The sequence below is a fragment of the Cinclus cinclus genome, chromosome 2 (genome assembly GCF_963662255.1).
Source record: "Cinclus cinclus chromosome 2, bCinCin1.1, whole genome shotgun sequence".
Lineage (NCBI taxonomy): Eukaryota > Metazoa > Chordata > Aves > Passeriformes > Cinclidae > Cinclus > Cinclus cinclus.
Genome location: NC_085047.1, coordinates 99,824,269 through 99,968,081, shown reverse-complemented (window position 1 = coordinate 99,968,081; position 143,813 = coordinate 99,824,269). Strand labels below are relative to the sequence as shown.

The 143,813-nt window shown below is 40.1% G+C and overlaps 5 protein-coding genes across 13 annotated transcripts; 2 read left to right on the top strand and 3 right to left on the bottom strand.

Annotated features, from left to right (window-relative positions):
- The first annotated feature begins 50,515 nt into the window (after positions 1 to 50,515).
- Positions 50,516 to 80,418, top strand: GPM6B (glycoprotein M6B). Of its 4 annotated transcripts, none has more exons than XM_062488033.1 (8): positions 50,516 to 50,576; positions 57,918 to 58,037; positions 68,672 to 68,858; positions 72,160 to 72,316; positions 75,465 to 75,636; positions 77,499 to 77,572; positions 77,893 to 77,958; positions 80,269 to 80,418. In XM_062488033.1, the coding sequence occupies exons 1-8, from the start codon at positions 50,516 to 50,518 to the stop codon at positions 80,416 to 80,418; spliced, it is 987 nt and encodes a 328-aa protein (XP_062344017.1). The 4 variants fall into 4 exon arrangements, with proteins under 4 accessions (XP_062344017.1, XP_062344018.1, XP_062344019.1 ...); XM_062488034.1 differs by lacking the exon at positions 80,269 to 80,418 and adding an exon at positions 78,649 to 78,729; XM_062488035.1 differs by lacking the exon at positions 57,918 to 58,037.
- Positions 80,419 to 83,212: 2,794 nt separating this feature from the next.
- Positions 83,213 to 113,317, bottom strand: OFD1 (OFD1 centriole and centriolar satellite protein). 5 transcript variants are annotated; one of them, XM_062488029.1, is made up of 23 exons: positions 112,678 to 113,317; positions 112,441 to 112,542; positions 110,444 to 110,644; positions 109,620 to 109,688; positions 109,507 to 109,534; positions 108,592 to 108,699; positions 107,736 to 107,872; positions 105,538 to 105,711; positions 103,543 to 103,649; positions 102,554 to 102,673; positions 100,159 to 100,232; positions 99,424 to 99,515; positions 99,088 to 99,277; positions 98,301 to 98,431; positions 97,820 to 97,931; positions 95,699 to 96,328; positions 93,307 to 93,439; positions 90,428 to 90,528; positions 86,961 to 87,080; positions 85,776 to 85,924; positions 84,996 to 85,166; positions 84,324 to 84,391; positions 83,213 to 83,359 (listed from the first exon to the last, which is right to left on the bottom strand). In XM_062488029.1, the coding sequence occupies exons 1-23, from the start codon at positions 113,002 to 113,004 to the stop codon at positions 83,314 to 83,316; spliced, it is 3,390 nt and encodes a 1,129-aa protein (XP_062344013.1). In that variant the 5' UTR covers positions 113,005 to 113,317; the 3' UTR covers positions 83,213 to 83,313. The 5 variants fall into 5 exon arrangements, 4 of the variants coding, with proteins under 4 accessions (XP_062344013.1, XP_062344014.1, XP_062344015.1 ...); XM_062488030.1 differs by having other exon boundaries at positions 85,776 to 85,921; XM_062488031.1 differs by having other exon boundaries at positions 95,699 to 96,298.
- Positions 112,875 to 118,698, top strand: TRAPPC2 (trafficking protein particle complex subunit 2). The gene is made up of 7 exons (XM_062488037.1): positions 112,875 to 112,935; positions 113,356 to 113,661; positions 113,761 to 113,870; positions 115,496 to 115,640; positions 116,390 to 116,475; positions 117,315 to 117,413; positions 117,541 to 118,698. Exons 3-6 carry the CDS (start codon positions 113,778 to 113,780, stop codon positions 117,411 to 117,413), a joined length of 423 nt encoding a protein of 140 aa, XP_062344021.1. The 5' UTR covers positions 112,875 to 112,935; positions 113,356 to 113,661; positions 113,761 to 113,777; the 3' UTR covers positions 117,541 to 118,698.
- A 3,317-nt stretch (positions 118,699 to 122,015) lies between these two features.
- On the bottom strand, positions 122,016 to 131,468 carry RAB9A (RAB9A, member RAS oncogene family). 2 transcript variants are annotated; one of them, XM_062488028.1, is made up of 3 exons: positions 131,336 to 131,468; positions 128,049 to 128,136; positions 122,016 to 123,373 (listed from the first exon to the last, which is right to left on the bottom strand). In XM_062488028.1, exon 3 carries the CDS (start codon positions 123,337 to 123,339, stop codon positions 122,734 to 122,736), a length of 606 nt encoding a protein of 201 aa, XP_062344012.1. In that variant the 5' UTR covers positions 123,340 to 123,373; positions 128,049 to 128,136; positions 131,336 to 131,468; the 3' UTR covers positions 122,016 to 122,733. The 2 variants fall into 2 exon arrangements, with proteins under 2 accessions (XP_062344012.1, XP_062344010.1); XM_062488026.1 differs by lacking the exon at positions 131,336 to 131,468 and adding an exon at positions 128,760 to 131,315.
- Positions 131,469 to 137,437: 5,969 nt separating this feature from the next.
- Positions 137,438 to 138,528, bottom strand: TCEANC (transcription elongation factor A N-terminal and central domain containing). The gene has a single exon (XM_062515119.1). The coding sequence runs from the start codon at positions 138,518 to 138,520 to the stop codon at positions 137,438 to 137,440; it is 1,083 nt and encodes a 360-aa protein (XP_062371103.1). The 5' UTR covers positions 138,521 to 138,528.
- Positions 138,529 to 143,813: the final 5,285 nt, after the last annotated feature.

Sequence of the window (143,813 nt, the reverse complement as noted above, 5' to 3'; positions counted from 1 at the left end):
TACTGCACTCCAGAGAGGAAGGAATTGTGAAGAAGTGTGCAAATAAGCCAACCCTTTAATGAGAGAGGGGGATAATGAGGAGGTGGCCCTCTGTGCTCCCCAGCTGGGCTAAACTCATGGGAGCTGAAGTCACCAGACAAAGCTGAAAACTGAGAGCTGAGAAGCTGAACAGAATTCTTGTAATTCTTTTGAGCTGCAGGCAAAATTATCACAGTGAAAATTTTACCAGAGGAATGTATAAGCTCAAATATTTTCAGTGTAGAGAGCAAAGGGAAATCCATAGTCAAGTAAATGGCCGTAACAGATGGTGGGTGTTTTCTGCATTTGCATTTTATTTTTGACCCAGGAATGAGGCTCTGGAGCAAATCTGGTTTATCCTTGTGCACTGTGCTTTGGTTCAAATCTCAGAGCAGTCCTGGAGTCCATGACCTTGTTTCATTTTGGATGAAAATGGCCTGAAATTTGCCTTCCAGGAGGGCACTTGGGAAGTTCCCACCACCGAGGGTTGCTCAGTTCATGGGATCAGGTTAGAGTTGGTTTTCAGTGTCTTCTGAAAGTGCAAGGGTAGCAGTGACTGTTCCCCCTGCAAGTCTGCTGCTATTGCTTTGCAAGTTTATTTTTCAGTTGAATCTCCCAAGTGACCACTTAAAACATGTTGACTAAGCTATAGATATAGTTTATGGTAAATTTGCACGTGGTTTTGTCATGCTTACAAAATGCAGGTCTGTTTTCAGAAAATGCATAATCTAAGTTTTTTAATTTATTAAAAGATGGGGGATAAATAATAAATCAGTTTAAAGTCGTACCTGGTTTGAATGAAGAGCCCATCATTTTAATGCACTTCAGTATTTATCAGTATTTATTTATAAAACAACTAAAACAACTGTATACCAAAACTCCCAGCACGTGTGTAGGTAGTTAGCAGAAATAGTTGCATGTGATCATTCTTGACCATGTGTATTCTGTATTTTAAACCTGCACATGATCTCCCACATGCTGCCAGTGATTCACACTTGTTTTGGCACAGGTCTTTGTGAGAAGGTACACATCTGAGGGAAGCTGGAGAGGTGGGGAGCCCTTCTGAGGAGCTGGGAGGTCTGGGGAACTCATGCTGTCCCTCTCTCTGCAGTAAGGGTGGGCTGTAGGGGTCAGGGCAGGCACCTGGCTGGGCTCACCTGGCTGCCTTCAGCAGCATCCTGAGGAGTCCTGCAGGGTTGGTGAGGTTAGAGCACTTGGTGCAGCCAGGAATGTACTGCTTCTGGCAGGGAGGGTGCAGGGCCAGCTCTGGGAAACACTTCCTGGCCCCATGGGTGGCTATGGTTGGGGGTGGTTTTTTCCCAAATCTGAATTACTCCCTCTAAGCAACTGGGCTAGCAAATAAATAAAATGAGCAGGAAAATGAGAGTTTTAAAATGATAAGTCATTTCAGTAGTGTCTAATTCTGCGTGCTTAGCTAGTGACTGCTGCTAATCTGATTTTTCTTTGAAACCTAACCAAAAGCATGAGCTCCTTGGGTACATGCTGCACACAATAATCATGTAGGTGATAAATCTGTGTAAACCTCAGCATAGGTTTTCAAAGTTTCAGAGGTAGTTTTGCTTATGAGGAAATCTAAAATATTTTATTTTAATTTGCTTTTATGGCCCATCTCTCTCCACCCACCATAGCTCCCCAGCTGTGCTTGAATTGCTGATCAGGGTTCAGAGTAGTAACTGTGCCAAGGAAATGATGCATGTGAAAAAATCAGAAGGTAAAAGTTATGTCACAAGGGAGTCAAGTTATCGTGACTCATTTCACTCCGGCCTTTAGAGCTAATGTTGTTTTTGTTTATTTTTTTTTTTTAAATTTGAATTAGTTTCTGTAGCTCTCCTTTTAAACTGTGTTTTGGTTTGGCAGAGCAGTCTTGATGAACAAGTAAAACAATCAGGTGATGCTGAAATGGTTGTGTTGAATAGGCTGTAGCACAGCTTCTGAGATTCTAGGGAGTTTATTCAGGTAGAAGGGCCCACCAAGTTGATTAGAGGGATGGAGTACCTCTGCTGTGAAGAAAGGCTGACAGAATTGGCTTTGTTCAGCCTAGTAACAAGTAGGCTTTGGGGTGACCCAGTTGTGACTTTCCAGTACCTGAAGTGAGCCTAAAAGAAAGATGGAGAGAGACTTTTTGCAAGAGCATGTAGTGACAGGACAAGGGGGAATGGCTTCAAACTAGGTTTAGATTAGATACTAGAAAAAATTCTTTACCATGAGGATGGTGAGGCACTGGAACAGGTTGCCCAGAGAAGTTGTGGATGCCCTGTATCTGGAAGTGTTTATGGCCGGATTGGTTCTCTGAGCAACCTTGTCTAGTGGAAGGTGTTCCTGTCCACAGTAGTGGGGTTGGAACTAATTTATCTTTAACCCTTCCAACCCAAACCATTCTATGATTCTCTGATATTTTTAGTCAATATGGAGACATACCATGGCTTGTTGCAGCCCAGCAGCAGAAGCCCTCATCTCTTGCTGGGTCTGGTGGGAGCTGTGGCTCTTCTGCAGGAGCAGAGGTCCAGGTCTGCATGGGGCAGGACTGTGCACACCAGTAGATGCAGCCAGAGGTGGCTGTGTCCTGAGTACTGTGGTTCATTGGGGTTGCTTCTGTAGAGTAAAACCTCTGTTTATGAGGTCCCAGTGTCCTTGCTGAATGTTTTACTGCAGGGTGGAGGGTCATGTCAGATTAGCTCTGGTCAGGGTGCCCTGTGTGCTCCTGGAGCACGTCTGGGTTTAGTTGCACTAAAAACAAAGTCAGTTTGTGTGCTCTGAGGCTACACCTGTGTGGGACAAGAGGAGGATGACTGGGAGATGTGTCAGAAGTGCACTTATCTCTTCATTTAAATAGTAACTTTTAGTGTTTTTGGCTCCCCAGCTGTTCAGTGTCTATGTGTTGTTGTAAGAGGTCATTGCTGATTTTGCCTGTTGAATTTAGCATTAGTGTTCCCTGGCTATTGAAAGGATCCCGGCAGTGTCCCTAGATTTTTGTTTGTTTTTGGCTGAAGCATGTCACTTAGTTGTAGTTCACATTATATTGTCTGTCACTACTAAACTGCAGTGTTGCCCTTGTCAAAACTTGGCTCCAGCTGTTCACCAGAGTGGTGTGAATGCTGTTTGAGTGTGCACATCTGGTCATTTTGGAAAAGGTTTAGTACATTCTTTTCTGTGCTAGAGTTTAATTTGCAGCTGTAAAGCAGACAGACACAGCACTGAGTTACTCAGTTTCAGATAAATGCTTTCTTTGTGACTGCTTTGTGAAAATGATTTATGGCAATATTCTGTATCCTGATATGTTTCTTCCCCTTCTTCTGCCACCTGCCCAAAGTTTGACATCCTACAACTTGTGTGTTAATCTTTGCATCTGTTTACCAAGTATATAATTATTATATAAGCTGAAGATACAGACTATGCAATTAAAGCAATAAACTGAAGTAGAAATTTAAATTGCCTACCTCTTGGGAGTTGCAGAAACTGAGAAAAATTAAAACACTGAACTTTTGCCCATGAGTATCAGCAACTTCTCTGTCCTGCACTTGAGGAATGTTTTTGTAATCTGTTTCAATACTCTTAAAATAAAGCTAGGAAAAGGAACTTTCGCTCTCTGGGAGAGCCAGAAATTGATTCAAGACAAGCAAAATTAGGTATTTTTTTTTTTCTCACAGAATTTCATTTGGATGTGTTTTGATTAGTAAGGCCATTTTTCTTGGGGAAAGAGGGGAGTTTGCGCAAAGAAAATTACTGATCTGACACAGATCTCAGTGATGCTCAGATTCAGCAGAGTTCCATTTTCAAGACTTGCAATAATAATAAACTGAAAGTCTTTATTTTCCCTTGCAGGCTTAGATTTTGGTATTTCTTTCTAAGTAATAAGTGAAGGGAGGAGAAATAGAGGGTGCCTTTTGGCCACAGTTGCATCTTAATCTCTGCTCAGCTTTTGACCTTGTCACTGGTAGTGTCTTCGCCCCTTGCATCTTCGCTGAGTGAAGATGTTAAGGCTGTACCTGTTTTATCTTTTGCAGTTTCTAAGAGGATCAGGGTACTTTGTTTTTCATTAATAATGATCAATCCATATTAATTTGGTTATGAATCATTATAACGAGCAGGTGCTAAGTGCTAGACAGAGAGACCGTGGGAAGTGTGGGTGATGGTAACTTGCTGTTTATCACCCGACCTGAATTATTGTACATTATTGCTCCTTTTTGCTTGGGATGCAGAGAAGAACTTGCTGCAATTATCTGTAGTCTTATCTTAAAATCTTCTCTATTTTATTCTGCTTTGTAAAATGACTTTGAAAAGTACCTCATCCAGTTCCAGCAAAGAGGAAGCCACCTAACTATTTATTGGTCGTGCCATTGGGAAGATGGATAGTTGAAGTGGAAGCAGAGGCATTTGCTTTGCACCTTCATGAGCCAAGCTGATCAGGCAGTAGATGGTGGAATCTGCATCTTTGAATTCCTCTCTGGACAACATATTACAGTGCTCTGTAATCTCTTGACAACCTTTCTACTCGTGTAAAAGTTATTTCTGTTATACAGTCATTTTTCCCCTGCCTCAAAACAGCATAAGTGCATTGACTATGATATCTTTAGCATTATACACTCGTCTGTTCTCTTTGCCAACTTAATTTAGCTAAGTTAGCACACTGCTAACTTAAAATCATTAAAATACACTTACTAAGTGAATCACTCGAAATCATTTTACTCCTAAACTATAAATGACAACTACGTGATTTTCATTTGGTGTAGGTCAGTTTGAAGCCTCATGCTTTTTGCAGACTCCTGATAGGGGGGTGGTTCATGAGAAGCACTTCCTGAGAAATTTTGTTGTTGTTGTTGTTTTGTTTGTTTGTTTTTGTTGTTGTTGATTTGGGTTTTTTTTTGAGCTGAAAGAATTCTACACCAATGTAGAAGGTCATGTTTTGTTTATTGGGACGGAGGCAGAATGCTCCCTCAGTTTCTCAGATGGTTTTGTGGAGCTGAGTTGGGGCTTGGACAGTTAAACTGTATTTATTTGCAAGAGATTACTAGTCCTGTAAAATCAGTCAGAACACAGTTTTTGAGTGTTCCCTCTTCTAAGCCTTTGAAAATGCTTAGTGCACATATGTGCACTGGCACATATATACATGCATATAAATAGAAAAAAAATCTCTTCTACATGCTCAGAGTATTTATCTTGTAGTGTAATCCTTCTGTCTTACCATGAATGCATATGTTAGATTTGCTGGAACATTTTATGTGAATTCGTGTTGGACTTGCTAGGTAGCTGTTACAGCTCATAATAAAAAGAAATCAACTCTTCATGTCCAGCAAGTTTGGTTTTTATCCAAATGCTGTCTTGAAGGCTCTTGGTTGTTTTTACAGTGCAATTAGATTTGTTTTTTTCTCTGTTATGGTAGATGACTTTTGACAAGTGTGGTGGCTCTTAGTGAGAGGTCAATGAGTCTGAATTCATTGCCAAACCTTACTGTTTTAGGAAAAGAGGAGCACACCTTTTGGGGTACTTTATTATGATCACTGCTTGTTCAGAGAAGGATTCATGTGTGCTTCTCTATTCTGTCAGTGTGAAAACCACTAAAATGTTCAAAGCAGATTAATAATGACTTCTGCTCCTTGATCTGTCACTTTTTTGTAACTGCTTTATTGAGAGATCAGAGAGGGAAATCCAGCAGAAATCCAGTGAAATATTTAGGGGACCAGAGTGTATGAGAAAGAAGGAAGACTGAGGGGCTGGTCTAATCCCCAAATCATAATGGATGTGTGTGAGAAAGTGCCAGTAAATACTTCTTATATCTGCACACCACAAGGATGGGACAGTTGTTACTTGTTGCAACAAAAGAATTTTTTTAATTAGACATAAGGGGGAAAAACTAGTGAGAGTGGTTAAGTGCTGGAAGTCACTCACATTATGGAAACTTGGATATTGGATGTTTTCAAAACTCAACTGGTCAAAGTCTGGAAACCTAGTCTAACTTGAAAACTGTCCCTTGTGTAAGCAAGAGATTGGATTTATTCACCTCCCAAGACCCCTTCTGATTATTATCAGTTACTTGAGAAGGTCCTGTCAGACAACTGGTCTTTCAAAATGCTGCCAGACTTCACAGGGAAACTTAATTCTGTGGTTTCTCACCACCCTCTAGGTGAAAAAGATGCAAGTGGTGCAAGTCAGATTTTAAATCAATACTAAATAGATGCTAAATATCACTGGGAGTATGTTCCTGTAACACTTTATAGGTTTATATGACCTTGTAGTCATTTATAACTTATCATACGTAACTTTTAGCAATGTCCTGCTGTGAGGTGAAGACTTAGCTCTCATTTAATACATATTTGGGGTCTCCTCCTCCTTATCATACAGACTTAGAGCCTGTTAGTATTTTTTGTTGATGGCAAACACCTTCAATTACTTCATTAATGCAAGATTTAGTCTGAGTGCTTGTTGTTTAAGCATTATGTAACAAGTCAGGCCATTTTATGACACATGATCGCTGCACAATGCTGAAACTAGGCAACCATAGATGGACAATGGAAATGGCATCAGTCAACACAAGATGATTTTTCCATTTCCACCTTGAAACAGCAAACATTTATTTTAAAGGGTTGATGAAATTGTAATCATTTTGCTATACATTAGCTAGTCAAAGTAATTACTTTACCTGTGACTGCGTCTGCTCAAGGATCAGGCCGTTATTTTGAGAAGCCAGAATGAGTAGTACAGCCAGTGGTAGGCATTTTCCCCAATCTGAAAAACTATTGTGTTTAAGCTAGGTTTTTTTAGAATTTTCTCCTGCTTGGAATAATCAGTGACTCTTGTGTTTCAATTAAACAGAAGAAGAAAACAAAAATAAACAGGGTACCTAGTACAGTGCTGATTGGTAGCTGGGAGCTTGTTCTCCCTGCTAAATCACTTAAAGGATCTACATCAAAGTTGTCAGTGCCACCAGTCTCTCATTAGGCACATTAGCTACCTAAAGGGGATGAACCAGGGAGCTGAGGTGCACCTCAATCCTGTGTCACCACAGAACTGCCCAACTCTTTATCTACTTCCATGTATGAATTGTGTGATGTAACTGATTTCATAGACATGCAAAATATTTGAAATTATTATTCCCTGTTACTGGATTAAAAGATGTGCATATTTTTGAAGTGTCCACAGACATTCACTGAAGTTTTCTTACATACAGAAGAGTGCTACTGAGTGTTTTGAATCATCAAGACTGGGTTTTGACTTATTTTGAAGATGTGTCTAAAATACATCTATTGGTTTTAGGCAGCTGTCATTGAAATTTGCCACTGTTACGTGGTTAAGGTTATTGTATTACAGGTTTGTAACTGGACTTTTCCTGAATGGAAAAATTGCTTTTATGAAACTGATGACCAAATAGAGCAAATATGTATGTTAAATAGTTACATTTGTGGAGTGCAGCCAATACCAATGTGTGGAAAGAATTGCATAAGTCTTAGGAGATACTGGAAAGATCTGGTCAGTAATGAACTATAAAATATTTTCAGAAATTCCTGGTCTTTTTTAAATTTTTTTATTGCTTTCTGTGACAACTGTAAGGACAGAGATGCCAAAAATCTGTGGACAAAAGCTGTTATGTATTATCCAGAGCATTATGGTACCATTTCTTTAACTTCATAGTTAAACAAAAATTAAAAAAAAAATTAAAAAATAATTTTAAAGGATTAGCATATATGAGGATAAATCAGGAAAAAAAGGGCTTAGTTGTACTATTCTTGAGTCAATAAAAACCCTTGCATGATCGACCTTATTTTGCTGACCTGACGAGAAATAATTGTTATGCTTTCAAAAGACAGTTCTTTATAGCTGAGCAACAAAATGCCAAAGGAATTACCCTTTTTCTGTCATGTACCATCCAGTAAAAGGTATCTGGGTAGCTGAAATTGCTGGAGAAAGCCTTTATTCCCTCTGACTCTTTGGATCAAAAAGGAAATTGCAATGTTGCTCTTCATAAAACCCTGTCAGATGCCTTTTAATGGTTCTTTGCTTCGCTCTGAAAGATGGGATGTGTTGTCAAGGTGGTAGTTCAAGTCGTGAGATGGGGCAGGGGTGAATTGTTGAGGATAAGAGCTTCTCCTCCTCTCTTCAGACCTTTGAAAATGTCTTAAATTGCCATTCAGCTATGGTGAATGAAGCTCCTTTAAGTGCTAATTGCCTGTCAGCTCTCTAATAGATACATGGCTGTTGGTGAAAGCACTTGTAAAACAAAGAAAGGTGAATTAAATCTGGTAATCATGCCACCATGAGAAAACACACTGATATCTATCATTCCCTTGGTTCTTCCCCAGCTGCTTGCAGTCTCTGTGCAATTCCTGCACACATTTGTATTGCTTCTGGAAAACCTCCAGGGACTGACAGTGTGGGTACCTCCAGGTGACCTGTTCTGCTCCTTACACCTGAGCTGGGCATTTGTCTTTGCTTTTTCTTTTATTCCTCTTCCCTCAATCACTACCAACTCACAGTTTTATAATAAACCATCTAAATGTCTTTTTATCATCATTTTAATCCAACTGTACTGTCTGTTCCAGGTGAATAGGGAGGATGTTACCCTCTGATCCTCTTTGCAGAAACCTTTCAAACCTTTCATCAAAATCTTTTGTCATGCTTCTTTATTTTCTTTACAGACTATCAGTCTAGTGACAGAGGGAGGTCTATCAGAGTCCAAAAAGTGAAGATATCTGTGAGCTCACAGGTGTGTTCACTCACCAGTATGTACCATAAGCAGTTGGGGAAAAGCAAATGTACGCTTCCTTCCTGTTGATCACTCTTACCTTGATTTACATGGCCTTAATCTGTGATAGTCAATTTAGTGACCCATAACACTCAATAACACATGACAGAGAAGAATGACTTAGAAACAGCTGTGAGCAGTAGTTTCTTAATAACAATAAACAGTTGCTTGTGTATTCCTGCCTATCTCAGTCCAAGCACTGCCTCTAAGTGAATTGGGAAGGTGGACTTAACTTTGCAATAGCTGGGGTTTGTGACTGTGCACCCAGCCCAGACTTGAGCAGCTCTTCAAGCCTAGCTTGGTCTCCACAACACCTGCAATGAAATGCTTCTGCTTGAACCAGAGTGGGGGATTTTAATCTAGTCTTGCTTGAAGCTGCTGTTGTCATTTTTATGGAGTGCAAAGGGCAAAGAGAGGTAATTCTGCTGCTTGGGCTCAAAAGGGCCTGCTGGTTCTGGTAAGCATCCCAGAAGATGCTCATCTGGTAAGCTCCAGAAACAGTGCCAGAGAGCCTGGCTTGAGGATTTGTGGTTTTATGGTTTCTTTAAAGAGTGTATTAATGAGGTGGACAGTGCGGACTGCCTACAGAAGTTCTAGATGTTGTTGCCTAAAAATCTTCTGCTCAGGAAACAAAAATTGCTTTTTAATGAAAGCTTCTTTTGGATTAAGCAAAAGCTTAATCCAATTCAGAGTGGAGTTTACACTGGTGTGTATAAGCTCTGAAATAAATCTTGGCTTGAGCTGCATTTGTTAGTCCAGAGACAAAGTATGACTCTTAAATTGCAAGAATCTTGTTTGGGGGTACAGATACGGCCTCTTGCATGTTTTCTGCATACTTTCATCAGCCAGTATTGTTCTAAGGAGGCAGTGGGTATAAGGATGTGGCCTTTGTGTATGTAGGAGTTTGAGGTGATGATTTAACTGGAAAGAAAGCAGAGGAAAAACAGCTGGCCTCTATTAGTTTCTCCTATCAGAAATGGGATTTGACATCAGTAGATGAGGCTTTATTGTGAACTGCAGGAGGATGTAAGGATGACATCTTAACCCCAGCCTCATAGTGAAGATTGAGTGGGATTTCTGTTTGCCAAATACCACAGCACTTTACATGATGCCCAGGAAATACTGTCATATTATTTACTGTTGCTGCAGTTGTGCTCTTTTGAGTATAATGAACTTCATACTGAAGAGAGGAGTTAAAACAAAACTGAATAATACATGAAGAGAGTCTGAAGGCTGCCAGTGATGAAGCTTGCTTTGATGCCTTGTTCAAACGCTGGTGAAGACATAATTGAAACCCTGATCCTGTCTCCAGTCCCTTTTCCCCTTGGTGCGGGTGAACCCACACACCTGCCTATGTGACTGAAAGCCTGCTCAGTTGGGTTTGTGGTGGCCTCTACTGGTGTTCCTCTGCAAGGGAAAAAAGTCACAAGCCCAGTTCTAGTTTGCTCCTTTGAAAACATAATAGCCCAGAAAATCTCTCCTTGTTAAGTGAAGTTATGGAGAGGGAAGAAAAGATCTTCTAGTGCATCTCCTGTTGAGCCCCTTTGAAACAAGACCTACCACCAGGAGTGCAGCTCTCAAAGCTGAGTGTTCTGCTGACCATTACCAGTGTTTATTGCCTCAAAGTGCAGATGTGGCCTGGGAGAAACTCGTCTTGAGCCTTGAAGCAGCTCCTGCCAGCTTTGGTGCTGGATTGCAGCTGCAAGCCAGCTGGGGTCAGGCAGCTGGGGGGAGTCGGGGTGCTCTGCCCTGTGTGCTCTTCAGTGAGCTTTGCATCAGGAGTATCTGCACTCAGGCTTAACTTGTTCCTGCCATTCCAGAATAATTCAATCCCACAAGTCATTAAAGCTACTTAGAAGCCTTCCAGCTGTCAGACATGAAATAAAATTAATAAAATCGAGAGAGGCCTTGAGTATCAGTGAGAGGATGCTTTGAATTGATGTGAATACTGGGCTCTTCCCTGCTTCCCTACTAGGCCAGAGGAAGCAGGGTGGGAGAACTTGGAGCTGTGGCAAAAAACTTCACTGAGGGAGCTGGTGTCTAGGTTGTGTCTCTGTCCTTCTCAGCTGAAGAGCAAGGCATTGCTATGAGCAGAAAAAGGTCTTCTTGCTTCAGGTTTAAATGACTCTTCACATGTTTGTGAACATCACACTAAGACCTGTTTGTAACCTGTTGCCAGTAAATTGTCAGTGGGGGAGAGGGGATCTGTGGGTGGTTAGTCTGTCAGGTGTGTTCGTTTTTTTTCTAGGAACTGGAAAAGTTTCTAAGCTGTGGGACGTTCTGGTCCCTGGTAGTTGTGGTCCAAGGGAGGTGAAGGCTCCTATCTTTGGTTGGTTTTTGTCCCATTGGATACCCAAAAGTTGACTCTCAAGCTGTTAGAGCAGGGGTCACATCTTCTCAAATCTGTCTGTGAACTGAGCTGCTATGCTTATCTAGCTCATGAGGATGGCAGTCTGGTGCAGAAAGTCATGCTGTTGGAAAGTCACGACCCAAAAGCACACGGTTTGGTTTTCAATGTTGTGCTTTGAGTTTAGCAGTTTTACCTCTTTGTCAGTAGTTAAAGGTTATGTATTTAGGCTTTTTATCAGAAATAAAATCCAGGCTGGAAAACTTGTATTTTGTTTTAGTATTTTGTTTTAAGCAACTTATAGCTCATGTTTAACAGCTGAAAAGCTGAAGCCCTGTTAAAAGCACTGAATATCATGAGACTTGAAATAAAATCATGAGATGGCAGTGTTGCTTCTAGCAGCTGATCTCTTTGGCAGTGCTTTATTTTCTAGGTCTCTGTGCAAATGCTTTTTGCTTTTTAAAAGCCTTGTATTGACAAATTACAACCAAGGCTAAATGCATGATTATTTCCACTATCTAACCTGTTTATCAGTTTTGTGTTGCTTCTGGATTTGTCAGTTGAATTTCTCACAGGCACAAATTAGTGCACTTGTTTTCCTGGCAACGCATAGATTTTGAATGTGGTTAAATGTATTTAAATTAATCTGACATCTGGGGATGTGGGTAGTGAGAACAGGTTTCCATGTTACCAGCTAACTTTAGCCTGTAACTGAGGAGATTCTCTCTCTAACGTGTGGGGTGGCAGGAGGGAGCTCTGCCATGCTGCCGTGCTCCGGCAGTGCTGCCTGTCAAGAGCCCCTGAAGGGACTGGCCTCTTGACTGATGTGCTTCAATTTAATCCAACCCATTTCAACCACAAGGGCATGGGTGACCTAAGAACAACCAGGGAGCTTTCCCATACAAGTTCAAGTGATCCTTAAACTCTTCTGGCTGCTTCTGTCCTTAACTTTTAGCCTGAGTCTATTTACACATGCTTTGAAGGTAGGCATTGCCAGTGGGTGAGAGGGTACCCTTGATCTGGTGCTGCTCTCTCAGGCTAGCGCAGGCAGTGCTTTATCAGTTTATGTTTAAGTGTTTGAGATTTACATGTGTAAGACCCTGCCTCCTCGGGCTTGCCAGGTACATCAAGACTCAGCTAACACTTGCCACCAGAAGGGGTTTCTGTGAAGTCACATGCTGCTTGCTTACCACAGTCTGCTGGCACTGTACTAACACTGAGTGCTTCCATATTGAGCTTGAAGTCTCAGCTTACTTATGCAGCCCTTTAAACAGGATCCAGTCCATAGCAAGATCTCTCTCTGTGGATCAAAGAGTAACTATACCCTTTAGGCACTTGGGAGTTTTTTTCCTGGGTCTTTTCTTCTTGCCCCAAAGCTTTCTTGCAGTTTGTATCCTCAAAGGGTGACGGTTTTTTTTTCCTTTCAGCTGCAATAATGGCTTCTCTTGCTGCACTTGAATAACATTGATGTCCTTTGAGCAGGGGGAGGCAGAAGCATTTCCTGGCTAGACAGCAAACCAAACTGGCACAGGAATAAGCTTTTAAACAGCTTGCATGCTATGTGGGCAGCCTTCTCCAGGGAGCGCAAGGATGGGAACTTCAATATATGGAATCTTTGCATGGAAATCAACAGCCTTACTTTACACGCATGTGTCCTGGAGAGGAAGAATTGGCTGTGGCTGAGCACAGTGGTGGCAGCTGCTTCAGAGCTACAGCAAACGCAGGTGGCTGTGCTTGGCTGTGTGAAACCCTGGTGGCAGCCTCCTGGTCCCTTGCAGTGCAGTGAGACTGTGGAGGCAATGAAACATGGCCTCACAGTGTGAACTCAGGAGGAACAAGTACAAAAATTAGGGGTTGAAATAGAGCAATGAAATGTAAAAATATTCCTTCCTGAAAAGGGCCTTCATGCCATTTAGAAAGGAAAAGAGATGCGCCTGCGTTCTTCTGCCAAGATTCCCAGTGCACATTGGCTCAGCTTCAGTAATTTATAATAGAATTCAACCTCAAGCTCTTCCAAATGAACAAAGAGAAGTTGAATTAACTTGAAGGATTCTTCTCCCTTTAAAAGACAGAGAAACAACAGAAAAAATTCGTTATAGATATGAATTGCAGATACCTGTCTGTGTCTTGTTTTGGGGCTTTTTTGTGTCACTGAAATTTGTGCGTGGCTGTTAAAGCTCTGCAAGAGCTGTTATGGTGAGGGTTAATTTTGAAAGGCTGTAATTTAGGTAAAGTAGGAAAGGATTCAGGATTTCAGGCAAAATTTCAGTGATATATGTTCCAAGTACCCACTAACAGCTTTAATATACCAATTCCAAACCCTCAGGGAGTATAAGGGGAAAGAGATGCAAAAAACGGCCAGATTCACTTTCTAACATCTGCTTTTGTCACCGAGTCAGAATACCAGGTTATTGCTCAGACACAGCTGGGCATCATTACTTATGTCTTTAAGCAACATGAAATTCCTCTTCCCGTGTTCCCACAAACATCATGCTATAGATATTTTTTCTGTGTATACATATGGACATGTTTATTTCCTAGGGGATAGATGGACTCTCATAGTGCTTATTTTCCCATGCTATTATTTCAAGACTAGTTGATGGTTTCAAAAGATAATTCCCCAAAGAGGAAGATATATACCAGGTCTAGCTTCTTTCAAAGCTTGTCTCAGGCCCAATGCTCATTAGTTAAAGAGAAGGTTTCTTGCTGTGTACTGTGGTGTTCAGAAACCTGAAAGGGATAGCAGAACATTTTGTTGCTCCACATAAAAGAAAATAATTTTGTCCTCCCAGTTGCTGCACCTAATTTTTTTAGTTAGGTGTTTGCATCAGGCTGTGTGGCTGGATATAATCTCCGTGGAAACTTTACCTTCAGTGATGGGTTTGTTAAAACTTTGTCACCTTGTTCTCAGAAATGTCAAGTGAGGAATTTCATCTTGATTTTCTTAAGTGGATTAGCCCTGGCATAGCCACAGTGCTACTCAGTCTTCAAGGTGCCTTCCAGGTTGCAGTGTCATAATTGCTTTAGCAATATTGCTCTCAAAATGTGCCTGTTAGCAATTTTCAGCATTAATGATAAACAAAATTAAGTGAATTCATGTAGAAAAACTTTACAGGGAGTTTAATTTTATCACAGTGTAGAAGTATTTAGCTGATATGTAACTTTTTGTGCTTTAAGTGTTGTGGAATTCTGGTTTTTTTAGCAAATGTTGTGTTTCAGAAACTGTTGCAGCTGGTTGAGAGTCAATGTGTTTGGTTCAGTTAGTTTTTTAGCCAAAATTCTAGTTCAAGGTTTTAAAGAGATACAACAATATTAAAATGGGATCCTCTAATAACTTCAGGTATTTATGAGCAAACTGGGGGATGGAGGGTGTGAAATTCTGGGCTAAGGACAAATGACTGGGAGCCTGACTTGGGTTCACTTCATGGGTGTGTTGAGCTTAAGCGTCAGTCCCGTCAAAGCTGAGGATGGCTAACACTTGTTTCTCTGGTGAAAAGGAGCTTTGGATGGATGCTGTTTTTGATGTGCATCTTCCACAAACAGATCAGTACAATCAATGTCTGTCAGACTGTTTCAGGTAATAGTTGACAGTGTTGCAGAGCATATATTAAACAAGGATTACACTTGACTTTGAAATTTGTTAAAATTGCTGTTCTCCTGCAGATGTTGGCGGTTGCAAGAGTGCTCTGGGATTGCAGCCTTACGATTCAGAGGTGCCATCCTACCTCCTGCATTGCTGTTTATCCATCTGTGCTGACAGTTTTCTCCTGACTCTGTGCAAGGATGAAAGGGAAAAAGACAAGTCTAGATCTGATGATTGGCTGTATAATTCTCATACTTCAAAGGCTATTCCTTGTTCTTGTCACCTTCTGCACTATTTATGTTGTATGTAAATCATCTGATCCACGTTCTGTTCCTAATAATTCTCAAGCTGTTTGCCTGAGTTGCTCATCACTGTCTTTGCTGCTATGGAAACAAATTGTTCCAAATTTCATAGGAAGAATATTGGGTTTTTTTCTGTGATTTGGTTACGATGCATCAGAAATTGAGAGTCCGGGCATTGTTCTCTATAACCAGGTGCCTTTGGAAGAATTTTTGGAGGATGGATGATGCTGCCTAACATTTGTTATTTGTTCTGTTTGGAAAATGAAGTGAAAGAGGCGGGGGATGGATTTTCAATCATATTTGCTGCATTCTGTTGAGGGAAGCACTGCCCAAAAATCTTGCAGCAACACGTCATTTTAGAAAATGAATGACTGCCATTGTCTTTTGCTTGTCCTTTGTACCTTCGTGACAGTATGACTAGTGTGTTCCCTTTGACTTTCTCTATGACAGCATTGGGCAGTTACTACTTATTTCACAGAATCACAGAATATTCTGAGTTGGAAGGGACTCACAAGGATCATTGAGTTCAGCTCATCAGTGAATAGCCCAACAGGGATCAAATCCACAACCTTGGCATTATTAACACCATTTTCTCACCAAAAAGTTCTTTGCATCACTGTGAACAAGAAGTGATGAATAGAAAAAACCAATCACTTTCCTAATTGTGGTATCTTGTGCATGCACTAGTGGGATTTATGGTGGTACAATGCCAACTTTTGCCTTCTCTTAGCTAACTTGCTGCTGGATTGTTACTAAGTATGTTCCCAAAAACACTGAAGTCCATTAAATTGTTTCTCCTTTTGAGAACAATGTGAACAATGCATGCTTTTTATGCATGTGAACCTTTTTTATGCATAGTGAAGGGTCTGGAGGAAGAGCTGTATGAGGGATGGCTAAGGCCACTTGGTCTGATCAGCCTGGAGAAGAGGAGATTCAGGGAAGTTTACGTCTTCCTCACAAGGGGAAGCAGAGGGGCAGGCACCAATCTCTGGTGTCCAGTGACAGGACCCAAGGAAATAAAATGAAGCTGTGTTGGAGAGGCTTAGGTTGGATACTAAAAAAATGTTTTTCATTCAGAAAGTGGCTGAGCACTGGAATGGGCTCCCATAGGAAGTGGCCACAACACCAAGCCTGACAGAGCACATGAATTGCTTGGACAATGGTCTCAGGCACCATGGTCTCATGGTGTGATTCTTGGAGCTGTCTTGTGCAGGCCTAAGAGCTGGAATGCAATGATCCATGTGGGTCCCTTCTAACTTAACATATTCTGTGAAACAAGGTATTCTGACATGAGCTGGATTGCTACTCAGACAATTGTGTTGACTTTTGTTGTGCATTTTTTTTGCACAGACTTTCTGGTTCTTCATAAAGGAGCCATGTGTATGTTGAAAGAGCTCCCTGTCTGGAAAGGTGATTATTTAGCTAAATATCACTTTCCCTATCAGTCCATGATGTCAAACATCTGAAGTCTCAGATTTTGATAAAATGTGCCTTGGTTTCACTATTGCTCTGTCCTTTTAGTCAAGGGATATTCCCTCCCATCTATTTGGTTTGGGTTTTTTTTGTTTTTGTTTTTTTGTTCAGCTCCACTTATCTGTATCACAGAGGATTCAGTCAGGATGACAGCAGTGTCTGCTTTCTTGCCTGGCGCAGCAGGAGCCTTCTCCCTAATTGAGCACTGTAGGTGCTAATGCAGTAATACCTTTGCTGATTGTGACAGCTGACAGCATGTGGCTGCTTCTCCACAGCACAAGAATGCCCTCACAGCAGAGCTGCAGGGTGGGCAGATCAGTTGCATTTTTGCATTTCACCAGGTGAAGCAAACTTGCATCAAAATGGTGGTGGGTTCCCCTTCTTGGTACCTTTGGTCCATTTTCATCCTGCTGCTATTGAGTATTTATGCTCTGGGTTCTACCTGTCAGCAAAACTGTAGCAGTGTTTGATTTCAGGTTTGGTGGGACCCACTGCTAACTAACTGAGGAAAAGGGAGGAGCACAAGAGGAGGAATAAAACAGAGGGTAATTTTGACTTACTGGGCTCACAAATCAGGTCCTTGAGTGACAACTGAAATAGGCAGAGGAGAATGAGCTGCATCAGTCCCACTCTGTCTTCCCCTTTCAGCAGTTTGGACCGTGAGGGTACATTGTTTTAAGCATATCTAAATTATTTGCTCAATTTTTCATCCTTAAATTTGGCAGAAAATGCTTCAGAAAGAAGCTGCTCTTTTTTTTTTTTTTTTAACATTGAGGGTTTTAATGTAAAAAAATAGATTTCTAATGAAAAAAAAAATTGCAAGCAAATCATTACATTACATACTAGCTAATGATCTGTGTCTGCCTCATACCTAGCCATCCTGAAGGTAAACCTTGATATTGGACATGGAAATGAAGATGAACTCTGTGCGGTCTTTGTGATTTACAGCCAATGAAACTTGACAATGGAGCAAGAGAAGAGAAAGCAATCAGAAGTACCCTTTTGTCTACCAGTATAAGCAAGGCAGAGTGACCAGTGCCCTGCCAGGAAGATTTGGCTGCATGGTGTGTGCTGCCGTCCTGTTTTGAGACAGATCAGGTGCAGGGCTCAACAGATGCTCCAGAGTGCAAAGGGTTGGAGGCGAGTGAGTGAAACACTGACTGACTTGTGTTGGCAGATGGGAATTGAGGGATTCATTAGTCATGCTGTAGTCTCTTGTTTTGCAGTTTGTCGTGATGAAATGAGAAAAAGGAGTTGCCTTTCGATAGCTGCAGAGGGCTTTTTAATTCTGCAGGTTGAAGGCCGCTGTGCTTGAACAGTGTTTTCTACAGCGTTTGATCATTGAGACAGCTGTTTTACAGATCAGGGGAGACATACATGATGGGATTAGCATTACCAGCTCCTGTTGATTGCAGAAAGTGCTGGATCTTATCTGGGAATAAGCAGAGAATGGTCCAAAGAGACTATTCAAAATGCTTTTTCTGTAAGTAAGAGCACCTCTTTCAGCTGCTGCATAATCATGCACTACTGCAGTTCTCATCTGACTAAATTAGGGTCTGTTCCAGTAAAAGAAAGTCAACTGGAAGATAAGCAATTTATTTTTTTTCCAAAGCATCTTACTAAACTGTACCTATTTGATACCCAAATGTGTATTCTACATCTCTCTTCACTTGCTCTCTCCCCAAGAGGATGTAATGTGCTTACTTGAGAGACACTTTGCCTTGCTGTTCTTCAGTGATTCACTTCTTTGTGTGGAAATTGGGTCTAGACCTGTGCTGTCTGTCAAAGAAGTATAGGATATGAGATATGTTGTCCTGGTCACATCATTTTAATTTTAGATCACAGGAGGGAGGAGGAAGACAAGCAAGTCTTTCCAACCACCTACATCTTCAGGGTTGAAGTCACAAGTGTCTAAAAGGGTGTTAGTAGAAATGATTAGCTATGAAATCATCCATGTAGGTTAATAGATGGGTAAATATACAATGAAGTGAAAAATGCCATAGAATTAACAGCTGAAGAGACATGAGTATTTGTAACCTCACTAGTGTCTGTGGCAAAATGAAGTACTCTGGAATAAATTAGAATAACAATGAGAGGGGTAAGCTTATTAAAATGTTGAAGTATCTTCTATCAGAATTGGGCAGCATTTCTTAACCCATCATATTTCAGAAGTATGCTTCTGCCTGAGAAAACACAGTCAAGCCTTGTGAAACAGTCCATCCAAAAGGAAACACAATTAATGGGCCATTTTGCAGTGCTTGCTTGGTGCAGAAAAATGCAAAATTCCTCCACAAAGTGAGATCAGTTTAAAGGGGCTAAATGCTGGCAGCCCCTGGGCGAGAGACTTCCAAGCTCAGTTTCACCCCTTCTCTTACTGAAGTGTAAGTAAATAGAAAGGTTTAAAGTAAGTGTTCCTCAGTGTAGTAAATGCAGTTTCCCAGAAGTCTTTCACCAAGTCCTTCTCTTTAAACATTAAATGCTGTGCTTTCCCCGTGGTCTCTTCTGTCCTTGTTGCTCTGCAAGCCTCGGAAATTTTTCAAGTTAGCTGTCAGCAACTGCTGTTTGGGTTGTAGTGCTTGTCACAAATACCCTTTTAGCTCTTACAGGAAGGGACATAACCTGCCCTGTTTTAGACAGTTCAGGTAAGTATGATATTTGGAAAGGATTCCAGCCTTGGGCATTGTTCTTGAATTAAGGGGACTGGTAATTGTTTTTCCATTTCCTTGTTAGCTGTGACTATCCAGTACAAGGAGCTGATGGCTGAGCTTTCCAGGAATGGTGCCTGTGGGGTGCTTAACTACAAACCAAGAAGCTGCATCTGTTTATCTCTTCAGAGGTTGCTTCTGCACAAATGTGACCAGGGTCCTTGCAATGCTGAAGATAATTAACCTGACAAAAACTGAAGCCCCCATCTTTGAATAGCTTCTGGATATATGTGCAGTGCAGGAGCAGCTTTTTCACACGTGTGTGGGGGGGGAAGAATTGAAGCGTTCGGTATTTCCAAAATGTTCTAACCATACTGTCAGTGTTGCTTAGCAGCAGAGGGTTTAAAATAGCAGTATTACTCAACAGTGTGAGCCACATTTGCACATGGTAATGTTCTGTGTCCTGTATTGACTTGCTGCATTATAAAAGTGCTAAGTTAATGTAAGGAAAGTGAAGATAGCTCACCTCCTCCTCTCCTAACTTGAGGAACAAATGGCTGAACAGTGACATGTCTTCCTTATGGTTTTAACGAGCAGATGTCCATGTTTTAACGAGCACAGGGATGCCAAGGTGTTTCAGTGCCCCAGGTGTGTGGGTGCAGACCTCACTCATGTGCAAAGGCCTCTCACACCCCTGTTTGCCTCTGAGCAGGTGCAGCTCTCGACCCAGCACCCTGTGCTGGTGCCAGCTCGGGCTGTGCAGCATCAGCTGGCTTGGGGCACCGAGCGAGGAACAGCAGGGACAAGAGCAAGTGTGAATAGCGCTCAGTGATCTCCCAGCAGCCTAGCTTTTCAGTCCCTGCTAGTGCACATTCCTGCCACTCTTCTGCTTCTGGGGTGGTTTGGTCTTCTGAAGTGATGCTGAGAGTACCCGAGGTGGAGGTATCATTCACCCACTGTCTGTGGGAGTCCCAGCCCCTACTGGAGTAAGTCAGAGGATTTGCAGGACTGCAGCTGTACTCACTGTCATCTCCAGAAGAGTGGAATATTGTAGCGATGAAGGCAATAGATCATGGTAGCATAAGTAAAAAGTCTTACTCAGGTATCAAGGAGTTCAAGAGTTTTGTCCTCTACAGGATTAAACTAAGGGTAAATGTGGTTAAGTTGTATGGTAGCTACTGAAAAATGTTATAGATTAATACAATAATTTTATGAAATATTATAGATTACTACAATAATGTTATGTAAAGATAAACAGCTCACTATATTACATATTTTATCTGCTTTGAAGAGTTTCAACTATTGCTTTAGAGCCACAGAAATACTCCCTTAGCATTGCTAGTGATTTGCTTAACAAATGTGACTACATATTATTGTGTCAAAATAGGGCTGTATTTTAAGGCCCTGAAGTGAATTAAAATAGCAACTAGATCTATCTTTAGTGTTTTGTATGCTGTACTATGGAAATAAAATGTTTACCAGATGCAGATATTTAAATGCTGACCTTAAAATAAGGCAAATATGTTTCTTAAGCGGATCTCTCTGTTTTTTTCAGTGTTTAAAACCATGGCCTATTTCTCCAGTGAAGATTCATAAACAACCCGTCTTAAATGGCAGAGTTAGAACATCATTTAAAGTTACAGCTATTTTATTTATGCTTTGCCTGAAGCATGGACCATGTTATGACAGGCATTCCCTCACACACACTATATGAACAGTGGAGGAGTATGGCCATTAAGTATTGATCTAAGGCTGGGAGTTGTGCATGTAAAATAGTCTTCATTTAACCACTTCCAGTTTACAGGGCAATGTTTCAAAAAGAAATGTGGTAGTGTTTATGACAAATAGCACAGTATAAATTATGATGATTCATGTTAATTTAAAATGGTGGTTTAAAGTTTCTGAGGAGGAGAGCTGAACTCAATCAATGTTTTTGGGTTGGGGATAGCAAGGGATTTAATACCTCCATGACTTACCTGCCATTGTTTACCACTGTACCGACTAAAAGACACAAGAGACAAGGATACTGAAAAATACGTGGTTTTTTTCAATTGCTTGGAAAGATGATGATCTTCAGTTGTTAAAAGTAAGCAAAACAGACATTCCACCTTAATCAGAAAAAGGACACCTGATGTGCCATGGGCTGATGCATTTTTTTCCCCGGTACGATTATGAAAGACATGAAGGTCATATGAGACACCTCAGTTTTCCCTGCACACATACTTTGTACTTCAGAAAGCAGTGAGTCTCTTGAGATGTCAGTTGCTAAGAAAAATATCCTTGTGTTTCCAATCAGGCAAGTGGGGTTTGTGAAACAATCTCTGCAACCTCCTGTAGCTTTGTTTCAAAGTTCCTACCAGTCAGTGGAAGTGCATTCACAGCAGCCCAACTTGCAAGGGTTGCACAACAAGGGTTGCACCAAATTGCAAGGTGCACAGGAGATGGTGCAGATAATTTCTGTGCTGCTGGCTTTCCACACTGGGGCCATATGTTACCCACCTGATGTCATATGCAGACTGAGGATGTCGCTGTCCTGTGCTGCCTGGTTTGCCTCTGAGGTGGCAAAGCCTTTTAGAGAGTGTGATTCAAGGGTAATGTTAAGGATGCACTGCAAAGAGGAGAGAGCTTTTTCAGCTGGGATCCCTGTCAGTGAATTGCTCTGAACAGATTCTTGGCTGGAGGAGAGGAAAACTGGGGGATTGGAAAGTGCTCAGTACAGCTCAGTGGCGCATAGGTATTATTTACCACTTCTGGTTAGTCCCTGAACAAATGATTTCTCCATATAGTGTACACATGTGCTATAACCAGCCTTGAAATGTTCATCTGATATTTCAGAAGTAATTTGTTTTTGTGATTTCTAGTAACAGTGCTCATCCATGATTTGTTTTCTGGGCAGTTTCCAATGAACAAAAAAAATGTATTTAGTTGGAGGAAAGCAGCTGAATGAAAATCAGCTGTCTATATACACAATACTGTGCTTTATATATGACTGGCTGCCCTTACTGACACACAGAGATGAGCAGGATTTATTTTGTTTGTTGTAGATAAAAATATTGCTAGAGCTTGAAGTTTTTCACAAGTTTACAAAACGAGCTTTTAGTAGCCTTACAGGATGCACCTGGGCTTCAACAGGGCTTGGGTTTGGGCCTTGGAGAGCGTTATTTCTGTGTGTGTACTCAATACAAGTGTTGTCTCAAGGCTTGCGTGTTGCCTTAGATTACCAGTTTGTTTTCTCAGAGACCTGGTGACTCCATACAGGAGGAGGAATGGGATTTCAGTTCTTTTCTACCACCTTCCTTAACTAGGTTGGTTTCCTTGTTCCTTTTTTGTGCCTGTGTGTGCTTAGAACCATGAATGTAAACCTCAAGCCTGTTGCTACGTAAAGGGAGAAAAAACTCCATGTTCAAGCTGCTGCTGGCACGAGCCCAGGTTTGCCATGAGTGTCTCACATTAGGCTCTGAGGCCAGGCCAAGCTGGGAGATGCATTTCCGGGTTCTCTTTGGCTTTAGAAGCTAGTTTTACATCTGGAGACAATGCTTCCATGAAATGCTTATTCCCTTTGGGCTGAGGCAGATGTGGACCCTGCACACAGGCCACGTCCCCGCACTCGGATGTTTGTTACGCTCTGCTCAGCTGCTCGTCTGAGCTCCTGGTGCCCGTGGGGCTGCGGTGGCAGAGCTGGGGGAGCAGCACCCTCCTGCTTACACGTGGGGTGATGGGCACTTCAGGGCAGCCAGGTGAGCCTCCTCTTAGCGGGACCCAGGAAGGGACCTTCGTCTGCATCTTCTACCCCTAGGCATACCCATGTGGGTTTTTTCGGTCGACCAGGTAACTGTTGTAGTGAATGTGGTGGTATTTCTATTTGTGATTAAGTGTTGCATAAACTGCTGCATCAACTACACTGCTGAAGTGTATGCACATCCCTGACCTGAATGTCCTGGTTCTGTTCTTGCACTTTTGCACCCTGCCAATTCAGGAGTAATGCCAATAATGAAAAACAGAGTTCAGCTGCATCGTTGTGACTTCACTTCCCTGAAGTTTGCTGCTTTCCCATGTTTCCCAGTTGCACTCTCTTTGCCAGCCGAGCCGCTAGTCATCAGCTGTGGTGAGCTCTTACATGTCATCTCCTGTCCTGGATGAGTTAGCCTTTTGCTGTTCCTCACTTTCCTTCTTGCTTTGAAGAGAGTTTTTCTTCTTAAATTTTTCCCCACAACCAAATGAACAATGTGGTTGCATGTTTTTGTTTAAACCTAGGTCTTCTGCTTCCAAACACGGATTGGCTTGAAGCTGTTTTTCTACCCTGGAGCAGCAGTTGCAAGTAGCTGAAAAGGAACTGAGCTCTAAGTGTTTTGTTAGTGTGTGCTGTTGACATGTAATTAAGGGGCGGGCCAGAAAGTGGCAAGCTGTGACTTTGTGTTCTGTCTCTGGCTGCCTTGTTGGTAGATGCTTACGTTTAAAGCATCCCTCTTGGTCTTTGTTGTTGAGGGGAGAGCTGCTTCTCCTCCAGGGTGAGCGTGCTCCTGACAGTACCTGTGTGCAAACTGGTATGGTTTGGTAGGAAAAGTTCAACCTGAGACGGAGCTGGCATCAGCAGTTAACTGCTGGCTGAAGTGTGCTGTTCAGTGCCCTGTTTCTTAAGCCTGTGTTTTTCTTTTGGTGGATAGAAGTGTCTGGAAATCAATCCAGGAGCTGGTACTTGCAGAACTCAAAACAGTGTGAAGTCCACTTAATATTGGGTGGATATTTTGAGGGTCTGTCTACATATTTCCTGGTGGTCTTCCCTCTACCATTTAGATGTCTTGGAGCTGCCAACACTTAGTGGTGTGTATGAGCTGCAGGATGGGGGGGGTGCAATGCAGTCCTAGATATCTCCTTGCTGCTTCCTGCCTCCTCCAGCCTATCTCTGTTGCTGTGGCAACTCAGAGCACCTACAGGCATGGAGCTGTTGTTGCCTATACTTGCCTTCATGCTTCATAATCCTCATATTTCTGTGCCTCTCAGTTTATCACGTTTTAGGACCTGGGGTTTCTTTTGACGAAGGCTAGAAACTGCTAAATTTTTAGGGGGGTGTTTGTCTAAGACAAGATGTCATAGATTACTTTTGGTCACGCTGTATTTTGTGTTGTGACTGTGTTTGATTAAAATTCCTCAGGCTTCTTTTTGGAGTAAAGCAAAGCATGTGGTCATGCAGTGTCCCAGTCACACGGTAACAAAGGACTCCATTGCAACATTTCATTAGAAGTCTATGAATATCACAGTTGCTTCCATTTCCAATAAGAAACCCACGAACAACCCAAGGGAAAGTCAAATGTGCTGTCCAGCTATCTGCAGCTGTCTGGAAAGTGTTTTTGCAGTCCCTGTCCTCTATTTTGTCAAATATTTTCTTTTGCTCTTTTCAATTTTTTAGTTTTATCAGCTATTAAAAAATGAGAAGGATACAGAGTCTATTTTGCTGTCACTTCCTTTAATGTAATACTTTATCTTCTACTAATTAGGCTCTTTATCATGAGCAATTATTGTCATCTTATACAAACAATTGCCAAAAGGTTATCTTCCTCTAATAAGAGTACAGGAAATTGTGCTAGGGATTACAGACCCTGTGGAGGTTTGCCAATAAATCTTCTACATAAAATATTTGTAGTCTTTGTAATTGCATACTGTGCTTTATGTTAGTGCAGAATCACATTCTTCCCTTGAGTTCATCATGCCTAAGTCTTAGGGTTTTTATGGTGCTTATGTGTTTAACATGCACTTGCTCCTGCAGCCAGAAAGTATATTTAAATTACAGAGGAAAGAAAATGGAAAATATTTTGCTTATCTCTCTTTACTGTGCCACAAAGAGTAGTAACAAAAATGCAGATAGAGGCCAGTGGTGGGGAGGCTGTCATGCCTGAAGGGCTGTGGCAATCTCTGTTGCTGGATATGCCTGTAGAGAAAGTGCAGGCAAGAATGAGGGGCATCAAGTCAGACTCATCAAAACAGATTTGGTTTCATGGGGACTGCAGTGAAATTGTGGTGTTTTACCCTTAATTTCAGATGAAATGAATTTGTACAGATTGTTCTTGCATCTCTTTCCTTCTGACTTGGCTTTTGGTTAATAAAGACACAAGCTAGAGAGAATCTAATTTGTGCACGTCCTCCTGTGCTACCACTGCATCTCTGACAATAATGCATGTGTGCTGGAGAAAAGCGTATGGAAACTGTACAGGTCACCATGAATACTTCCAGCCATCCCCACTCCCACTTGACTCATTCTTTGGTTAATTAGATTGTTCTAGCCAGGAGTCCTGCAAAATTAAACTTTGGGTGTTTGAATGCCAACAAAACTTGTTTTTTCTTTGTTTAATGGTATTTTGACTAATGGAATGCCTTCTTGATCATTAAGATAAAATGACGTCTCTGGAATAGGATCATTACTTTGGTGTTGACCCCAAAAGGTGTGGTTCAGAGACATCTTTTAGTAGAAAACTACTATCTCAACTTTGCATCCATCTGTAGGAAAGGCCCTTCTTAACATTTAATTGTGTGACGTGCAGTGGTGGGGTGCACCTCTCATGGCAGGTCTGTTCTGCAGGAACCATTCCGTCCAACCCTCTGGTCCTGTTGTTCATCACCCTGGCTTTTCCTCTGCTCTCCTTCATAAGTTATGTTTTCTAGTGCAGATAGGATGTCTTACATGGATTACAATCTTAGTAGGCAAACTGCATTCAGCAGCATTGCCCATCTTGTGATCCAACTCGTGTTCTTTAGTATATCAAGAGCTTTCTTCCCATTCCTTTAAAACATCTCAGTTATTTAAAACATAGCATTTGAAATTGCCTTAAGTAATGCAGTTCTAGTGCTTATAAAAATACAAAATTAAATTAAAAGCTAAATTTCAGGTGTATAGTGTGTTTAATATAAAAGAACATATTCCAGCCTCATTGCAGACTTTTGCATCCGGTTCTTCAATGTCTCAGCAGGCCCTCAAATCTGCTATACAATATGCAAAATGAAGCTACCAGTTACTCTGAAGCCAAAACTGACCATTATAAAACCTCTGTAAGCTGGCTGCTAGTCTCAGAGTTCATTATGAGGGAGGTCATTCTTCCTTACAGCAATGAATGTAGCTTTTGAGTACATTTAAAAAGTTTCATTTAATCACAGTGAGGATGAATTGTTTCAGTCGTGATGGTCTGATGGGAAACTAACTTTCTTCTTCCTGGGAGAAAAAATACTGTGTTGATTCTTGCAGCAGCTTTTGGAACTACAGGATGTGATTTCCTTGATTGTTTTTAATTTTTTTTAAAGACTTGAAGATTTTGGCACTAACAAAGGAAATTTTTCCGTTCTTTTCTTTTTAATACAGAGTCAGTTTTCTTTTTAAATTGGTGAATATGCAGAATAGGATCTTCAGCAGGCTTTCTGTACATCTTCTTAAAGTTTTTTTTTCCCAAAATGTCTTCCACTCCTCCATAAAAAATGTATGATTGCAAAATGCTTTAAAGAGTTATCATTTTCAGATTTGGCTGAAATGGTTTAAATAGGGGAAAGAAAACAAGTTTGTTGTTGGTTGGTTTTGTTTGTTTGTTGGTGGGTTGGTTGGGGTTTTTTTTGTGGATAATCTTTCATACCCTAATTGGAAGAGTTTGAAGAAGATGCCAGGTTCATCTTGGAGATATATCAGGATGAAAAAACATGTCCACAAGCCAGAACACAAGAATTGCCAGTGAAATCCAAGGAGATACTTTCTTTTCCCTGTGAGAGTGGTTAAGCATTGGAAGACATTGTCCATGGAGGCTGAGAACATCCTTAGAGATACTCAATGCAGAGCTGGACAAAGCCATGAGCAATCTGCTGTAACTGACTGCTATGGCCTGGACATTGAGGTGGAAACTACCAGGAATCCTTGCAACCTAAATTATTCTATGATATTAATCTTCTTTTTATGTGCAATATCCATGGTATTGGATGAATTTTCTGTTCTATTACACAGTTGTATTTTCTGCATGATTGCTGACAATTGCAGAGGAATGGAGTGGGGGTGGTGTTGCTAGAAGTGAGAAGTCTCCAGCAGCAGATAGCTGGTGAGCAGCTGGAGTCAGGAGTCCAACGCAGCCAGCTGCTCCTTGTTCAGGATATTATCCTGCAGCCATGGCTCGATGGGGTGGGTATGTACAGTACTCCTTGGCCACTTTATGAGGACTGTCCTGTTGTCACTGTCTCTGAACAAGTATGCCCAGCCTTGATTTTGATTATGCACATAAAAATGTGTTGGTGAATGGAAATGGTAAGTTTAAAGTACTATATAGTTTTACTTTCTGTAATACAACCCCTTTGCCAGGGCCAATGTAGAAGAATCCTGTCTCAGACCACTAGTTCCTGTATGCTGGGAAAGACAAATAGCAGCACTTTCTAATACATCCTCTCCCAGCAAAACTCCAGGACTTTTTCCAAGTAAGTATGTGCTTCAAAACAAGTTTAAATGTTAAATTTCCACATGACTTAAACTAAACATTTAAAATATCAAGGATATTCCATTTTAATCCTTTGTAATATTTTTGATTACTCTGTGTTTGTTGGAAAGGCTACTGATTGCCTGTTGCTGGAGAGATTCAAGATGATCAAAAAGGCATGTATTATGTATTACTTCCTAACCCCATAGATCAAAAAGGGAAAATTCCTTATCATTAACTGTTTAAATATTTGCAGAAAATCATTATGGTTTTCAGAAAATTTTGTATTCTCTGTTCTATGTTTCCTTATCTTGCTATTCAGAAGCAATTAATTAATTCAGTTTTTAACATGACGGGTCAAGTGCTGTCCTGCTGCAGGTCCATAGAAGTTCTGAGCTATAAACATCAAAGAAATTCTATATTAATGAGGTGTGTGGTCTAGGCTGGAAAGAGATGAGTAAGACAATTTAATTTCTGGTCGCATTCCTCATACTGGTGTCCTTAATGCTTTTTTTCTCACTTGGTTGGTGACAAGGGGGAGTACAGACCTCAGGAAGCACTACATAGTGTTCACGAAAGACAAAGCATTTCATTTTCAGATAAATCTGATGCTTTTTTTTTTTTAAATCTCAAACAAATAGTGTTGAGATGTATCTTCTACACTGTATAAAGTTGCACAAGCTATTTAAAACTGTCACACTGCAGAGCTGAGATGAAAGTCTTTGTGGCTGTTAGCTGTGACTCAAAAAGAAATCCCTGGAAATTTTTTTTTTTTTTGTCTCTCCTACCACCCTTAGAAGTGATAAAGTAATTCCTTTAATATTTGCTGTTCATGAAGTACCCAAGCAGCATAGCCCAACCAGTCTAATTAAGAGTGTCTATTGCATTCTTACTAACCAATAAGGGAAAAAAAAATACATAAGAAAATTCTGGTCACACCATTTAAACAGTAAAGAAATACTATTATGAATAAATTATACACGACATAAAATGTCTTCATAAAAATCCAATGGGCTTCAAATAGATGTTGAAGTGGAGGAAGTGGTGCATGAATAGAGGAGAAAGATAATCTATTTTTTAATTAATTTAAGTAGCTGTAGGTGATGAAGATAGAGTATTGATATAGTTGAAAAAAGGATTGCATCTAGAACCCAAATGTAGGTCACAATCCAAGAGAGGAGTAAATTGCAGTTTGAGGCCCATACAGTTTGTGATGGATAATGGAAGGTGAGCTCTGGGTGTAGAGCATTCAAGGAAGGAATGCAGCCGATCCCCAGTTGCAGGAGTGATGAAGATTCAGTACTGTGTGAAAGGGTTTGATTCACTTGAGTTGCAAGGAGAACAGTAATTGCAGAAAAGCTGTGAAGGAGTGAAGTTTTGCTGTGATCCAAGACCAGGTCAGTCTATGTGTGGGGGAATATTTATATCAGCGGACAGAGTTTGAATTCACAAGGCAGTGGCATAACAAGTTCCAATATCTGGAAGCTGGAACGCAAAATGCATGCTACTAAAAAGTAAGGCACTTTATTGTGCTGATGATTCATCTATGAAAGAACTAAGCCATCAATTTAGTAGGTTCCTCATCTGGCCAGTTCTTTCAAGATATCAGATTAGCTGTCTTTCTCCAGAAGAAATGTCATAGCCTTGTAGGAAAGGTAGGAGACAGTGAGATGATGGAGGACTCACTGGATGAAGTCTTGTGGGCTATAATAATCTGGAAGCTTTGTGATCTGGAATAAGTCTGTCAGGAACTGGAGTGAGGCCATCAGGTTTTTTTCAGATAGGCTGCTGAACAGCTGTCAGACACTAGCTGCCAGATAACATAAAGAATGTGTCCTGCGTTGCCAGAATGTCTAATGATTTTGGCAGTGGAAGGAAATGTGGGCTTGCTTCATAGTCTTTTCACCACAGGAAGGGATGATGCACATTATAATCTGTTCTAGCAGAATATTTGTTTGGGCACCAGAGGAAACAAAAGAAAATACAGGACAAAAATCCAGATCAGTGCCCTGTGGAGAGGGTAAGACCAGGTCTTGGAGGCTTTTACATGCAGTTAAATGTCACTCTTCAGATAACTTTTAGAAGCACATCACTAAATCGTGTAGTACTTTCTGCTGATAGTTCTGACTTGTTTGAAGCTGTTACACATCATTGCTTGAGAACAGCTTCTACTGGACTCACCAAGGTTAGAGATGGGAAAATTTGTCTGCTTTAACGTTCCTTTTGTCCAGCTAGCCTTTCTTCTCTTTCCGTAGACTGTGACAGTTTGGGGCTAGTGCCCTTGCACAAGTGTCAGATGTGAATGTTGTGCTTTACACCCAAATGGATGCTAACTTCCCTCTGACTTAGGTGTCCACTTTTCTCAAACCCAACCTCCTGGGGGCTTTACTCCCCTTATGGCAGGTTCACATGGTGTGAGCTGCAAAATGTAGACCATGGAAATGTTGAGAGGGAAACTGGAATCTCTTGTACTCCAAACCTTTTCATTTTCTTCATGACTCTGTAGTACCATTTAGCTTGTGTCCTGTGGGTTTTGGAAGTAGTACCAGACTCAGTCTAGCTTGGTGGGTCCTTATGTGGACATGCGACCTCCAGTTAAATTCCAATAAGAAAGTCAACTTCTGATGCTGCAGTTGGTCTTGTCCACCTACCTGTTTTGTGACACCGTGGCCTGATACAGCACTGTATCACCAGGTGATGGGCTAATGCAGTGGTTTGTCACCTGCCTGTTAGGACAGACTGAGGTCTCAAGATGCCAAATCTTTCTCTAGAGCCTTCCATGTGAATGGAAGCTATGTTCAGTGATTCTTCATTACCAGCTTCTTGTAATCGCTCTTCTCAGCTTTCTTATGGGAAAGGGATAGAGATGGCACTGTTTGCAGAAAAGCATAACAAATTCAAGAAATTTATAAAAACTTCCCAATAACATATGAGGTGGGAACTGCCAGTTTTTGGGGAGAGAGACCTGACCTATAGGCACAGCCTGGAGTTAGTGGGGGAAAGGACCTTCTGTGTGAAATGTGAGGAATCTTCAGCAAAGCAAAGCAGTACAGGAAGAAGTGAGGATTTAACAACAACAGAAAAAGCATTTGAGGGATAGCATCTAGTTAAATGATTAGTCCTTGAGGGTACTGAACAAATTCTGAACTCCTATAAAAAAATGATGAAGGAAGAGAGCACATCATTGGCTCAGATGGCATTCTTTGGACCATCATGTGCTTTGGTTACTTCTGAGTAGCAGTCCCCCTGTCTGGGGCTTTATATGTGCCTGGTGTTGTTTTGTGCTGCTGTGTGAGAAACAGAAGCAGTGTGACAAGATCTGAACAAAAATTCACCACCTTTTACCAAAAATGTATTTTTTCATACCAACTTTTCTGAATCTGCAGCTTTAATTAATCCTTTTTCTTGATTAGTCACTTAAAAATGAGTGAAGTACAACAATTCGCAAAGTCCGCTTTTGTACATAGAGCCATGAGTTGTATCTACACATAGGATGATTGCTTCCATGTACTTTCCCAGGAGTTTTGTGACTAGCTCCCTGACCCTGGCAGCAGGACTGAATTACTGGCATTGTAATGCTTTGCTGAGCTGTGATAGTGCTTTTGGACAATATCTTGGGTATCACATCTTGGGTATCACATGGAGGGAGAGAGGGGAGTGCCCATTTTACACTTTAGTGAGAACTAGGGAGAGCGAGAAGAAACCCACTGGCAAGTTCAGGTATGTTTACACTGCTGTACCTGCATTTGTAATAAACAGATATTTCCCTGGTCACAGGCAAAACTATTGCTTTTCCTCATCAGATGAGTCAATTCACAAAGAGACAAAGTTTCTATACCACATGGGCATTCCTGCCAGAGGACAGATTTTTGTATCAGATACATCCAACAGGCTGAAATTATATCTAATTAATGACTGTGTAAGCTGGCCTTGTGCTAGAAGGCCATATGTTCATTTGTGTAGACATGATGAAGACAGGCAAACAGCATCTGCAGAGATTACAGATCTGCCCCAGAGCTGCTTACTCACTGCAAGGCACTTGATGAGGAAGGCACTGCTGATGCCAGCTGCCTGGAATAGCACTGATACTCACTGATTGTACGTGATAATATGTGAATTTTCATACCACGTTGCTGCCTGCAGTCTTTTGTCACTATGGGATGGGGTCCTCAGCATGTGGATTGGTTGGGGGTACCTCATCTCTAGAAGGGCTGGGTTGTGGTATAAATGTTTGGATACTCAGGGAAGCAAACGTGTGTGTGGGCACTAACGTGGCAGATAGTATACAAGTGTTTGTTTTTAAAGATAGAAGGGAAGCAGGCATGAGTGGGTATGCCTCACCTATGTGTATTTACAGCTTAGAGCTTTTCTCCAGCCTGTAGGAGCAAAATGTCTTTCATCATCAGCTCCACTTGTCCTGAAGATGTGCGCCACAGCTAGCAGGAATGTGTGTGCATATATCTCTGTTAAGTATATTTCTATATGTAGTAGTTCAGTGTAAAATCCCTCCTGGAAATTTCTCTCAGCCTTTGAGAAGGCACTGAGAGTGATTTTTAGTTGTTCTTTTCTGGTGGAGGATATTGATATCAGTAATGTTACAAGGAATGAATAGGAAACTTTGGGAAGGGCCAGAGGAAAGAGTAATTTTGCTGTGATTTGCTAAGATGAATGGTGACCATTTACCTTTCACCAGAGTTGTGTTGTCTCAGTGGAGAGATGATGGCTTGGATTGCATAGGCAGAGTCTGGAAAAATTCTATTGAGCTAGACAAGAAAGGCATTTCTTTTTCCTTGAGGAGTTTTGTATTTGGCCTTTGGGACGAAGGATAAGTCAAAGAAGCTAATTTTGGAAAACTTAAGAAGTCACATCATTTTCCCCCTGGTATTCCTGCCATTTCAGACAGCTCTGTCTTTCAAATACCATTTTTCTTCTGACCCACATTCTGCCAGAGACCAGCATTCTGGGTGGATGGCTTCCAGTGCTCTTCTGCCTGTGAAGAAGAAACTTTAGGCAAGAGTCAGAGAAGGGATATTGTTCAGTTTTGTGGCCTCATATATATCCTCATTGTCTCCACACAGGAACCCTTAAATTCTTCAAAAGTGAGGATTTGCATTAGAAGATGGGAAAGTTTGTAGTTACTTGGCACTGATCTGGAACCACTTTTACACTTTTCTGTACACCATCAGTGAGCAAGTGGGCTTTTCTGATCAACTGCAGAAGAAATTGGAGAGATTTTAGTTGTCTCAGTATCTTTGTGGGTTTAGTTCTTAATTATCCTTTTGTGCCATTCTGCTGAAGCATGTTTGTTAATCACTCCAGAGTACTTTAGCTTCTTTCAATATATTGAATTCCACTTGGATGCTTTTAAAAGTGTCTGCACAGCATATGCCTTTCTTAGGAGTATGGGAAATACCCACAGTCTGAAACAAAAGTGCAGTGTTCCAAACTCAACATCCATGTTGTTATCCCGTAAATTAGTACTCACTGTGCTGTTATGTAAGTTTGCCTTGTGTCAGAATAATAAAAGCTGAGTGTACTAAAAGGCTGATAAGCCTGCCATGAAGAATTATATTGTTCAAATTTTTCTGCCTTAAAATAACACCTGTTGCATTACTGACATGCTGGTAGTATGGTGTGTCTTGAGAGCTAGTATATAAAAAGAAAAAAAGAAAAAAAGCAGTTTTTCAGGCCGTTCAGGTCTGAGCTTTGGCAGCCTTGAATTTAGTATTGTCTCAGAGCCACTCTTATACAAAAGGACTTCAAGAAAGCACAGCTGTTCTATATTTTTGGATATTAAAAATGGACAAAGTCACTTTTCAGTAATACTGCCATAGCCTCGAGGACCAAATGCAAAAAACAAGTGCTCCTTCTGTTGGCAGGTGGGAAGTTCAATCCCTTAAAAGGCAAAATAAAAAATAATAAAATAGATGGTTGTGCAGATTCTGAGGGTAGCCTGCAATGAGGGTGAAGGGACAAGTACCCCACAGCTGCCAGAGAAAATCACTGCTGGCAGTGTGTGACAGCACACTTCCAGCAGCCCTTAAATGAGTGGCGGGGGGAGAGGGGAAGTTCACCCCTGCTACCACAGTGCTGCACAATGATCGCCTTTCTGGGTGCTGGGGTCACAGCTGCTGTCTGGAGATTACGTACAGAAGCACTCTTCTTCCATGGAGAATGAGGTTTCCTGGAGGATTAAGCACAGGCTGAAAGCAGGAGGAGTTATTCAGGAGGGAGACAAAGACCGTGAGCCCATGGCTGTGACAGGCGACAGGGATGGAAGACTGCGAGCAAGAACAGGACTGCCAGGAGTTGCTGCTTGGATGGGAGAGCCTCCAGTTAGGGATCCTGAGGTGGTCCAGTTGTGGGGTGAAACCCATTGAGGGTCTGGCATGACCTTGCCTGCTGGCAGGACTCAAAGTGTCCATTCCCACTAGTGTGGGTGGTGGAAGGAGTCTGAGCCACCTCCTGCATCTGAACTAAAGTAATTTCTTTGCTCTTAATCTCAAGACCTGTTTAGTATTCAGGAATAGTGTTCAGTGCAGTAATCTGAGCCCTCATGTAAAGGTACACATACAGTCCTCATCTGCTCAGAATGTGATGCTTTTTGCATTTTCTTGTGTCACTGACTTGTTCATGTTACCATGCCTTCTAAGCCCACTGCTTTGGTGCTTCCTTCTTCCTTCTTAGCTTTCTTTTTCTTTTTTACCTCCTTTTTCTGTCTTATCCTGCTAGTCAACTCTTCGGTACGCGCATACCCAGGCAAGTATCCAGAATATCCTTCACCCACTTATCATGTGCCAGCACCTCTGTTTTGTGTAGGAAGGTCTTCTATATTTGAAGCCAGAGCCATCTGTCTCGATGTTAAAAAAAAAAACAAACCAAAAAAAAAACCAAAAAAACCCACCAGGTTTCTTGCAGTTTTCTGCAAGGGCAATGGCTGCAGTTCTTCTGCCTAACTGTAAAAGGAAATGTGCAACTGATTCTATAGTAATAATGTCTGAAACTTCTATTTATCAGTTCTAAAGTTAAGTCTTATTTTACCCTCTAGATCAAATTTCCCACAGATCCCATATGCTGGCAACTTCTTTTTAGTGGCTTCAGAATCCACTAGTGCTTTTTATAATCTGAAACAAATGAGTGCTGCACATAATGTAAGAAAGGAGAGGTGGAGGCAGAGGAGGCTGACAGTGCATGCATTCAAACGATGTGAAAGTGCAAGTGGGAAAAACCTGACTGTGTTGGTAGAGCTTGTCAGAGAGGGCTTCAGGCATATCATGTATTAGAAAATCATAGCTATTTTAAAAGTAAAAGAATGAAACTTCTTAAAAGGAGCAGAATTTCCAGAAGGATGCTAATGAGTAAGTGTTGTGTGCCAGTGTTTAAATGCAATGTCATAGTTGCTAGTTTTTGTCTCTGCTGTATGGATATTTCTTAAGTGCTGTGTGGGTCTTAACCAAATCACATTTAAAAGTATTTCCATTTGCCTCTCACTCCGTAAAATCCTCTCTAAAAAGAAGCATTGTCAAATAAATTGGTAAGAATTTAAATACTGCTGTTGTAGCTGAAAATAGTTCATGCTTTTGATGTTGCATTTAGGTACAAACATGAATAAACAGGAAATCATACAAAAAACTATTAAAAGAAGAAACTCAGTGTGATGTAGAAATGTAACCTGTGCTACTCGCTTCCGGCCCTGGTTGATACATTGTTAAGACCAAAATGCTGAAGAGTGCTCCCTTGCAAGGAGGAACTGAATCAACTTTGATTTTTTAATCACAAGTCTTGTGAAGAGTACTGATGACTGCCCACATCTGGTGAATTGGATTAGAATCTAATTAGCATGCAGAGTTTAGAAAACTTCTATAAAGTTTCAAAAATAATGTGAAAGAAAGAATAGCTTAGCTAAAAATTCAGATAATTACTGAAATGTTCATCCGAGCATAACTTGAAAGTAGCTTTTCTGCTCCTTAAAGATGCAGCTCACATGAATGGTAACCTATTTTATTTCTTAACATTTTATGTTCAGATAATTTGTTAAGTTTAAAGTTATCTGTAGTATCTAATTGACCCCTGTAGCTAAGAGTCCATCTGGAAATCTAGGCACATACTGAGAAAGACCAGTAAAGTGATTTTAGTGTTTGTGAAAGCAATTTTTGTGGCCTAGTTTAGACCTGTCCTAAGTTTGTGAAGTACCTTCAGCAAACACAAAAGGATAGTCTGTTCAGTTAATGTACTTACTTTTTCAACACTGTTGTAATGGCATATTTCCAAGCAAAACCGTATTTTCCTCTTTAATCTCATTCACTTACGTATGCATCAACTGCTCTGTAGAGCAAAGGGGTTAAATTCAGGCTGAAGTGTGGTCCAAAGGAGAAATGGAGGCAGAAACTCCTTCTGTAATTCTTACTGTAGAGGAATAGAAATTCTTTCCCTGTGTCTCTAAATTTAGTGCTTACCACCAGCACTGAGAAGCAGTATTTTTTAAAAGAAAATGGTGATTAGTGAAAGAGAAATTACAAATATTTTAAGATGCAAATTGCTGCTTTTTTGTCTTCCTTCTCCATTGCAATTCTTGAGTATCTGCTCAGTCTTAGGGGTGCAATCTCTTTTTCAGTGGGACTACACAGGGCTTATTTGCAGAGCATATCCATAACAGTGCTTCAGTTTGCAGGGGTGGAAAGTAGAGCCCACTATGTATTGGTAGTATATATTTTGTGTCCTGAAGGAAAAATCTTAAACAATATTTATAAGAATGGATCAGCACCACAATATCAGATGATTCAAACTGTGGAAAAATTACACTTCACTTCTGTAAGGCATCCCACATACTTAGTTGCTACATCTTGGCTCAGTTGGGATTTATATATATATATGTTTATATATATATATGTATAGATGTAATTTTTTTCTCTTTGATCTATTTAGAAGAGAGACAAAATTCTGTCTACATCTGTGGTGATGTTACATTTCAGATAGAGCATAGGCAGAAAGAAAGGAGGAGTGTGTCTTCTGGGGAGAAAAGAGTTTATAAGTATCCAGGCCCTTAAGTGTTTCTGGGCTTCTTGGCTTCAGTGATACCACTCTGTGAGGAAGCCTCTGTTGCAGAACACAGGCTATTTCTCCCCAGTTTTGGGATCAGCTTGTGCAGCATGGTTGGAACCATGCAGGATCCCTGTGGAAACTTCAGTGCTGTGGAATCATGGGCTCTTTCCAGACAGTGCACTCCAGCTAGGATGCACTAGGATGTCATGGGATTATGTGGGGAAGCATTTACTTCTCTCACTCTGCTCTATGCCTACTCGCATCACTCTCCTGATCTTGGTCGTGATGTAGCTGGTGGCCCAGCTCTTCATCATTTGGCATTCTCTGCTTTCCAACCTTGATCTGAAGGGAATTTTCTGTTTTATGAATCCTGATCGTCTCTCCAAGGGCAAACTTGAAAGCCATGGTACTTTCTTCTTTAACATCTGTGTGCATGAATAAGTTCTGGGACTCCTGCATTCAGAGCAGAAAATTTAGACTAGCAAATTTCTTCATTTCATAAAGGGACTGAAAATCACCTCTGCCTTGATACCTGCAGCAAGATTCCCTAAATCGGGGCATGTTTAGAAAGTAGCAAAAATAGTAATGATCCTTGAAATCGGTTTTGTAAGACTGAGTTAAAAGGACAGAAAAGGAAATGTGTGGAGCTTGTCCTGCTTCATAGCACATCAATCTCTTGTGTGAGTGCCAGTAGTTTTGGGGTTTGGTTTTTTCATGAGATTAATATAGAAGGCCAGAAACTATTCCTGCCTACAGAAGCAGGCATAGTATATCCTGCATTCCCTTGTCTTCCTCTTCTCACTGAATGCTGAAGCATGAAGCATATTTTGAGATTTTTCTATGCTGTGCACTTGCACAGCAGAAAACGGCACTAGGTGGGATATTGGAAAGTTAATAGCATTTACATGATGTGAAAGTGAGAAGGTAGTTTTGTTTCAGCAAGCTGGTGACTCATGATGCCAGAATGAATGTGATGAGGGTGGATTATTTTAGCTTAGATAGCACACATACCTGTTGAGGTCTGAGATAAAGCAAGAGAACTCTCAGTAAGCAGACTGTCAGAGTTCAATACCCTGTAGTGATCCAAGCTGTAAAAGCCTGCCTCATCACATGAGAACACAGAGCACTCTTTCTGGGGCTCTTTGAAAGGAAGAGTGGTGCCTTTGTTGGCAGGGTGCTGCCCTGTGCCAGAACACCACAGCGGATGGCGGCATGTGCTCTGTATTCATCGCTGGTCTGAATCCAGTGAATCTGAAGAATAAATGAAATTTGAGAATTATTTCCTTGATTGGGGAGTGCTGTTACCAGGTCCTATTGGGTGTCAGCACTGTGAAAGGCACTGCTTTACCTTGGTCTGGGTTCTTTCCCTTCCTTTCTTCTTCACACCCCAAGATGCTGAAGAGAAATTCTGCAGGTGAGACATAGTATTACTAAATAAGTGGAGGGCTTTTTTTCTCAGCTTTCTTTTTCCTTGGTTTAAATTCAAAGTTATGACACTGTTTTAGCTGAAGTTTCTTTTGATAGACCTTCACTTCTAAGAAGCCTAAAGTCTCATTGCTGAGGCTTATTTACTGGGCATATCTCTTACCACCTGTGGAGGGTTGGCCCTGGCTGGACACCAGGTGCCCACCAAAACTACTGCCCTCCTCAAATGGGTAATACAGAGAAAATGTAGCACAAGTCTCATGGGTTGAGATATGGAGAACTATATGTGAATGGGGCTGAGATCTGTTTTATTTCATTTTCTGTGTCAAGCTGTTGCAGCATTTGATTCCAAAGGACTCATCTCAGAAGGAGTGCTTAAAAAGTGAAGTTGTCATGCCAGTGTGAATGAGAAAACCAGTCTCCATTTAGGTCTTTAATTCCTCTTTTCTTCTGCCTAGGCTGCTTTGTTACTCTCACCCATCTGTTAATGACCTAATGAAGACCTCTGAAGGACTTCTTAATTCCCTTCGTTTGTCTTTGACATTAAATCTTCCTGTGGTAACATGTGGCAGTCTTGTCTATTATTTCGATACCAAATTGTGAAATGCCTCAGAGCATGGGAAAAGCCTGTCCAGCCTTTAAAGGCAAATTTCATGTGATGGTAGAGAAATACTGCCAAATAATGTGGACTCCTCTCCAGCCAGATTCCTTAGTGCCCCTGAACAAACACATTAAAAGTGAACACGTGGCTATTGGAGACTATGAAAAAGCTTTCCTGTGAGTCAAGTTGGCAGAGCTGGTGCATCAGAGAAGAGTGTAAGTCACTAGGGGTCAGACCTGTGGGCTGTAGACATTCCGTGTTGCAGAGAACCTTGTGGTGAGAAGGGAGGAGGATGCCCACGGTCAGGCCTCAGTCGCTGCTGCGCAGTTGCCATATGGACACGGCACTGTGCCAGTGCCAGGAGCTCTGTCATTGTGGTGGAAATCAGTGAGTGAAATGCCTCTGCTGCCAGGCTCTGCAGATCTGCAGGGGCTGGCACTCTGCGGGAGGGAGCGTGGTGCTGCGTGGGCCACTTGGCACAGGGCAGGGTGGCAGTGCATGGCTGAGAGTAAAGTGCTCATGCACTGCAGACACTGTTGAGTATCTTGAGCATTGCTGCACAAGACATGAAGGAGGAGAGATGGATCCTTATCCTCAGGAAAGTTTCCTGAAACAGAACAGAAGAGTCTGCGCAAAGCAGACGTTTCTCCTACAAGACTCCTTCTGCAGGCTGCAAACCAGGGTGTTTTCTGAAGAGCTTTTATATCCACCTCACTTGCAAGCTGCCTGCCTAGGATCTCATTGGCATTCTGCTTTTCTGCTGTAATCTCATGTTGTTAAGGAGTGAGATTTTTCTTCCTAGCTGTGCTGCATATAGAAGATTACATAAATACTGTGGAAATTTTGGGAGAGGGAAAACAAAGAAGAAGAAGAAGAAGAAGAAGAAGAAGAAGAAGAAGAAGAAGAAAAAGAAGCAGCAAATCCGAATAACCAAATCCTTCCTCTAAGAAGCATTTTTGACTTTGTAATCTTGTCTGTGTCTTCCTCATAGAGAAAATTCTGTTTAATGTAGCGGGAAGGTAGACATGCCTCTTTACCAAGAGAACCACAAACTGGCTTCCTAATGGTCCAGCTGTGTTAACGAGCAATTACAGGCAAACACACTGAGCTGAGGTGGATTTATTCTCCTGGCAGCTGTTGCCCATAGATGGTTTGATGCAGGAGTGCTTTTTCTTCCTCTTCTGTGTTGAACTCATTTCCATCTCCTTCCTCTTGCCCTCTTTTCCTGTGTAAATAGAAATTCGTTTTCTAGGTTGAAGCCATTTCATGAAAGTGATACTTCTGAGGTTCAGCTCTCCTTTTAAACCAAAGGATAATTTCATTCCAGGATGGGTAGAAAGCTTTTTTTGCTCCTCCTTACAGCACAGTGCTTCAGTTTTTCATTTCCAAAATAGGTATTTTCAACAGTGTGCCCGGGATACAGGGATAAAATTGAGCTTTGAATACAGGACCCTTTCTGCTGGGTTACAGAGAATGTGTCTGAGTTCTGAAATCCTAGATGACAGGGTCTGTGCAAGTGTTCAGGACAGCCAGGCAAGAGCTCTGGGGGTGGACCCTGGGCTGGGCTCAGGGGAAGTGCCTCACAGACACCCTGTTCCTCTTTGCATATCGAATTGAAGATTGTCTTTTTCTTTTAAAGTCTGAAACCGATCAAATAATAAGATTTTTATCATTCGTGTTTCCTTCTTTACAGAAGGAGTGAAAATTTGTTAAATATGCTTGCAACTCGGGAAGAAAGGGGAGGAATGAAACTTCAAACAGTGCTGCTAAAAACGGCCCGGGCTGCTTTTGTTTGGACTTGGAAAACGCGGCAGCTTAATGCCTCCATTGTACGCAGGGGGAAATATGCTAATTCAAAGCACATTTCCCATCAGAAGTCCTTTCAGGCCTGTCATCGCAGCGATATGAAGGATGGTAGAAGCGGGGACGGGGGAGGCCCGTGCTGTGGGAGCGCGGCCCCGGGCATTGTGCGCTGAGCGGGCTGGCCGTGAGCGCGCTCACCCGTGAGGGCCCTGCCTGGTTCCCATGGCCCGGCCCGGTTCCTATGGCCCGACCCGGTTCCCATGGCCCGACCCAGTTCCTATGGCCCGACCCGGTTCCCATGGCCCGGCCCGGTTCCTATGGCCCGACCCGGTACCTATGGCCCGACCCGGTTCCTATGGCCCGGCCCGGTACCCATGGCCCGACCCGGTACCCATGGCCCGACCCGGTTCCCATGGCCCGGCCCGGTACCCATGGCCCGACCCGGTTCCCATGGCCCGGCCTGGTCCCTCCGCCGGGCACGGCCTGAGGGCTGTGCCGAGGTGGGCCAGTGCCGGCCACCGCCGCCCATCCCGCAGCCCTGCCACACGGGGCTTCTCGCTGGCTAACACCGACAGCTACTAGCTGTTTGCTTTAGGCGCAGTTTAAGCTCGAATAACAGATTTTTCGTGACAAGGCCTCCATCGCTTCTTTTCCAAGTTGCGTGCGTGCAGGGCAGTGGCACTGAGCTCCCTCTGTAAAGAGTCGCCTTCAGCTCGGGAAGTGGGGGATGATACAACTGGCAAGACTTTTCTTCTCAGTTATGCAACAGAAGGGAGTGTGTGAAATGCTACTTAGTATGTTACCATATCTATATGGTTATATTTGAAGTTGAAATAAATGCATCCATCAGTGTTTGGTATGTATTAAAAATCTCTAAATACTAGTCTTTAAATACTGACTGATATGTATAAAGGCTTAGGGTTTGAGCTTTTTTTCCTTCTCTGTTAAGGTTGTGAAAAGGTCTTTAAATTATGGGGTTTGTCTCAGGACCCTGTTGGTTCAGAAACAGGGAGATGCTCAGTTTACTCAGGAATACATTTTCTGTCTTCCTTAAAACATGTGTGTGTTGTTTTAGCATAGAGAATTTGGGATTTAGTGAACTTGACAATCTGATAACGTTGCTATGATATTTGCTAGGAAACAGTTTGAAATGGCAATGAAAATTTAGTTATAGTTTGTTTGGCTCTATAAACCTGCAGTCTAAATCTACTAATGGCAGATTAAACTAAGAAAATGGGCTTTTGATTGTGTTTGCAATCTGGTAATGTTCTGTCTGCAGTAGAAGTATGTACTACACTTGAACACACAATTAGTTTCTGAGGACCATGGCTGGAATTAAGTTCTTATAAATACTTTTAAAACTGTGATGGTCTTCAGTTTCTTCCCTGTATATTAATAAAATTATGAACAAGCAGTTTGGGCTGGGTGATTTCAGCTCAGCATTGCAAACTCTGGTCTTTTTCTGCAACCTGTGGGCATGTCTGTGAGCTGCAGTGAGAGCTCTGTCCCATGCTGAGTGCACGCCTTTGGTCATTTCCAGGACAGTGAGTGCTCACATAACGTAGTAGTTTTTTTCCACATAGAGTTCTTCTTACAGGCCAAAGAAAGGACCTTAGCCCGAGCTTTGGGTGTTGTTTCTGCTTTGTGCTTTTCTCTTGTTTTAATTTTAGGGTTTTCTTCAATATAAACATCCCTTCTCCCTTTCCCTGGATCCTTAGCTCCTTTCTTTTCCTCTCCAAATGGTGCAGAAAGGTAGAGCAGATAACTGTACTTGAGGAATCAGTAGTAGTGAGATATATGAAAGATGTGTCTGTAGTACTACTGAAATCAAAAATGCCTGGGGCATTTTCAGTAACTAATGTGAGGGTCTCCAGAGGAAGTACATAATGAGAATGCTTAGTGTTTACACCTGGGAAGCTCTGAGTGCAAGAGAAATGGTTACAAATGTGCTGAAAACCAGAGAGCAGAAATAAAATGCAATGGGAATGAAACAAGGAACAGATGAAGAAAAGTAGATTCTAAATGAATTTTACTCTGAGTCATGACAAAGTGCAGAAATGATGCCTTTCAGCTGTTTAAAACAAGTGAATGTCACATTTGGAAAGAAACAGAAATGGGGATGTAACTAGGCATCGCTCAAAAGAGAGTATGAGTGGTTTTAAGGCAGGAGAATTGGAGGCCATTTCAGAGGCTGGGACCCTAGTCCTTCTGGAGAAGCCACCCCTTCTGCACTGACTGCAGTGGGGCCCTGGTCATTGTGCAAGCCCTCCTTTGTGCCAAGCCTTAAAACCTGCCAGGCCACAGAATGACTCTTCTCGAGAAAGACTGAAAAGCTCCAACCTTGAGACACTTAGAAAATTAGGCGAGACAAAGTGTTGGAAACGTATACTCTAGGGAATAATCCTGTCCTTGCAAGGGATTTTACTTGACAGCCTATCTGGGAATCCAGGCTGAAAGCTATTACTTTGTCCTTGACTCACCCTATAGCTCTTTTGTCTCAGAGCTCACTTTGTATGCAGGATCACCCACTGCCGAGGTTCAGCAAAAATCGAGACGTGACATGATCCAGACCGTGCTCCAACCACACTCGTTAGCAGGTTAAGTCATCCCCTGTTTATAAAGGTAGAGGGTGGGGTTTCTTCCTTAACTGTGCTGAACTCGCAGAGTGCACGCTTGGCTTTTTGTGGGCACAAGTGAAAGACCTGTAGAACACTTGAGCGGTGGTTGTTTGTTGTCCACCGAGGCGCTCTCAAAGCTTTTGCAAAGCGCAAAAGAACCGCTGCTTTAGACATGACTGGGATCCCAATCCCTGCAGCTGGAAAGAGGGGTCTGGAAAGGCTAGGCTGGAGAAGTTGCTTGGCACATATTTAGTCGATGAGTTAATTGGACACTCTCAACGAGGGACTTGTTAATGTCCTGCTGCTTTCCTAATGAGGATATCTGCTGTTACAAAGAATACAGTGATTAATTGGGGATCCTGTAGTTAGTGTCTTAACTGAGGATTTCATGACTAGTGTCTTATGTGTGAGCAGAGACTACATTTGCTATTCAACAGGCAGTCCAGCAACTACATGACAGAACTGGCCTAGGATCTTTCCCAAAGTATGGTTTAATTACACTGGAATGGGAATTTTCTGTCTTGGGGAAACAGCTACAGTCGTAATGACTTACGAGGTGCTGAAACTTCAAACAGTGAATTTGAATACCTCATTACAATCATTATTTTGATGCTTTCTTTTACATCAACATTTCGACTTTTGAGTTCAGTGGGCTTTTCAAAAAGTTGATACATAGTTGCCCAGCAATCTGTGAGTGGGTCTAGGAGCAATGAATGGTGGATCCTGGGGCTGGTGGTGCTGCTTTTCCAAGATTTTCCTCTGAGATACTGAGATGGACGGGTAACAGTGCTCCTAATGTGTGGTTTAGCTGTGCTGCAAACTCCAGTCTGATCTTGGATAACTTGGTTCCTGGCCCTGAAACCTTGAGCTGGAGGAGTCTGTAGCAGTCTGTATACTGGGGTGGCTGTGCATTCACTATCAAACTGAAAACCTATTGCATGGCACTGTGAATTAGTATGCATCCCTCATGGTGGTTCCAACAATGCTTGTATGGTTTGCTGTTCAATAAAAATATGTATATAATTGCATGTATTTTCTTCATATACATATGAATATGCACACATACATGTTTTCTGCATGTGTACACACACACACACACATTTCTACATGTGTGGTTTATGTATGGAATTCTTTGTGACATTCTAGGAGGATTCTTCATCCTTGTCCCTCCCCATGTGCCCCCAATATGCAGTGTGAGGTACTCTTCTATAATGAATGCCCCTGGTTTCTTTTTGGGGAGCTGTAGGCTTTTGCACTTCTTTTTATGTCCCTGCTTTTTTCCATGCTTCATGAAAAGACTGGGCTGAAGCCAAGACTGAAGAACAAAACGAGCACTGAATAGATGAGAGATTGTAGGTGGGATGCTGAAGTCTATGCGAAGAGTGGGAGGGCAATTTTGAAAATCAGAACTGGATGTAAAGTTAACAAAGGATTCTCTGATTAAATCTGACTTTGTGGAGCAAAAGGCTAAGTTTGTGTCAAAGCTGAACTCAGTGATGTTTATTTATAGACAGAAAAAAAAATCAACAGGTAGCCTCCCAATACCAGTCCTGTCTCAAGCTCTTGTGTTATGAGATGGAGCAGCTGTATTAACAGGAGTATATCATAATGATACCTTTGCTGCCTTCTAAATTGCTGGCAGAAATAGCTCTTCTACAAGTGCAAGAGGCACTTCTACTTGAGTGCTGGCAAGTGCGACATAAATATCTAGAATGCTATTTCAGTATGTCCAAGTATTCAGAAGCTCCAGTTAGTTTTCTGAGATGGCAGTAAGCATTGGCAACAGTATTGGAAAGTTCACAGTAAAGCTAACTATGTTGGATTGTCTTCAAAATGCAGAATTAAGGCAACAAAGACAACACTTGAGTATAATATTTTCCTGCTGTACTGCCAGGCAGAGGCGTGATAGCTGAGAATCGCCCCTCAGTTGCGATGGACAAAGAGAGCAAAAAAAAGATGGTTATGTGTTGTGCCCAAGTCAAAAACTTATCCCTTAAAATTCCGCAGGAGCATTTGAGGTACTGTTGAAGGCTTCATGTATTAGTGATGTTTGTTAGGATCTTGCCACTGATGAAGAGAAAAATTTATGGCAATTGGGTAACAAAACCTTGTTTTGCTGCATCATTGTAAAGTTAAAGCATTTGAAACCTGCTATGCAGTACACTTGTAAAAAACTATGCCATAAAACTGTGGTGCTGGAGTAGAAGCTGAGGACAGCCACTGGAGCTGGAGCTCTGAACACTTACCTAATGAAAGCTCCTTCTGGGGTAGATGCTAGGAAGTCTTTGCTTTAATTTTCTATATTTCTATGCTCTTTCTACTGTAGTCTAAATGGGCTCTAGTTTGTCACCCTATTTCTTTCTGGCTTGCCAAAAGCATGGTGCTACTCCAAGCAGCCTCACAGGAGAGGGATGCATGAGGTGATGTTGCTACCAGCTTAGTTTCAAATGTATCCTATTTTGTTTTATTATTTTTCCTCAGAAGTCTTTGGAATGGTTGAGATCCTGTATTTTATCTGTCAAGAGTTTTGAATTATTTTCCCCAGAATTTTTCTTCTAAAACCCAGGAAAATGTTTTTAAGGCCCTTAGATTACATAAATAAAATCCATCACTTTTAAAAATTATTTATTTCCTTCTGTGCTGTTGACTGTCTTTCGTAAGTGGAAATGGAACTCTCACCTGCTTAAGAACACATCAACTTTTTCTTTCATTTTGACTTTCATTGCAGTTCTTCAGGCTTTTTTCTTGGTATATTTCACATCTCTGCAATCTGAGCTGTCTTTGAGACTAGAACTTGATGAGACCTAGCTACTGGAAAAGCCATACAAAACCATCTGTTCACTTTCTAAGGGATTTTTTTTTCCTGTGTGTTCCAACTGAGTGTTAGCCGTTGGTGTATGTTCTGGATCTGGGCCGTTTAGTACCTTTGATTCTCAACCATGGCTGTAACTACAGTGGTCCAGCTGGAAATAGGCAGGCTGGACAGACAACTGTATGTACCCCAACAACTGACTGACATCTTTGCCTGCTGCTTGCCATCAAGCATTTATCGTGGCAGCAGTCACTGACATCTTCACAAGGCTTTGCTAAGGGAGTCACAGCACTGGCATCTTTACACTGTTAAGGTTTGCTTACCCTCCTGGACTTAGCTCCATTGGTTAACTCAGTGATTTTCTTTGGCTGCAGAGATAACCACTATCCATGCTTAAGCCTTTATTTTTGCTCTTACAGAAATTTGAGACTGAGACCCCTAAGTGCAGTGCAGACTCATGTCTGTGTTTTATACTGTGGTATAATTGCAGGGTTTTTCCACTGTTACTCACTAATTGGTTCCGTTTTCCTAGTAGCCTAGTATATCTAAAAGAATGAACACAAATTGTAATTTTTTTATACTTACAAGATATATGACTGCTGCGCAACTGAAAACTTGTCATGCTTTGATTTTATTCACATGGAAAGGTTGCCTTCTTTTGCACAAGTATTTACATTGGGTTTTATAAGCAAGTCTTTGGTTGCTGGTTTAAAGCTGAACACAGGCAATTACATTACATGAAGTGGCTTCACGTGTATTCGTTCTTTCTCTTAAATATTTTTTAAAAAAAACCCTATTCTATAAGTTGTCTTTGAAATTATTTGTTTGGACTACATGTCAGTCTTGTTTGAGGGACGGTCTCTGTATTTTAACTTCTGAGTCTTGGATCTCATAGATCATCTCAAATTGCTCTTCAGCTGTGTGAGAACACTCTTTATTACATCTCTGTGAAGCCTTTGTAAAAGTGGTAAGTGTGTATTCAACTTCTGAAAGCTTGTGAAGAATTTGCTGCAGCTTATGGTAGAGCTTCTCAGCCTTCAGGAATGTAAACTAGATTCAGTGACATTAAAGATAGATGTTCAAAAGCAACTGGCGCATGAACAGAATAGGGATTCTAATATATTTTTAAACTTCTGCAATTGTGCTATTTTAATTGACTGAGCAAAATTATTAAATGTGTGGTTTGGGGTTTTTTAATACCTAGATAAAATAAATTTAAGCTTTTTTTGTTTTTTTAAAAACTATTTTGCAGTAAATATGACTTGGTCTGCAGTGCCCTCACATACTTTCCTCCACTGCTGCTCATCCTGAGGTTTGGCAGTAGGCTCAGAACTGTGCTTTAGCAACAGAAACCTTTGCTGCTCAGCACCTCTCCTCATTTTCACTTTTATCTTGCTCTGCAAATAAAATGCTGGGTTGAACTTCTCAAATGTAACTAGCTTCTGCCCTGGTTGCTTGTTACCTAAATCAGCTTGGTCTGTACATGCAGGTTTTTGCTGAATATCAGTCTTAAAATATATATATTTTTTAATTTTTGCCTTGGTGGCTTAATCTTTTGCTGTGCTGTCATAGGCATAAAGCTGACATCTCTCAGTCTCATCACATATTATGACAAGGATGTATCTGTTTAAGGGAGGGAACATTGAATAAGACAACTTGTTGGCTGAGATTAATGCCTGAAGCACAAGATCAGCACCCATGTTAGCACTGGAGGAAATCACATAGTTTGTTTTATTTGCTGTATTTACCAATGATAGATAGAAGTTTGAAAATCAAGAAATTACTTAGGGTGATAATTGCTTAAAACCTATCATACACTGCAGCAATCCAGAAAATAGTAAGAAGGGATGGGAGAGAATTTTACGCTCATGTATCACTTGAAGCATTTAGTGGATGATTTAGTCAGTGGGATTAATGCTTTTGAATAGTTCGGCTTGATGATTTTTGAAGTGTTCAGTTCAAGTTCTTGTGAAGTTGATTCTGGCATTGTGCACTGATTTTTCGTTGCCTGTTTGGGGAAGAGGTTATTGTGAGGAAATAGTCGAGGAAATAGTCTCCCAGCTGTTAGTTTTGGGTTTCTGAAACATCAGAAACTCTGAAGTCCTGAGCCTGCCTAATAAATTCTGCTCACCAGTAGGAAAGCATGCAGCTGTTTGAAGGAGTAGGTCTTACTGGTAAAGAAGGGAGGCCTACAGTCATGGGTTTCCTCCAGGGATTCTGTAACCAGAGGTCATGTCTAATGTATTTTCTGTTAAAATAAAGGAAATTCCAGATTATGTTCGTATTTTCTGTGTATTTTTAGTGATAAATGCATTGATATTGCACCACTTGAATTAGGTTATGAACAGGCCTTTCGTAGCTTAGGATAGTCTGAATGGAGGTTTCAGCCTTTTAAAGTTTTAGACCTTCCAGTCTAAAAGCAAAGAACATTATGAAAGGGAGATCTAGACTGTGACAGAAGTACCAACTGCACAATGAGGCATTTCAAGAAGTGAATTTTATGTCCAAAGCAATCAACAGCTTTGACCAATGACAACTGTGCGTGACTTTCAGCAAGGAGGGTGTATTTGGTATGGATTTTCAGTCTTACTGATGTTAAATGGGGAAAGAACCCCACTCTTTGTAGAACCTTTTCTTTGTATAATTATTATACGAACAACTTTTAGTAATGGTTAAAAGAATATAGCAAACACATCACCCATGCTTTCACCTTTTGGCTGATAGTTTCAGGTAGTGTGCAGTGCTTGGTGTTGCTGGGGAGGGATTTCAATCTGTGTGTGGGTTGCTGTCTGAGCACTGGAGAGGAAGATTTGGGAAATATGCCTTGCCACCTGGGTTGGTCAACCCCTTGCTCCACCTTGGCTCCTGAGGACACTTCATGCCATCTACAAATTAGCATCATTCTGCTTACATAGTGGTCTGCTGAAGTGGGAGCTTCAACTGCAGACTTTTCCTGACTCCAAGGAAGCATTTTAGGAGAATGCATGACATCAAGTTTTGATGCTGTGAAATGAAACCTTAGGATATGACCAAGACCTCCTGGCAGTTGTGCTGAAGCCTGAAGTCTGAGCAGTAATGCCCAAAGCAAAGTAACAGCTGTGTTGGCTGTGGTGAGAGAAGAGGGTTTGTGCACTGATTTCTTGAAAGAGATGGGAACTTTCTCTAATGGTTAGGTCTGAGGGTTTTTGTGCTTTTCGCTAAGCATCTAGAAATAAAAATGCACAGCAAAATTGTGGGTGTAGTAACTTCAACCAGAGGAGACTAAATTGCAGCAACAAATCTTTGGACTTTTCCCTTCTTCCCACTCTCCTGTTTGAATCTGTTATAGGGAACATGCAGGGTGTAGGTTTTAATATCCTCAGCATTTGCCGAATCTGTTGGGCGTCTTTGCAGGCTGTAGAACTGGCTGCAGTGGCTGGACCACAAAGGCCATCACTCTATGCTTGCTCCACCATCCTGCACACACAGGGGTGCCTTTGGGCACTTGTGCTCTTTGCAGTGTATTGCACTGTAAGGCATTGAGACAAGGAAAGTGATAGGCAAGGTCAATTAGCGTCAGTACAGCCTTGAATGTGGCAGTTGTCCTGGGTTTTGGGAGGAGAACAATACCCCTATGTGGTGTTGCCCTGCTCTGTGGATCTTGGGCTGGGGACACCTAAAGTCACCTCATGCAATGCAATGCTGGCATGTCTTGAGTTTGTTGCTCCCAAGTGCAGCTTATTTGATCATGCCTGCATTCTGTCTGGATTTAGGGGAGTGATCAAACGTGCTGAACAGCAGCTCTGTGCTCACTCCCAAGCATGGCTTTGTGTCTCTAGTGGCAGGCCTCCTTTTAAAGCCCAAGTTGTTTTCTTAAACATTTTCTCCTTCAGAGTGTTGCATGTGCATTTTAGGTCGCTTGAACTGGCTTCCTGTCTCCTTGGTTGGATATTTTTTCCACGGTGCTTGTGAGTCAAAGAATTTAAATTTTCCATGTACATACATATATGCCCACTTTGGCTTTTATGCTTCTCTCACACAGCCTTTTACCGTGGGTGAGCGGAACTCTCAGCAAAGAAAGCAAACAGAGAGAACCGACCCATCACCCCCCACCTCTTGAAAGAGCAGAGGGCATGTGGAATAAATCAAAATGCAAAGCATAATAACAAGGTCCCATGGGAAAGGGAGCCTTGTGATTGTGTGCCGGCATGCACTCCCCTTAGAGACAGCGGCCAGGGGGCTCCTTTCTTTCTCACTTGCATCTCCCCTCCCGATGTCACAATCCATTCACTGCTCGGAGAATTGATTAACATTTGTTGGGAGACGGGGAAAGAGGGGAAGAGCGGAGGGCAGGAGGAAAGGGGCGCGATCGGGTGATGCTGGTCCCCACGGTGTGGCAAGCTGAGGCACAGGATGGCTATTTTATAGCTGGGGACCGTGGTGACGTATAGCTGAACGAGCTGGCACAGCTCCTCGTGGACCAGTCAGCGGAGCGAAATTGAAGCTGACAAGACTTTCCTGGCATTTTGGAAAGGACTGTAATCTACTGTAGGGGAGAACAGAGCCGCTCAATCACCGCCGCTGTAAATAGGAGACGGAAGGGAGTGAGAAAGGAGGCGAAGAGAAAAAGTGCTTGCTGGGGGGGGAGGGGGGGCAGCATTTTTGGTGGATGGTATGAAGCCAGCCATGGAAACTGCAGCGGAGGAAAATGCAGAACAAAGCCAAGAGAAAAAAGGTACCCAGGGGTCTAACAATAGCCTGTTTAAATCTTTTCATTCAGGGGGCTTAAAGAGGTTTAGGCCAGTTTTGTCACTTTTTCAAATAGCTCTTAAACAATCATTACTGCATCTTCGGGCTTTCAGTCGTCCTTTCCTGCTTGGCTTGACAACAAATTAATAGAGCATCAACCTTTCTGTCTGTGTCTGTATTTGCTCTGAATCTGTCCTAACCCTACCCGAAATGATGCTTGCAAAAGAAGTCTTGTTATTGCTGCGTCTTTGACAGATTTTGGTTAATTTGGTTTACAGAGGTAGCGTGTGCCTGTGTGTTTGCATGTTGTTTTCGGAGCCGTAATGTGGTGTTTTCATCAGGACTAGCCATGTAGCAACCCTTGCAATGCAGTGTGGGAGACCTAGGTTATAACAACATCTAACAGATTATAGTGTCACACAACCTTCGTGTAGTGAGCTCGGTGCCAAATGCTACTCTGATTTTTAAAATTCTTTTCCTCTGGTGTAATCTGGCAAATTTCACTTTCGTAGCTATCTGCCTGCACTATGATAAGAAGGAACAATGCAGTGAATTTTGCAGCATTAGATTTCAGGATGTGTTAATCACCGAGAATTACTGCTTAATGGAGAGAACAATTCCGTGGTAATGGTTCTGTGGTAGGGAGATGGCAGCGCTGAAAGAGAGGTGCTTCATCCAACCCAGCTTTACAAGTTGATTCTGTTTGGTCTGGAGTGCTGAACTTCAGAGCGTAAATTCAACTCGCTAGGGACATTTTCTTTCCACATCGTATAATCTGTGTCAAATAACCATTCCTCTTCAGCGTACTAGACTACAGATCGCAGTTTGATGATTTCTGCCCCCACCCCGAATGATACAGCAGCAACAAAATTGTTTAAATTTCTGCTTTTTACTTGAGCCATAGTATATTTTTAACCTGTTGTGTATCGTTTATAAGCAATCTGAGTATCTCATAGGCTTAAGCAGCTGATAAACTAGTAATGCATTTTCCTAAGCAGAATTCTTTTATTGATTGTTAAGCAGTTCAGATATAAACATGATAAATTCTGGTAGTTTCCAGTAACAGATTTTGTTTTCCTACTTTGAATCTGACTCCTGCTACACACTTCATATAAAACGAGCTTCAGTTTCAAGTAAATGAAATTTGTCAAGTGATTAGACATAGTACTACATAATCCCTTGGGGATTTCACGAAAGAAGGTCCACTGATGAGAGATTAAACTCTGAAAGCCATTAGTGTATGTGGACAATAACCCACCTCACTACAGATTTTGAGTAATTAATGTACAAAATGTCCTGAATAGATTGACTATAAAACCACCTTGAATTGATAGATCATTCTTCAAAAATTACTGCAATTCTTTCTTCTGATTGGCAAGCTTATTTTAAACCAATGGAATTCATGTTACAGTGAATATTAAAGAAAGTTATCCGTATGCATTAGCAGCTGTGCAAAACAAAATGTGTTGCTGAGTGTGTTTATGATGAGTTTATGGCTTCCCTTTTGTTTTGGCAAGGATGAAAGCACAATATGTAGAACAGTAAATCTGCTTCCAAGTCAAGGTGGTGGATTGTTGCTTTCATCAAATGCAAGCAGGGAGCCTCCTATCCCAATGTTACCACCATTTCTTAGTTTTTTTTCCTATGATAATTTTAAGGTTTTTTTTCCTATGATAATTTCATACTTTGGATCTGTTACGTAAGTATATGTATGCAACACTTGTAGGCTTTGTTCTTGCCTGTTCTCCAGTTCCTGAAAGTAGCACATGGTCTCTACTATTATGCTCTGTATTTCTCTTCACTTAAATTCTCCTTATGCTTCACAGCACATTAAAATGCAGAGAGCTGAAACAGTCCTACTCCTAATTTATATAGCAAAACAAATAGACCAGATCCCCCTGCAAAGTTACTGCTGTGAGGTAGTAATGGAGGCGACATATTTGGTTTTGAGGGGAGATTTTTCGAAGTGTTGAATCTGTCGAGTCCAGTTGGGTTTTCAGATGGGCTCAGCAGGCATCAGGTGCCTCTCTAATGTCAGAATTTTTCAATAGGGCTGTTTCACCAGCAGCTCCTGTGGAGGAAAATTGGCTTTTTCTCTGTGTAAAGAAACTTGCAGGAAAATGCTGCTGCTTCATTTTGGGGCATAGACCAGAAGAGGACTCCTTCATTTACTCTTTGGACCACATCTCTTACTTGTTAAGACTCACATGCTTGCCAGCCTTGCAACCTTTTCTTCTTCCTCTAGGATCCCACCTGGACTTTGAAATGGCCATCCTTTATGAGATGCCCTAGATCCAATGATTTCAAGGCAACTGCCACAGCTTGAAGCAGTTGAAATCCTCTCACAGGGTCTCTTAACTCTTCCATCTAGAAATTAATTGCAAAGCCTAAGGAGATAAACCATCATCTGAAGGGGTTTGGGAGATGCTGTTATTGTTAAGACCGAGCAAGGGAAGATCATGAGCATTCTGTTTTGGGTATTCAAGTTCACACTCCATATGCTTTTCACTGCCAGGTTTTGGGGAAAGTATCTGCATGTAACAAACAGCAAATTGTGCTTTTAAGCTAAGAGGTATTTTCCCCTTACCAGAATTTTAAACTGCTTGTTTCTGGGGTGTGTTTGCAATGCAAGTGGTTCTTGATGATGTACTGCAGTTTTGTGGAATAAATACTCAGAGGAATTTGGTCTAGGACAACATGTTGTCCATGTACAGGGCTCCCAATACTTGGGAGAACCCTGGAGAGCAATGCCACCGGAGCACTTGAACAATGAGGTCTGTTTTCAGGTTGAGCACCTAAAGCAGTCGTATGTGAGCAGTGGTGCCACATAGGTATTGGTTTGTGTTTCCCATCTCTGTGGCAAATGTGAACAGCCAGCTGTTTTGGACTGCAGTGTATCTGAGACAATTTGCACAAGCTAATGTGCTTTATGAATATTACAGATTGATAAATGAAAATTATTGAAAGTTATTTAGATTTTTTAAAATTGCTAAACTTTATAGAATTCCCATTCTGTCTTGTAATAATTTTCATGAATCCCCTGTCTGATTTAGGCAGCAATACTACCCAGCTGATGGATTCAGTGTTTATCTGACATTTGCCTCTCTGCACCCAGATGAGTGGCTGCTGCCCCAGTTTTTTTAATTGGAATTGGAACAACCCTCATGTTGATGGAGATAAGAAATAAGTCAGCTTTATGCTGTGTATCAGCAGCCCTTATCAGAGGGGAACACCATGAAAGCTGAAGCAAAATGTTTTACAGATAGATACTTTGCAGGGCTGCAGGACAGATTGGATGCATTTTAAAGATGAAGGTTTACAAATTATTACAAATGACAGGGTTTATCTTGCAGGCATTAAATTAAATCAAAACGTGAGGACTGGGCAGGCAGATTTACTGAGGTGGAATAAATAAGAAAAACGAAATGCCGTTTTGCATCAGCAGTGAAGGATATAGATCCTGATACACATTAACAGAGACAATAAGTTTCCCTTTTTATTTAACTGTGAGAAATACTACCAAGTTGCAAAGTTCTACAAAAAAGAAAAAGAAGAAAAAAAAAAAAGAAAATAAACCCCAACTGTGGATGACCGTGGTGAATTCACCCATTACACATGGGATGGAAGAAAGCCATGATACTAGGGTTTAGATTCCTTATATGAATACATATGATGTTCAAATTGCCTATGCTGTGCTAAGGAATAATGAAGACCAGTTTGAGCAGCTGTACCAAAGGTCCCTTTTAATTGGCTCTTCCCTGCTTATGTTCTCTTGATAAAAGAAGACCTTGTGCTCAGTAATAGCTGTGAGCTTTACTATTTTTATGGTATATGAACCCATGTTTCAGCTTTTAAGCTCTAAATAGACAAGTATACACTTGTAAAAAATAGAAAGAAGATACTTGGCTTCTCTTACACTATCACACACTGTTGTACAGTTGTGTTTAAATGAAGCTGTAAAGCGTGATGTGAGAAAGGAATTAATTTTCATTCAGTTTATTTCACTTCTAGCAAAGTTATTTTTGCACAGTGAGCTTATGACATTTTGATGCATCACAGATGTATTTTTCAAAATAACAAATGGAAAAAAGTATTTTTAAAAATATGTGTTATGATCATCAGCCAAAATTTTAAAGGTGCCCACCTAATGTTAGGCTCTGACAGTGGCATCAGAGCTGTCAAGCCACTCCAAGATTTTGAGTACACTGCATGTTTTTCCTCATTTAAAGCAGCTGATTGGTGTTTCAGATCCACTGACAACAGTAACTGCTCTAAGTCTCTGAAGAATATGACTGTAGGAAGAGAGGTCCAGCCCTGGGAGAATCTGGGACACGCAATATTCTGGGGATAATAATTTGGCAGGCTTAGTGATTTAGGTTTTAATGAATAGGATTTGGTTTCTAAATAGGAGGGGTTTGAAAAATACTCAGAGAATGTACTTATACTGGTCTGAACAACCTCATGAAAGCAGAATACCTAGACATATGTGCCATGGGATATGGTAACGGGGGGTGGGGGAACCCAGATGGCACTGTATGTACACAATGGATTTTGCAGCAGGAGCAAAAGGGGCAAAGAGGGGGGAGGAAGTCTCCTTCAGTTACTCTGACCCTTCCCCCATTTTCTGCCCAGCCTTGCTCCTTATCCAGTATTCATCACCAGACCATCAATGACCAAACAACACCCTCTCTTGCTCCCATGGACTACTTCATCAGCTGAGACAGTTGAATATCAAAACTGCATTTGCTCTAAAACCATATGATACAGGCAGCAAGTATGAGGATGTTGAGCACTGAATTTGATTACAGGCGTGCAAGATGATTCATCCCAATGAATATTGAACACCACAGCCGCCATCATTGTGCCTGCATGGTGTGACATGAAAACATTGTCAGTTCTGTAGCTGCTGTGTCTGTGCAGTATTGAAGACAACCTCATTGTGACAGGAGGCCTCAAGCCATGGGAGCTGGGTGGTGGGTGGAGGGTACTGTAACCTAGACCAGGGAATGCAGTTAGTGCAGTTGGTTTACTCAAAAAGCAAAAGGTAAAGAAGCCCTTAAGCCTGTTTCCTTTCTCAACTGTTCAGGGTACAGAGTTAAATTCCAATGGAAATGGACTGTGTGAAGCCTGGGGAGCTTTTGACCTGGTGTTGATTTTACATGAGTGGGCCTGGGTGGGTCCCAGCGAAGTCACCCAGAGATAGTCTTCAGCTTCAAAGGTCGTGCCAGGCGTGCACTAAGGGCTACCAAACAGCCATTGCTGAGTGCCTCTTTGCAAAGCAGTGGAAAAACTGAGATTCCTCGTGGAGTTTGAACTGCCTCCTAATGAAAGGAGCCCTGTTACTGTAAAACCAGAAATTGCTAATTAAAGAAACCAACTCCATAAAATGCTTTCACTTACAGAAATGATGCTACGAAGTTTACATGATGCCTGTGTGTTTCAGGGTTTGATGTTTGTACCCAGCAGACAGATGATTTCACCGGCATTCCCCCAGGCTAAGGGAGAAAAGGAGCAGCCTGTTCTGCTGCTCTGAGCAAGTGCATTTGTGGCTACTGCTGGAGAAATCTCAAACTGTGGGTTCAAGCTAGAAGGATCAAATCTTGATGTCAAAAGTTTGATTTAGATGCTGCTGCAGTGCAAATGAATAATTATTTTTTTTTTAATCTTTGCAGCTGGTTATTTTTTTTTTTTTAAATCTGAATCTGTTACCAGTGTCCAGTAAGTAGCCTCAAAAAGGCAGGGAGCAGACACTGGGGAAGCAGAGAAGAGGAGGTATGCAGTACTAGCAAAGAATTTTGTTTTCCATTTTGTATCCAATTCTATTATTATGGCCTTCCTTGTGATCTCCCAAGCAGGTTTGTTCTCCCTGAGCAGAAGGAGATGATATCATCCTGAGAATGTGCAGTCATTTTGGAACAGTCCTTTCAACACATTTTGAATTTTGTTATGCTCATGAGATGTGGAACTTGTCTTTCCTAAGAAGAAGAGTGAGCCATACAATACAGAATAATGTCTTCTGTGGAAGATTTACTGATACCTGCTTGCTGGTTTGTGTGTGAGATGCAGAGAGGGGAAAATTACCAATCCACAAAGTATCCTTTAGAGAGCCATTGATGCTAAATTTATGTACAAAACCCAAAAAGGCTCTTAGGACTGGAGTTCGTTTGTTGATAAAGAAGACAAACAAATTCTTGGTTTAAATCTCTAGATCCAGCATTTGGATTCAAGGCCAAGATTTTTTTCTCTTCCTGACGTATGCAAATGTGGCTGTGCCAAACTTCTCATTGCGCAAGTAGCAAAACCACATGAGGGTAACTAGGTCCAGGACCTTCTGAGCCCCTCATAGACTAGAAATTGATGGCATTTCTACTTCTCCTGCCCCCTGAAACTTGTCTCTAATCTAGTCTACAGTAGATGGCATTTTCATCCTCACAACCTTCACTTTCTCCACGTGCCCAAATGCTGCCAAATCGGATTTGCTTCAGCCAGAAATGATGGTTGCTTTCACATTTAGCCACTGCAGAGGGGGACTCTGGTGCAGTTTGAATAAAGGTCTGTCAGTCTCACCCTGACAGCTTTGACAAGCCCATAGTGGTACCAATGGGGGACATGTAGTCTCAAAAGTGGTTTGATGCTGTTTCCTGACTCTTTCAGGGGCACAGAAACCCTGTGGCAGTGAGTGTGTGAGTGGGTGAGGTGAGTTACTACATGTGGGTCTTGTTGCTGGGCTTCCTCTGAAAAGACAAGGAGAAGCAGGACTGTTCTTCTTGGCCATGAACCTGGAACAAATGGGTTTTAATACACTTGATCCATATTTTTGGATGTGAGCAGGGTCTAGGTGAAATAAAGTCCACAAACTTTCATTTTTTTAATGTAAGAAAGTAACAGAGCAAATCTTTGTGTTTGCCCTACCTTGACATAAAGCAATAACCTTTTTCTTTGACAGCATTAGAGTCTTTTTAAGAAACAGGTAACGTGATTTTCCATGACTTTACCTTCCTTTACTTCTGGAGCAGACCTTTTTGTCAAGGACCAAGAAAGTGAGGCAGGAGAGTGGGTGGGGGTAAGGAATAGAGAGCCCTTACTTATGTGTTTTAACTCAAATCCTGGGTGGAGTTTCAGCTATTCAATCTTTCTTAACACCTGTGTGAGCATTTCCCTGTTGATCATCTCTCCTAATCTCTTCCCTTAGTCTGTAATGTTACATTGTTTCAGTTCTGAAACTACAGTGTGGTTTTTTGGGCTCTTTTTTTTAACGTTAAATGACTGAAAGTACTGAACTAAAACTTGCTGGTGACACTGACTTTTTACCACCTAAAATTGGCAGTGATCACCAGACCAGAAATGGAAATTGGCAGGTACCACTGGATGTACAGGAGTTCAAGGCCACACCGGTACCATCATGTGCCAGCATTGAGAGGCAATATTAGTCCTTTGGGGATTCAAGGTAAATAAAGGGCTGGGTGAAAGGGAAATGAAGAGTTCAGAAACTGTAGTAGAATAAACTTAATGCTTTGCAGTAGTCCTAACAATTTAAGATAAACGTTCCTGTGTTTTTCTTGTTTTGTTTGTTAAGGCTGTAAGGAGTCTACTTCTTTTGTATGAATACTTTTGACATAAGTTTGAATTTTCTTGTTAATGCTTAAAAGACAATAATAGGTGATGTGAGGGACAGCTTCCTTTTAACTGTGCTCCCAAGTGCTTCAAAACTGTTTATGGATGAGATGAAATAGTACGGGGGTTTATGTGGATGAATCTATCAGACTCATCAGCCACAAATGCAGAAATTACACTAAAGCAGTGACATCACATCTTACTCACTGGTATCCCAGCAGTATGCTTCCTGGACAGCATTCTGTGGTTTGGTTTGCATTTTTTTTCTTGCTGGAAGCACTAAATGCATATGTGAGAGTCTAGAGGAGGATTTCAGGTGAGGCTGTAAAAATGGTTTGGTGATTCTGTATGCCTGTCCTTTCAAGATCTGGCTTGAGACCTCAAGAAGATCCTATTTAGTTTTCACAAAGCTTTATTTTAAGGGTCTGTGGGGGAACTGAGTTTTGAAGCATCTCAGAAAGGCACCTGAAATCAAGTCTATGATTGATCACATTAGAAAATTCCAGTCTGACTGATGGATAGCACAGCAAGGGATGTATGTGCTTGGAGACAGCCTTTGCAGCTAGCTGTATCCAGAATCCTCTTCTCTTTATGGAGCTGAGTGACTGAAGCCTGCTTGACAGCTTGTTTGTTGGAGACGCCTGCCTCCGCATCAGAGCCTTTAATAGCAATGCAGGGAAATATTCACCAAAGCTTGCTGCCTCATCCTTCCCCTTTCCATTTCATTTTCCTACTCTTGTGCTTTAGGATTCAAATGTTTATGTATTTCATATGGTCTTTTCCCCAAAAAAAAAAACTTATGTCACAAATTATGATCCCTGTCTTCAGTATCAGTATTCATTTTGACCATATTTTATGACAAGTTACCTGGGTGACAGGTTTGGGGCTGCCAGAGGATATTTCCAACCTTCACTTTTAGTACACATGGGATATTTTACACACAAAAGAAATGCTTCAGGAAGTAGTGGTAGATTATGAATGCTGCCTCTCTGGGCTGTGAAGGACATGGAAGGAGCAGACTAGACCCTGGTTATCAGGGTCTTGGGCCCCTTCAGCTGTCCTCAGTGATGAGACATATCCATATGTGCTGGCACAGATGAGCCAGGACACGGAGATGAACAGCCTTCTGTTACAGCAGCTGGGAGTCTGGCACCTAAAATGGTGCTAGAAACCCTTGTTTAGGCAACTGAACCCTTTTCAGTCTGCCTTGGGAATCTTTATGAACTAACACGTAGGTAAATATGCCTGTCATGAAGGAATTGATGATTGAAAGGCTTCTTGTTGATGGCATAAAAAAAAAAAAAAATCCCTCCACCAGAGCCCAGAAATGCCAGTTCAAGGGAAGATGTTTTAAATGGCTGCACTTAGAGAAATTATAAGTCTTTTAGGCAACAATGAAGAAGCATCTCTGAACAGGTCTTGAGTAAAACCAACCTGCCAGTGATGGATTAGCCACTGTGAAAATGCTGGTCTTTGCTCTTGTCCCTTATCTTGGAGGGAATATGTCACTTCAGACCCAGCACAAATCCCTGCTATAAGATGCCTCCCTTCAGCACTGGCCTGCAGCTCCCCACTGCCGTGCAGCATTGGCTGCTGTGCTGAGATAACCTCTGCTCCTTTGACAAACCTCAGGATTTCTTAAGTGCCGTTGTCTTCTCTGTCAGTGTCCAAATAGGCATCCTGACGAGGGCACCTCTCTGGCAGTCCTCATGGCATCCACCTCTTCTCCCTGGGTCTCCACATACAACATGATCTCACTTCCCTAAATCAAGCTTGAATCCAGCTCTTGAGTAACAAGGGAAGAGTCAGTGTGGGAGATTCACTGCAGTGCTGGAGCCAAGACATCCCCAGAACACCTGCAAGTTTAATGAGCCTTTCAAAATGCCAAAAGAATTTCTTCCCCAGAAAGCAAAGTACCATCTTTTTCTCTAGAAAGAGAAACTTTGCAGTAGTTGTTTAACATGAGCTTAGCTGTAGGCATTATTCCAGGTTGGGGGGGTGTTGTTTGCTTTATGGGAATTTTTTTTTTTTCATTTTAAACTTGCTTCCCCCAGATGCTGGGAGGTGTTTCAGCTGCTCTGTGAGCACATCAGGGCATGTGAATGTGGAGTATCTCACTGAAGCAGCCTTTCTGCTCTTTTGCTGAAACAAGCTCAAGTTTTGGAAATTATTTGGTGGGGATTCAGCTGGGGAAATGATTGCATGAAAGCTGTTGCAGAGCAAAGGACTTCTACAGTTCCAGTTCCGTTTTCTTATTCCTCCTCCTGTTCCATAGTTGGGTGAATATCTGGGAAGATCTCCGCATCATCAGTTATCTCTTAAATTGAGAATTTACCTTCTGAATCTGAGATCTGCCAGGCTGGAATACATGCACACACACATAACACACACACACAGGTTTTGGCCCTGTTTTCAGCTCTAGGGAGAGAGAGGTTGTGTTTCTTGTTTGCTTCTTTATAGTTTAGGGAGGAGTCAACTGGGGAAGCGGTCCATAGCGGTGCCTGAAATCCAGTGTGGCAAAAGTCTTGCTCTCCTGCTGAGTGCTGAAGGCTGGTGGAGGGTGAGGTGAGTTACAGCTGGCAGAAAGGTGGAGCTAAGAGTTTCAACTCCAGTCTTCCAGGTAAGATATTCACCTTTGATTAAAGTAAAAGCTTTCAAAATCACGTCAGCCAAGCTACAGGTGGGTCTGGAGGATGGTTGGATCAAGGAAACTCAAGTGTACTTACAGATTTTCACAGAGCTATGGAAGTCGCCCATGGAACTGAAATGCTTAGGTGCCTTTGTATGTCCACACTGAGCTTGTCTAGACCTTCAGGCATTTGGATATCTTTGGCAGTCTGCCCATTGCTTCATCTCTCTCACCTTTCTTCCTTGAGTTTGTCCAAAATTATCACCTGGGCTGGTACCTATTGAAGCAGCACTTCCTGCATGTTGACCCTGCTGAGCAATTTCTTCAGGAAGGAAAAAATAAGGGAAGTGAGGGGAGGCAGGCCATAGCAAGGGCAGAAAGGAAAGAGGGTCTTCAGGCCTGTTGAGCACTGAGTTGTTGATGTTTCAGCTGAGAATTACAGCCCAGTTTGGACCAGCAGCTGCCCTTGTTGGTGCAATGTGTTTGAGCTCTGCATGCCAGTGAGCACTTCCACATGCACAGGCTGTGCTGAATCCCAAGGGTTATTTTGGATAGTCAACACTAGAACAAGTCCCAAGGAGAAATAATGCCAAAGCTTATATCAATAATGCCTGATCTGTCCCTTAGGTAAGAAATCTCTTTTTAAAATCACCAGCTTAATATTTTTCTTTTTTCTGCAGAAGTAGCTTAGAGATAAGAAATACGCCTCCTCAAGGATTCCCATTGAAATCTGTTTGAAGTAAGGCCTTTTCCAATTTATAAATTAGGTATTTTTCTTCTTCTGTGGATTCCACTGTTTCATAGGCCAAAAGTAAAACAGAAGACATGAATTAAAATTAAGTTTGCCTGACCTTTGTCCAAAGGCAATGACGAGACAAGAGTAATTATCTCACCATCTCATGGGGCAGCAGTGTTCTTCCTGTGCAGGTCTGACTCTCATATGAGAGAAAGGACTGGGATGGGCCCTTGCAATAAGTATGAATGTAGTGATTCCTATTCCATAGGTTTTACTGTCTGAAAAAGATGACTTCAGAACACCTGTGAGCTCAATGAGCCTTGCAGAAGTTGGAATTATATAGATGGGGAGTGTGTGTATTTCACTAAATTTGAAGAAGGTAAACTAGATAAGACATGTAAAAAACCCATTCAGATCATCTGTTTTTGCATGAAACAGGTTTGGTTCCTGCAATGGGAGTGCAATTTTTTTCCTATAAGAACTGCTGATTTGGGAAGAAGAGATTTGGAAGGGAAAAAAAGAGTGTTATGATTACTGCTATGTGTTCTTAGAGTCGTCTCTGCATCATTTAACACCATCCAGAAGAAACAAATCTTGCCTTGGTAAAACAGCCTCTTCTCCAATCTGAACATCATTTTTTCTTTAGTGAGAGAAAAAAAACCAGCTTTTGCTGTGGATGAACATTGATAACCTCTGAAAGGCTGTTCGGTTTGTTTCAGCTTGTTTGTGGAGATTTTTGTTGATCATGGTAGGAAGAAAATGTGCTAGATTTTAAACTTGTGCTTACTGTATTTTTTGTCAAATTCAGGAGCCACTTATTATCATTACTCATACAGTACCACAGAGGTCCTCTGTGCTTTGTGGATTGGAAGAAGGGTCTGCTAATAGTTCCTCCAGGCTGTGAGATGCTTGTTCTTAGTGTGCACCAATTGTCCTGCTTTCTCTGTGTTGGTTTCCAGCACAGGAGGTGTGAGCAAGGACTTCTAGTTCTCTTCTACACAAGAAAATGGAAGCATCTAACTGATAACAGAATAAATACCTTCTCAGAAGAGGGGATCTAGCTGTTTGACAGTGCTGAAACCAAATATCTTGTATCTGTCTCAAGAATAACTGGAGAAATTACTATTAAAGCTGATGACCTTCAGAAAGGAGCTACTTAGTCTTCAGGTAGCTCTTAAATAGTAGAGGTTGGAGTTAGATTTACTGGATGGATCAGACTTTTACATGAAGAAAGTAGGTTTTCACTTGAAGGTTTTTACCTGAAGGAAGGATGTTTTGCTGGCCACATGGAAGGATAACAGAGGTGGTCTTGCTGTATTTCAGGTCTGATCCTTCATGGCAGCCCTGATGGCAGTGTTCTCCAAAGGTCATGTCCCCTCCATCACAGGAACTCTGCTGGCCAGGAAGGAGTTATTGATTAACAGCCCTGGAAGAGGGGAGTGCAAATACAATGGAGAGATTATCAATCTGGCTGGACTAAAGAGCATTTACATTAAGTTTTCTGGCCCTCATTAGTTAAATTTCAGTATAAGCTGATTTCACAACTTCTTATTTGTGTAGGACAAAAAGGACAAAATTGGGAACCACTGAACTTGAAAGGAAGTTTTCTGTGGAAGAACCTCAAAAGGTTTGTGGGAGGAGAAGAAAGGATTTTCTCAATTTGAGTTCATCACTTATTTAGTCTGTTTAATGTTAGTCCAGAAGTGTGGTGAGTGAACATTTATTCCAAGTAGTAACAGCAGTTTTAGCTTTGTGTCATGTTTTGTAAATCAGCAAAATTTAAGATGAACAGGAAGAACAAAGACTTCCATGTGATTTAATGCAGAGCCTTTTTATTTTAGTCCCTTACTAAAGCATGGAGAGAAATTTGTCACAGGCTTAAAACTTACGCTCATAAGGTTAAGTATTTTATCTTGTTGTATTGTTGCCACTGACCCTTGGCTGCAGGTGTGGGTGACAGATACGAGGAGTTACCTTATTGCCAGGTACTGGCTTAGTCTCATGCAGAGAACAGGTAAATTCCAATTTTGCTTCTGAGGTATTAGCCTATTCCCACTCTCTCACTGCTTCTCCTGTGGCTGCCAATCATGCAGCAGGTAGGAAGATGTACATCCTAGCATGCATAAGCCAGTCAGAATGGAAATTTTCAAAAATACGGTGGGTGACAGTAAAATTGGCATTTGCTTTCATTGACATATAAAGTTAATTTTCTGACAAAAATCCTTGGCGGTTTAGGCCTCCAAGGATGATATTCATGCTTGGTATTGGGTAATCTTCAGCACTGGGGAAGCAGGAGGCAAATGTCAAGTACTGAGTTGTCCTCTTAGGTGTGAATTGGGAGTAAAGCTACCAACACTAGGCTCCTGTGGATGTGTAGTAATGGGCCCGATTTACATGTGATGGCTGCATTTAAGATGCTATCTAGTGCTTTCAATTAAAGTGTTATTTAGTGGTTTTTTTTCCTTTGGATTTCTTGCAACCTTTTTTTTTTTTAAGCACTTCCTCCCCACGTGTTCCCTGAGCTGTTGTGCTGGAGCCAGGAGAGCTTGTGGTCCTGTGGTGGAGCATGATGTGCAATTTCTGCCGTGTATTAACTGGACTGGTGTCTGTTAATTTCATAACAAAGACAGCATTTCTTAAAATGTGTTACACAATTACAGGAAGTAAGAGACGAGGAGAAAATGATGCCATTGCTTTATCTTTCATGGGAGGGGAAGAAACCAAACTTTTAAGGAAAAGAAAGTGGGAACTAACTCGAAGACAGCCATGGGATCCTGCAGGTTTAGCTCCCTGAAATAGAAAACTTTTCAAAGCTTCTTTCAGGTTTTCTTGGTTCCTTGGTTTCTTGTTCCATAGTGACCTCGACTATGGGCCAATGAATAGAACCTTGAGATGCATTGAGGCACTAGTTCAACCTAGGAGGTGTTTGGAACATTAGACAATAGGCTGGCTTTCTGTCCAGGAGGTGTGGATGTTCCTTCTTTACCTCATGTTTTCTGTGCTTTGCTTTGAGGGATAGATTTTTGAACATCATCCTGTCACAGCTTTTGAAGTCTGGGCTTCAAGAACTGATGAATGATCTTCCTAGAGCAAGCCCTAGGAATACTCAAGGAAGCTACCTGATCCCATTGCAATGTCTTTTGTAATTTCCAAAACACAGACTGGACCTTAAAAGGATGAGGTAGTGTGTGAGAACTGCCTCTCTTCCTTTTTCTTTTTATTTTGAGACCATTTTCCATTAATTCTCTATTACCTTGCCATTCTGAGTTTAAATCCTAAAGCTGTACTTAAGGTACCAAAGGAGGGTCATCCACACAATCACCGTTTGGCATGGGAAATTGAATGGCTAAGCCCCTGCATATATGCAGTAGGCTGTACTCTGCTGAGCAGATTGTATAATTGTTCATCATACATTAAGCAACCGATTGCCAATTTATGTACATATGTAGGTTCATCCTTTACCAATTTCCTGTGACTGATAGCTTCCAGGAGATTAAAAGAATAGCCGGTTCCTGTTTCTTTCTCTTCTCTTTATTTTTGTCCTTTAGCAAGAATATTTGTGTGTGTGTGTGTGTGTGTTTAATAGCATTCATTCCCTAGAGAATAATCTCAGTCTTTGTTTTAGCTGGCCTCCTTCTGAGAGTGTATTAAATCTGTAGCCAAGATCACAGGCAGCTCTGGGCAAATCATTGGGCTGTTATTAACCTGCCTCCATGGCAACTGCTGCTTGCCAGCCTGAGGACAAAAAATGTTTTTATTCTGCTGAGTTGCACAAAAGGTTCTAGTGATGCCTTGCACAAAATGGCCATTGAAAGGGAAGATGCAGTGATGTGTTTTTGTGCTGTACAGTTTCATATTTAAATTGTTTTACACTGTTTCACTGGAAGTGGATATGCAGCTGAACAGTTCAGTGTTTTGGCTATATGGATAGTAAAAACTATGAGAAAATTGGAGCTGAACTTATTTTAATACTACTTATTTTTGTCAGCTTGAGTTCACAGGCCTTCAGCCTGCAGTTGTCATCAGAGTGTTAGCAAGTTACTTTGTGAACATGAACTAGGCAAACATCTTCCTGGGGTTTCAGTTGTACTGTGTAAAGATAGTTGCTGACTTGGAGCTACAGAGAGAGAACATAAAGGTTTCCTAGAAAGCTCTCTAATTGTTTTCAGAAATCCTCTGCTTTGATTCAGTGCTTCTTTGGGAAGTTTGGTAAGCATATCTTAATTCTTGATGAGCTTCAAATTGTAGCTGGTTTTGAAAGCTGCTCTTAGCAGTACTGTCTTAGGCTTGTGTTAAAAGTGTAAAATCTGCTGTGTTGGTCAGGATAGGCATGGCTTTAATCTGCTCATAAAGAGTGTTCACAGTGGGATCCAGGGAGGGGGTCTGGCAGCCTCAGCACTGTGATGAGGTTGTATCCTGCATTTAGTTACCCTCTGGCAGGAGGCCATGCAGCTCTGCTGTCAATTTGGGTGCAGAATGACTATGTATGGATGGATGCTGTCTCTTGGAAACATGCTGGTTTGAGATGCTTCATGTGCTTGCAAGGTGGATGTGCTGTTTCCAGGTGTACCAAAGTCTCCGATTCCTGAATTAGTCTTGTGGTCAAGGTGAGTAGTTCCTATATTCCACATTTGGGCAGTTCTCTCTGCTCAAAAGAATGTGGTTGCTTTAGACACCTCTGAGGGCGTTCCTTGGCTTTGTTCTGCACTGAGAAAATGAAGGCCACCCAAATTCTGCGATACCTTTTTACTTGGTCGACAGAGGAAGACAAAACGTGTGGCCACAAAGACAATCTGTGCAGCTGCCAGTTGCTGAGAGGTGAGAGGGGGTCTGCCACTGTTGCCTTGTGTTCAAGAGTCTGTGGATTAGTGGCAGATACTGTCATGTGTTTGGGTAAGGAATCCAACAAACCCCTCAGGGCAAATGTTCTGCCAGTGGCCTGGAAAGCTGGCTTGGCAGTATGGTACTAAACATCAATCCTGGGTCTACACCAGTTTTTAGTTTTGTCAGGCTCCCATTTTCTGAAACCAACAGCTTTTGTTTTGGATCTTGTCAGTTGCTTGGTTTTGCTTCCAGCTGTTTTTATTTCCTGTCTTTGATAGGATCCTTCTGCAAAGCAGTCTGTGGGATCAGCATGATTTAGGTGATCAACCTCTCCACACTAAGCAATGATCAGGCATTGGGTCTCCTGCTTTAGGAGTGTGGATTGAAAGGTGGTTTGTTTTGTGCTGGGCTGTGACCACATATGTGTTAGATAACACAGTCTGCTGGGTCAGAGCATAGTTACTTTTGGATAATCTTTCATGGCTAATCCTGCACCAGGTGTGTGCATTTCTTGGATTAACTCTGGGAGGTTTGGACCTGACCTGGGAGCAGATGCTGAAGAGGCGAGCCAGCCTCACATGTATGGCTGCTCTTGCGTGTGAGCTGCTTTCAGGCAGATGCCCCAAAACAGAGGATTGCTCTGCACGGTTTGTTGTCTGAACTCAGCTCTGGACCTCTGTGATAAAAGGAAACCCAGAGATGATTTCCTCTGATAGTGTGCATTTGGATTTTTTTGGCCCATCACTGCCAAGCTGCAATGTTTGTTCCTTTGGCAGTATTTTTGTCATGAAAATAGTTCCTACTGATTGGACTCCAGGTGTGGATTAGGCTATAAAACGTTCCCAGGCTTGCTTCTGTACAATTAAATCTTGTCTGCAGTTACTGAAGTGGCATTTCCTAAGTAATTTTGATGGTGATAGCTGCTTAAGCCTGACTAGGGCATTTGCTAGTGACTTTCTCAAAGAAGAGTTTCTCACTTATGAAATGGGAAATATTTCAATTATCGGATGCGTATTATTCCCCAGTGCCTCATGGAAGTGCCTGCTCTGCAACTCATTCATTAGTGGGAAAGGAAGGGGGATAAAAATAAACTTGCCTCATGTGGTGGCTGGAGACTTGCTGATCTTTGTGAGGAATTTTTTGGGTGGGAAGATGCGATGTGATGTCCTCATTTGCCAGCTGTCTCCTTGCCTTCAAATGCTTTGTCCATGTAGTGCTTTGCCATACCAGCAGTGGCTGTCCTGCGATGCTGGCCGTTCCATTAAACGTTGTCTTAATGGCTTGTGTTTTGCACAGTTGTATGAAATGCACATTAATGGAGACAGCTTAATGCCATCACCCTGAAGTAATGAATTGCTATGGATTGCCATTACCATTATAGCGCAGTTAAAAGCTGTGTTTGTTTCCGATTTACATTTCCCAGCTTTGTAAGCAGATGGGTTTTCAGGCCACGCAGTTGGAAGGAACCTGGCAATTCAGCTGCTACCTTCTTATTACAGTGTTCATACAAATTGCAGCTCTGGGGGGAGTGTTTTGTTAACTCAGACCAGTTAAACAATGCATTTCAGTTGATCATGCTGCTGCAAACTGTATTCAGGGATCAGTGTAAATCCAGTGTATCCTATAAAACCTGGAAATGTATTGTCTATGTGATACAGTTTCATACAGCTGCCATCCACAAAAATTGTTACACTTTGGACCTCATTCAATTTTTCTGTTGTAAAAGTATCTGTGTCCCTATAACCTCATGTGGATTTATATAAAAAGATACCTTGGGAGTACTGAGAGAGTGCTGGGTAGTTAAGTTTTGTGGACCTAAATGTATTCTTCTTCCAATGAAAATGCAAAGTATCTCCTACTTTTCCAAAAGGTTTCATTGTCTTGAGTATTTGTCTCTTGCTCCCAGAGTGTTGCCAGCATCGCTGTTGCTCCTGCCATTAGTAAAGCTGAAACATGGTGAGCTCTGGATGAGCAGCTGAATTGCAATGGATCACTTTAGCCAGTGATTTTTTTTGCTTTTTCCATTTCATAGGCTGTCTCATCGATCTCCTCTTGATCCTGTAAAGACAGGAGCACTCAGCCCACTTTCTGGGCTTTTGAGTCCATACCAACAGATCTGTAGGTCACTCCCTTAGAGGGTGATGCTGTCTTGTACCACCTATAGATTTTTTGCTTAGCATGTCAATGCCTGGGCCTTTTATTCCCTGTGCTTTTACCAAGTGGAGGACAAATATTCTTTTCCTCATAATTTGCTTTTTGCTTTCTCTCTTCTGCTTAGGTTGCTTTGAATGTTGCATTAAGTGCCTAGGAGGAGTGCCATATGCTTCGCTCGTGGCAACCATTCTCTGCTTCTCGGGGGTAGCGTTGTTTTGTGGCTGTGGCCACGTGGCGCTCACGGGAACCGTGTCTATCCTTGAGCAGCACTTCTCCACAACTGCCAGTGACCATGCTTTGCTGAGTGAAGTGTAAGTATGCCTCCCATTCCCATTATTCATCATAGCATCCTCATGCTAAATGAGTAGAGATGGATTCAAACCTCACTCTCCATCCCTGAGGACTAGGTTGCTTGTTTTTGTTACAGCACTAGGTCATGTTCTGGTGTTCGCAAAGAACCAAAGTGCGTGCCCTGGTATGCCTGTTTACACTGGGACCAGTACTATTTAATATCTTCATCAGGACCAAAGACAGTGGAATTGAGTGCACCCCCAGCTGCTTTGCAGATGACACCTGAGCTGAGTGGTGCAGTTTGCTTACCTGAAAGGAAGGATGCCACCCAGAGGGACCTTGAAAGCCTTGAGGAGTGTGAACCTCATGATGTTCAGCAGGGGCAAGTGCAAGATGCTGCACATGGGTCAGGGCAATGCCAGTATCAATACATGCTGACAGATGAAGGGATTGAGAGCAGTCCTGATAAGAAGGACTTGGGGGTGCTGTTGGATGAAAAACCAAACATGAGTTGGAAATGTGCACTCGCAGCCCAGGAAGCCAATTATATCCTGGGCTGCATCCAAAGCAGCGTGACCAGCAGGGTGAGGGGGTTGTTTCTGCCCCTCTACACTGGGGAGACCCCACGTGGAGTGCTGCATCCAGGTCTGGGTGTGCTCCACCAAGGTGATCGGAGGGCTGGAGCACCTCTTCTGTGAAGACAGCCTGAGAGAGTCAGGGTTGAGTTTAGCCTGGAGAAGAGAAGGCTCTGGGGAGACTTTACAGCAGCCTTCCAACACCTAAAGGGACCTACAAGAGAGATGGAGTGACTTGTACCAGGGCCTGTTGTAACAGAACGAGGGGTAACGATTTTATTTTAAGAGTAGATTTAGGTTTTGTTGATGACATAAAGTTGGAAGGGATGTCAGGAATAACAGGGAAGCATGGTTCTAGCCATTCCTCTTCAGAAGAAGCTGGACTGGTATATGAGGAAAAAAGAGAGAAAAAACTGGAAAGATCTGCAAGTGTAGCCTTTTGATGTAATCACTGGTGAAATATTTGGGTTTTTTATGCTCCCAGGGCTTCTCTGTGAGGCCAGAAGAAGGCCTGGAGTGCTGCTTCGGGTCCCATGTCCTGGGCCCCAGTGATGAGCACGGTGGGCATGTTACATACAGGAGTGCATGGGCAGCAAGCCAGACAAGTGATATTTGAAGGTCCTGGTATCAGAGCCCTATGCAGCACACTTCAGTTCTTATTTTCCTTTTAATTTATGTTGTCACTGACTCCCTGTATATGTTTGCAGACATAGATCTGCCTGCCAGTTTGCCGCATGCCCTCTGAGCACTGGTGCTGGTCCCACAGCACCATGTCAGGGCTTCCCCTGTCCACAGGACCATCTGTATCCTGACTTGCTCTGGGACTGCTCCCCACTGGGGTCCCCCCTTCCTTCACTGCCCACACTCAGTCCCTGGCTGTGGCAGGCAGCGTGTCCCCAGCTCCAGGGCATGAGCCACCAGGGCCCTGCAGTTAGACACAACATTTAATGAGAAAATGTAAGCAGCTGTTCTTCAGCAACTGGGTAACAAAACACCCTGTGCTTGCATCAGTCTCCCTTTGAGCAAAATAGAAGAAATTGCAAAAGCAGCAGTCACAGGCAGCAAGTTTTATGTTTTGGAGAGTTGTTGACAATATTTCTTGTCATGTCAGCACCAGCAGCTGAGGAAATGCATAATTCCTACCAAAGCAGCTCAGGGCTTGGCTCTGTGGAGCCAAGGGAGTGACAAGGGAGAAGAGGTGCTAGAAAGGGGCAAATTTAAGCCTATAGCAACATTAAAAAAATAAAATAAAATAAAAAAGGAAAATACATTAGTAACACACCGTTTGGAATAGACTTTTTAAACCAGTTTTCCCATTACTAATTTCTGGTAGTATGCCTTGAATCTCTCCTGGACTATGAATGATGGTGAAATTATTTCTTCTACACTCTCTCAAATCCTGAGTTAATTTTTTTCATTCTTTACAGCACAGGTGCAGTAGATTTATCCAGTTATTTTTCATTAGTTTGGAAAACAGAGATAACACTTCCCACATAAAATTTTAAATGAGCAATATCCTATTTAGATACAAGGGTATCATTTAACTATATAAATGGTAGTAATCAATTTTCTTTAAGCTAAAACATTCAGATGTTCTTTGAAGATCTATGCCAGCAGCTACTTAGTGGAGTGTGGCAAGAATCAGAAAAAAATATCTTGAGCAAAGCATATTTATCCTCAGAAAACTGGTAGTGTGGATGTATAAAATTAACCTCTTGTTTCTGTGAATAGTTTCATCCTAAATAACCATCCCAACAATCTAATTCCTTTTAAGAAGTTCAGGGAAATTATGCTAATAACAAAATATTATTTTTGAAGACCAGAAGTGTTATAGGGAAGAGCTGGCATTCTGGTCCTCCAAAACAATTAGCTTGAGATGCAGAAGCTGAACTGATAATATTTAGAAATTATTCTTTTCATCTACCTATTCTGGCTAAAGGAAAAATACTGTTAAGAGTGTCATTGCAGATGGTAGATTTTTAAGAAATCAAGAACAAATAACATCTGAGGGAAGAGCTTATACCATGTGCCCTGAGATGATCTTCCTCTGAGTGGTTCCAGAGTACCTAAAATGGAAGCATTTCCTAAATAACTCTTCCATTAAAAAAAAAAAGAAAAGAAAATTACATTTTGAGGCACTGAACACTGCTGTGACTTCAAGCACAGAAACTACCAGCTCACTTGGACCTACCCTTCCAGGCTGTAGAGCAGCCTCAGGATGTTTGCTGAGATTTGTATCAGGCAGATATTGTTGAATTCAGAAATTTTTACAAAGTAAAGTTAATTGGATTTCACAGGTGGAATTCAGGGACTGCCTCCTCTCCCTAAGCCAAAGGAATGACCACAGAGCCTGGTGGTTCAGTCGGGTTTAGCTCCAGGCTTTGCCATTTCAAAACCGTGCATTGTCCCTGTCAGTCATCCCCAATTTAGGTGTCAGGAGTAGTAAGAGGAAAAAGAAAACCTACATAGTGGAGGCATGACACTGCAGCTTTAACATGGTGACTAACACAGTGTAAACACTGCAGCACCAACAGGGGATGCTCATGTGGGTACAGGACTAATGGACATCAGAATTGCTTACCTGATTGCTACCAGTTGTAGCAGTGTCCTCCTGCAGTCTCCTTGCTTAAAATGCTAAGGAGTCTTGAACTTTGTTTCTAGGAGTTGTCTCTCACTATAATTTGAGAACACTGACTTTGTTTTTATAGGACTGAAATCTAATTATTTTTTTTCTTTTCCATTTTAGAATACAGCTAATGCAGTATGTAATTTATGGCATTGCATCATTTTTCTTCTTATATGGAATAATCCTTTTGGCGGAAGGTTTTTATACAACAAGTGCTGTGAAGGAGCTGCATGGAGAGTTCAAAACAACAGCCTGTGGCCGCTGCATCAGTGGAATGGTGAGTGGGATCAGAAATGGGAACTGCAGTCTTTGCTGGCTAAAACCTGTTGGGCTTCATTTGACTCCTGGGTTTTGAATATTTGAACAGAATATTGCTGCCACAAGGTTAACTCCTTATGGGTGATCAGGGTCAATCCATGTCTTGGTTCTTCTTTGGACTTCAAGGGTGCTTGGATAAATCAAAATGCTGCAGATGGGCTGGATGGGGGCCATGGCCTCCCCTGTCATAAAGCTGAACCCACTGGTCGGAACTAAACTGAGGAGACTGCTAATTGCTAATTTTAAAACACCTAATGTGAGCCAAAATGAAATTTGTGCTTTTAAACATGGAACACTTGAGTGATGCTCATAGGCTGTAAAATGGCTGTGGTTTGCTGTTTAAATATCAAACTGAGAGCTATTTAAATATCAAACTAATGGTTCTGACTTCCATAGTCAATTGTGCTTGAATGTCTGGATCCTTCAACAAACAGTAATGAATGAATGAAGCTTCACAACATCTTTGCACTTGAATCAAGTATTGATTTGCAGATGGCAAAAGGCAGAATAGTGAGGCTTTTTTGCAAAACCAAAACACTTAAAGCCCTGAAGTTACCAGCTATATTCATTTCAGTATACTTCTGTATTAGAACAAAATTGTAAGCAAAGTTTAACTAAAAATAAAACTTCAGATTCTCACCCACATTGTCCCCAAGGGCACACTCTGCAAGAACAGCCATAACTATGTTTCTGAGAGAAGATTTCAAAGCTATTACTGAAAATCTGAATTCAGAGCTCGTAGTTATGGAGGGAGGAAGCTAAGCAGTATGACAGATCGCCCACGGGAAAGTGTGGGTGAAAAGAGAAGAGGCTTTTGATGTGATTGTTGCATTTTAATATGCAGTCTGTATCCTGAACTTAAAAAATACGTACTTTCAGCTGGTTAAATACAAAAGAGATGCATGTTTATTTTCATGAGAGTTGGCAATTTTTCAATGTGCTGTTGGGTACTTACTGAATTTTTCAAGAGCTAATAAAAATAAGGCATCTGATAATTTTCCAGTTAAGCAGCTATTTGCTCAGTTTTTTCCTAGTAAGTATGGTTTTTAGCAAGGAGCAAAATTAGATCTAAAGCAGCGTTTTCGAAAGATCCAAAATAAAGTAGAAACATACACATCCATGCATCTCATCAGTGCAGACAATTGCTTGTGCAGTTGAGTAGTTGCAGGCACACAATTGTCAGCTGCTTATTCAAATACCAGTGTGACACATGGAAATACAGCAGAAAAATGTGTTTTCATGTTTGTCTGTATTTGTCCACACAATGAAGGAGAGAATTTACCAGCTGAGGAATGGCTTGGAGCTCTGGTAAGCTGCATTAGTGTTTGGTGGTGACAGGAAAAGTGCTTGCATGCTGCTGTGTAAAACCTTGGGGCTAGAACAAGGTTTGTGAGGAGATAAAATGTTTAACAGACTAGTGACTGCAGCTGGGTACAGGCAAAATGTTTTTGGACATACAGTGACCTTTTGCCACTTTGATCAAGAGCTCCTCTACTTCTTTCATTACATTATGGAGCAGAGTCCTGAAAGGCAGTACCATCTTGCATAAGGTTCTTACAGAAGACAGACTTCCATCTTCCCTAAATAGTGTTGGCTCTGGTAATGCAGAATAGCCATTTCCCACAGTTATCACATTAAATGTGAGAGTGAGTATATTTTTTCCTGTCTATTTTAGGATTTAAAGGCTTTGTGCACTTCCACATACACATATGCAAACTCATGTTTTATTTGTAGTGTATCTACAGAAATCCTTTACCCTGGTCCACTTAGTCCTTCCCAAAATCCAAAGACAGGATTTTCAATTCTCACACAAAACATACAGGTGTGGTATATGGTGCTGTCTAATATGAAACAGGATATTCCAGTTGAGTTGTCTATAAATGAAAGTCTAGCTGGGGTTTTATGGGCCATAGTTTTGCAAGAACTTTCACCTCCCCACACACCACCTCCCTTGACTGAAACCTAACCAGTTGTTCAGCTTTTGCTCAAATACTTGCAGATTATTCTGGAAAAAACCTGTGGGGATGGAGACTTCCACCACGGCAGCATTAGTTCAGTCCCTTGATTTGGGGTCAGGCTGAGAATCCTCCCCTCTGAGAGCCTTTCCCATCCTTGCTGTTGTTCTCTGGCACACAGATTTTAAGTAAGATAGTAGGGCACCAGTAAAGCCTCTCCAGCCCACCTACAGCTAAGAGAGAAGAGGCACAGCTAGCAGTGAAGGCAGAGCCCAGGAGATGCAACAGCATTCCCCCGCCTTCCAAGTGGGATCCAAATCCTGCTCTCACCAGGAGGAGGGAGCTAGGAACTGGTGCCAGAGCTGCTGTTTCACCATAACACTTGGAAGAAGACGGAAAAAGGAAGGGCCTTAGTGGGAGGAGGAAGCTGGAGATTTTCAAAGCAATCAGTGCTCCATCTTTTAATCTAACCAAAGAAAATGCATGTAATGTAGTTTGTTTTGGTTTTGTTTTTTTTTCTAAAGAGCAAACCCAAACCAGCAAATTTTAGTGGATAAATCCATGATTCTCTAAGGTGAAGTAATTAATTTTCTGCTTGGCAATGTGAATTAGACCAAGTGAATCCTTCTGATCTGCTGTTAACGGTCATGGTACATTTGCAAAAATAGGTATTTTCAAATGTTACATTCCAAATTGATTTCAATAAATCAGGGAGTGTGGGGGAGCTCTGTGAGCATTGATTCACTGTGTGGTTTTGATTTTCAAGTTGTATAGAAATGCTAGTATGTTACAGTTAATTTTAAAAAAACCCTTAAATTGATTTTTGTTGGAATTTATTGGTTTTAGCCTACAACCAGCATCCGTGCTTAGCTGAGAATCTTGAGAAATCAATGGGCTGTTCTTTCATGAGGGCAATCTGTTTACTCAAGCAGGCTGATGAAAAAGGAAATGTCTGAATTACTTTCTCTGTAGCATTTAAACTACCAAAATATTTGTAAGGAGTGAGAATACTGATTTTGTGTGCTTGAAAATCCAGTGTTTTCTGACTTGAATTCTGAAGAAATGCTTAAGATTATTTTGAAGCATTTTTAAGGAAAATTTAAGTAGTCTGTCAAAGAATAAACTCAAAGTGTTTGTGTTTTCTCTGCCTAGTTTGTTTTCCTCACCTATGTGCTTGGAGTGGCCTGGCTCGGGGTCTTCGGCTTCTCTGCTGTGCCTGTCTTTATGTTCTATAACATATGGTCAACTTGTGAAGTCATCAAATCTTTTCAGACAAATGTGACAGTTCCAGGGGACCAGATCTGTGTGGACATCAGGCAATACGGTACTCGTTTTAATCCTCATTAAATGCTTTAGCCATGCTCCTCGGTCAGTCCTCAGTAGTTTTGTCTCAGCCTTAGCAGATGAATCAAATGCAAAAGCATCTTCTGTCTCTGAATGTGCTATTACTTTTCTAATTAATTCACATTACACTGATCTCTTTCCAGATGCAATCAGTTTAACTGAACTGACAAGTCACTTATCTGAAATGATTTTGTAGTGATTTCCAATAGTGTAATATTAGGTTTGAAAATAGATCAGCCTCAAAATAAACTGCTTGGAAACAGTGCTGAGAAATAGACAATCAGATTGTGGGTTTTGAACTCATATGCCTATATTCTGTTCTTTCAGAAAGCTGTTTTACATTTCAAGAGTAAATGTCTGAATGTTGCTCTGACAATTACTTTCAGTTAAAAAAACCCAAAAACCTGCAATTAAAAGTCTGCCATAACTAATGAATTAATACTGCTTTGTGATGACATGCAGAAATCTGAGGGAGCTGGGACAATAATTTAAAATAAGGTCAGGCTTTTAATTTCTTAAGGTGAGTTTTTTCCTGGAGTTAATCTTTTGAGCTTCCCTTGTTTTGTCACCATTACTTTTGGCTTCATTGTAGCTAGCATTTTCTAAGAATGTTTCTTTCTTTGGACTAAGTCATTCAAAGCTGAGAAAATGGATTCAAAGTTGAGAAAAGTAAGAAAGCTTGGCTTTGCTCTCCTCTCCAGGTAAGTGCAGTAGAAGAAAAGATACACTACTTTTAAAAGCAAGTCCTCAGATCAGTTAAACACATACATTCTATTTTAGCAGCTCACAGCAAGAGGCTGGGAAGACATTTTCTTCAGCAGCAAAGCCTAGGAGTGAAGGGAGATGCACTCCATCACCTTCCTGCTTCTCCTGGTTGTTTTGCAGCTGTATTAGTGCTCTATAGGGTTGATTGTTCCCCTGATCAGTAAAACCATTTGGGTTTCAGTGCATGATGGGAGAGAACGGCTCCCTAACAAATCTGTCACTGAACTTTCCTCACATTTTTGGGTGAAAGCAGTAGCTAAAAGGCTGGAATTGTACGTAGCAGTTGCAGAGAAGAAGCAGACTTGGAAGAAAATCCTGTAAAATCTTCTTGAAAGCCGTGCCATCCTGAGATAAGTTCAATGACCTGCTGCTTATAGAGTTGCTAATTCCAGTCAGCTGGGTTAAAATGCAAAGTTTCATGGGGAAACAAACTGGATTTCTTTTAATTCAAGTAGGTTAGGCTTAAGCTTTACATCTGTTACAGGCCTAAAAGTTTATGTTAAATATGCTAGATTCTGTTGACTTCTCAGACTTTCAGTCATGTAAGAAAAGTAATTGGGAGTATATGAGGTGTGGCAGACTGAACTTTCTTGTAGCAGTGTTCACTTGATGCTTTTTACTTATTGGAACTAAACCAGAAAAAAATCCTGCAATTCTTCCCTCTAGCTTTATATTCACACCCTTCCACAGTAGTTTCTTGTTCAAGTAGAACCTCATCTACTAAGTGCTATTCTGAAAGGTGCCAAGTACCTCTGAGATGCAGATTCTCTCTTCTGTGTTGAGTGGGGGAGTAGGCAGTGTGCAACTGGACCCAAAGTGCAAAAACCCAACCAACCGTTTGGCTGCCAGAGGGGAAAACCACATCTGAGAACATGCCTTAGCAGCAGCCCTCAGTGTGAGGAGAAAGCATAACCTGAGGGAGTTTTTTGAATTCCTGCTGCCAGCTCCAAGGTGTACTGGTGAACACACAGATACCCAGAATGGGAACACAACTGGCAAGTGGATGAAAAAGATGAGAGGAACAGAAAACGTGTGTTGATTGCTAAAATTAGTGGTTTCTTTTCTGTGGTATTTCAGGTATTATCCCTTGGAATGCTGTACCTGGCAAAGCCTGTGGCCCAATTTTAGAGAACATCTGCAACACGAATGAGGTACAGAAATGTAACCTGTGTGCAGCTTTTGCCTACAAGTCACTTGGGCACCATGTAATAAACTAATAAATACTTGATTAAAGTTTTTGGAGAGAACTCATGCTAGTACTATAAAGAGATTGCTTTAACTGTGACACTAAAGTAATTGCCACAAAAAAAAAAAAGAAAAACATATTTTCACAACATTTTTATTTTCTAAAGCTTTGCTACCATGCTACAAAGACGGTTTTATTACTCTTATTCTCTAGAACACTTGAAATGCATTTTCTACTATTTCTAATGAATTACTTCAATGTTTTTAACATGTTTTTTTTCTCTAGTTCTACATGTCTTATCACCTGTTCATTGTGGCTTGTGCTGGAGCTGGTGCCACTGTCATAGCATTGGTAGGTAGTATTTTTTGTTGTTTTATAATTGAAAGTGTTAATTTTAGGCTTAAGATGTTTTAAGATTAAATGTTTTATATATTAAAAGTAGTGATACTAGACATGAAGCTGTGATCACCATTATTTGCTGCTATGGTTTGGTCATCACAAGTCAGCAGATCCCCAACTTTTGCTTTAGGAAGTCATCTTAAACCACCTCCCCCATACTTAGGAAAAAATTATTTGCATGTCCTTTCAAAATCCTACTTCTATCCACTATTTCTGCTTTTATTTCCACTATTTATTTTCATTTTTGTAGTTTATTTGATCAGCTGCTTGTAACCTCTTGGTTTGCTTTGCCTGGAGCCAGGCAGATTGACTGGTCCAACCCTGCAGTGCCCGTTCCAGGTAGCGGTGGGGAAAAGGGACGTTAACAAGAGGACTTGTTCCTATGCCTAACACTTCCTTTAGTGGCCAGCTTCTAACCTTGTGCCAGCCACGCCCTGGTGTAATACAACTGGCTGACAAAATATCCTTAAGGTTTGTGCTGGGTTATCCTCCCCAGAGAAATGACAGGTTGTTTATTTGCATCTTCACCCTGGAAGGAGCTCAGAGTAACATCTGTTGTAAAACTATCGAGAGTTGCCCAAGTGGGCTTGAGCCGTCACCTTGTTGTATCTTACTCTCCTGTATTTTGTTCTCTTCCACCAGCTGATCTACATGATGGCTACTACATATAACTATGCTGTTTTGAAGTTTAAGAGTCGGGAAGATTGCTGCACTAAATTCTAAATTGTATAAGCCCAGTAAAAAGCTGCATTGCGTAGCTTGAAATACCACTGACACCCTAGACTAAAAGTCTAGCTTTCTGAATTTTGTTACAGTAATTGTAAATAGCTTCAGTAAGCATCGTTTAGCTTATCAGATTAATGAAATTACTTCTTGTATATGAACTATGATGTGGATGAGATCTGGCTATTTTTTCATGTTGAGAGGATTCAGTTACTGTAGGGGTGTTTATAAAGCATCCTTCTGAAAGGGGGATGTTTTCATTTCAGGTCTCCACTTGATTTCTAACAGTCATCTCAAACAAATACTGGAACAGTTCAGGGTCAGATGTATTACTTTATTCTTTGTCATGAACAAATACAAATACCCCTGAGCATACAAAATACATATGGTGTGAAAGAAAATGAATAATAAAGTAGTACCAGTCTTATGTTGGCATAGGTCAGAAGCCCAGGTATTATGAATTAATTTGCTTGTATTCCATGGATGATGAAATCAGTTATTTTCTTACTCTTAAGTGCTCTCCAAATGATACCCTTTCTTTAAGAAAATAAATCCTTGTCTTAGCTCTGCGTAAAACAATCACATTCTTTCTTTTGGACCCTGAACTAGTAAGAAACAGCATATAAATAGCTTCTGCTCTTGTATTGCTGCACTTTGGTAACTGATTTCTCAGTAGCCAGATCTCAAAAATGTAAGTATGATTGCACAGGAAGCAAAACCATGCATAGATCACAGGAGCCTTTTTACAGGGGGGGAAAAGAAGGAGAAGTGAATCAATGTTTTCAGATGTAGATGTTTTTGCATGAAGTATGGGCAAAAGAAGTTGGCAAGAGACGAATGCACAAACTAGAAAAACAAACACATAATAATTTAAAAAAGAGAACTGTTTGCTATATACAACATAAAAATCTTCACCTAAGGTTGGACAATGCAAGTTTAAAATGTAGCTATAAAAATACAGGATTATGACTTCTTAACCCAGAGATTGCATGCTTTTGCTTAGTTTTGGACTCATGTTCTGATGTTTAATTTTTCGATGTGTTAATGTAGCCTTGTTCGCATAAATAAAACGGTTCACAGTTTCAGGTTTTTTTTCCAGGGGGAGGGTGGAATTCTCATCTGCTTGTTGGGGAAAAGACCTGCCGGGCTCTGGGCTTGGATATGCATAAACACCACGACCTTAGAGAGCAGTTCTTCTGAGCACCTCGTAGTTTACAGATTCCGTATATTGCCACGTACAAAACTGTTTTCCTCCTTCCCCCCATTCTGCATTTTAATTGACCCGTACAACTCTGTAGCACATTTTAATATTGTTGTACTAACTTTCTCTAAATTGTGAATAACCAACTGAATTATTAGCATGCCAAATTCTAGAGATCTTTGAAAAATAGCCTTTGTGCTTGTTTTAATAACAATGCTTATTAACGTAGAGTAACTATTTTTTGGTCATTATTTTAAAGAGCGTCTATTAATCTGACTAGCAGCTTGCTTTGCCTCTTGACATGCTCACTCGCCATCATGCTCACCCTTCTCTTCCAGATCCACTTCCTCATGATACTGTCTTCTAACTGGGCCTACTTAAAGGATGCAAGCAAAATGCAGGCCTACCAAGATATCAAAGCAAAAGAAGAGCAGGAGCTTCAGGATATCCAGTCTCGGTCAAAAGAGCAACTCAATTCTTACACATAAATGTTTGCCACAGTAATTCAGCAGAAGAGTTCTGTAGCTCTGACAAATCAGCAAATAGCTGCTCTGCAGTACAGATGTGTGTCTAGCAAACAAAATTAGAGAGAAGTATAAAAGCTTCACATTCCAGCTCCTGGAAAACAGTTTTAGGGAAATCTTCCCATGGGTAATCTTCCATCCTTTCTAACAGAGAATGGAGGGTTTGTTCCAGGCATTTTAAAAGGCAACACTTTATAAAAAGTGACCAAATTATTCTTCTTTGAGACTTGGTATTTAATATTTGACTTGTTCTAGAGCATGAGACCCTGCACAAAACGGTGGCAGGTGCCCCGGCCAAGCAGGCAGTAGATCTGTATGGACCTCAGGCACGCACACGGTGTGTGATTGAGCACCTCCCAAAGGAACCCATGCCCAGCTGGGATTTCTGACAGGAGCTCAGGTGTGTGTGATGGCACAGCTGCAGCATCTCCCAGGTTGCAGGGGGGCTGTTTGGGAATGCCCCATACCTGGGCCGTGGGAGCAGCTCCACTCCTGTGCCACATGCTGCCACGATGAAGCCATCACATCCCTGTGCTCACCTGAGGGCTGGGCAGATCTCCCAAGTTCTAATCTTTTTATTAACTATTTAATGGAATGTAGATCCCTGGATCTGGATAATGATCCCCTTCCTTGAAAATAAATGTCAGCTTTGCCTTAATATTTATTTTCTATAAATGTCTTAGCATTTATATAGTGGCAGGAGACCATTATCCTACATTTTAAGTAAGTGAAAGTGTTACCTTATTAAAATGACACTGATCTGACTATTCCAAATGAGTGGATGAGAAAGTTTGCAGAGTTTTTACACAATAAACAATAAAATTTGCAGCCATAAAAATAATACAGGACGTCCACCTTTCTCTATCTTGGTGCTTAGCAAATTTATAGTCAGTGCTTATGTGTTTTCCTTTTTACAAATTAATTAGCACACTAAGAAAACGTGGTGTTCAGAAAAAAAAACCAACAAACTGGTGCCATTTTAAAGTCATTTCCCATAGAAGTCTGCCTTCTACTTAATGTTTTTTTTTTCAGAAGCATTCAGTGATATCTTGAGTATTAGTGATGGTATATTTGGTGTTTGTTCTATATGATATATATATATATATATATATATATAAAAAAATGTTGGGGGGGGAAGTAAAAATACATCATTCATTTGAAAAAAACTAAATATTCAAGTCATACCCCTGCTAAGCTGATGTGTGGTTTGGTAGTTCTGACTGTTTGCTGAATATACATCAAAGGAAGCACAAATTCCTTCAAATCAGTATTACGAGAAAAGGCATTTTTTGGGGGGTATTAACTTCAAATGTAATTTCTTTTGTTAAGTACTGAAGTCTAATTTGACAGTTTCAAAAAAGGGGCAGAGTTGATTGATGTAGAGCAAATATGACAAAATAGCCTAGTGTATGTTCCTACCTGTTGCATGAAGGAGACATTTCTACAGCAATGCAGGTGATGTTCTAGCCCAGTGTTTGCATAAGGGTAATAATGGAGGCAGCGTCTTAAAGCCTAATTCTTTTCTAATTCAGTGTAGCTATTACTGGGAGTTTTTGAAGTTTTGTTTAAGTAGTCTAATATTTTTATGTAAAGAGCATTAAATTTTGCTATGTATAAATTTTTGTAACCTAACAGTGAATCAATATTTTCTATCAGTGCCAAGGGCTTCCTGTAGTTACATCCAAGTGTTAAAATAAATATTTGTAGATAATAGACAACACTTGTGTATGCTTATTTGAACCCAGATCTACAGCTACTCCATGGCAGTGCATCTCTAGGCTTTATGTCCCTATGCGAGGTGAAACCCATTGTGTTCCAGAGCTCCCTGCCCTCCTGCACGGGGCAGGGCTGCCCTGCAGGTGCAGCATGCAGTAGTGGTAGTTGTTCCAGGCCAGCATAATGCAACAAGCACTATCCCTTCCCAACAGCCAACAGGAGCAGTCACTCAGAAATTCTGTAAAGGCCAGAGTGGCTGCAAAAGCAAATTAAGTAGCATGCAAAATTAGAGTAACCACTACATCCCATTTCAGGTTCATTTCAAAAAGCAAAGTTTGTATCTGTCACGGTTTTGGTACGTTGTGTTTAAACATCCAGTGAATTCAAGACAGAACTTTGGTTTTTGCCCCTAAATTCTGTCAAACTTGGCTTCATGTTCCTGTAGTTAGGTCAAGATGAGCAGCCTCAAATGCAGTGCAAGTTGTAATATATGCTGCCACCCAAAATTGCTTCATTGATAAAAACTACTGTATTTTATACTGTAAATAAAGTTTAATGATCTTGCCTATAATCTACCTACAAAATACAAAGCTTAAATAAAGATGAGTTAAATAGCATTTTTATTTTAATCTCTCCATTCTGAGCTGGTCAATACCAACGAGGTGATACATGAGAGGGGCTGCTTTTGAAAGTGGCTCCTGCCCCTGCCCTGCAGCAGAAGGGACACCTTAATTTGGGTCTGTCACACTCAGTGCTCTGAAGCTCTGTGAACCAAGTGCCTCCACAGGCCACCTTTTTAAGAGCAGGTGATGATGAGGGAATTACTCCCAGTTTGAACCATTTGGAGAAGGGGTTGTGGGGCGGGGTCGGCAAAGTTGAGAAAGTGTAGAGGAAGGAATTCAGTGCCAATCAAACATCATCGGTTTCTGTTCCCTGCTTTTTGCTCTTTCTCTCACCCCACCCAAGGGCTTCCTCCTGGATTAGTAACACATCAGGACTCCCTGTTTGAAGTCAATGACTGAAGTGACGAACAGATCACAGCTGCAGTGTTGGTGCCAAAAATTTATTTATACAGACACAAAGGTACTTTAAAAATATCTTTCTCATAATAATAACAAAAGTTTTAAAGTCAGTAGCTGTTGTTCACCAGAAGCTTTCATCCACATCTCCATGAGAAATGTCTGCAACACTGTATTGATTATAGGAGGGAGGAAAAGGAAGTGGTATGAGTGTAGATTATCTTAAATCTTAAAACTCATTTTAAAACAGAAGTTAAGAGATTGCTGCAATTTTCTTGCTGTTTCAGTGAACTGAATGGCAATAAAACCAACCCTAAAGGAGGAGATTTTGGGCTTTCATTAACTGAAGGTTATCACCTATATCTCAAACAGCAGAACTATCTGCTGTAGTGCTCACCCAGTGAAAACAGCACAACTGGTGCCAATTCAGGAGCAGCAGGGTAGGGTCTGTTATGTTTACCAGCACAGATAATAATAAATCATTACTATGGTTATGGGGAACCTTTATGTTGTTTTTTTTTTTCCCTAAGTGCTCCACATTTTTTGCTTGTTTTCAATTCTACATCTTTGAATAAACTGAAAGATTTGGATAAGGATTGTTTTTCTCTTGCAAGCAACTAAAACACATATCTGCATTTATCAATGCCGAGAGAGAACCCGAGGAAATGCCTGGCAGACAAAATCTCTGAATAAATTCTCTTAAAAGTCCACAGTGCTACTGAAAAATCAAAGCCAGGAATAGACTATGGGCGACGTGCAGCACAGACAAACCTTCAGCCAGGGTGTCATCATCACCCAAGAACAATCCCTCAAACTCCAGCTCTCTGTGAAGGAAGTTGGATGCTGCTCAAGTGCAGATAAAAAGTTTTGAGTGCCACAACTACTGAAACAGATCATTGAGTAACTCAGATGTGAGTTCCATTCAGTGCTTAACTTGGATGTACAAGAATTGGAAGGATCTTCAATCTTTCCTATACAATTGCTTTTGATTAATAGTTTATTTTGGTTTCTAAGAAAGCACCTGTCTCTTAACATAATTCATACTAAAACTATTAAAACTATATATTAACAAATAATTAATAATAATTCTAAGTTAATATGGAGTACTAGAAGGGATTAATACATGAGCCTTACCTGTCATTTTCAGTAGATAGAAGTCCTTCTGAAGGTGACATTTCTCCTGTTTCTTCTTTTTTTGAATCCTGGTAACCAAGAGAAAAATACATTTTCTCTACCCAGCTGTAAAGTCAAAGTGACCTAATAATAGCATCTATTTTTATGCTCATAACTGAAAATAAAAATCTTCTGAAGGACCAACCCTATCTCTACAAATGCTACATTGGATCTAGAGTAATAACACTTTGGAAATTTAGATTGGGATCATGTCTGAACAGCATCCTGCATTCCTTCACTGAAGTAATGTCCACCCATACCTCTTCTTTAAAAGTCCAATTTTCCATTTTGCAAGAATAAATTCAGTTGTGTTAGAGGAACACAACCTGACGTGTGTAGGTTCAAATTGTATTTAATTACAGTTTAAGCTAAAAATTGAGGACATTTAAATACTGTGCTAGTGCCTTAAAAAACAAAGCCCCCACCCAGAGGACACCAGCAACCCTTAGAGAAGTTTCTTCTGAATCATCACGCTTTTCCAGTACAAATCCAAACACTCTGCTCTGCAGGTTGTTATATGAAGTTTATAAATGAAGAAATTAAAATGTGAATATTGTTTTCATTCTAAGCTTGCCCAACAAGACTCAAATTTGGTCAGTAATATTTTTGGGACCATGTTTAAAGAATAATCACCTTGTTTGCCAGTTCCTGCTCTCTGCTCTGCTGAATTATTCTCATGTATTTTTCTAATGGATTGGAAGGAGGATCCTTTGCATCATTTTCAGCAGCAGTGTAACTGTGCTCAGATTTTACTCCCTCTTTATCTTCTGTTTCTTCATTTGTTTTCATCAAGTCTTTGATACACTATTAAAACACAAAAATAAAAATCAGTACTGATTATAAAAATGCATTTATACCTTACTACCTGCAACACATGCTGAATTTCATGTTAAACTCAGTAAAACACACCAGTGTCTAAGCAGCATTAAACAGGACCTAAAAATCCAGAACACTATTTAAACACTAAGTGTTTAAGCTCAAAGGGATATAAGTAAACTCAAGGTCTCCTTTATACCCTCTGCTTCCCAGAATACCCTGGACATCCTGACTGAGGCTAATGAACAGATGGACATTAACATATTCTGGTGGTGTCCCACCTGCAGTGGCCACACCACAGAGACAGCAAATGTTCAGCTTGTTCCAACAGCATGGTGACAGTGGCCATAAAACTCTATCTTCCAGTTACATGAAGCAGGGAAGGAAAGGCATCTGTTTCCACTGAAAAAATCACCTGGCATAAGGAGACGCTCTAGTGAGATTGTTTCATCACACAAGTACATAAAATAACGTAGCCTCTACTACTTTCACTTCATGGAATAAAAATCTACTTTTAACCAAGTAACACATATAACAATCCTAAAGTGCAAGACACTACAAAGCTGCATTACTGCCAGAAATTAATTAAATTACCACCTCTTTGTCAAGCTTTTCCACTTCTTTTTGCTCGCTTTCCAACGCTTCCTGTTGTTCTTTTTCTCTCTGTTCTTCTGTTGCTTGCCTTTCTTCTAAGTTTTTCTCAACTTCTCTGTTCTGTTCTTCAATCTGCCTTTGATCCAGCACTGCTGTGAAAAATTATTTCAACATCTGTAATTTGATTTATGTAGTTCAGTAATCACTACAAGAGCATACAAATAAGTACCAGGTTCCTGTAGAACATTAACAGTAAATGAAAAACAACTGGACATATTGTTTGTGCATACACCAAGCTTATTCTTGGGTATTGGGCAATGTGTTTTCCCACCCCTAAACATTTTTTAGTCTGATAAATGACCTACCAAGAAGTAAGGAGTAGAGCCAAAGTACAGCCCAGAGATTTGACAGATCTGTGCATTTCTCATTCCTTTCATGAGCATTCCCATTAAACCTCCCAAAGCCCATGTTACTATATTCTTTCTCCCTCTGCAATGTGTTGGATACAACTCTTTATATTTATAAAGCAGAATATTTAAAACCCCTGGGAAAATTATTGCAGGACACGCTGCTGATGTGACCAACGTATTGAAAAAGCTGTCTACAAAGAATAGCATTGGACAGCAATGAGATGGGCAAACTAAGGACTGGAAATCGTAAGAAGCTAGAAAGCTCTTCTCTAAGTAAAAAGAACCATAATGTTTCCATCTAGAAAAATTAGAAAAGCAGCATATGCTGACTGTATACAATGAGATATTAATCTAGACAAAGAATTAAAACTGCGTTGTGATAACAGAGTCAAGAATAAATGTTTTTAAAGTCTACACAAGAAGCACATAAAAGACTTCAAAACATCTAATGTCTCATTCCTATCAAGAGCAGAAATTATATTTAATAACTTTCCTAAAGAAAAAATAATAATCTCACAAGAGGCTGGACAGGGGGTGGGATGGGTGGCAAGAATGTTTAAATTAAAAGCAAATTTAGCTAAAACCAGGATCAAAAAAAGTCATACAGAAAAGCAAAGGAAAACACTCCTTTCTCTGTATTACAGACATGGTACTTTCTGGAAAATTTTTCAACCATTCCAGCCTACATACCTACAGATTCTTAAATATTTGGCTTTCTGTGTTACACACTTGACATTTAAAAAGGGCACTTTCTTTTGTCTCTGAGCTGAGAACTCACTTAAGTCCTGCAGTGAAGTGGCTGTTGCTGGCACAGGGGCTGTGACACAGTTTCCATCTGCAATGTTCCCAGATGGATGCAAGACATCACTTTCACACTCCTCTGGTATGTCCCCCTGATCTGGAGAAGAAATTCAAACAATGGCTTCATTATTCTGTAATTGCAAAAGTGGAGCACAGCAATGGACACAGAGTGTGGGAATGGCTAAATTAGAGCACAAAAATATCAGCACTAATTGAGCATTTTCCTTTCAACTTGATCATCTCCCTGAGAATTAAGAATTACCATAGGCTGTACTTGCTTCCTTAATTACAGAATTGTTAGTTTTGAAATTAGCTATTGGAACACATCTGTTTATAAAGCCTAAACTGAAGAAATACACAACAGAAACCCAAGATGTTTTCATTTCTTTACATAATCAAGACACAACTCACAGAAGAATTGTATGTCCAAGTTCAGCTCATTGTTTTTATGCATATAAAAATAATCTTTAACTATCTGGTCACACAGTCTTTAATGGGGTCCTTGCTTTCTTCAGTGCACAGGATGGATGCTGCTAATGCACATTTTCTACATTATACTATCTTCTCCATGAGCAAGGTTGGCTCTGAATTCACAAAAACACAACTACTGTCCTTCCTTTTTGATCATTGCTGTGATATTCAACTGCTTTTAAATTACTCTCTTGCAAAGTATGCAGACTGCTATTATCTCGTTTGACGGGAGACAGAAAGAAAAGAGACAAAACGTGATGTGGCCATTACCTCTAGATAGACACCCTGAAATACACAGGACTATTCTCCCAAGCACTTTGTGTAACACAGCACAGATACTCTATGTATCTCTCTAGGTTTTGTGTAAAGCTTTTGAAAACATCAGTTTTCATCCTTCATACACTAGCAATGTCTCAAGCATTGTTGTTTTTCACATTATAATATAAGTGAAATATTTTGCATGAAAAAACCCAAGTCAACCAAATTGATCAGCCTCTCTCTCTCTTAATAATCTGAATTTCTTTAAATTAAAACTCTTTTAAAGGAACTATAGATGAAAGCATAACAGAAAATTTCTGTCAAGCTGTCATTCTAACCAAGTTAGGAGAATGTTTTCAGTTTCCTACCAAAGCAAGAGGAGTTCCTATCAGCTTCACCTAGGAAAATAAATTTTATATATGAGGTGTTTTGTAAGACCAAAATAATGGGCTACCACACTCAAAAGAAAATCTATTATGTTTTGTTGCTCTCTCTAAATTACAAAGCTATCAACAACATTATTTTCAGATGAGGCACCAATAAGCATCAGGTGTATTTAAATCATAAAAAAATTCATAAATTTGTCCTGGTTAAATATTGCTTCTAACTTCAAAATGACTGCTACAACATAAACAGACAAAAGAACCCAAACCAGAACCATTAATAGCAAAAAACATCTTAAATTAACTACTCTGCAAGTGAGAAAAAAGGTAACTGTACACTTTCACTCCCTTTTTAAGGGTGGACAGCAAGAGATGCATTATTCCCTTAAGACGAGCACATCACCTAAAAGCAGCTGCTGCCAAGAGAATCTGCTGATCTTTTCTTTCTAGAAATTACTCACAGTAGGACTAAAAGACTTCCATATTTTCTGGTATCTCCTTTAAGTCATTTTTACTGTTATCAACTTCATCCTTCATCTTTTTCTGTATTTACTTCTTAGATTTTACATTCTTACCCACCTCTCCCTGCAATTTCTTCTGAGCCACCTCCTCCCCTTTTCAGCCAATCTCATTTCCTGCTACATACTGAGATTGTCTTTTGATGCAGGCTCGCCCAACTAAAGTACTGTTGATTGAGAAATCATCAGCGTAACTGAACTCTTAAAATTACTGACCACCACACATCACCAAATGATTCATTAGTACCTTATTTGGGCACAGCATCTACTCAGCCCGAATTGCCAAGAAAATGCCAGTCTCTTGTCATATGTAATAAAATAAAAGTGAAATATGTAATGTATTCCCAAAAGTCTCCACTACAAAATTAAACAAATAAATGTTAGTCTAATTAAAATGTGAGATGAGTAGAAACCATTACTGTTTACAGGCTTGGTTCACAATCAAATAATGCATTTAAAGCTTATAAAAAGGAAACTAAATGAGATAAATAAAACCAACTGAGTAATGAGTAAAGCTTCACAGAGAAATGCACAGCTGAAGCATTATCTTCTGCTAGTTATCACTAAATGCTATCAACACATCTGCAGTTTAAACAAGCATCTTTTTTTATACTGAAAGCCATCTTCTCACAGGGTCAGGAGAGTGAGCAAGGGCTCCACTCCATCTTCCATATGACCTAACCACAACCAAAAGAACAAGCAGTCTGGGACCCAGGAAAACACTCACACCCATTAGAATTGCTTATTTCTAAGAAAATATCCCTAACTCTCCCAGACAACAATCACAGTCTCTTCACCAACTATGAGTTTAGTTACACCTCACAATGCCACATGTCCACCAAGCCTCAGGACTTTACAGACCTCATGAAATCTGGAAATAGGAAATGTTAGCTGGCTATTCACATCTTCCTCATTGACAACTTCACTTACTTTAAACCCACAGTTTAATGGGAGATAAGGCTGCTATGGTTCAACATTAGGATGTCACTCAAGTGCTTAAAAACTAAGTAAGGCCAGTAACTGTGCTTCTATTTCTCACTCCCTATACAAATGGCTATAATGGACATCAAGTTTGATTACCCTCCTCTTTCTACATTACCTTAGTTATGTCAAAGAGAGAAGGAAACATTTTATAGCACACAACCAACAGAGAGCAGAAATGCAAATAAATAAAATGCTGACCTCGGTGAAAAAAAAAAGTTAGGACAAAATTTAGGTACCAGTAACTGAACCACATTTCAAAACTACTCAGAGATGCTCATTAATGACAGTATAATTGCAAGAGTTCTTCCCACATTTACACACAACCTAAAGCAACTTCTAATTCATACTACTATTTAAGCCTCAGTTACTGAAGGAAAAACCAAGAGTGCATGCAATAGTTACAGAAAATTATCTTTAGGCTTATAACCTGGTTCTAATTTATGCAGCAAATACAAAAAAACCTCCATTTATTTCACATACTAATACACTTTTGTTTAAAGAAAAATTCTACATTTTAAAACATTCCAAAGCAACTGTCAGACCTACAGCATTAATCAGCACATGGTTATGCAAGATTTCTGAACCAATTTATGTTACTAATTTCAGAAACAACTCAATTTAATGTCTGCTTATTACTACCACGCTTACCTAAAGATGCAAGAATGAAGAAAATTAATCCCTCATAATCTGAAATATTTGTTTTCCCTAATTACAAAATCAGTCAGATTTTTTTCTCTTCATCTACAGTCTTAAAACTATGAAGACAATTGTCTTTTAACTGTTAAGCCCTAAGGTATTAAACAAACTGCCTGAAATGCACTAAAACTTACCTTCAAGAGTATAAATGTGTTCTTCAAGATCCTCATACCTTAGTTTCTCTGGTTTGTGGGTATCACTGAGATGTTGTTTGTCTGTCTGTTGACTCTGAAATCTAAAAAAATAAGGAAGAATATAAATAAATTAATAAATATAAATGCTGAACTTTTAAGCAGATAGCAATCTAAAATTCACTCACAACAGACTAAACCAAACCTAAAATCCATGAAACTTCCTGACTCAAATTTAGGGTATTTAAATCCAGTTCTCTAACTTTTATCAAAAGTCCACACCATTCCCTCAACCTTTCCCCAAGGTCTTGATGCAACGTAAATTATATTAAAACAAAATAAAAGGAGTAAGAAAAAACATCAAAAAAGTAGAAATACAATGAATTGTGACAGACAACTGAAATTAAGAAATTTGCCTTTTTAAGGTCTGTGTTACAGTTGAATTCCTATTTTGATGTCATCTTAACAGATGTGCTTGAAATGTATTAGGATTAAATGTCTGGCAAAACAGAGATGCAAGGGTGAAAATCTGGGTTCTATCAAAATGGGGTTAGTGCCCTCATTCTAAATCCCCATTTATCTCATCAGAAAGATAATGTGCAAGAACAATGTCTCCCACGTGACCCAGCTACTAAACTGACCAGAACCAGAACAGCAAAAGGAGTGCAGGTCACTAATGAAATTCAGCATCAGCACTTCATAAAGGAGCTTACTTCACACCAGCTGGTGCTCTTCATCATAGCCTGTTTGTGCTCACCATTTCTAAGGAATACCAATCTTCCACAGGGCAAAAGTGGAGAACAAACAATACAAAATACACCCCCAACAATGAGATTTGTTCATAAACAAAAAAGTGAATCTGGGCACAGACAAATAAATCTGCACTGCCAGAAGGATAGTTCAGTGATGTCAGTGGGGAAAAATACCCTGTAAATTAAATAGGACAGAGAAAATGAAATTTCAAGATTTTGGAAATCTCTTTCATGATCTGAGTTTTTTCTTCAAAGAAATGGTTAAGTGCTAAATCGTTCTTAAGGGTGCAAAGTTCAAGGGCACATATGTCACTTTCTTCAACACTGTGTCCTGCAACAGTGCTAGAAAGGGAGAACCCACTGCTTCAGTAACAACCCTCAACTGGTTTCTTCAGGCTTAAATAAATAAACAAACAAAAAATTAGGTAATAATCTGCCTTATCACTCCAGTCTTCCTGTCCATGTTTACTGGCTTCCTTCATACCACTCATACCTTGGAATATAAATAAACAAGGAGCTCCTGTAGTTGCAGAAGCAATTGTTCTTTGCCACGGACTGAGGTCTGACTTCTAACAGCTTGTCACAGATGTTGCAGCATCATATTCACTTTTCTTCCCTTTCCAAAGAAGTTCCCATTGCCACTTAAAATCTACAGGTCATAAACTAATCCCACAGTACACATCAGTGATGTGGCATTTGCCTAATAATAAGAGTAAATAATTGAAAAAGCCCACACATGCATTTCTCAAATATTTCATGTAACACAAAATAGTCCAAAGCACATTACATTAGCCAATATGCAACAAAAGAATGTTTTTCTTTTAAGAAAGTCTTGGAAAAGCAGCAAGTTCAAGACAATTATTAGGACCTTATGCCCTGGCTTTGTCCTAAGAAACCCAAGAAAGCAACAACAAACTATAGCTGCCTTCCCAGACCCAGGTCTGTCCTCTGCAACACAACTTGCTCTTATGTCCACTCTTCAAGCAGGATGGAGTCTATAAAATCCTTCAAAGAACAACAGTCCCTCACAGGATTACAGCATTTCCCCCTGTCACCTTAACGTGCAGGTTAACATACAACCTTCACTTTTTAAGGTCTGTCAGAGAAGTACAAGAAATCTGAAACATACCACAGAAAATGTGAATGGGTAGGGAAAGGAGACACGCTCTCAAGGGAATACTTAAAGGAAACTGACTTCACAAACCCTAAATATCCCAACAGCTCATTTTGAAGACAAAAAACATATAGGCTCTCCCAAAATTCTAACCAGACAGAAGGTGCTCTCTGCATTAAATGTATGTTCAGGCCTTGATAACAAAATAAGAAAGGCCTACACATGCCTGCTAGACCTGCCCCAGCACAGGCTGTCTTTCGTCTGCCATCAAATCAGGAATGATGGCTGGCAGGTTAAGGACAATTCAGTTGTCTCTCTCTAGGAAAAAATATTAAAAGTTAAATCCTAGACTGCTTCTGAAGACACGTATTCAGGCTTCTTAGTTTTGTACAGTGGAGGCAACACTGGCCACTAAGAACAGAAGAACTCCAGACATGGAAATAGGAGATACAGAGACAAAAGAATAGTCATTTTAATGCAGCCTAATTTTGTCAAGTTATTAATTTACCTTAAAAAGGTCTTAAAAAAAAAACAATAAAAAAAGAGAAGAATTGCACTACCCATCCCACAAGAAAAGGAGACTGAACAATCCTACTTTGAAAACAGGCATGTTAACAAGCTCTTCAGAGAGAGAAAAGAATTAATAAATTTAGCACTACAGCTTGTTAATGAATGAAGTGAGAACGTACAATTGCTTTGATTTAAATAAACAGGAAGCAGAAATTCAAATGCTTCAGTTAGTAAAAGCTCATCAGTCTGGTCACAGATGTGAAAAACAGAGACACAGTAAAGAGACATGGCTTTGCTCAGAGCAAACCAAAGTTTTGGGTTTTTTTATAACTAGGTTCCACTTGAGGCATGATATTCAAAATAGAAATCTTTATTCATCTTTAGAAAAGTTTTCACTTATAAAATTAATGGTTTGCTTGATCTGTAAAAGCAGCTAGCAACTGAGCAATTAGATAAGCATTCCTTTAAAAAGCAGTTTAAAAATATTGCTTTGTAAACAATGTTACCTGATTTTCTGGCCATGACTGGATGGTGAGGAAGGAACAGATTCGGAAGATGAAAGCGAATATGGCTTTGAAATAGGAGAAAGAACCTGGTCAACACTCCGCTGTGAAGAGGTAAGGGATAAGCTCTTGATGTCTGCAGAATAAAAATCCCAAAATTTGTATTAGTTATTTGTCCTACTGTTTCTCAGGCAAGGCTGGTTGTACAACACATGCATTATTGGTTCACTGGTTCATATAAGTCCACTGTGTGGACTTAGGAAGGAAAACAGTCAAATGCATGATTTAATTTAAAGGCAAAGAAAAAACTGAATAATCCTTCCACTTGCAGGTTATGCAGGAAAACAGCTGTTGGATCTGCCAACTCTAAGTATTTTTGAGGACATATTCTTCCTTTCGTTTTCCAGAGACAGGTGCTGACAACTGAGCTGCACTTAACCTCACTTAAAGGAAAAACAAATCTGACTTACATGCATAGTATCTTCTACCTCTTTAAATTTACCCTGAGTTGTCAGACTGGTATTTCCAACAGCACCATGAAGCTCCGCAACAGCTTCCAGAACAACTTACGAGTTTTCTAGTAAGACCACACCTGGTGCAGCCATCACTAGCAGAAAAGAAAAACATATATACCAGTATAAATGCACTCCTCAGAAGACCTATGAGAGTGAAGTGACATCTCAGTGGGGAAGCAATCCCAGTGGGAGCTGACAAATCCCACTAACAGTGCAGTTAGCATTGAAGCCAACCTCAATATCCTATCACCCAGCTGCAGCCTGGTTTCCTCCACTCCACACCACTCCATTTCTGTAACTCCAGAGTCAGGCAATGCACTCCTTTATTACTCAATTCTTACTTCTCTCCAGACGCAGTCAGTTTTGTGCATTAAGCAAAGAACAGATCCAATGGAAAAAAAGAGATCTGCCATCCTGTAACTAGCTTCTGAAAAGGACAGAGACAGGAAGGATTGTTCAGGTGATGCACACAAGTATAGTTTTAACATTTCCTAACTTTTCAACAAAACCCTAGTAATGTGAAAATTTTTGTCTGTGTGCAGTGTTAAGCAAATAGTCTGTGGGTACTTTATAGAGAAGCTGACAGAGGGAATTTATAACACGAAAGATTGCTTCGGAAGTTCAAGTCTCAAAGATGTTTTCAGTAAGAGTATGATGCTCTACATGCAGAAACACAGGGATGGCCACAATCAATCAGTGTTTGTAACCTGTTTCTAACAGTGCCCATTACCAAACAAACTAAAGTAAAACTGAAAAAGGAGAATACTTGTATCCTGCTTCTGGCAACACTCACCCTAACCTTTCTCCAATCAACACTTGTTTGGATCCTCCTGACAGAAATTTTATTCCTGCAGCTATACTTCTTCCCACAGAAGCAATTAATTACACAACTTACTCATGGTATGAAAAAACATTTAATTTTACTTCCTTTCAATGTCACACGATTCTGAGGTCTGTTAAACGGTAATCAGTTGATCCATTTTCACCTTTTTCACATCGCACATTGTTTTCCAGATTTCCCACAAGACATCTCAACCACCTTTCTTCCAAACTAAGCTGCCCTTGTATTTCATGTTCCTTAATGGAGAACCTGATCATTACCTCTTTTTTTGTTGTTATTGTCTCTTTTTTTCATCCTATTAAATCAACTTTGAGCCAGGGTGAAAAAAAAAAATTGTATCACTCAAGAAGCAGATGTACTGCAGATTTGAAACAAGACTTTTAAAAAAATTTTGTTTATATTTTGCTTGCTTTTCTGAGTACTGTTCTCAAAATAAAAAATACTAATCAATTATTAGAAACTGTGATATTAATAGCAAATTAAATTTTTTCAAACACTAAATCCTTCCTCCTTACAATTGCTCAGGAGTATTTTATAAAGATGTCACAGCAAAAAGAATAAACAAAAGGAAAACTGGACTTTTCAGACTGGAAGGCTCAATTTAAGAGAAGCCAAAGACATCTTCAGCCACACACTTTTAACTACAACAGTCAAATAACAGGTTAGAAATATAGGAGGGTGAAGAAACTACAACGAATGTTGCGAAGTTGTTACACTTAATAGTAAGTTTAGAATGAAACTCTTCTTAAGTACATCTTAAGGTTACACCGGATTTACATGGTGTAGTCGTCTCTTGAAAGCTCCCTAGAGCACGTTTAACTTCCCTCAACATACTTCTCCAGTCCTTGTTTCCAGGAAGAAGCAATATTCCAAGCAGCTGGTACATTCAGTCTCCTGCAAAACCACATCTCCTGATTTCTCCTGCATGTTAGCAATTAACGAGTGAACAAGTTACACTGCTAAACCCTTCTGTTCCCAGAGCACAAGAGGAAGAGTAAGTAAAGCCCATTACTGCACCCCACTACCAATTGTGACTTACCATCTGGAACCTTCTTGTTACTGAGGTCCCTCTTCGGTTTGGAAATGGGAGTAGAAGAAAGGCGCCTTGGAGATGCTCCTCGGTGTGGCGACGTTAAGGGAGTTTTAAAGATATCGGCCTGCCCGGTTCTTTTGATGTGTTCCTCGTCTCTTGGACTGCTCAGAGGGGAACGCGGGGAGCTGGGATTATCCTCTAGCAGTTCCTGCTGGGTAGTCAAAGGGTGTCTACCAAGAGGACACCGCAGAATTAAAGGAGGCTGCATCTTCCTTGGCGTTCTGCTTGCAGCTGCATTCAGCATGACTCTGTGTTGGTAACTCCTGTAGGCTTCATCCAGGTACTCGGCCTCCTTTTCCAGCTCCTTCACCCTGGCGCGGGCCCGTGCCACGCACTCCAGGTCTGGGTCCGGGGAAGCGCTGCGTGGCTGCAGGCAGGCAGGCCCCGGCACAGCGCCCAGCGTCCCCACCTCGGGCGGCGCCGGCGTCCTGGGGAACGCCCCATCCACGTAAATGTCGTGGGGCACGATCCTGTCACCGAGGAAGTCCAGGACGGAGCGGTCGACGAGCGATGGCTTTGGGTTCCGGTACACCTCATTCTCCAGAGCTAAACGGTAGCAAGAGAAAGTGAGTGACACTAAAGAGAGAGCGAGAGAGAGAGAGAGAGAGAGAGGGAGTCCGACAGCAAAGCAAAAATAGCAATACATGCCATTTAAATTCCAATTTCTTCAAAATTATACTTGGAATAATGGAAAAATAATGGAATAACGGAATTGGCTTACATTTTGAGAATTTTAAATGGTTTAATTGAAATTGATTTAAATGTATTGTTAATGTAGCTCCAAAGCTGCAAATTACCACTGCTATTTCTCAAATATATAATTCTTCCATGTAAAACCACCGTTAAGCATGTACTCTACAATGTTATTTTTTAAATTATGTTTAAGTAAATAAATAAACATGAAAACATTACCACTTTGGACATGTTATATCTAATCATGCTAGTAAAGTCTAAGGAGCACAGGGCGTGCCACAAGTCTTAAGAGCCTCCTTTATTTAAATAAAAAATAGTTTAGGAGAAAAACAACAGCACACAGACAATGCTTCTGTTGTTTATTTTTCTATTTTTTCGTTAAAAGTACTCTAAAATTGTTGGTTAAACTGAATGTTTTGGGGCAGTCTGCTTCCTTGCAATTGCATACTTCAACAAGCCCAAAAGACCAGTCTATAGGGCTGTATCTTTCAGCAAATTTACAACCTGGTTTTTATTCTTCGTAAATGGTTCTTCAATGACTTCATTAACTCTGATGTAAAATAAAAGTTCCTACAGTACTTTCAGTAATTTAATTAAAATATGTATTTGCCATTTTGACATAAAAAATTCCAATTCCAAATAGTACCAATACGTGTACCATAAATGTACGTATCAGTCTAGTGAATAGTATAAATCATAAAATATTGCATATACTGAACTAGGAGGCAAAACATGCTGTATGTAATGTATAATCATTGCAGAATTGAATTCCGTATTTTTATATTACATATATATACCAACCCTTTTATTTGTAATACTTGATATTAGCAATTTGACAGACAGGCATCTTTGAAAGTACATTTCTTCTGCAGACTGAATTGCTTTATGTAAGTGCCCCTGATTCTAACACCCATATGAGATAAGCTAAGCATAAGTTAAGCAAAAGTTATTAGACTTGACTAAATCTGTGTAAGAGTCAGACTTAAGTTTCTGAGATACAAAATCAATTTTCAAACTGATTATTTTTTTTACGAACATTCAAGGATCAAAACACATTAAAACACAAGTTGCCTGCTAGAAAATGTTGTTTATGTTGCCAGCAAACACTAATGTCCTTATATTGAGGAAAAACAGACAGCAAAAATATGCAAATGCTCAGGAAGGAGTATTTTCCTTCCTCCTATAGCTTTGTTTTCTGAAAGGAGGTTGCAATGAGTCTCCTTTTTAAACTGGGCTTTAAATAGATTTTGATTTTAAACTTTAAAATCTACTCCCTGGTGATGTGTTAGTTCTACACAACCACAGATTTTTTAAGCTTCTGGAACTTCTTACACTTTTCCATCATAAAGGACTGCTCTGGTGTAAGATACAAACCTGCCTGTGTTTGTTTCACTTGCAGTTTCAGTTCTTCAACCTGCACATTTAACTTCCTGACAGTAGCTTCAGAGTCTAACAGTTGGGCCTTTAACTGGGTACAACGCTCAATCTATAGGAAATCAAGAGAAAAACAAAAGACAGTGTAATTCATACAACACAATCTCAACTGGCTGAATACTTGGTTTCTAAATGTTTTTCAGGTGCAGTATCCTACTGAAACATAGTATCCTACTGAAGCTCAGCACCCACAATTTGGTGACTCAAGTAACACTTACTTGATTATGTTGGGTTGGTTTTATTTTTTGGTAGTTTTTTTGGTGTGGTGATGTTTTGTTTTCTTTAGAGTTGTTTACATAAAAATAAGAACAGTACAAACAACCCTTGTAACTGCAGGCCAAATGGCCTGCACAGGCAGATGGGTAATTGTGAAAGAGATGACAGAAGATAAGATTAAAATAGTTTAGAAATAATAATTTACCTCACTTTGTAGCTGTTTTTCCAACATCTGCTTATGACTTTCAAATTCATCCAGCACCAGCTTCTTAGAATGCTCCACTCTCCTCAGCTCCGCCTGGCAGGCCAAGTACTCTGCCGAGGGCTGGGACAGCTCTACCCCAAAAGGGAAACACCAGACACTCAGACAAAGAATAACAAGTGTGCACTTTTCTACACGATACCCCATGAACATGTAAAGCTGATTTGATTTTAGGCACACAAGAAGACTTTGTCTGAATAAAGTACTCGGGGATATTTTTCTTCTTCCTTTTACAAAGGACCAAAATCTTTGTTGGGGTAGTCCTTTAAGAACTAGACCCAGACTGTACTACACTGGAAGAAAAACACATATTCTCACCTTATGTAACTGCACACACATCTCTACTCTCCTGTAATCTGAAATGCACAATTAAAAATACTTTGCATTTATTACTGCAGTCAAGCAAACAAATAATAATGCGATGCACTTTTGCCATCATTAACCATACTAATGCTATAGTCAGAAATATCACACTGCTTTTTTCAGAGGGTGAAAAGGATATCCTCCCATGTCATAGCTACTGCTTAATTCAGGATTTCTCCCATACAGACATATAAAAGAAAATAAGCTTATGCCAAGAACTGCTCAATTATACACAAACAGTAGCTTGGGCTTCATGCAAAGTACTAGCAAACATAATATAAAGAAAGCATTTTAATGAAAATTTACTTCTAAACAAATACTTGGAGAGAAACATAATGAAGAAAACAACTAAATCATTCACACTGACTGTCTCGAAGATGCTGGTTCTCACTCCGAGTTTCATCCAACTGTTGCCTAAGTAGTTTATTCTGCACTTGGAGCTCCAATTTTTCCTCCTTTAGCAAAGGATAGTCTGATACCTCTTTCAGTTTTTCTGTCAACAACTGATTCTGTTTATTTACCAACAGAACCTGGGCCTTCACTGACTCCAAATCCAGCTGCAGATAAAGAACAGTTTAGAAGCTTATGAAGCGCTGTCCTTCTTAAAAATTATTTTTATTTCACATTTTCTTTTTTATTTCTAATATACCTCAACCATACCAATTAGAATACAGGCTTTCTTTAAATTCATATTTACAATTACCTCAAGCTCTTTGGTGCGTGATACAGCTTGCTTGAGCTCCTCCTTTTTTGAATTAACAGCAATGGCTTCTTCTTGCAAAAGCATAGCTTTCTCTGCAGGGAGGATTACAAATGCTGAATTAAAATTAGCAGAGTTTTACAGTAAAAAACTGTATCAGCAGAAAACAGTTTCAAGGTGCTAAACCCAAAATTCAATTTAAGACATAAAAATGACTGAATGTCATACACACGCTTTCAAAATAAGTAAATTAAGTTGTATATACAAATGCATACATATGCATATACACATTCAGAATTAAGTAAATCAAATTCATACGCCTGTGATACATCATTTCTTACACATCCCCAACTTAAAACTCTAACCCTGTTCCTGTTCCAGCTCCCTTCCGCAAGCTCCAATTAAACATCTTGTGGACAATAAATGCAGAAACTGGCAACTGTGCCAGGGTACAGTACCAGAGCTCAGTTAAAGCCAGAATGAGCTAGCAGGATTTCTGAGGGAAACAGGACACTGAAAAACCAGGAATGCTTTGCAGCCTCTGTGCAAAGAAGCAGTTTTTGATTCCCAGTGCATTCTGAACAGCAGGAGTTGCTGAACTGTCACTCTTCTGATGGCTCTTCTGTCCCTTATACCACTGAACACCAGGACGGTTCAGTAACAGTAATGGTTTGGCATATGACAGTAAAAGCTCTAGAGATAAACAGGTACTTTTACCAATCTCAGAAAGATGGTTACCTTTATTTTTTTTTTCATCTGCAATAACTTTATTGGTTCTGGCTAGGTATTCTTCTTTTAGTTCAAGCTGGTATCTAGAAACAAAAAGAATTATGTATTCCCAAAGGATGTGTGTGCACACATGCACAGGCATTTGTGTTAATTCCATTGTTTCCCAAACTAAACTATAATCACAACATCATTTATTGACAAAATTAACTATCACAGAGACACCAAAATGGTTAGAAAGGGCCCTTGCCAATGATCTCATTCAACCACCTCATCAAAAAGCCAGACTATTAAAACCTGTACTGCAGGACAGATGTGGCTCTTCCTAGACAAGTCTTGAAAACCTCAAAGAACATATATTCACCATCTCCCTGTACCAATGCTGCAGTACTCTCCCAGTAGATTTTCTCCTTACATCCAAGCTAAATCTCCCAAGTCACAACTTCCAGCCCCTGTGATATGAACTCAGAGGTCACATTTGGGAGTCCAACTCAAATGAACTATCTGACAGATTTTACCAAGCCCTTTCCAGTTTCTTCATGACTTTTCTGAACTGGGGAGCCCAAATCTGGGCATGGTATTCCCAGCAGAGTGTTCCTGGGGTACCTTTCAAGGGACAGTAAGTTCTCTCAGTCTGATGGCCATGCTGCTTCTAATTTTACCTATCATACTGTTTTGCCTTATTTGGCAGAGCATGCTGCTGGCTCAAAATCAATCTGGCATTCACTGTAACTTACCCACCTCCTCTTCAGAAATGCAGTTTCTCAGTCAAGTTCTTTTCCCCATTTATACAACCTCATAGGGCTATTCTGCCCCGAGCACTGAGCTTTGTAGTCTCCCTTGTTAAAATTCCTACAATTTACACTGGCACGATTCCCAACCTTGTCAAAATCTGCCTGAACTGAATCTCTGCCATTTGTTGTAGAAATTATTCCTCTTAATTAAGTCTCACGTTCAAAGCTGAGGATGCCCTGTGCCCATATCCAGCTGAAGGTATTGGACAATAAGGGCCCCAGAAGAGGCCCCAGGGCTCTCTGCACACCACCAGTCAGCAGCCAGACACTGAGCACTGCTCAGGTACACCACTATTCACAGCCCACTTGTTATCCAACAGTGTCATTGCACTGAACTGGAATTTACAGGAGCTAAGAAAGCTCAGCATTCTACATGACTGGGACATAATTATAAATTACTTCAGATAGAGCCAAATCCATCCTCCTACATTTCTGCAAACGGTCCACACCACTCAGATCCTTCTCCCAAATATGGCATTTAATGTTTACTGCAAAAATAAAAAAAATATAATTGATTTGCTAGCAAGCATGACTACTTCTGTATAATAAAACCAGTAGTTCTTTAATACTTCTCATCAATGATTTGGGACAAATGGACACGGATCTTGTCTTTCTGAGCACCTGCAGCATGCCTTAAAATCTTTTGTTTGTTAATAAAACAAGCCAAGCAGCAGTTTATCCTTTAAATGCTTTGCTTCTCCTCATGTACTGAAATAACTTTGCAATCACTATTTGTTACTAGCCGTAAGGTGAGTCAGGTAGTTGCATTTCACTGTTCTGTAACAAAACCATCAAATGCTGAGGGATTATTTTTACCAAAACCTACTATCAACATCTTTGCTTTTTAATTCAAAGACTTAAAACCACAAATAATACTGCTCACTGACTTGCAATAAAAAGCAATGATACGTCAGTCACTTGCTTTAACTGCCTCACTGAGACAGGTTCATGACATGCCAAGAGCACCTGGTATCAAGGAGCCCTCCAAGTGACCACGGTACTACAAGGAAGTACAATAGCAAAGTTAGGAAATACCCACTGCAATACCCCAAAAGAAGTCACAGGTGACTGCCAATTTCTTAAGATCAAGTTCAGCAGAAAGTAACCAATAAGAGGGATATCTGTATCACAGAATCCCTCTTCAGAAATGGGAAGTGGTGAAGATAAGAGCCAGTCTGTCTGTGCAATGGACTAGTATGTCTCTCACTCCTTTTCCAGGAAACTTGTAACATCTCTTTAATGCTGATTTCCCCTTCACACCTCTCCTACATTCATAAAATGGTCAGTTCCTTTAACTGTGGTCAAAGGAAGTAACTAATACTGCTTCAGATCCTCTTATCTAAATATATAAGCTAATGTCAGAGCTCTTTTCCAGATATTGACACAAAATTTAAACAACAGCAATAATATAACCTATAACCAAAACGGAATTATTTTCTATAGCAAACTTACTAGCAAATAGCTAAGCAGTAATGTAAAAGATTCAATGTGACTAAAACAAAAGTGCACATTTTCAGAGTCCTTGCTTGGCTATGCTTTTCAAAATAAATCCTATAGAATTTATTAACTCTATTTTCATAGAAAAGATTATGTGTGCTATTAGAGAAAATTACTTTAAGAGTTCTGTCTTCAGCTTTTGGTCATATGTCTCCTCTATGTTCTTCACAGCAACCTCACGACGCCGAAGTGCATCTTCTATAGCTTTATTTTTCTCCTCCTGAACTTTCTGGGTGCTGAAATATCCAGAAATATACAGACAATGACCAGTTATAAAGTCAAAGTTTTAGTTTGGGGGTTTGTTTCTTTTTCACAATAACATTTATAGACATATAAGGTCAACGTGCTTGTTTGGGATACTGCAGCAATTTGAAATCATCATCAGACTCTGTCCCTGTAGTTCATTAAGAACATGGAGATGTGACACAAACTAAACTGCCCCATTTAAAATTCAGTACCAATCAATTAAGCAGCTATCCCGGGTAAAACCCTGGCTCACTTTCCCACAGCAGAAACACTTCAGAGGAAACAGTGCTGAGCATGCTAGTCTATCAGCACCCTCTGCTGGGTTGATGAAAAAAAACAAGTTTTTGTTACCAGGATACTCATTTTGCTATGAAAAACAGATGACAAAATAACAACATTAGGTAGTATTGAAAGTTTGGCCAAAAATGGATTAGTTACTTTTTTCATTTATCTAAAGAAAATGGATCTTATTAAGGACAAACAATTAAAAAAAAAAATCAACCCCAAAACATAGCACTAATGAGGCAAAATATTAATGTGCATATCTCACAAGTGTTAGGGTTACAAACTGTGTTGTTTGGGGGTTGGGTTTTTTTAATTTAAGTACTTGAAAGTAAACATCTGATTCCTTCAAAGCAATGCTGGACTGTTTTGGTTGGATGAGGTGGAATAGAAAAAAAACCCCAGAAACATCTTTTTGTATGGGGTATCCCTGCTAATACAAGTATACAATACTGCTCTAAGTGCAAAGCATAACTTCTGGGATATGTAATCTCTTTCAACATCACAAAGCAGAAACATCTGAGGCAAGTTTTGCAGAAGCATCATTCAGCATCATACATATCCTTCAGCAACTTACATTTCAAATGCCTCCATCCTTTGCTTCAGTTCTGCCTCCCTGGTCCTTATGGCTTCAATATCTTTCAATAGACTTTGTCTCTGAGCATACACTTCCTTTGCTTCTATCTGAATCACAAAATATTATCCTTAGTTTTACTTCACTGTAAAACTTCATTTACTGTTTAACACTCAAAAGGATCTTCTTCAGGGACTGACTGATCCTACTCCCATAAATAATATTTAGGTAGTCATTATATGAAATAACATCTGGAATCAATTTTAAGTATGTTTTTAATTCCCTTTCTATTTTCACTCAGAGTAAAAATGTTTTAGATGGAGTCACTTCTGCCTAACCATAAATACCCATCCTTTAAGAAATAACACTGATTAAAACTCAAGTGAAAGGAATTTTTTTTTTTTAAATTTCAGAATAAACATATTCAAACACTTAACTTTTTTTTTAATAAACGAGTTTTGTATGTTCTTCACAAAAATGTAGTTGAACTAACAAATACCAAAACCCACTAATAAAACATCACTTAAAAATCTGAAACTGAGTACATCAACAGCCTTTCAGATTTTGCAGTTTAATTTACAGAATTCATAAAAATTGTAAAGGGGATTCTCCAAGTGATGAACATATTAACAACAAAACCTACATATCATATTAATAAAAATGGGGGGTTTTGCCTTTAAGCACAAAAGACATTATTTCTCTCAAAAAAAAAAAGTCTAACAAGAAAATTATGATTTTGCCATATGGACCCTTATATCAACTTTGAAAGCCATGTGCATTTGACAGCACTGACAGATTCAGCTGCTGCTCCTGGTACAAAAAATAGAGCAGTTTTTCAAGCCACATTTCCTGCACATAAAGTGAAGGGGTAAATGACCTGACATCTTTAATGTAAATATATCTGAACTCTGTTAAAACAATCCCCAGGTAAATTAAGCATAAAGTTCTCAGTGAGTGAAGAAGCTGACAAGAAAATTCAAATATTTATACACAATACCTGACAGATATATTGACCTAGTCATTGGTAGGGCTTTTTAAAATTACTGAATTAATTTCATACCACAGAAGAATGCTGATAGCATAACATAAATTTTTTTTTTGTCAGCTACAAAGTACATAACCATGAAATAAATTCATGGCATGGTGATATAACGTTTAATATTATAGTAATTTACATAGAAACCTGCATAACTGCTTTGTTAACCAATACTACATATTCTTGGAAACTAACAAGACAAACAAAACCTTAAAACCACCACACCAAAGCAAAAGCACAGCAATTGTGGATGACTATTACTTGGATATGAAGGTCTACTGCAGATAGCAGGCATGTGGCAAAGCAAACAGGCAACAGAAGAGCAAATAAACTATTCTTTCAAAAACTTAGAAGCAACAGCCTGAGATCAGGATAAACAGTTGAGAACTACCCACAAATTATTGTGTGCTGTAGAAACAGTTACTACCCTGGCAAAACACCAAGAGTTAACAGCCCAGAGGAGTAACTCATCAACAAAAGTGCTCAAAAAAATGAAACGAGATGCCAGCTTACAGTAAAGATGGTTATTCATAATATTCAATATATAAAACCAAACAGAAACAGCATATCTGTACCATATTTATTCCATTTAGTTAAAGTCTTCTGAACAGCTAAAAGAATTTAAGAGTGTAACTAAATGCTATATTCAACTTTCTGTGAAAAAAACATCAGTGATCTGAATTCAGCAAAATTATTAAAACAGATTTAGAAGTATTTATTACATTTAGATCCAACTTGCAGAACTGCTCCTTTTCCAGCCATCTCTACTTAGGTCTTTGACCATACTCATTCTTGCAGTTGCAAATGCATTCCCCTATTTATAAGAACAAATGTGAATTCAAAGTTTTCCTTAATAAGCCAAGTAAGATCTGAAGGTAAACCTCCCAAACATAAAAGAACAGTGTAAACCACTCAATGAATCATTTTGCAATAGATTAGGAAAAAAATACTTGTAACTTTACCTCTTGTTGCTTTTGAAGCCTCTCAATAGCATTCTTTTCACGAGAAATCAAGGCTTCAGACTTTGCTTGATGCATCTTCTCTAACTCATGGCGCAGCTCAGAGATTTCTTTCTGGGTCTGCACTTTCTCCTCCATTTTGATCTTTGCTATTTCAACTTCTTTAAAATGTTCAAGCTTTTACACAAAGGAGGAAGGGAGGGTTAAATAGGGTCATCTTCAAATAAAAAAAGATAATTCATCCTACGACAATGCAAAATTACACCTTGAAATTCTTGTTAGGAAATGATAAATTAAATAATAATTAATTACCATGATAGAAGTATGCTAGCAGCACATACTATCTGCACATCTTACATAGTTTTCATGTGTTTATCTAGCATCCCAAAGCAGATCTTACACAAAACTATCAGCTTTAAGAGCAGAACAGAAGCCTATGAAGAACAAATGCACTGCAGGAGTAATACTCAGCTTGGACTTAAGGAATGGTCACAGTCTTTACTCCTCCTCTAACACTTGTACTGTCCCAAAGAACCACTTTTGACTAGTGATTCAAGAATTGGCAGAAACAGACCCACATCCTGAATTGCTAAGAAACCACAGAAATTCACGTAGACATAAAAAGAAATGCCAGAAATGTAAAAAAATGCAGAACACACAACTTCATCTAAAGAGGCTTACAGAAAGAGAAGTCCCAATTCACTGACTTCTAAGCACAACTGGAAACAAGTAAATGCATACAAACAGGAAAGCACAAATCTTTCAACTGCACAGAAGAATCACTGGGAGCATGACTCCATACAGTGTGTGAAGGACAATATATGTGAGACCAAATGGGATTACAGAAAATGGAAAGCAAGCATACAAGACAAAAAATGTGAAGAAAAACTGAGCAAAAGAATCAAAAGAGAATGTCAAAAAAATTGTGAGAAAATATTGAAGAGTGGAAAAGGCATGGTGGGAATGTTTGATCAAGGAATTCAAGTCTGCGAGCATAAATTTTGTGAAAAATTAAATAATGAGACAGTACAGCATCACTTGCATATATACAAATTTGATTAGAAATGTCTTACAGTAATTCACATCACGTTGCTAAGGAATTCATGTAAAGCTAACTGAATTCAGAAGAGATCTACATCTGCTTAAGATTCCCATCTCCTTCGTTATAACTGGTTTGCTTAAACTGATACAAACTTAATGACACAGAAATTAACATGTTCTACGTACTAAAAAAAGACAGCTGGGGAATAAAGACTAAAAGAATAATGAAGGTAGAAGAGAGGATTAACCCTCCATCTTTCTACCTATCTGGCTAAATAAATGATGACTACACTGAGTGCCTTTAAAAGTGTGTGGAAGAATTCTGATGATTAGATTATCATTTTTATATCCCAATGAACGATTGATCTTGACAGATATTAAAGAAAAATATATTGAAAAGAAATATAGTTGATTTATATTTTCTATCCAAATAAACTGATGATCTTGACAGAAATCTATGGAAAAGAAAAAAGATGCATTTGAATGAAACACAGTATATTCCCTCTGGTCCATCTTTCAGACAGAAGGATTATCAAAGGATTATGTGACAAAATTTTAATCTTATTTCCAAAATGATGGAAAATTCTGTAGAAGAGTTGTCTTCAATTACAGGAAAAAAATTCAGAAATTATTCATAATACTGTCTGTTATGACTTTAGAGTTTCTGTGCAATGCTCTGAAATAGAATGCAAATTCTCATCAGTATTAAAAATTAATTATTTGTCAAGCTACACAACAGCAATTCCCACCTCTCAGTTGCTATGCATCATACTGAAATTCAAGCATCAAAATCTTAACTGGGAAGGAAAATTAAAATTGTGATATAAACATTTCTCCATAAAACAAAATCATCAAATAGCAGATAAAATTTACCAAATTAAGACAACCTGAGTAAGTAAATGCCGTGTTACAAATTAATATTAGAATTAATGAAAATTAATTCTGTGCACATTTAACAAAATGGGAGATGACAAATATACACATTTTATCATCAAATATCATCAATATGAAAACAGATACTGGATTAATTTAGCCTTTTGTGCTTGTTATAACTAAGTATTAGATCTTTTTTTTCAATTTGCCATAAGTATTAAAAGTTTGCAATGTGTAAAGTCAAAATCAACAAATGTCTCCCTCAAATTTATACACCAGAGTTATACCTTTTGATGCATTTCTTCTTGAAGCTGCTTCTCTATTTCTTTTCTATATTCATTAAGTTTTACTTCTAAAGATTCATATTTCTGATGCTGAGGATAGTAGTCTGCAAACTGTTCGTCAATCAGTTGAAGCTTCTCAGCTACAAAAAAAGTAACACATCCCCCAGAATTTAAAAGCACTTGCTGTAGTTACCTTCCCAAAGCCTGCAGGAACGTCACTCTGCAGGACATTCCTCAGCTTATCCAAGCAGCACTATCCTAGAAATACTTGTGTGGCACATAAGCAGAGGCAGTACAGAAATGCCATTTATCTGCTTTATATATTCATACAAACATAACATATACCTAGGTGGAGGCACTTGGCTGTTTAGGCACTATTTGTGGTATTATACAGTCATTCATCCTCTTTACCATGGGTGGACAAGAATTTCATTCTGTATGCAACTTTCAGCATTTTTTGTATTCATATATGAATAATAGCATGCATATTACACATTCAAGAACTCCCAATATATGCCTAACTTGCTCACAGAAAGAAGGCATGCATTTACAATTCTGTTCTCCAGAACTTATTTCAGCACATAACATTTATAGTCCATTTTTCATAGGTCTCAGCTAAATGCCTAAAACACGACTGATATTTAAAAAAAAAAATCCTATCCCAATTTTCCCTTATTTTAAGAAAATTTAGAAATTCTATGTTCTAGTGACAGACATAACCTTTACTCATTACCACTTCAGGTTGAATTTGAGTAAGTAACAAAGTAACGCCATTCATATAATATATATATTAAAAAAGCCATACCATATACCAGTATGAATATATCTGGGGAGACTTCCTTGCACAGACTGCACTTACCAAGAGACTCTCTGTAAGGAGGCACTGAGGTGGTCTGAGTTTCTGTGTTGTGAGTTTCTCTGTTTAGATGATGTTCTGTAAGCCTGATTAAAATTTGCATAAGGAAACCTAGCAAGATCCAATAGATTAGTTAGTTCTGATTTCACACCAAAAACAGAATTTGACAAAGAGAAAGATAAATTTGCATTTAACAAAGCAATTTTCAATGTACAAGAAAACCTATTAGATTTACAGAAAGAACAAGTATTTCAGTAAAAACCAATACTAGTAAACATTACAGTTTTATTACAAGCATAATCCAGTCTATCTCAGCCAGCAAAAGCTGACCTTTTGCAACTTTTCCACTCATTTATGTCTCTTGACTCCCAAGGTCAGTTAGGAGTGAAGACTATTAGTTCTTAACTATGAGGCCTTTAGGCAACAGAGGTTTTTGAAGATCAAGCTCCTTTATGTTATATAGTATAGCTAGGTTTCATCATGCAGATATAAGAATTATTTCTTATAGAATACAAGGGAAAGTCAATTAAATCTGTAACTAGCTTTTGAAGTATATTCTGCAAGCTAATACAGTGTTATAAAGACAACCCAAAACCTGAGTTTTCCAAAGTTAGTATGAAAAGCCTCCAAAGAGCATTATATTTAATACCTGATTACAGATTTTCTCCTATTTCTAATGTACAAGTCATTTATTTTGTAAGTGAATGTCAAGTTAATCCACACTACAAATATGAGTTGGATAATCCTGAAATATAACATTCATCATCCTGGTATACTGCAAGTTTCAAAATCCAACTAAATCCACATTACTCCATACCAACACAAACTCAAGAAATCTGATTTTTTATTGCTCACATCTTAATAAAATTGAAGCTAACACATTTATCCTAGTCTGCATCACATGCAAACATTTTGTACCTTTATTTTCCTTCCGAGTTCCTGAAGTCTGTAAGAAAAAAAAGAAGTTTTAGCCAGTCTGTCTTCACCACCACTTTAATTTAAGCTTATTTTCAAAATCAAAATAACTTTACCAATGATTTGTAAAGACTGGATTTTGGATTGATCCTCATTAATTGAAGAAGATCTTGCACAGTCCACAGCTTTTGGGAAAAGAAAGATAAGTTGGAAAAGGTTAACTAATTTAAAATAATTTCAAGTATACAAATGGCACTGTATCACAGTTGTAAAATGTTTTCCATTTGTGAAAGCTCTGTTTACTCCCTGTAAAATCATTTTTAGAGGCCTGCTGTTCTACATTTACTTATCTTCACTACTTCAGACATACAGCAGCCAGCATGTAGCTTCATCATAAGCTGAGCAATGAAAAGAGAGTTTTGTTCTTTCCCCACTAACACATGCTTGCTACTTTTCTTGTCTGTTTTCTTGATTTATTGTCCAAATCACATGAGCTCAGTAACCCAAATGGCGATTAACTACTCACCAGGTCAAAAAATTGATTTTCAGTTAGAAACAGCTTCACCCAACCACACACTTACAGAGAAGGGAAGGCAAGGACTGACCTTTTCAGCCACACTTTGTAGTTAGAACAGCTTGAACTGACTAGGAACTACATTTTCAGGGAACTGAATGGCCAAACTTTCATCCGATTCAGTTCCCAAGTGCTCTGCCACACAGACAGATGGTGGCTGCACCCTTCCAGAACAGCATCATTAGCTTTTTGCCAGCTTTATGTATTCACGAAAATGATCCTGAATGCTTTGTGGAGATGATCAGAAGCTGTACTTATGTTTGTATTTTCTATCACAAAAAATGATTTTTTAAACTGTTAGAATATGACAACCCCCAAAGAACAAAGCTCCTAAACATCATGGAATAGGCAAAATACTGAACTTACTTTCTTCTTCTCTAATCCACTTTCTGGAAAGAAAACAGAAAGTGAATACTCATAGCCACATCTCTCTAGATGATCTGCCACCAAACTGTTGGAAGCAGTGATCAAAAGTGAACTGTCTTCACTTGGAACCATCTGTGGCTGAAGTTCTCCATTCAAAATTGGGTGCATTAGCTCATGGATTAGCTGGTTTCGGAGCTGTGTCTGATACAGAAAAAAAACATTGTATTATCAGTTTAAATGTGATTCAATTAGAGTTTTAGTTTTTCAAAATCCACAGGGAGCCTCACTTGACTTGTACAACCTCCAAAGAGAACAGGGCAGACTAATTTTGGCAAAATCTAGAAGTGCATTATGAACACACTGCCTTTCTTAAAAGCTTCTAGTGGTGGATATAGTGAACTCTGACTTACCCTCTAAATGCACCAAACATAGGACTAAAAAGAAGTTCCCAGTCAAGAGCTCACATAAACACCACTCTTGTACCCCAGCTTCGTTTTCAGATCATTGCCTTCCTGTTTGCCTTCCCCGTGGCTTAAATAAAGCCCTCCTGATGTGGCATCCATTTCAGGTGTTCTTGGAACCCTCACTGATCCTCTTCTGAGTCTTGTATCAAGAAGCCACTCGTGCCACCACAGAAGTAGATGGCAAAAATACCAAAAGATTCAGTGTCTTTAATATCAAATATTTTGTCAGGAAGCAAAAGAGTACTAACCAAAGAGACCTACAGGCACTAATTAATTAAATGGCATTTTTAAATTATGTATTTGCTATTCTGTGAGTTACAATAGAGAAAACAAGTAATCGAAAATCAGCTCTCCCTTCTGTACAAGAAATCATTATTTTCATTATACAGTTATAAAAATTGTTTCTAAGAAAAGATCATGACACAAACAGTGTTTTAAGCTTTCAGCAGCAGCTATGCAACAGTGACACAAGTGAATAAAGAGGTGGTGTGTTAGCAAAAATGTGACAAAATAGTTACCGAAACTTAACAAAGCCAGATCATCAGACTAACACCACTGATATTTTAGCATTGTTTTCAAAAGAAATCAGGCTGAAAACACAATTACAGAACTACAGAGTATTCTGAGCTGGAAAGGATCATTGAGTCCAACTCTCAAACACAACTGAAAAAAACTGTTTTCCTTATTAATTCCTGAGCTTGTCCAGTTTCAGCCAACTTTTAACAGAGGTCATGCTGACTCAAAAACAGCCAAGATCAGCAACCCCTTTACATCTTGTGGAAAAATGCAGGTGGAAAGCACAGGGCTAAATCCCCATCCATAATACAGAAAAGGAACATAGTAATAACTTTCTAGACAAGGAAAACAAAGCAAGAAAATGGACTTAAACAGAAAGTAATCTGAAAGAATATTACTTACATCAAGGAAGAAATGGTTTGAGCATTGCAAGCTTGGTATGGAAATCAGTAACACAGAAACAAATTGTCCTGAAGAAGAAATTCCTAGCTACAGGACTATCACTGTTTTTGAAATACTGATCTTGAGTTTTCTCCTAAGACATTCTCCTGAATGAGCAGACAGGAACAAAACGGCTCAAATAATTTTAAACCAGGATTGCAATATTTTAGAAGCATTATTCATATAACATGCTTACTTATCGTAGGTGATAAACACACTCTGTAACGTAAGAGATCCTTTCCTATTTTATATTCTAATTTATTATTCTCTCCCCTGCTCGACTTCTTTTTTCAGGCACGGGTATTTTCAAAGACCAGATATTTAACCTTCCTGAAAAACACTCCGAGCCCAAGGCATAACGAAAAGCCATTCTGTTTAGGAAGAGCCTCCCCTATGGGGGGAAAATCCCAAACACAACTCACCCCAGGCACATCCCCCTGGATACTAATTAGGTTGTGACAAAAATAATACTTTGTGGAGAGAGTGAGACACTTGTACTCGGCCCGGCTTTCAGGGCGGTCAATGGTGAAGCAGTAGAGCGGATCACAGGTAGCACCTGCTGAAAACAAAGCACACCTTAAGTGTGTCCAGTACGCCTCGGCTCTTAAAAGTCTGATACAGCCTTTTCCGGAGTTCCTCTTGGGACAATGCCTCCCTTTCAACCGAAGCCATCCTGACCTACAACACCGAAACAAAAAGGGGCATTACTGACTCGCAGTTCGACCCACAGCCAGCGAGACGCCGAGCGCTCTGGCCGGCCCCGCCCGCCCTCAGCCCGCTCGGGCTTGGCCGGGGCAGCCTCCCGCTACCCACGGGAGAGCGCCGGGGTCGGGGCCGGGGCCGAGCGGGACCGGGCACAGCAGGACAGGGCACGACAAGGCTGGACAGGGCAGGACAAGGCAGGACAAGGCCGCTGCGTGCTGCGGGAGCGGAGCCCGCTGAGGCGTCACAGCGGCGCCGGATGGGGCGGGCGCAGCGCGGGGCTTCCGGCGGCCGCGGGCAGGCGGCGGAGCGGACCGGACCGGACCCGGCGGAGCGGAGCGGAGCGGACCGGACCCGGCGCGGTGCAGGGTAGGCGGCGGGCCGGGACGGGACCCTGCGGGCCGGATCCCTTCTCCCGCCCCGCCTCCCCCTCCCCATGTGCCGCGGGCCCCCCTGGGCACGGCAGCCCCGCGTAGCCCGGCCCTTCCCCCGGGGCTCCGGGGGCGGCGGGACGGGTCGGCCTTTTCCGGCCCCTCTGGAGTGCCCGGGGATGGAGCCGTGGGATTGTCGCACGGCCGCCGTGTGCCAGCGAGGAGGTGCCCGCTGCCTTCCTCTTTCTGCTGCCTGTGAGCAGGGCCCGGGCAGAGGCAGGCGAGGAGGTTCCTCGGAGGCGAGTGCAGCACGATGTGGCCTGGGATCGCTGTGTCCTGGGGGCTCCCGGGGGAGGGGGGGCTAAATCATCGGTGAGCAGAGCAGGAGGTGGTTTTAGGTAACTAGGTTCACTTCCAGGTCCGCTTTCCAAGGATATTCTCCGGCTGCGCGAAAATCCGTCAGGTTAGGAGGGAGCACAGGCACCTGGGCCAGGCTGCTCAAGAAGGAGCACAGGGCACAGGATTGTGTCCAGACGGTTCTGGAATAACTCCAGCCTCTATGAGCAACACACACGGCAAATAAATTCTTCCTCGTGCCCGGGTGGTACTTCCTGGGCATCAGGTTCTGCCCATTTTTTCTCATCTGTGGTGGTTGGCTTCACCAAGAGCTTGGCTCCATCCTCTTGACGTGCAGACCTAAATGCTTCTCTCTCTTTAGTCTCTGGTAAATATTTGGTAAATATCGGCTGATTTTTAGGAGCTCTTCTACATGGATTAGGAGTTTGTGTATAGACTCATCAGCATTTTTGTCTTTTCTTGTAAGGAGCATTGTTTTGAAGAATGTCTGGAAGTTTCTACTTTGTGATAGTTGGTCATCATGATAATCCCGTATTTGAAATGGAATTTCTGCCTCCTGGAAAAGTAGAGTCAAAGGTGTGTTTTTTTCCCCGTGATACTCCTGTGATTCTTTTATAATATTACAGTGTATTAGAAGCACGACCAGCATGTTGTCAGAAGTAGTATCTACTGTTTCTGGGGATTTTTAAACAGAATTTTTGTCATAGGGAGTAGAACTCTGGATTTCCCAAGTCTCTTAAAAAATCTTTGCCAGATTATACTAATTCTTCACAAAACACAGAGTTCTTACATATTCCCTGCTGTATGTTACAGAATGTATATCTTAGTTTTGCTTTGGTAATTTCTCTTGGTGTGCAGAGGTTTTATAATTGCTGTTCATTGTTTAATGCCACTTACTTTTAAGGCATTTATATACAGCAGTCAGGTAAAATAAGGACCATAAATTTGAAAGCTCTATTCAGTCCTTTATTTTTTATGCTATAAAATACCTAATTTTTTAATCCTCTTCATTAGTCATAATTGCTTTTAAGTAAGTAAAGCTAAAAACTTACATTGGTAAATAAAGACTTTGAAAATGTGGGAAATTTAATACTACTCAGTAAGTAGCGTTTCCAGTGGGAAAAAACCAAATCTATCCATAAGTGGTATTGCATCAAAGAAAAAATGGACTTCAAAATAAAAGTTTGTGTATCCGTGAGTGTATCCAAAAATGGAAGTATATGCTGTCACTGATTGGAACTGCCTGGCATCATCTCTGTTTTGAACTACTGTCCCATAAAGTATAAATAAGGCTACTCAGACTAGACTTTGTGTGAAGATTTGTAAAAGCTGATTTGAGGGAAAAACTGAGAGGTGAGAGTGGCAGTTACAGCACCCCATTACTATGAAAAACAATACAAAACTACACATTTTTCCAGTCTAATGAAAGCTTCCAGTGTAGTTTTACCCTGTATGTGTCCTTAGCAGATGTCCTATGGTGTTCTAGATTGTCTACAAAGTACACGAGCCAAACACTGTGATCACTCTCATGTTTATTGTAGGAACAGATGCAACTTACATCTGCAGGCATATATTTAATACTAGGTGCAGGATGTTTTTCTGCACTAGATTTTAGAAAAAAAAAAAAAAGACCCAAAAACCAATAAAGCAATCTTGTTTCTAGGTAAACAACATGAGAAAAACAGACTCTTTAGGTGATTTTATCAGCATACCTGCTCTCTGTATCTCTGCTTTCCCCATCTGTCCCCCAGCTTTTATACATTGTAACCTATGGATCAATTTCTGCCAAATTTGACTGACATATTATAGTCCTGTGCTGTGTAAATATCACAAAAACAGATGACTGGAAAGAAGAGAAAAAGACATATGAGGGCCTCTATTGTGGAATAAGTTAGTGGTGGGAATTTGCCCATCAGTAAACGAATTAATGCTTGAGATCATTCCTGAGATGTAATACAGGCTTTACTGATTTTGTTGCTCTCAGGACTGGTTTTGTGATGGTCTTTTTATTATGACCCTTTCTCATGACAAATACGCTATTTTCATTTAATCACAGGATGGCACATGTGACAGAAAAACAGGGTATATGTAACATGATGTAACTTAAACACTGGTTCTGTAGCATCTTTAGCAAATGATTGTTTATATTTCATTCCTTTCACTGAATTACTAATCTACTGTCTCTTCTGGAAATGCATTAGGATGATCATCGCCATCTCAACCAGTTCATTGCCCATGCTGCTCTTGACCTCGTAGATGAGAACATGTGGCTTTCTAACAACATGTATTTGAAGACTGTGGACAAGTTTAACGAATGGTTTGTTTCTGCTTTTGTCACAGCAGGACATATCCTTCCCTATTCCCTTTCCTTATATTTATATAAGAAAAGCCTTTTCACAGAAAGAGGTAAGTTAGATAAAGTGCGTTTGGAACAGGTTTCTCTGGTTATTCACTATTATTGTTAGAGTCATCAGCTTCAGGAAGAACTATGTTGGGAACAGCAGCTGGGAACAGTTGGAAAGGTGGATTTTTACTTTGTAGGAGCCAAAATAATATAATGAAATGTGGTACTCACATGGAATAAAGAGGTATGAGAGACTGAGCAAGCTTGTATGATTCTTTGTTCCCACCCCTTCGACCATGCTGGAGAGAAGTGGCAGTGAACATGCCTGGTGCTGTCACTCCAACAGGGAAAATGCAATTCCAAGCCTTGTCACTATATGCAGGTAGTCCTAGAACTGTCTGTTATGAAACATTTGTTACACATAGCAAGTAATTTTGAGTGGCATTTTAACTTTAGGAGTACATGGCAGAGGTGCAGAGAGCATCATCCACATTTAGAATTACATCGTTTTACAAAGAACAACCTTGGCTAGAGAGGTGATTATTTTGTAATAGGAGGATGTTAAAATACAAAGGTAATGCTTTACAAATTTCAGTGCTTCAATTACTTCTTTAAATCCTTCCTCCTATGAGTCACTACTATTTCATGTACAGGTGAACATTTTAGGTGTATGTTGAATTAGGTGTAAATGCTTATTTCAGGATGATGTCTCTTTTCTTTATAAAAGTTTTATTCTCCTTAATTACTGTACATATGAGATTTATAATGCTTCACGATGTAAGGCAAGAAGATGGAATTAAGAACTTCTTTACTGATGTATATGAGTTGTATATAAAGGTAAGAAGTCATTTTTTGTGGTCTTGCTCCACTACTTTTAAGTGTGTTCTGCTCGTCATGCTCAGACACAGCTGTATTAGCATGTTTTCTCTTGGGGGCCTGTACAAGCACCCATGCATTCAAAATCAGCCAGAGCTGGTAATGTCTGATACAAAGGCTATATTTTCCATTAGAACAGGGGTTTTTTTAAACTGTTATAAACTCGGCTCTTTTAAACTTCTTCCCTTTAGTCCAGTGATTTTTTGTAGGATAGATTGGAATGGTTTGGGTAGGAAGGGACCTTAAAATCTATCTAGTTAAAATTTCCCTGCCATGGGCAGGGACACCTTCCACTAGACCAGACTGGTCAAAGCCCCATCCAACCTGCCTTGAACAACTCCAGTGGTGAGGCATCAACAGCTTCTCTGGGCAGCAGAGAACTCGTGGGGCAACTTCTAGTGATGCATTTTGTGGTAGTGTGGTTAAAAGGACTGTTCTACAGAGCCCAGTAGCTTTGCTCTCAGAACACATAGCACTTGTTCTCAAATCCTGGTGGTTCTTCCACTGGATGGGGTCATGGCAAGCAGTCATGGGAAGCATCACCATCTCAGCCTCCTGTGGGCACTCAAATGATCCTAACTTCCAGCAGTGTGATAGGTCTGTTCTGAGGAGTTGGTGCTGGGGGATGGCTCTGCACACGTAAGGGGAGAATGCAAGGGCCTGGAAATCAAGGACTGTTTAGGAGGTCTGCACTCTTAGTGGCCCTAAATACGCTGAAAGCTTGTATTAGATGTCACCTGAAGTGACATTTTCCAGGGCTGGGCATTGTGCTTACTGTTGGGTTTTTCTTCTTTCCCCAGTTTGCAATGAATCCATTTTATGAACTCAATACTCCTATTCGATCCACTGCCTTTGAAAGGAAAGTCCAGTTTCTTGGGAAGAAACACCTTTTAAGCTGAGTGAGTGGTTTTTCCCTACTTTCCCGATTGTTTGAACTGTACTTTGTCTGGTTAGTTCCCTGCATATTTTATATTAATCTTCTGAAGACTGACTAATTGGATGCTGAAGCAGCTTTTTCTTTTGCAGATACAGATAAGAACAGCTGAGCTTCTCTGGTTAAAAATTTGCATCTCAAGAAGTTTCCTTTTATGTTGTATGAAAACAAAGTTTTTAACTGTCAGAGGCTGCAGAAGTACAAAAGAAGAAACTGAGATATTATGTGTTAATGCATATGCAAAGTGTAAGCCTCTGACAAAGGGTGGGAGGAAATCAGACCTAAATATAAAAGATGTTAAACTAATCATCTGGTTTAATGTGAACAAAATGGAATTCTTGATTGTTTGGCCTAAGTGCTTAATTTTATTATAGACTTTCCTACTTCTATTCCTTCAGTAGAGAACTCAATCTGCAGACTAAACAGACTAACATTATACTTTATGGTAATAAATCCAGCCTCTATTTATTAATGTGTAATTGTATGTATATAAAGTGCTCAATAAAAAAATGGATAGATCAGAAAAGCTGTCTCCAGTACTTGAAGAAATTTTGAGGAAGACCCCTAAAGTTTAAAAGTGTGTAATTTCAAATTTTAGCGCAAGACACATTTAGTTGCAGTGTTGCATCAGTGAATGAAGTAGACCAGAACAGCCTGATCTGCCCTGACATTAATTCTAATTCACACATGAAAAAAAACCCAAACTAAATGTGTATGTTTGAACTCATGTTTTTTCCCATTATTTCTGCAACTGCTGAAACTTTCTTTTTGTAAATAAATTTAGAGGAGGACCTTTGAACCAGGAAACTGTATTTTTTGAGGTTTCAAAAAGGCATTAATTGGCCTGTCTGGCTCCTGTTCCATTGTACAATGTTTTAGGAACCATTTTACAAAATATAACATCATTCCAAAACAGTAGTTTTTAAATAGATCATTTGGCATATATATACCTAATAGTTTACTTGAGTATTCTGTTCCTTTTTGCAGCAAATCTGTATAAACTATCTTCTTGTACTACTTTTTTTTGTTCACGACTGAAAAGTAATTTCCAAAGGAAGTGGCATGCTGTTCTAAGAAGTATTTTGCATAGTCTGTATAATTAAGGGGACCATATGTGTATGTGCTATAAATGTATAGTCAGTTATTATTCCTGCATTTACTGCTGTCACTGTAAAATGTTCCATGAGAAAAAAGAACATGATAAAGAGGTTGCAATATTTACCTTAAATAAAACACGGAATGATGTAGTATGGATGCTTCCTGAGTATACTTGAAGTGATTTAGAGGAAAACTAGATAACTACAGTAACAGTACCTGTTGGGGTGGCCAATGAAGATGGGAGTACTTGTCTTTGCAGTGTTACTGCATACAAACTGCATTGTATGTACACTTTGATAATGTCATATAAATGAACTTTTTTTTCCCCCATGTATACATGGAAATAACAGAAACACAGTTGAGGTAAAGCATTCTTGATCATGTGATAAGGAGCCACTGAGCTGCAGTTATTTTCTGCCTCCTCCCCTGTAGCATGATGACTGAAAAAATATTAAGTTAAGATTCACTAAGGAAATACTTAAATAATTACACAGCAGAAAGAAAAGGCTTGGCAAATATGAAGGATTAGTACTAACAGTTCCTACCACTTTCAAAAGCTACATTTTTTATAACTGCATTTTCTGCTGCAGTAGGAACAACATTTTTACATTACAAATTTAAAATTCATTAATTTTACATTAAGTGATATGACAGCATTTTCTCTTTTGCCTGATTTCTGAAGGCAGTTAGCCAAATGGTGCCTGTTCTTATGCCTCCCCTACACCTTTCCCTTTTTCCTCTGAATATAGGAACTGTAGATGGGAAATGCAGACTCAGGTCCATCTAGGCTTTATGAAAACAGACTGTTACTGGCCACGGGAAGAGAAGAATTATGTCCTAACTCATTACATTTCTCAAGAGAGTTTGTGGTTCAGGAGCATTGTCTTGTGACAGAACTCTGAAGGCCTTGGCAAAGTAGCTCCAAGTTCTCTGCACATGGACAAACAGTTGTTTATGCTTCAGTTTGTGACTCCTCACAGTCAGCTGAAAGACCACGAGCTGAAGTGATGGGTGAAAATTATCTTGTGGTCAGCTAAAGTTACAAATCTGCTCTAGGTCTGAAGGCTGCAGTTCCAGCATACCTCAGTGAACAAGTTCTCAGTGGATAGACACTGCCTTTGCAAGGATTATGTTCCTACCCTCTCAGGGGCTTGAGTAAGAATTCAAAACAGAGTCTGTTCAGTACAAGAAAACAAGAGATAATCTGCGTTATGCAATAAAGGCAATAAAAAGTTTATGAGTTAAAGCGACTAGAATTACCCTAAGTCATTCAAAAATCAAGCATAAGGAGATGAGCACAAACTAACACAAATCAACCTTAGTAAATCTGGGCTGGAAATGCAACTCAGACTCCACTTTCTACAAGGTTCTATTACTGTTTAGGTAATCTGCCAGGTGACCTAAAGGAAAATCCATTTGAGGTATGGAGCAGCTGTTAAAGCAGCTTATGTAAGCATTGATGCAGTTTGCCGTGACATGAGCTGTCAGCTGCCCCAGGTAGCTTCTTCTGCCCCTTCCCATTCTGCTCTCTAACAAGCACAGCTTTCAGCAGTCCCACCAATCTGCCACAACAGTTGTTTTTTGTCTTCATTTTAAAGGACACCTGGAAGTTTGCGTACATAATACAGAGTACGCTCTGTCAGTCTACAGAGCTCCAAATACTGCTAACAGGAGCCTGTAATATTTGAGGTGTTAGCTCTTGAAACAAATAGGTGAATTGAAACATAAGCCACAAATGCCTACCTTACATCCATATGGAATGAGACTTAGCTTTTAAAAAGTACAGAAATGAATGTTTCTTACTAAGCATTATGATTTTATACCTGCCACCTATAGTTACAGGCTTGTCAGAAGATTTTTGTTTCTGTAGGCACTTGGAAGTTTTTCCTTTGAGACCAACTCCTGACCTAAACCTAATTCCTATACTGTCTTATTTATACAACGTGTACATGCCTGTTTAACTTTACTGGCCACTTTCATGATTAGTGTACAGTTGTGATACAGCAGCTCCCAGGGCATGAGTAATACACTTCTATTGGATTATGTTTTAACTTTATTAAATCTACTACTCAGATGGAGGCTTGGTAACCATGATGTTAAATAGAAAGGGGACAGATGGGAAAACAGATGCCTGGGCTCAAGAAAGACCACAGTGGTTCTCATCCTTCATTTTTTCCTTTTTGCAATCTTACTTGAATGGTATCTATAGTACTCTAGTCATAGTATCTTCAGCTCCTGTTTTGTTTCAAACTTAATCTCTGCTAAAATGAATGTTAAAGGAAGCTTTAAGTAGTTAGGTAGTAGTTTTACAATTATTTTATGTCACTAGCTTAGCAGCCCCTAACACAAGCAATCTTCATTTCTAAAGCTTTTTGCTCTCTCATCCTAAGATAAGAGGGATTTAGCTAAGATTTTCTTCACTTAAACATAAGTAGCAGTTCAAACTATATTTAACTGCTCAGGGACTGAAGTTTAAAACACAGTTCTGTTAGTGTAGATGCAAGGACTACAAGAATGAATCAGACTTAGGAAGGCACAAAAGATAGAAACATAGCACTTCTGAACAGGAGTAGCAGATCCGCAAAGTAAAGTTGTCCTGGACAGGTTCAAGCAAGAATAAAATACATTCAGAAAAGTGTACTAAGAGCAACAAGAAGGGTTTGTTTTTGCAAGCTTTACTTCAAAATAATTACACCAGGTACAGATTGATCAGATATTTTTAAGATAAAATGCTTGCTGGTAATGTTCTTTCAAGAGGCTTTTCCATTGAAACAAAAGAGTTGCTATACAGAAAGCAGTTGTTTAATGAATAACATGGCCTATCCTGGAGCCTCAGACTTCTCTATTCAGACCACATGCACATGTGTGCCTGTTAGCAGTCAGATTACACATGGAAGCAATAGTGCACTAGCAATTTTGCTATTGCAAGGACAGTGGTTACTCTGAGAGCCAATATCGAACAAAATCTCATACAAACATTCTACCACTTAAACTGCACCTGAAAGCCTCAAATCACCTGTAGTTTTGTCTGCCTGACTGCAAAAAAGACTGTCCAATAAACACAGAATTTGCTCCTGTTCATCATTATGAAATTAATTCAGTAATATAAAAGACATTATCTCTTAAATGTTCAAGTCCATATCCTAAAACAGCAATTGTAATAAGGATCAAATTCAGTTCAAACACTATCTATAGTTATATATCTGTATTAGGGCTGAAAGCTGTCAAAATCTACTGTAAGAGCTTCCTGAGTTCTCTACATATTGCCAATCCTTAATATCACAGTGCAGATACTACTGGTAAACACATTCATAGCTCAGGTTAAGAGGAACAAGAAGTTTGGGACTTCTAAGGCTGTACATAAGGAATTTTCCTAAAATCTGTCACAATGTGAATCCTCTCAAGTGCTATTAAAGCTGACTGAATAAAGCATTTCTTTTTCAAAAAATGGTTATACTTCAGTCACCCAGATTTTTCACCTTATTATTTAGAAACATGCTAGAATGGACTTAAGGCAAAGACACACATTAATTTTAAAAATGATCAGTATTAAACCACTGGAAAATTAGTGCAGCATTAGAATAGTAGATGGGGAAAAAATAGACATTAACTACGTAGGAAATTGATTTCCTACTCATAAACCTAAAAAAATTACAACAACATTAGGCAATTAGAAGACCTGGACATAATTCATATTAATTTACAATAACCACATTAGAGATGAAATACCACTCACAGCAAAAGGAATGTAGTGAGACTGAAGTTTAATATCTAGCATTGTTAAGAAACTGACATCTAATGAAACAAAAGTGGAATGCTGATTTCATAAAAATATACACATATAAAAGTATCTTTGTGCCTGAATTCCAGAACAGCTTCTTCAAAGCAGTGCTTCTAGAACTTTCAAGTTTTAATTATATTCAAAATATTTATCATTTTAATAAAGTTGGCAAATTACATTCCTATATTATTTTTTTTACTTGATGCCTTCCTAAACAGAAAGCATCACTTATTCAATATTGGGTCACTCATGAATGGAGATTTTTCCTTTTCTCCCTCATGAAAGCAGCAGAATATTACAACTTTGATATTAGAATGAAATCCATTTGTTACTCTATCTACTACACCTTCCCCGTTCTTTCACAGAGCAAGCTAGTCAACAGTAATTTGGCAAAAAGAAACTTAAGTCAACAACAAGATGAACTGGGTTTCGGTTTCCGGTGAAGGTTTACTGTATCTGTTTGAATAAAGTGATCTGATCTATCTTCAGAGGCTAGAACTCTTCTAACAGCTTCTTCAAAGGCTGCTGCAACATTAGTGGCATCTTTTGCACTGGTTTCAAAATAGGGATGGTTGCCATTATTCCTGCACCAGTCTTGGGCTTCTTCCGTAGACACTTGCCTTTCATCGATATCTACTTTGTTACCCAGTATCACAAATGGAAAACTTTCAGGCTCCTTAACATCTGCATAATAAATGAATTCTTTCTTCCAGTTGCTTAAGTTTTGGAAGCTTTGAGAGTCATCCACGCTGAAGGTTAGCAGGCAACAGTCTGAGCCTCTATAGAAAGGAGTCCGCAAGCTCCTAAACCGTTCCTGACCTGCTGTGTCCCATATCTGCATTGTAACAAAATGTCCATCGACTTCCAACTCTTTATTTAAGAATTCCACACCTATTGTATGAAACAGCTGTGCATCAAACTTGTTGGTGACGTATCTGTTCATAAGGGAACTCTTCCCAACTCCACCATCTCCTAGCAGTATTACTTTAAGGAGTGATGATTTTGCTGCCATTGTTACAGGAAAAGATCCTCCTGGTTTTCTAGACCTGTAAAGATTAAGAAAATAATTTTAAAAAATCATTGTTGCAAGCAGCAAATTTTGCACACATAAATATCCTGAATGTGTTTTAAATTCCACCAACATCAAGTTTCATGTACAAAAAACAGGAATCCACTAAACAGGTGAACTGCAGATACACTCCAGTAAGAATACCCACTCAAGAACACCAAATTTAAGAGGTGTCTCTTCCACAGAATGCAGTCTGCACCTAAGCAGTATGCTGCATAAATTACTGCTCTGTCACTTAAAACTCTTTAAAACCCCCAAACCCTTCAAACCACCCCTTTTTGTGCTGAAGGGGTATCACATCACATTCAACAAGTGCTATAATTCATTTATGTTCACTGGAAAAGGTTCATGGAAAAAAAAGGAGTCAGAGCATTTTATAGTGCATGTGCCTTGAACTAGTCACTTCAGTGCTGTTATTTTATTACCAAAGTTATTTTTAAACCAATACACTTGGAACAGTTATCTAGGGAACAAATGCAAATACTGTAATTTTATTTAGACAAGCATTCAATAGTTTATAATTTACTCATTGCAGAACAGGAGTATTGCACTGATGAATGGAATACTATTAAAACTACCACAAAAGAAAATTTGCCGTTGCCATTTTGATAGTACTTAAAATGCCACATACCAAGCCAAATCCTACAGTGACAGTTCAGTTAGGAGGTGTCAACTTCCCATAGTAAAACTGTCAAAAATTCTGGAAGTGCTAGTGAATAGTCAGGCTGCCAGCATGAGGATGGCAAAAAGACTTCTTTGGGGTCACTAATTTAACTGTTAGACTTGAAAAGAAATTGAAATAAAAAATCCTTTTGCACTCAAGTAGATTGCTCATTAGTGTTTTGTACCCAACCTTTGCTGTCACAACTGTAGTGTCATCTAATACTGTAAAATGGTGTTTTAATTGCTGGGGGGTAAAGTTTCATTTTAACAAGCCCAGACTGAAGTTTCTGTATAAGAACCGTGTTCCTAAACCTGCCTAATAGTTTGAGTTTCAGCACAAACAGATTTCTCTGAAAATAGCATCTATTTAAAATGGAAATGGGTCAGAAGTTGCCTAGTCCCTCTCTTTCTTTGAAGGAAGGAATGTGGTCTTGCTAGTTGTAATTAGCATTATGGGCATATACATCACCCACAGTGTGGCTGTAGAATTAGTACCTGATACAAGCTGGCATGAGAGTCATATGACTCTGTGCTGCCTCACAATCAAGGCCTACAGTGGAAGCAAGAAATTTCAGGAATTTTTTTTATCAGTGACTTTCCATCTTTGAATATTTATTTGGCTCAACACAATCTACAGTAAAACAGAAGGAGCAGTTTGAAGTCTCAACAGAAAAAAAAAAGTCAAAATAAAAGGAACTGATTGCTTTCATTAAAAAATTGTTCAGAGCAAGTAATTTAATTCATTCATATTTAATAATTAACAATAATATTTATAAAACCTTAATTCTGTACAGGTTTCTGTAACAAGATACTTAGAAGCAACAAGAAGATAGTTCATTTGTCCTTCAGAGAGCTACGGATAATGGCTATGGTTCAGGTTATGAACACATGCATTTTAGTACATGCAAAAAGCCTTATTAATCACTGGAGTACTTGCATAAGAGTTGCAGGTTTATGCTTAACTTTTGAAAATGGTCCAGTGTATTTATTTATGTCTCCAGTTTCTACATCAATAGATAGGAGCTGCTTCTTAATAAATAATGCTTTTGTAGGAACAGAGGGTACTGAATGTTCTCCTGTTCTTCCCTACCAGTGCAGGGAACAAGTTACAATTTATTTTTCCAGTCCAGCAGAAACCAGAAGCTCCCTGAAAGACACAATGTGCATAAATAACCGGCTTAAGTAGTTCTGTCTGACTAGTACTATGTACTTGTTTCTTTAGTGTCTGTATTTTTATCAATGGCAGCCATTATCATGAAATTGTCCACAAGGCCACATTTTAAACAAAATACATGCAAGGAAAATGTTAACAGTATCTACTACTTTGTGCATCCAGAACCTGCAAAGTTAATTTGCACAATTTCAACTATGTGAGCCATTCCAGTGAGGTGTGAGAGACTGATGCCCATAACATTAATTTTACTAGGCAGACAATTACAGACCAACCACAAATTACTAGAAGTGGACCAAACTGATCCTTTCACACAAAAGCTACAGAAAGAGTCTTCCATGATGTTGCAGGTAATGTTGCTTTTCAGGACACCCCGTTTCCACAGCTATCATGCTAGGTGAAAATGAAGTTTTTGTAAAGTTTTAAATCCAAATAATAGAATATATGTTCAGTCATTTGAAAAAAAGCTGTATCTGAAGCACTGAAGAAGCATGTTTAAAAGTATTAACAAGTATTTTTGCTTGAAAGCATCAAAGACTTGTACATTTACAGTTTTATGACTATATAAGGAACTCATCTGCAGCCACACTGATAATGTGATTTAGAGTATCTGCTGCTCCAGAGTGGTATTTTTCCAAACAGTAGACTGCTGCATTTTTTTTTCCTGTCGACACATCTTTAGATAAGATTTTTAAAGAGCTTAATTTTTGTAATTGTTTTATTTCTAAAGTTATGGACACTTAACACCCCAATAAATAATACAGTGATAAAATACTTAAGACACTACAAGAATTACTGTTATTTCTCCCATTATATAATTTATCTGTATAATGTGTGTTTTGACAATGTTTTTGGAAGGGATGGTTAACATGTTTCTGAAGATTTGCCATCTTAATTTTTTCAGTTTAAATCATTCATCATCTGAAAACAAAAAAGCTTAATTCCTAATGTGTATCTGATTGCTTTACCCAGCATCAGGAATTGCAAGACAGTATAGAATTACACATAACTGTTTGTTCCAGTTATTTCTTAGTGAGCTACACAATTAGTTAATGTGAAAACAATCTCAACCTAGTAGACAAAGAGCTTGTAACAAGAATAATTTTCCCTCACATTCTTCAATCATTTCAATATTCAAAGCGAGTCAGAGCAAATAAATAAAAAGCAGCCTCACTCTGGTTCATTTTGATAACCATTTCTGAACTGTTTCCCCTAATTTAGAAGGATTACAGTGCTTACATCACTGACTTCAATATTCCTGTTAAAAGCAGGGAACCTTTTCTACTAAATTCAATTTATAACATGATCATATACCATAACACAAAAAAGTAAATTAATTCTTGACTTTCAGAATGTCCTTTTTAAACAGTAAAATGAATTGCAAGTCAAATACTTCCACTATCAGACCAAATATTTGCTGTCATAACGAAAGACAAATAGCCAACCTCAGAAAAATCAGTTTGCATTACAAAATCCAGTCCTGCAAAGCTTAGTGAAATATTGCTGCCTTGTCCAGGCTATCTATCTAGATTGTCTTGCTTCCATTTGTCAGCTTAATATCTGTCTTCGAGTGCAAATACCTCTCTTGCTTAGGTCCTGAGGCAGCACTCAAAGAAAAGCAAGATTCTTGGTCTTGAAAACCATAGCAGCAACATCTAAATGCAAGTCTAAGAATTTGTCCTTCTTTACTATAAAAATAATTTCATAGGTTAAGGAGGACTTGCTCACACCAGTGTACTGAAGGCTGAAGACAATTGCTGAACTCAAGTTCTACATAAAAACAGTGATAGCCAACACAGTAACTGCACTGTATCTACAATGTCGGCAAGCTGCAAACCCCCACATACACTATTAAGCAAACCAAGGCAACTGGACCTATATACAGTTTCATTTTCCCACACTGATGCCAGCCACTGCAGCACCTCATTAAATACCCGACCAAAAAAACTCACACTGCAACTGAAATTTCACCTCCGCTCCCCTTTTTTTAATAGGGCATCAAAACCTGGATCTATTGTAATAGCACCACTAAACTGCCTCAGGATTTTTGAGGCAACAGATGTAAGGGACACTTCTAATTTCCAGACAATTGCTTCTCCACTTGTATTTACTTTTTAACTTGGAAACAGGCAAGAAAATTTGTTTCAGTTATCACTGTCATTCAGTGGTCACTGATGAACCACCTGCTACACAAAACCAAGACTAAACCTAAAGGTTTTCTTGACTATATGTAGTATACTGTCCTTTAACTGAAGCTGTTAAACATAAAACCAAGTCAAGTTTGTTCCCATCATGTAAGCAATCATGTTTACTTACAACTTAATATGCCATCAGCCAAGACTTACTGAAAAAAAGGAGCCATCTGTGATTTATAAAATACCCACTAAAGTTCTGGACAAACAGAATTAGCAGTTCATAACACTGACCATGTTTCACAATTTCCTATCCTCAAATTTACACATCTAAGCACATCTAGAAGTTTTGAAGCTTATTCACAATTCTATTTACTAAGCCATCGGTATCAGATTAGAAGTTTAAAAAGGCACACCACTGGAAGTATTTTGACTGAAAAAAAACATTTGCCTTTCGATAGAAATGTAAACTTCCTCCCTCTTAGTAGTTGGGATTTTGCACACAAACAAAGCATTTGACAGTAATTGCCAGGCTAGCATTGAAGAAGTAGTTTGTTAGTTACAGTAGCCCATGAAAGAATGACATTAATTGCTTCTCTGTGAAATGTCTGAAAAGAACTCCCAAGAACTATGAGAGCTGCAGCAGAAAGGGCAGAATCCAAAACTACATAGTTTTCAACACTTACTGTTTGTGTAGGTTTTACATTTCTCAGCCCTCAATCACTACAGTGGTTAAACTTGTTGCCTATAGCAGATCTGCAAGTTTCCAAAAATCTGAAAAGAAAGGACAGAAGCACATTTTCTCACTTTTCTCCTCTTAGCCAATCCTTGTTCTTATATTTGGGAGGCAATGATGTTTATACCCTGGTCAATTAAATGGCACAAGAATTCTTTTTTAGTGCATAAGAGGCCACAAGTGTTTGACCTTTAAATACTTTTTCTGAATTCAAAGGAAAACAACCAGATATGAAGCCAAGCTGCTACAAGCTTTGCACTTTTGAATGTGCAACAAGCAGAGACGTTAGTCAACCTCCAAAATGACCCTCCCCTCCATGGGGCATTAATGTAAGAGCTGTGGATCAGGAACACCCCTTTACTGATAGTCACTTGTCAGCTGCCTGGAAGCCCTTCAGTCATACAGCTCGACCTACCAAGGTCCTAATCTCCTTGCAAGTGTTCCTTCCTGTATCTGTGATTTCACTGCTGCACTATGAAGATAACCTGTCAGCAAATTATTAAACATCTATCCAAAAGAAAATACAGACTATCTGATATTGCCTCAAATTGTAAGCAGCCTAGACATGCTTGATCTAACACCAGAATATCACTAGAATTTACTTGTAATTTTTTATATGAACCCAACCCAAAATGAACTGCATTCAGCTGTTGCCACTCACCTGGATACCAAAAATGTTTGGGGGTTTCTTTATAAGGTTGTTTTTTACTCCTTTGAAGCTCAGGATTCCAGTTCAAACAGTTGCCTGGCATGACTCAAGACTATGAAAGAACCAGTGGTCAAGGGAAGGAATCCTCAAGTTCACATAACCCTTGGATCATTAAATCCTTCCAGGACCTACTGCCAGAATCACTTCATTTATTCTAACTTCTAGCTAGACACAAAGTCAATTAGCAAAATTTGTCAGGAGAAATATCTACATTTACATCTCTGCCAGTTTAATCTTGTATAAGCCTAACCTTAACCTCCAAACTCATTCCCCAGATTGAAGCAGAACAAGCAAATTTATTTGGATTTAATCAGAGTTGACATTTCTCAGCAGTTCGCAGTTAAAGATATTCCAACTTAAATATTCTATTACTTTCAGACAACTTCAAAACACCCTCTGGTGCTGCTTCTCCTGGTCCAACATTGCTAACAATGCCTGAGCTATTTAACATTCTCCTTGCAACCTACTTCTCTATTACTGCTTCTACTCTTTCAGTAACTTATCCAGCAATTATTTCTGCCCAAATGTGCTCATCTTTCTCCCTTGCATTAGTTTCCCTTTTCCTTCAGGGAATCTCAGCCATAGCAGCCTCTATTGGTACAAGGCTACCTTGTACATTCATTTCTTCCAAGTATAACTCTTGTGATGAAAGCCCATCCCTAAGGCATTAAGTGGGTTACACTGTACCAGGCCAAGAGACTTCTCTGCTTTGCTGAGAATGAAAACAACAACAAAACAAAGAGGAGAATGAACTCCCTTAAAAACAACCAACAAAACAAAAAATAAACACCAAAAAATAAAACAACAAACCCTAAGGACTTCTTACAAGCCTTTTTGCTGGGAAATTCTTATTCATTGTGAAATGTTTATGTAAAATTCCAATCCTAAGGAGCTGGAAGATCTGCTTCCTAGAATTTATTACCAAATTGACACAAAATAAAACAAAGCTTGAAATCTAAATATCTTATTTGACCCTCTGCAATTCTTTTTTTTTCACATATCTTCAATTTAAGGAAACCCATGGTGTTAGAGCACTCGAAAGCAAAACAAGGACTGCCAGAGCAGGTTTTTTTGTTTTGTTTTTAATACACACTCTCTCTTTTTAACTTTATGGAAAAGGCTTTACTAAAATTAAGGCAGCAAAGACAGCTCCCTACAACCTGAATGAAAAGGAGCAGTTTGTTATAAATTTGATGTTGGTATGAAACACAGATATAGTCGTACCATCCTTTGGTTAGACTTCTCTGAAATTAAAAGTGCTAAGAAAAAAAGGTTTTAGATTTATTTTGGGTATGTCTGCTCTCCCTCCAGTCTGCCATTACAGCTTGTTACCTTCAAAGCTGCTAAAAGTAATGGGAAAACACTAAAAAAAAAAACCAAAAACACACCAAAAAACCCCCCAGTCACACACAGCAACCCTTGCTCTAAAAAAAGCAAGCACTGACAACTTCAGTGTTGCACAACACTCTAAAGACAAATAAAACCCACATGCTTATTTAGTGTAGCTGTAAATTATTGTGGACAAGAAGGAAAACACATAAGGATGGGAGGCTGCATGACAGCTATCTGCAGACAAGCATTTCAATTCCTGAAACTTTACTGTCCCACCCAAGTTAATAAAGCTTAAATACTCTCTACGTATTTAGTTATATGCAACATCGCTATAAAGGCCACTAATGGAGGTTTTTAAAACTATTTTTCTTGCACTGTTCTGTTATCCACTCAACTGTTTTGCACAAGTAACACGGATTTACTTAGACCGAGAGCAGCCCATTAACCACCCAGATGTAAGCGATTCCAAGCTCTGGCCCATCCCCATCGCTGCCCTCCCAGCCATGACCACACCTGGGCCCGCAGAGCCACCTGCCGCCATGGGAACTCCCCGGCCCTGCAGACGGGCCGAGCGAGTCACTGCTTCCAAAAAGAAGAACTGAAACCCAAGGGCGCGCCGAGCAGGCGGCCCCTCTCCAGCACAGAACCCATTCGGTTGGAAAAGACCTCTGAGATCACCGACACCACCCCTTGACCCAGCAGCGCCCTGAGAACCAGCCCACGGCACCGAGAGCCACGTGCAGTCTTTCCTTGAGCACTTCCAGGGACGCTCACTCCACCGCCTCCCTGGACAGCCCGTTCCAAGAACACGGCAACGAGAAAAAGGAGATAAAAAGAGCTTTAGTACTTCTGTTCCCAATCTGAAACGTGCTGAGGTCACAAGTCCGAAGCCGAGTTTCACCCTGACAGACCAGGCGTGAGGAAGCTGCGGGGTCGGCGACCGGCTGGAGCCGCTTCCCAAAGGAGCCACCGCCTGCCCGGAGTCACGGGATCCCGGATCACGCCACATTCCCCGCCACCCACACCGGCTCTGAGGAGCGCCCGAGGGCCCCCTCCCACCGCGGGCCCGGCGGGGGCTGCCCTCCCGCTCCCTGCAGGCCGCGCCAGGGAACACCGGGGAGCACGCCTGGGATCCCGGACAGCGGCAGGGGACCGAGCGGGGAACGCGGCAGCAAGGGAAAGGAAAATAACTCAACTTGACTCGGCTCCAGACCGCGGGAAGGGAACTGCCGCCGCTCCTGGGCGCGCTGGGGAGGCCGATCCCTGCCCGCGGGAAGGGCCCGTGGCCGCTCCTGCCGCTGCCGCCGCCGCCGCCGCTCCCTATCCCGGGCTGCGCCACCGCCGGCGGGCGCTGCGGAAGGAACGAACATGGCGGACAGGCCGGGGGGCGGCACCGGGCACCGCGTGACACAGGCCCCGCCCACCGGACAGAGGCCACGCCCCCGCGGGATGGCGGGGAGCCGGCCGGCCCGCACCTGCGGGAATGGGAACAGCGGGAACAACAAACAGCGGGAACTGCGGGAACAACGGGACAGCGGGCAACAGGGACGACTGTGCCCACAGCCAGACCAGGGCCGGAAAGGCCATCGAGGGCCATCTTTCATGGATGGATCGCTGTCGTGAGCGTCTGAGAGCGTTCCACTGGAAAAGAGAACACTTTTACGTGTTCTAGAATTATTATAAAGCCGGAATGCCTTTATAAAGTATTCGCCGGGCAGAGTTAGTTACTAAAGGCAGTAATCTCATTATGCTCTACACCAAAGGCCCCAGCAATGCAAACTCACAATTGTAAGGCAGCTTCACTTGGCAAATAGAAACATTTAAAATTGTGCTTGTGTCAATGAAGGAATTCATCAAAATACAAAGCACACTATTTTAAAAAAGCCCAGGTATTTTTTTCCTTTAGTAATTCTGAATAACACCAACTTGACTGTTTAAACAAGATCACAGGGAAAAGCTAAAGGAGACTGTGATAAGTTTTTTCTGTGCTCTTACAACTTCCCCACGAGGGCAAAGTATAATTAAAATAAAAAAAAAAAAGACACAAGAAATTAAAGGGATTCCCACACCATCAGGAGGAATAGGTGATGACAGATATAAGTACACCCATTTGCTCAAGCAGTCGTCACATGCTTCTGATTATAACGCAGATGCAATCAGACTGGAATTGCCACTTGTCTTGTTTAGGATCAGACATCAACACAGCCCAAGAATGGAAAACAAGATCTCAGTACTGTCAAAAGGAGATGTCTCCTACTGACAGGAACAGGATTCTTAAAAGGCAGGCAATGCTAGAGGCAAATCTGATGACACCAGACCCATTTTTATCTAACAAAGCTGGACTTGGAAAAATTTTATGTGCTTTTTTTCCTGGAATCTGCTTTCATCCAAATCTAGAATAAAATACAAGTAAGTGCTGGAGAGTTAGGAAAGTGTACTTTAAATTATGGTAATTCTAAGGTATATAAGTTCTGATCAGTTATGGCATTATTTTATGATTAATGAAGAAGTTGCATTTAGGAGTGGAGGAAATAATTACTCTCTTTTGCATTTAATACCTTTTGGGGGAGAAGCTACTATGTTTTTGTTTTGAAACAACACTGGATTTTGTTTTGAAACACATAGAATACATGAGAGAAAATTTAGAATTACAGGATAGTTTGGCTTGGAAGGGATCTTTAAATATAATTTAGTCCAGTCACCCTGCAGTGAGCAGGGACATCTTCAACTACATCAGATTACTCAGAGCCCTGCCACCATCAGTTTGGTGATGATGTTACAAGGTTTTATCACCCTTGTAAAAAAACTAATTCCTAGCCTGAATATAGTCAGTCAGTCCAGTCTGGATCTGTGGCCCTTTCTCATCCTACTGGAACAAGCCCTGCTAAAAAGTCTACCCCATCTTTCATATAAACCCCTTTTTAGGTCCTGGAAGGCTTCAATGAGGTCTTCACAGTCTTCTCCAGGCTGAAGCACCCTAGCTGTCTCATTCTTTCCCTAGAGAAGAGGTGCTCCAGCCCTTTGACCATCTTGGTGGCCTCCTCTGGACCTGCTCCAACAGATCCATGTCCTTCCTGTGCTGGAGACCCCAGAGCTGATGCAGCACTGCAGGTGGAGTCTCATGAGCTCAATGTAGAGGAACAGAACCACCTCCCTCAACCTGCTGCCCACACTGCTTTTGATTCTTTCTGGGTTGCAAGTTCACATTCAGCTCATGCTAAGCCTCTCATCCACCAGCACCCCCAAGTCCTTCTCAGGGCTGTTCTCAACCCATTCAACTCCTAGCCTGTACTGATACCAGGGCTTGCCCTGACCCAGTTACAGCATCTTGTACTCAGCCTCATTGGTCCTCATGAGGATCCACCTGAACCCAGTTCTTCAGCTTGTCCAGATACCTAATTTTTTCAAGTTCTGTTTCAAAACGAAATTCTTGAACTTCTCAGGTAAGATGTTATTTTTATTTCCTTTACATGGGAACGTATAAGAAAACAGAAAAAAAACATGGTCTAACCATGGCTGCTATGCCTATGATTTTATAGGCATAATGGATCAGCATCATAGGGTTACTCTCATGGTTAATACACATGCATGAGCTTGAAGATCAGGAACTGATGGTCCTTTTCCCTGTGTCCACTATGTTACAAACCCAGTAATTGCTACAGAACAACACAAACTGTAGAACAAATAATGCCTCAGACAGGACTGGTCACATGAAGCACACCTACTAGTCCTGAGGTCAGACAGAACATGCCCAGCTAGAATGCAGTTTGAAACAAGTGCACCAGAATTACTGGTTAAAATTACTAATTTTAACTGAAACCACTGTCCCTGCATGCCCTATCACCCACCATCCACCCCTGGCTTGCCTCTCTCTGTGTAGCAACCCACCCTTGCTGCTCCCTCTAATGAACCTCCACCTGAAAGCTGACTTTGCACCTTAAGGATTTTGTTCACAGAAGTGTATACATGAAGTGCTGTTATGCCATGTCAGAGAGAGCAGCACAAAAAATATCCAATGGCAAATAAAGGGCAACTTTTTTGCATGAGTAGGGGGAAGTTCTGCATCAGCAAAGCTCTCTTGTAATAAGAGCTTGTGAATACTTTTTACTATCTGTAGCTGGCAGAAGACTATGTCCGATCTTGGCAAGTAATGACATGGCCTCAGTAAAACATGACTTTGTCACCTCTTGGCTGAATCACAGCAGTACAAAATAAGGGGGTATGAAGTCATTTGCCTTTATGTCTCTGTTAATACCAGAATGCAGCAATCCAGCTTCCAAGCAATCCAAGAAATTATCAAAGTGCTCTTGTTTCTTTCCTTATCTTCCAGGCAGTCAGTGAATTGGGCCATTACACCCTGAAGACTCTCTGAAGGACTGTAATCCAACACATTTGCTCCTTAACCACAGACTGTTACCAGCTAACTTTGTTTCTTGGCACAAAAGAAAAAAAAAAGGAGCTGTTTTTTTTGTTTAAAGAGTCGCAGTTCTTTGCTTTAGTAGCAAATGCAGATAGCACAGCAGATGGAAAGGAACACACTCTAAATTAAAAATAAATAGCACAAATTTCCTTTTGGTTTTGAAAAGGAAGAGTTATAAACAACAAATGGCAGCTGAGTACCTCCCTAAAAAGTGCACAGTAAGAGGGATATGATGAATATAGAAAAGTCACTGGTCAGAACAGAAGGAAGTGGATCTGGCAGAGGATCTCTAGGAACCACAGGGAGTTTTGTTATTGGTGTTAAGGGAGCGGCATTGACTGCAATTAATAGAGCACTTCAGATATAGAATAGTATCTTTGTTTTTACATTGAAATTCATTGTTAATTCAGCTCTCATCTTCTTAAGATATGTATCACAAGTTCTGCAGCTACAGGCTATTTGATCTTTGAGAGCAATTTATGTTTAAGACCTTACTGCTGCTGTTAAATGACAGGATTGAAGAAGGAGTTGAATGTACAGCATCTCTGGAAAAGCCCATGGAGACAAATACAGACTTTAACCTTGTTCAGCATTTATTTGTCTTATGTTTGTGGTGATCACTTCTTACAGCACACCTTGTAGGAGTAGCAGCACAGACATGCTAAATATCATACCCAAATTAATTGTCTCTGCTTAAAAATGTTCAAAATCTTTTTCTCACCTGGAATAAACTGAAAAAAAAAAAAAGACTTCAACAGCGTAAAAGAATCTAACTTTTCAAAGATTTTCTTTTGTTTCTGGACTCAATTCTCTGTACTCCAGTGATCTATACCCTCCTGCTGCTGTACACACTGCATAGTTGCAAGTTGGCTTTTTAAAGACATTTTGAGACAAAGCACATAATATTAGCCAGTCAAATATTTTAAGCCTGCACAGTTACACATTTAGTGATAGGCAGTTCAAAAGAAAATTATGTTCCATATTATGTCACAAACATAGTCAATGTTACAGACACAAATTTTACCCCTGAAATATATTCTGTCACACCCCAGGCCTTGTAATATTTCCCTTTGCCAAGATAAAATTTGGATGAGCTGTACCTTACTGGAATGGCTTCAAAACCAACTGCAGACAGAAATTATTTATAAATTGTTCACAGCTAAAATAAAGTCTTCTGCTACATGGTGTTCTGACACAGCACAATGCTGGCATAAAGCTCTCCTCAACAGGACCATGACCTTCAAAATGTCTGCACACAATCCTGTGCTTGCTGTGATCCACTGACACAGCATTGTTTGCTTTCCTGTAGTTTCACTGAAAGCTAACAATAATACTTTACACAAAAGCACTGCCACTTAAGCAGGACGGCCAGATAGTAACTCCTTGGTTACACAGCTGAACACTGGGGCTCTGGTCTAAAGCTTTAATGTGTATTTTACATCAGTACAATTTCCCTAAAACACACATTTTTACATTATAAAAATCTAAGTAGTGCTGCTAAAAGGTAATTGTTAACCCTTCACAGTATGGAAAGATTTTTCTTCTCTTTTTCAGTAGAATAGTCTAAGTGTCTCTTTGCAACATCAGGTTACACATAATTTTCTCCATATACAAGTAAAGGTCTGTCTGTTAGTCCTGGCTGGCATTTAGTTCACCAGTACCTGTTTTCTCATCTCATGCCTCCAACTCCTTTCTCTGAGAGGTCATGCAGCTCAACCCAAAGGAGCTGACCAGCCTCAGCTGTGTCACAGTCAGATGGGTGCAGAACTGTCCTCAATTCCTCCAGCAAATACTCAGCAGGTTTCTATGCTCTGCTGATGCATTTTAACCTTAAAGTGTTAAATGCCCGTTGTGCATTTGTAAAAGACACAGGTCTCTTACTTTAGTGAGAAGATTTTTTTTTTTAATAAATACTTCTAGTAAACAATCAGTGAGAATCCCATTGACTGTGGAACAAAAATATGTATAAAAACTTCTGTTGTTGGATTTCCTTCTATTCATTTTTTGTGGGTAATGTGCGCTATATTAAAACATTAATTTTCTCAGTTCAGGACAGATGTCGCAGTTCCAGAGAGGATATCCACTCAATAAAGTTATTAACTACTACTAATAATTTTATTAAATGAACATAAATCCAATAATATATTTACATCATTTTCTGAAATAATCCACTATCAGATCCTGCATTAATTTCTTTGCAGTAGCAGGACACGTCATTTTACATTGTAAATCTGGCCTGTATACTAATAAGATTGTCACAAGTCCTGTTGGCCTTCTAATAGCTAAAACCACTAAAGCAGAATCTCATTCTTGCTTTCATCTGCTAGCTACTTTCTACCCCCTTTCATACTCTACTTTTAGTTTATTTTTTCTCTGCTAGAAATCACTAATCTAAAGCTTCCAAAAAGTGATTTAATTAAGGAGTGAATCCATGCTGAACATTCTGCAATGCACACAAGTATGTAAACTGCAGTTTTGGAAACAATTTGTTTACTGTAAATGAAACTTATGTTCTGTGAAAGAACTCCTCCTGAACTTAAAAAAACCAACTTCAAGTATCCAGTCCCCTTCAGGAAAAAATTCAACACTTGGAATAATTTTAATGGATACTAGTAAATATTCCACTCACATACAGTATAACCATTTTTTCCCTTTACCCTTTTATTTCTTTACATATTTACATTACATAAAAAACTTCATGATTCATTCAAGCCATTTAAGAAATACATTAACAGATTTTTTTAAAACTGATTTTGCAGTTTTTAGTGGCAGCACCCACATAATATCAGCACAGAATTTAAAACTACAAAGTTTCAGCAGAGGTACATTCTTATACACGTTTTCAAGCCCCTTAAAGTGGGGATAAAGTGGGATAGCATTACAAACAAATCCATCTGCTGTGATACCACTGTTCTCCACATTCATTACAAGTAACGTAAGTCAACATTTGTTCATCCGGATTTGTGTTTCGCACCCAAGCTGGAAGAAAGAGAGCTCCTCTGGCAATCATAGTGACAGTGCAATCAAAATTTTCACAGCGTCTGCACTTTATTTTGTTTGTCTGTGTGCCATTAATAACCTGTGGAAGCTGATGCTCCTGAACAGATGATTTTGTGTACAGAGCCCTGAGCTGTTTCAGTTCATTGCTGGCCATTTCCATCACTGTCATCTCAGCAAAAGCCTTTGGGCTCAAAGTTCCTGAAAAAAGATTATGCTTTAAGTGGCAACTTTTAGGGTTCTTAAGGTTAGAGATTTTACTTCTGATGCAATTTTTGTACTTTTTATCATTTTTAGCATGAAGAGCAAATATATGTTCTTCAATTTCTTTAGCTAGCTCTAACCATTTAACAGTTTCTTCTTCATCTTTGGCAGAACCAATCAAAGCTTTATAAAGAAGATCCACACATTTAGACCTCAGAGTTCTCATCAGATCCTGCTGCAGACTTGCTTCGCTAACAACAGACTTAGAATCTTCATTAACAGTGTGTTGTTCCTCAAAAGAAGAATGCTGATTCATACTGCCTTCTGTATTATTACATACCACATTTTTAACAGTTTGAGATGGGACCAAAATGTTGGAACTAGTACCATCTAATGCCTCCTGCTGACATGGTTCTTCAGACAGTGACTGCTCTCTAGGAACTACATGGAGATGCTCAATTTCTTCTTTCACAGACACAGAAATTGACTTTTTACCTTGCATTGACTGAGCACAGTTATTCTTGTAAAGTGCTTTCCACCTTGACAATAACTGCTTTGCTTTCTTTTTCAACTCTCCTGAAGGGCAGCTCTTGAGTACTCTATATACAGCCTTGGTAACTTCTGTCCCCTGAAGATATTCTACAGTCATATCAACATCTTCAAGTTCTTTAAGATGATCCTCAATATCTTGCAAATTGTTCTCAGACAGCAGTTTTTCAATACAATGGGTTCTGTGTACAATATTTTTCGCATCAGACATTTTTAAACCTGGAAACAAAGAAAAAGATCACCACCATACCTGCAGTTATAACATTAATTCATCTTCTGTATATTCACACAAGGTCTTCTTTTCATGCTATACTAATTTACACTATTTCATTTGTATGTGTCACTGGGTTTCCCACCATTTTCTTGAAATGGTGTACAGAAGCCTAGAACACCACTCTGGCTCCTACGTGACCCTCAACTTTTCACTTGCTATACAAGAGATCATGCTTGAAAGATCTCTTTCAAAAGTTTCTCCTCATAGCTCTCAGAGAAGCAAGTCAGAGTCACGACTTTAACCTGAGATCCCACTGCTGCCTTTTCCCTCACTAGCTTTAGCATCGTATTACAGATGGATTATCAAAATGGGGTAGCTCACAAACAGTGACACTTGTAAAACAGTTTCAAAACACTGACATCTACAAATTTTGAAAATTCTTAAAGGTTAAAGACAGATCCCTCTCTATTTTATTGTAGCTGTAGCATTATTAAAGCATTCTCCCATATATTCTGACAAATAAAGGAAAATCAAAGGGGGTCTTCACAATGTTGAATTTCATGGTTTCAATAGTATTTCCTTTTGATTCCTTTTCATCAAGCCCCTTGATCAAAAAATGTTCAGTACATTGTTATTGCAAATTTTCGTGAAAAAAAAAATTATATTTCCAACATTATTCTTCTTCTTGCTGAAAAGGAGAATTAAATTTAGAATGCAGAAATGAATGGTGTGTTCTAAGGGTTGTGCTCTTCTTTTCTGCAGTTAGTCTTCTAAGTTTATGAATGAAATCAAGTGTTTCGTCTGAAATTGCACCCATCCTGATTCTACCCCAGAAAAACTCATCTGCCTGACAGAGACAAGTCTAGCTACACATGTCCATATGGGAAGGAGCTTCTTAAGCTGGTTTCTTGCAGCATCATTGTTTCCATGATGAAAACTCCTGGGAACAGGGTTAGAGAAGGGACACCAGGTACAGCTGGGTAATTTGCACACACAGTTATTTCTGTGACCACCACCAGCTAACTTGTCTTTTGCATGACAGAAACAAGTTCAAACTTTAGGTAGGACCTCAGAGCTCCACAAAAGAAAAGGACAGAGAGGATAAGACTTCACTTTTTTCTATAAAAACAGAACCAACCCATCCTCCACAGTAAATATTCTCAGCATTCCCTTAAGTGTATTTGAACACTCTTGTCTTATGTTTTGAAGTCCTGTAAAACCTCAATAATGGTGATTACAGAAACCAATTTATTACTCAAGAAATTTCAAACTCAGAGAAACAGGATACAGTTTTTACATACTAAGTTGAGCCCTCTGCATCATCATACTAAAAAGAACATGTGAGTGCATTCAATCCTCTGTTCTGCTACAGGAACACAGAGGCTGTGAACAGAAAGTTTTGTCATTCAGGAGACCCTCACAAAACAAGAACAATTCCCTGTCTCCAGAATACCAAGAAGTTGACATTAGAAAATTATTATCTGCCAATTTACTGTTTTCCATGCAATCCAGGGCAGAGTTGGTAACAGTTATATGTTAAGCCAGTATGACTGTCCTATGTTTTAGAATCAGTTCTGCTTCTTCGAGCATACTCCTCATTTTCTTCAGATCTTGTGTCTATGTACATGTTGTATTATGCTCACACACCATAAAATAGACTTCTCAAAATGCAAGATGAAATAATGAACTCTCAATATTTAGTATACAGGACTATGGACACACAAAGTGATTATCACACACAAACCTCTGCTGATAATTTGACAGTGCATATACTTCTACCCTGTGGCAAAGGTGAGGTATTTGGATCTTTCATTGAAGACTATGCATCATAGAAGGCTTCCTCTCTAATACTGCAGTCTGAGGATCTGTATTTAAGAAATCCATATGCAAGATCCCTATGCAGAGTCTGTGGGTATCACCTGCTTCACTGTAGTGGTCCTTGCCCATCATTATCAACCTGACCCTACACAACCCCCCAGCATGGCAAGGCTCTGCCTCAGGACTCTTACACTAAGGCAATAAATTAGTCATTAGAAATTTTAAATTTTCTTAGTCCTGCACTGACTTTTTCAAGTTCATGCAACATTAAACTCAAGTTCGTAAATGTTTTGGCAGCCGTTAAATAAACAAACTGAAATCACAATATGGACATCAAATTATAAACAATTATTTTTAAATAATTTTGGAAATTAAATTACCTAATAGACTACTAATATTTAAGTCAAAACAATCACTTCTAAGGAAATGCTTTTCTCAAAATGTACAAATTATAGAAAAGAGGTAGGATTGAGTGACTCCCTTCAAATGTAACCAATAAAGTTAGGTTAAACGTAACACAAAAAGTAATTAAATATTTTAATGGAGACGGTAATTGGGAGAAGCGTAAGAAACAGACAGCAGAAAAAAAACCCTAAATAAAGGTAGCAAGCAATGACATCAGAAGGTTTCTACAGGGACAATGTTTTTGAAATGGTCCTGGCTTTGTTTTGTATACCTAGTTTACAAAAAGTTTTAAAATCTTTCAAGGTGAAAAGCAATATATACTTCTGAAATATTACATTAAGTACTGGAATATTATACTAACTACTCAAGCATAAATTTCATCTCGGTTTCCAAATTAAAAGGAAGTGTGGTGAAAACAATAAAAAGATGTTTCTACATTTGTTGTCCTATAAATCAAGTAAGAACCATTTATCACCAAGGTTGACACAGATCCCATTGTTTCACAAACAGAAATTAAACAGAGATTTTTCTGAACTTATAAGGAACATATAAAGTAATCCAACAGTTCATTTTACTACCATGGTTTCTTTCAAAGGATGAAGCAAAGCTCATTAATACTGGGGAACCTGCACTGCATTTCATATTAAGTCTGAATGCCAAGCACCTTTTCTCAATCAAGGCACAACATGATTATGTCAGACTATTGTAGAAAACATGTTTTTTCACATTCCTATAGGGAGAAACTTGAAATTACTGATGCAGTGGTAATACTGCAGTATATTTTCTAGCCAACTTCACTGGAAGCTGAAGTACACCAAGCCTGAGTTCCTCCCTGCTCAGACTCTTGTTCTATGAACTCTGATGTTTTTGTTATACATCAGATAGAACAGTAAGTTGGGAGAAGCCCCAAAACCTTTTGAAGAGAATGCAAGTGTGTCACGGAATTCAAGCTGCAAATGGAAAATTATTCTACCACCTGAGGGAGCTGTGGCATAGCAAACCCATGGAATCTTTTCAAATGTGCATGAGACACTCCAGCCTGTGAAGAACAAAGATAAAAAAATTACTCTATGAACTTTAGGAGACTTCACATTTTTAAGGTACATATTTGCCTAATTTTGGCAAACAAACCGTGCAGAGTCCATAGATGCTGGGAAACAGACAGGAGGGAAAGAGTATATCCCTTATCCAGTTACTGTCTGTACACTGCACTTTGATTTGTTTTTAATTTGGAATTTGACCGCTTTTCTACCTGATTTAATTCAATTTGACAAATGCCACTGAGCAAATATTTATAAAATTAACTGAATCAAACTCATTCAGCACTGTTCTGCTGTGTTCCTAAGGCTAAGAGACAAGAAACCTGAGGAAGACTTGTGTTTTTCTTAAGGTAGAGCTGTAAGAAAAAAGAATGAACAAGTGACAGTGTCACAATTTTGTGCAGTAGAAAAACATCCTCAACCCTCCTATAACTGCACAGGGCATTTCAATTTAGCAATGAAAGAATCACAGAGTGGCTCAGGCTGGATGGAAGGTCCCTTAAAGAATATCTACTTCCAACCCCCCTAAAATGGGCACGGATGCCATTTACTAGACCAGGTTGCTCAGAGTCCCATCCAACCTGCCCTTGAATACTCCCAAAGGATGAGGCAGCCACAACTTCTCTGAGCAAGCTGCTGTAGCACATCACCGCCCTCTGTGTGAAGAACTTCTTCCTAACATCTAATATAAATCTGCCCTCTTTCAACCTAAACCTATTGACATTTCATCTGGAACTTTCTGCCCATATAAAAAGTCCCTCTCCCTCCTTTTTATAAACACCTTAAGGTACTGGAAACCCTCCCCAGAACCTCCTCTTCTCCAAGCTGATCAACTCCAGCTCTCTCAGCCTGCCTTCATGGGAGAGATGCTCCAGCTCTCTGACCCTTTGTGGTCCTTTGGACCTGCTCTAACAAGTCCATGTTTTTCTGGTGCTGAGGACCCCAGAGCTGGATGCAGCACTCCTGGTGGGGTCTCATGAGGGCAAAGCAGAGTGGGAGAATCCCCTCCATTGACTCGCTGGCTACACTGTTTTTGATGCAGCCCAGGGTGCCATGGGCCTTCTGGGCTACAAGTACACACTGTTGGCTTCATGTCCCTTTCATCCACAGGAAACCCCAAGTCCTTCTCTGCAGGGCTGCTCTCAGTGACTTCTTCTCCCAGTCTGTGTTTGTGTCTGGGATTGCCCTGACCCAGGTGCAGCACCTTGCACTTTTGAATCTCACCTTGTTGAGGTGCTCGTGGGCCCACTCCTCAAGTTTGTCCAGGGCCCCCTGGATGGCATCCTGTCCTGCTGTTGTGTCATCTGCAAACTTGCTGAGGGTGCAGCAATGCCACTGTCCATGTCTCTGATGAAGAATTAATGGGTGCCTGTCCCATGAGAGTCCTGAGGGATACCCTCCATCACCAGCCTTTTCATGGACATAGAGCCACTAAATACAACTCTCTATCTGCATCCCTCCAGCAAAGTCCTTATCCATTCAATATGAATGAGTCCATCCATCAAATCCATGCCTCTCCAACCTGGAGATAAGGATGTCATGTGGTACTATAATAAAGGCCTTACAGAAGTCTAGATAGGTGACATTGCTCAGTCTTCCCTTGTCACTCCTTGCTGTCACTTCATCACAGAAAGCCACCAGATTGGTCAGGCACGACATGCCAGCCATGCTGGCTACTTTGAAGTACCTTCCTGTCTTTTATGTGCCTTAGCACATCTTTGAGGAGGCTCTTCCGAAGCACAGAGCTGAGCCTCATTGGTCTGTAGTTCCCTGGATCTTTCCCTCTCCTCTTTTTAAAACTGGAAGTGACATTTCCCTTTTTCCAGTCACCAGGGACTTCACCTGACCGTGCTGACTTTCCAAATATGCATGAGAACATCTGATTGAATTCAAAGTAAACACTGAAGGTTACAAGGCTCCTATTTACAATGAGACTCTGTAATGCTGTGCTGATGAGGCACTTTCTTGACAAATCATTACGAGCTCTCACTGACTGCATGGTATAATGAGTCGCTTGTGTGTACAAG

Bases quoted from the DNA above. Each gene is read 5' to 3' on its own strand.
- GPM6B (XM_062488033.1), top strand. From the start codon at position 50,516: ATGAAGCCAGCCATGGAAACTGCAGCGGAGGAAAATGCAGAACAAAGC. The intron at 50,577-57,917 runs GTACCCAGGGGT...TAAAATTGGCAG, and splicing joins ACAAAGCCAAGAGAAAAAAG to TGATCACCAGACCAGAAATG. The intron at 75,637-77,498 runs GTACTCGTTTTA...GTGGTATTTCAG, and splicing joins TGTGGACATCAGGCAATACG to GTATTATCCCTTGGAATGCT.
- OFD1 (XM_062488029.1), bottom strand. From the start codon at position 113,004: ATGGGGAGGGGGAGGCGGGGCGGGAGAAGGGATCCGGCCCGCAGGGTC. The intron at 105,712-107,735 runs GTATAACTCTGG...TTTGTGTAAAAG, and splicing joins AAGAAGAAATGCATCAAAAG to CTTGAACATTTTAAAGAAGT. The intron at 100,233-102,553 runs GTAATTTTCTCT...TTTTGTTTCTAG, and splicing joins CTGAAGACAGAACTCTTAAA to ATACCAGCTTGAACTAAAAG.
- TRAPPC2 (XM_062488037.1), top strand. From the start codon at position 113,778: ATGTCTGGAAGTTTCTACTTTGTGATAGTTGGTCATCATGATAATCCC. The intron at 113,871-115,495 runs GTGTGTTTTTTT...GAAATGCATTAG, and splicing joins CTGGAAAAGTAGAGTCAAAG to GATGATCATCGCCATCTCAA. The intron at 116,476-117,314 runs GTAAGAAGTCAT...TTCTTTCCCCAG, and splicing joins TATATGAGTTGTATATAAAG to TTTGCAATGAATCCATTTTA.
- RAB9A (XM_062488028.1), bottom strand. From the start codon at position 123,339: ATGGCAGCAAAATCATCACTCCTTAAAGTAATACTGCTAGGAGATGGT.
- TCEANC (XM_062515119.1), bottom strand. From the start codon at position 138,520: ATGTCTGATGCGAAAAATATTGTACACAGAACCCATTGTATTGAAAAA.